The sequence below is a fragment of the Lepus europaeus genome, chromosome 11, assembly GCF_033115175.1.
Source record: "Lepus europaeus isolate LE1 chromosome 11, mLepTim1.pri, whole genome shotgun sequence".
NCBI lineage: Eukaryota > Metazoa > Chordata > Mammalia > Lagomorpha > Leporidae > Lepus > Lepus europaeus.
Window position 1 is genome coordinate 43,576,891 of NC_084837.1, and position 105,514 is coordinate 43,682,404.

At 41.4% G+C, this 105,514-nt stretch overlaps 1 protein-coding gene across 5 annotated transcripts; it reads left to right on the top strand.

The window, feature by feature from the left end:
• Window positions 1–4,129: 4,129 nt before the first annotated feature.
• Window positions 4,130–104,633, top strand: HECTD1 (HECT domain E3 ubiquitin protein ligase 1). 5 transcript variants are annotated; one of them, XM_062205317.1, is made up of 43 exons: window positions 4,130–4,423; window positions 5,812–5,970; window positions 31,400–31,634; window positions 37,386–37,613; window positions 40,079–40,360; window positions 40,462–40,732; window positions 43,253–43,329; window positions 43,415–43,513; window positions 47,453–47,567; window positions 48,495–48,669; window positions 50,810–50,948; window positions 51,133–51,303; window positions 52,787–53,009; window positions 54,143–54,406; window positions 54,510–54,586; window positions 60,502–60,636; window positions 61,126–61,272; window positions 61,642–61,736; window positions 62,811–62,916; window positions 64,795–64,929; window positions 67,331–67,470; window positions 67,717–68,040; window positions 68,971–69,137; window positions 69,232–69,408; window positions 72,610–73,446; window positions 74,119–74,340; window positions 79,166–79,299; window positions 80,591–80,713; window positions 84,852–85,008; window positions 89,518–89,740; window positions 91,123–91,177; window positions 91,391–91,573; window positions 91,986–92,193; window positions 92,277–92,362; window positions 92,573–92,700; window positions 93,864–94,065; window positions 96,720–96,857; window positions 97,153–97,760; window positions 99,953–100,031; window positions 100,143–100,236; window positions 100,940–101,090; window positions 102,434–102,578; window positions 102,683–104,633. In XM_062205317.1, exons 2-43 carry the CDS (start codon window positions 5,831–5,833, stop codon window positions 102,818–102,820), a joined length of 7,833 nt encoding a protein of 2,610 aa, XP_062061301.1. In that variant the 5' UTR covers window positions 4,130–4,423; window positions 5,812–5,830; the 3' UTR covers window positions 102,821–104,633. The 5 variants fall into 5 exon arrangements, with proteins under 5 accessions (XP_062061301.1, XP_062061303.1, XP_062061304.1 ...); XM_062205319.1 differs by having other exon boundaries at window positions 5,815–5,970; XM_062205320.1 differs by having other exon boundaries at window positions 72,751–73,446; window positions 102,683–104,632.
• The last annotated feature ends 881 nt before the right edge of the window (window positions 104,634–105,514 follow it).

Sequence of the window (105,514 nt, forward strand, 5' to 3'; positions counted from 1 at the left end):
TTTGCCTTGAAAACAAGGAAATAGCAGGCCGGCACCGCGGCTCACTAGGCTAATCTTCCGTCTTGCGGGGCCGGCACACCAGGTTCTAGTCCCGGTCGGGGCACCGATCCTGTCCTGGTTGCCCCTCTTCCAGGCCAGCTCTCTTCTGTGGCCCGGGAGTGCAGTGGAGGATGGCCCAAGTGCTTGGGCCCTGCACCCCATGAGAGACCAGGAAAAGCACCTGGCTCCTGCCATCAGATCAGCGCGGTGCGCCGGCCACAGCGCGCCAGCTGCAGCGGCCATTGGAGGGTGAACCAACGGCAAAAAGGAAGACCTTTCTCTCTGTCTCTCTCTCACTGTCCACTCTGCCTGTCGAGAAAAAAAAAGAAAACAAACAAACAAAAAAGAAAACAAGGAAATAAGGGCCAGCACTGTGCCATAGTGGGCAAAGGTGCTGGCATCCCAGGACTGGTTCAAGTCCTGGCCACTCTATTTTCCATCCAGCGCCTTGCTAATGTGCCTAAGATGGCTCAAACACTTGGGCCCCTGCACCCATGTAGGAGAGACCTAGAAAAAGCTCCTAGCTTTGGATTGGCCCAGCTACAGCCCTTGTGGCCATTTGGGGAGTAAACCAGTAGATGGAAGATATTCTGTCTCTTCCTCTCTCTTTGTAAATTTGCCTTTCAAATAAACAAATCTTTTTAAAAAAAGAACATAAGGAAATAAACTGAGAAAATAACTAGAAAGCCATTAAAAGACATGAAATTTGGCCGGCACCGCAGCTCAATAGGCTAATCCTCCGCCTGCGGCGCTGGCACACCGAGTTCTGTCCCAGTTGCCCCTCTTCCAGGCCAGCTCTCTGCTATGGCCCAGGAGTGCAGTGGAGGATGGCCCAAGTCCTTGGGCCCTGCACCCGCATGGGAGACCAGGAGGAAGCACCTGGCTCCTGGCTTCGGATCAGCGTGATGCGCCGGCCGCAGTGCGCCGGCTGCGGTGGCCATTGGAGGGTGAACCAACGGCAAAAAGGAAGACCTTTCTCTCTGTCTCTCTCTCTCACTGTCCACTCTGCCTGTCAAAAAAAAAAAAAAGAAAAAAAAAAAAGACATGAAATTTAAATGTATACAACTAAGTCAAAGTGGCCCATCTGAAAAGCCTACATATTTTATGATTCCAATGGTATGACTTTCTGGAAAGGAAAATCTAAGGAAAGAGTAAAAAGTTCAGTGCTTGACAGGGATTAGGAGAAGCGTGGATAAACATGTAGAGCATAGAGTTTTTTTAGGGCAGTAAAAAGATATTCTGTATGATAATGTGTATAGTGGATATGTCATTATGCATTCATCCTAATCTATAAAATGTACAAGTGGACTTTAACTAGGGACTTTGAATGATAATGATGTGTCAAAGTAAGTTCATCATTAATTGTAACAAATGCATAGTGGGGGAGGCTGTGACTTACTGGGCCTTACACCCTGCTTGGCACAGAGTTCTGACTCGTCCATGAGTCTTAGACTTTGGCATCAAGGTGATCTCTCAACATGTAAACACTTCCTGGTTTCTCGGCACATGTATTTGAAAATGGTCCACTGCCTTCATCTGGATTTTTTTTTTTAGTACTTCATTCCTTTCCTTTAATGTTCTCCTTGTAGGACCTCATGATTATTTTTTTAAAGATTTATTTATTTATTTGAAAGGCAGTGAGTTTGTGTGTGTGTGTGTGTGTGTGTGAGGGAGAGAGAGAGAGAGAGAGAAGGGAGAAAAAAGAGACAGATCTTCCATCTGCTGGTTCATTCATTCCCCAAATGGCCACAATAGCCAGAGCTAGGCCAGGCCAAAGCCAATAGCTTCAAACTACCTCTGGGTCTCTCACATGAGTGACAGTGGGTCAAGTACTTGAGTCATCCTCTGGTGTCTTCCCAGGCGCATTAGCAGGGATCTGGATCAGACACAAAACAGCCAGGACTCAAAGCCACACTCTGATATGGGATGCCTGCGTTGCAGATGGCAGCTTAGCTCACTGCACCACCCCTGCACCATAATGCTGGCCAGACCCTCATGTTTCAATTCTCTCTTTGTGTTTGAATTTAAAATAACAATGTAAAAACACATTACTGTAAAAGCACAATAAAAGTCACAGCACTGTTTTGATAAAGTGTCTTTAAAGCACCCTAACGCTGTTTACCTTGGCTGTACGAAGTTACTGGTGCAGGTAGATACAGTGCAAGAATAAAGGAAAAGATACTTTTAAAATTTAACAGAAGCATGTATCTCTTTTGTCTTTTAAAATTTTTTAATTTATTTTATTTGAAAGGCATAGCAAGAGAGAGACACAGAAAGTGCTCTTATCACCAGTTTACTCTCCAAACGCTCAAATGGCCTAGCCTGGACCAGGCCAAACAGGGGAGCCAGCAATTCAATTCAGGTTCCTATATAGGTGGTAGGGACCTAAGGACTTGAGCCATCACATGCTGTCTCCCAGGGTGCACTAGCAGGAAGCTGGAATCAGAAGTGCAGTCAGGACTTTGCTATGAGGATTCGGGTGTCCCAAGAAGGGTTTTAACTGCTGCACCAACTGTCTGACCCTCTTGTTTACTCCTAGGGCCAAGTCCAGGCCTTCCTGTTGGGCTTTCCCACTGTTAGGGCAGGGCAGCAACCTCCCAGCCAATGCCCTTGTCTAGGCTGCTCTTTGTAGCCCATTCTGGACACTCTCAGCATATAAATTCTCCACTTTTTCCAGGATTCTAGTCCAGGACTGGTTACTCGGCTCAGCCTAATTTCTGCATCCGCACCTTCAAGGCTCTCCACACTTGATTCCTCTTCCGTGGCTCAGCGCCGGTTCTTTCCCCTTCACTCTATCTTTGAACAAAACCAGGCTTCACTTGTATTCTTCCCACTCCCCAGCGTCTACACTTCACCCATTCAAGGTCCAGAAAGCAATGCCACTTCCTCTTTGAAGATTTTCCTGGCAGCTGCAACTTACCCTCACTGTTTTTAAATCATTATTCTCCTAGTGTTGTACCTGTGACAAGGCAGTCACGTCTTTCATCATCTTCTCTTGATTCGACTTGTTAATAGCAGACCTGGGGGCCCACTGCCTGCGACACTGGGACATGCGCTGACAGCTATCTGCAGGGCAAATCTGTAATTTCCAAAATATTGGTTCTTAGAAATACATAGCAATTTCATAATTGCCTAAGGGAACATGTCTTCACTACCACCATGTACTATGAGGAGTCTCTGGGACATGGGCTTATTTATCTCACAAACCAGGATTTAGTTAACATTTTTTTTTTAAAGCTATATTCACATTTCCAATTCAGCACATCTGAAATATCTCCGAGTGCGTCCTATAAGCAGGTGTATTTTACTTTCAACGCACGTGAAGTAAAAAGCACGGACCACGGGCGTATCTGTGGCCACAGGCAAAGGAGCCAAAGCCCCCTCTCGGTGCTGCTGCTTACTGGGGCGCTCTCGGGCCTGAATTTACCGAGGCTGCCTCGGAGCCTCGGTTCTGAACAAAGCCGCTAACACAGTACCTACTTTCCAGGGTGGTTGTGAAACGCTTCCTTTCTGAGGCGCGGGGCTGTTTGCCGCCCGGCACCGGAGGGAGGCGCTTTTCCTCACGCCGGGAGCGGCGGCCGGAGGCGTGGAGGCCAGCTGACGGGGGAGCGCGGGTCCCGCGGGCGGGGAGGCTCGGCCGGGACCGCTCGGGCCCGGCGCCGCACGGAGGGGACTTCCGCAGCGCCGCGCGGAGCGTTCGCCACGGAGCCAAACGAGCGGAGCGTGCGTGCTCGAGTGCGCGCGCGGGCCGTCGGGGGCGCGCTCGGACTCGGGCCGAGCGAGAAAGGCGCTAACTAGCCAGGGTGTGCGCTAGGAAAACTACAGCCCGAGGGAGCCCTGCCCGGGCCGCGGGGGGCGAGAGCGCCCGGGCCCCGCGGCGGCGGCGCGCCCGGCGCCCGGCGCCCGGGGTCGGCGCCCCCGCGCCGCGGGTCGGCCATCTCCGCAGCGCCCCAGGTGGTGGCCGGCGGGAGAACACATTCGCTCCGCCTCCGCCGGGCTCGGCTGCCCTCGGCAGCCTCCCCGCCCGGCTCTCGCTCGACCCTCCCCTCTCCCCCCTCCTGAATCACGATGGACGCGGCCTCCCCCCGCTGCCGGCGGCAGCACCGCGCGGGCCTCCCTCTGAACTGCAGGGCCTGAGGAGCCGCGTGCCGGGGACGGGACCTGCGCTGGCTGGCTGCCGCCGCTCAGGGGAACCTCTCGCTTCCCTGTCACCAGGTCCCCGCGGAGGAAGGGGAGGGACGAGACTCGGCTTTTCCTGTGCCGCCTGCCCGGTTCGACCTGCGCGGCCTGCGGCTTCCTGGGAACTCGAGGGCCGCGGCTGGGCCTGGCTCTGCCCGCGGCCTGCTGGGAGCTGGACCGAAGCGGTTTGGGACGACAAGCCTGGGTGAGAGCCTGTGGGAATGGGGAGGCGGGGATGCCTCCGGTCGTCGGAAGGGCAGGCCTAGGGCCCGGGATCCGGGACGCCCGGCGGCGGGCGGGGAGCGAGACCCCAGCGCTGGCTGCGGTCGGCCGGGCTGCTGCCGACTTTTCTGCTTGGCCCCTTTGTTTCCCTCCCTGGGCCGTTCTGGCGGCGGGGCCTGGCTTGCCCGCGCTGGAGCCCACGGCGGGCTCCTCTTGCCCTTGAGAAGAAGGAAGGGTTCGCGGCCCGGCCGGGGCCAGGGACGTCCCTCCGGGCCTCCGAGTTCCGGGCGCCGCTCTCAGGAGACCGGCCGCCCTGCTTGGCTCGGCAGCCCCCTCTCCGGCCCCGGAGGCTTTTGCTGCTGCTTCTGCCGATCTTCGGTCCCTCCTAAACAGGTGGCTAACTTGATGGGGTTTGGTGCGGGGGAGGCAGAGCGCTTGTTGGGTCGGTCCCGCTGGTCGCCGCCGTTGGCTGCCCAGCGCGACCCCACGCTTGGTTTCTGCACCTGCAGCTGGGTTAGGTGGGCTCCACAGCGCTCCTCTGATCAGGGCGCTTAAGAGGAGCTTTTATGATGGCTGGTCTGAAGGGGCAACTTCTCGGTTTTGCTTATATATATATTTAGCCAACTGCCCCATCCCCACGGGAAAAGAGAGCCCTAGAGTGGCCTATATTCTGATCCGTAACCTGTTAGTCCATTGCACATACTTTCTAGCGTTTCTTTTTAAAGTTTAAGGACAGTTGCCAAGACTGCCAACATTCGTTGACCAATTCTTTATTCATAAATACATCTCGTATCTAATTATCGTTTGTAGTTAGACCTCGTTAAATAGGAGTAAGTAAATTGAAAAGCAGGATTTGTGGAATCAGAGGTAACTTTACAGGAGAAACTGAATTTGGAAGGGGAAAGGATCAAAATGCCTTGAAAATACAGAAAAGGACCCGTATCTGAAGATCAGTTTTGAGTGTAGATAGAAGAGGGGAAGAAGTTTGCTAGGGGGAAAAAAAAACTTTAGTAGTAGTTTTTTGCCTTTTGGCACAGCCATTTAGTGATAGCGGCGTGGGATCCGAAGCTTGTGTGGTTGTGTTTGACGAAGACAGCGCTGGTTTCCAGTTAAGCAGCAACATAATCAGCTTATGTCTTGTGCAAAACTGCTTTTTATTTAGTGTGATATCTGAATGTTAAACCCAAGGAATAAGTTGGAAAACTACATTGAACACCGTGATCCAGAAGACATGCTTCACGATTTTTTTTAATTTCTAGGAGGGCACCATGAACATTTAATTTACGCAGAAGTAAGTGAAAACATTTTAAAACTCAAGCTGATTAGTCTTGGAAATTTAAAGGACTTTTTTTTCCCCTTTTCAAATTTAAGCAGAGGCTTTTAAAAAACCATGGCGGACGTGGATCCAGATACGTTGCTGGAATGGCTACAGATGGGACAGGGAGATGAAAGGGATATGCAGCTCATAGCCCTGGAACAGCTATGCATGTTGCTTCTGATGTCCGACAACGTGGATCGTTGTTTTGAAACGTAAGTACATTCCTTCATCATCTTCCTTTGGGTTTTGCTGTATTGACATCTGTTTTCAAACATTGCTGACTTCAATTTGTGTAGAAATTTCTCTGGTGAATTTTTAAAGTGTATTTTAAAACACTTCTTTAAAGTTTTGCGTTTACACTTTTCTGAGGAATAGAAAAAGGTAACTGTAGTACTGATAATTTTGTTTACACAAATATGTATTTGTGAAATGAATGGTAATTAGTAGAAATACTAATTCTAATCCATAGCTTGGCTGATTGATTTTCAAAATATGTTGTAAGCTGGAGACAATGCAGATACTTATCTTCTTTAAAGCAAGCTAGTTCTGTACTATGAAATTGACTTATAGAATAAGAGAAATGATAATGAACATGTTTTGAACTGCCCATTTCTTCATCTGTGTTAAATCATATACGTTGTACTTTGGTTAAAGCAAATCATTGGTTTGTAAATTTTGGTTTGGGATGGGATAAATTGGATGTTAACCATGTAGCATACTTTTTAGAATAGTAGAAACATTTTTAGTACTGTGAATTTAAATAATTTATTCAGAAGCTATAACATAGAATTTGTGCAAAAATGAAAAAGATTTCATTACTACATAGATCATTGCAGCTGAGTTTCTTCTTATATAAGTGATGCTTGTCCTTTCGGATTAACCATTCTTCTGAGTGCTGAACACATTTGTTTTTTACTGCTGCTTTATTATATTTACAGTTTTGAATTCAGTAATAAGTAAAGGAAAACTCTATAATGTTTCTGCATTTCTTTTAATGTCATTTTAAAGTAATTAGAAGAGAATGTTTGTGATGTTGACCTAAAATTTGGTATAATTATCTTAATATCTTTACGGTGGGAATAAAGGCTGCATTACTAAATTGACAGAATATTTTAACTGTCTTCCTTTTTGGCGGTATAATAACTTTTGATTGTAAATCTTGTTAAAACAGTACTTTTAAGGTAAAAATCCGGCCGGCGCCGCGGCTCAATAGGCTAATCCTCCGCCTGCGGCGCCAGCACCCCAGGTTCTAGACCCAGTTGGGGCGCCAGATTCTGTCCTGGTTGCTTCTCTTCCAGTCCAGCTCTCTGCTGTGGCCCGGGAGTGCAGTGGAGGATGGCCCAGGTCCTTGGGCCCTGCACCCGCATGGGAGACCAGGAGGCAGCACCTGGCTCCTGGCTTCGGATCAGCACAGCACGCCGGCCACAGTGTGCCGGCCGTAGTGGCCACTTGGGGGGGGTGAACCAACGGCAAAGGAAGACCTCTTTCTTTCTGTCTCTCTCTCTCTCTCTCTCTGTCTAACTCTGTCAAAAAATAAAAACAAAGGTAAAAATCCTAAAGTTTCTAAATAACAATCAGTGAGTAGTCCATGTATTTCAGTTATTTTTTTTTTTTAAGATTTTATGTATTTATTAGAGAGGCAGAGTTACAGACAGTTTGAGAGAGAGACGGAGAGAGAGGTCTTCCATCCACTGGTTCACTCCCCAGATGGCCGCAACAGCCAGAGCTGTACCAATCCGAAGCCAGGAGCCAGGTGCCTCCTCCCGGTCTCCCATGCAGGTAGAGGGGCCCAAGCACTTGGGCCATTCACCACTGTTTTCCCAGGCCACAGCAGAGAGCTGGATTAGAAGAGAGGTAGCCAGTACTAGAACTGGCGCCCATATGGGATGCCGGCGCCACAGGTAGAGGACCAACCCACTGCACCACAGAGTTGGCCCCTATTTCAGTTAGTTTTTGTTACTGGCTTTCTTTGAGTATATTTTAGCCCTTCTGTTGACACAGGTTTGAGCAGAATGTATGGAAAAAAGAGTATTTGTTTTGAGTAGTCATATTTTTTTAGAGGGTCTTCATAACCCTGTGAATTACTTCTGGTATTTTAAAATTTATTTATTTATTCAAAAGGCAGAATTAGAGAGAGGCAGAGGCAGAGAGAGAAGTCTTCCATCCACTGGTCACTCCCCAAATGGCTGCAACTGCCAGAGCTGAGCTGATCCGAAGTGAGGAGCTTCTTCCCAGTCTCCCACACAGGTGCAGGGGCCCAAGGACTTGGACCACCTTCTACTGCTTTCCCAGGCCATAGCAGAGAGCTGGATCAGAAGTGGAGTAGCCAGGACTAGAACTGGCACCCATATAGGATGCCAGCACTGTAGGCAGCAGCTTTACTGCTACGCCACAGTGTCAGCCCCCTACTTCTGGCATTTTAAAAAGTGATGTTTGCTAGTCAAAACAACTATACTTTTGTATCTGTTTAGCAGTAGCATATAGAAGAGGTATTTGTAATGGCATTTTTGGAAAGTGCTATTGTATTACAAACAATTTAAAGAAAAAAAAATTTTTTTTTTTGCAAAGGCAGAGATACAGATCTTCTGTCCCCTGATTATTCTCCAAATGCTGGCAACAGCCAGTTGCCAGGATAAGTCAGGAGCTGGGACTCAATCCCAGGCTCCCTTGTGGACAGCAGGGACCCAACTGCTTGATCCATCACTTGTTACCTGTTGCCTTCTAGAGTGCCTATCATCGGAGAAGCTGGCATGAGGAACAGAGCTGAGACTTGAACCTAGGCACTCTGATACAGGATACAACCATCCAGAGTGACATGTATTTTTGTTTTTTAAGGTTTATTTATTTGAATGGCAGAGTAATAGCAAAAAAAATAGAGACAGACAGAAAAGAAGAACTCTTCCATCTACTGGTTTACTCCTTAAATGGCTGCAATGGCAGGTGCTGGGCCAGGCCAAAAGTAGGACCCAGGAACTCCATCCAGGTCTCCCACAACCGTGACAGGGGCCCAAGTACTTGGTCCTTCTTCCTATGCCTTCCCAGATGTGTTAAGAAGCTGAACCAGAAGTGGAGCAGCAGGGACTTGAACCAACAACTCAAACATGGGTCATGGTATAACAAGTAACAGCTTAACCTGTTGCCCCACAACACTAACTCCTATAAAATCAACCTCATGAAGAATTGTACTATCCTAACCTTATAGCTGTCTAATTTTTTTCCTTTTTCCCTTCAAGGCTTTGCTCATATTTAGCATAATGTAATTTGGAGAAACATGAAATTAAAATAAAGTACAAAGGTGTAAGAGTATTTTTCTAAGATTTATTTATTTATTTGAAAGGCAGAGTTAGAGTGGGAGAGACAGAGAGATCTTCCATCTGCTGATTCAGTCCCCACATGACCACAACAGCTGGGCTGGGCCAGACCAAAGCCAGGAGCTTCATTCTGGTCTCCCACATGGGTAGCAGGGAATCAAGTACTTGGGCTGTCATGTGCTGTTTTCCCAGATGCATTATCAGGGAGCTGGATTGGAAGTAGAGCAGCCAGGACTTGAACTGGCACCTCTATGGGATGTAGGTGTCGCTGTTGGCAGCTTTACCTACTGCCACAATGCCAGTCCCGGAAGAAGAATTTAAATTGATGGTTAACTCTGTTTTGTGTAGCATAGTTATCATTTACAGAATAGGTAGTTGATTAAATTTTGGTTTTGATCTTTAGTTTGCGTGCTTCATTCAGTAGCCAGATTTTCTTGTTGTCGGAGAAATTGTCTTGGTTCCTTTAACCAGAGAATCAGTATGGTGAGGTAGAATAGCCTATGGCATCAGAGGTCTGGGTTTGTATTCTTGGTCTGCTTTGTGTTGGTTTTAGCCTTTCACAGGCTTACTTTCTTAGGTAAAATGGCAGTAATCTTATTTCAAGGGACTTCTTGTGGTTTAAAGGAGAGAATGTATGTGAAAAGTGTTTTGATTAAACTGGGATACCCACATGTGTGGATATTAATTTAAAAAGTACTGTAAATGAGTGAATTGTGGGAATAAATTCTTTTTTTTTTAAGATTATTTATTTGAAAAACAAAGTTTAGAGAGAGCCAGGGAGACAGTAGGAGACAGCTCTTCAATCCACTGGTTTACTCACTCCCCAAATAGCCACAATGGTTGGAGCAAGGCTGGTCCAAGCCAAGAGTTTCTTCCGGATCTCCCATGTGGTTAGAAGTGGCCCAAGAATTTGGGCCGTGTTCCACCGCTTTCCCAGATGCATTAGCGGGAATCTAGATTAGAGAGGAGCAGCTGAGACTCAAACCAGCACCAGTATGAAATGATGGCATTCCAGGTGGTAGCTTTACCCACCATGCCACAACACTAGCCTCCCTAAATTTGTCTTTTGAAGACATGACTTTATCTGCTCAAAGGAGAATAAATGGTAGCAGCCTGGAGATCAAAAGAATATCACTTGTAGACTTATTTGGAGGCTATAATCTGGGGGAGGGGTGTTGTGTGGTTGTGTTAAAAGTAGAAAGAAATAGATCTAAGAGAGATTTGGGTTTTGGAAGAGAAATGGACTTGAGTAGACTTGAATGATTAGGTATGGGAAAGTGAGAAAGCAGGAGGTGTTGTAGGTGACTCAGGTCATTGATGGGGCAGTTCAGTGAGAACATTGGAAGAAGAGGACCATGTTTTGAGCGTCTGAGGTCATGAGTTTGGATTTGGAAATGTTTAGTCTGAGATACCCTTGAGATATCTTCATGGAGGTGTTGAATAAGCAGTTGTATAAATGAATATGGAAAATGGAGGCGAGGCCTAGGTTAGAGAAAAAATTGCAGAGTCAAGGATTTGTGATGGTTATTTATAATCATGGTATATGATGGAGGTTTAGTGCAGTGAGTCTTAAAACTCTTTTGGTGGCTGAGGCCCGCGCTGTGGCGCAGTGGGTTGAAGCCCCAGCCTGCAGCACTGGCATCCCATATGGGCGCCGGTTCAATTCATGGCCACTTCACTTCTGTCCAGCTCTGCTAATGTGCCTGGGAAAGCAGTGGAGGATGGCCCAAATCCTTGGGTCCCTGCACCCGTGTTGGGGACCCAGAAGAAGCTCTTGGTTTCTGGCTTCAGATTGGCTCAGCTCTGGCCATTGTGGCCATTTAAGGAGTGAACCAAAAAACAGAAGACCTCTCTCTGTGTATCTCTACCTCTCTTTGTAACTGTCTTTCAAATAAATAAAATAAATCTTAAAAAAAAAACTCTTTGGTGGCAGAACTTCTTCATGTTCTTAAAAATTATCATGGACCCTACAGAAGTTTTAATTATGTTGACTATGTCAGTTGCTGTTTATCATATTCCAGTTGTAATGAGGACATTTTAAAAATGTATTCATTAATTATTTTAAAAGAATAAGCTTCTTATATTTAATTTAAATACATTTTGTGAAAAATAGCCTTTTCCAAATAAAATATTTAGGAGAAGAGTGACATTACTTGACATTTTTGCAACTCTCTTTCTAGTTTGCTTTAATGGAAGATAACTGGATTCTCATATCTGCTTCTGCATTTAGTCTGTTGCATTATGCTGTTTTGATTGAAATATGTGGGAATCTTTAACAGATGTAGTTAGAAAAGGGAGGAATATTATAATAACATTTAAACATAATTATTTTTGTACCAAAATGCAATGAGATAGTTTAAATGTTAGTTATAATACAGATTTTGCTATTTGTTATCAGTGAACTTTTTGTATTCTGTTACATTAACATCTGTTGATCTGTCTTGTACTTTGGATGTTTTTTGCATGTTTCAATTTTTTAAAATCATACTTTGGTTATGTGGAAATGATTGGTCCACTGTTAAACAGATATTCTAAACGTTGACATATGTCATTGTACAGTATCAGAAACTCACATTTGATAATATGACATTGATATCATAAGAAAAGTCTGAAGTTTGGGATGCTGTCAAGAATGTGGTGACAAATACAAGTTTTCCAAAATTTGTAAGTTTTGCTTGGAAACTTGAATGTTATAATTCAAAACCAATAGTTTTTTTCCTTAAAGTGAAAGTCATACTTCATTAATTTTCTTGAAGCTATGACTATGACTGATATAATGTGCTTTTTTTAAAAAAAGAAATATTTAATGTATTTGAGAAGCAGAGAGACAGCTCCTGTCTGCTTGTTCACCCCCCTTCCCAAATCCCTCCCATTGCAGTAATTCATTGGTAGTAATGCAGTATAATTAAACTTGTGCATTGGGCTAGGCCAGGTGGAAACTAGTGTCCAGGAAATCAGTCCAGGTCTCCCACATGGATGGCAGAGACCCAGTAACTTGAGCCATCACCTGCTGTCTCCCAGAGTGCACATTAGCATGCAGCTGGAATTGGGAGTGGAGATGGGCCATGAAGTCATGCATTCTGATGCAGGATGTGTGCCCACGTGGTATCTCAACCACTAGGCCAAAAACAGTCCTTTCGTTAATTATGAGAAAATGCTTACCAAATATCTAAGCCTAAATAATCAGTTTGTTTGATGTTCTTTCAAGTACTGTGATGTTGCAAGAAAAAAGTGGTTAGTTCATCTCTCAAACAGTTAACCCGCTGCACCACAGCACACCAGCCCCAAGGTTGTTTATCTTGATGATGAGAGTCTGATAGAGTGGTGGTGAGGGTCAGATTTGAATGGATTGAGGAGTGTGTGGGATAAAAAGAAAGAGACAAGATGCCTGGGAAACTTTATTCACACTTTGTATTGGGAAAGGAGTATAGGTTATTTGTTTTGTATTTTTCTTTTAAAAGCAGAAGAGATAGGAGAGCAATTGAATAATCCGTAGTGTAAGTACTCTGAAAAAAACTGGGAGAGATCTGACTTGTTTAAAGCAGTGCTTCTTAAATTTAATGTACTTCATGAGAATCATTTGCCCAGTAGTATTATTAAGGTACATATTCTGATTCAGTCGGTCTGGTGTGGAGCCTGAATTTTTTAAAAAATTTGTTTATTTATTTGAAAGGTGGAGTGACAAAGAGAAAGAGAAAGAGAGTACATGCATGCTTCTGTCTGCCAGTCCACTCCACAAATACCAGCAATAACCAAGGCTGGGCTACACCAAAGCTAGGAGCCAAGAACTCCATCTGGGTCTCCCATGTGGGTGACAGGAGCTCAACTATTGGGCCATGGTCCACTGCCTTCCAGGTGCATTAGTAGGGAGATGGATTAGAAGTAGAGTATCCAGGACTTTTTTTGTTTTTTTAAAGATTGATTGATTTATTAGAGAGACAGAGAGAGAAGAGAGGTCTTCTATCTGCTAGTTCACTTCCCAAATGGCTGTAATGGCCAGAGCTGGGCCAATCGAAGAAAGAAGCTTCTTTAGGTCTTCCATGTGGGTGCAGGGACCCAAGGATATGGCCATCTTCTACTGCTTTCCTATGACATAGCAGAGAGTGGATCAGAATTGGAGCAGCCAGGACTCGAACCAGAGCCCTTATAGGATGCCGGCACTGCAGGTGGCTGCTTTACCCGTTAAGCCACAGTGTGGCCCCAGTACCCAGGACTTGACTGGTACCCTGATACAGGGTGTTGCATCACAAGCGGTGGCTTAACCTGCTATGCCACAACACTGGCCCAAATTTTGTACTCCTAGTGTGCTCCCAGATAATACAAAAGGCTTTGTACAGAAAACCCCATATTCATTAGTAAAGCTGTTGATCCACTGATGGAGAGGCTGATTTTAGGTAGAAAAAGGTGTATTCCCTTGGTTTTAACAAAGGGAAGGTGGAGAGGTTAGGTTTGGTGTTTTAGGTCTGATAGTAGAAAGTTGAAAGGATTTGTTTGATGGCTTGTATTTTATCCCTGAAGTTGGAGATTGAAAACAAGGTAATAGATATGGATGTTGTAATGCAGTGGGTTAAGCCACCACTTGGAACACTGTCATCCCAAATCACAGTGCCTGGTCTGAGTCTTCTCTACTCCACATTTCCTATCTGGCTACCTGCTAATGTGTCTAGGAGAAAGTGGTGATGACTCTAAAACCTGGATTCCTGCCACCCATGTGGGAGTCCAGGAGGGAGTTTCTGGTTCCCTGATCCAGCCCTGCCTATTGTGGGCATTTGGGGAATAAATCAGTGGGATGGAAGAGCTCTCTTTTTCAAATAAATCTTTTTAAAAAAATGGATTTATATGGGGAAGTGAATGTTCTCATATAGTGCAAGTAGTTTAATAACAACTATTCCTTTCTCTAAGTTAACTATAACTAGAGTTACAGTCTTAAAATGGTGATTTGATTGTACCACTCCCTTTTATAAAATCTTTTTTTTTGACAGAGTGGATAGTGAGAGAGAGAGACAGAGAGAAAGGTCTTCCTTTTTGCCGTTGGTTCACCCTCCAGTGGCCGCTGCGGCCGGCGCATCTTGCTGATCCGAAGCCAGGAGCCAGGTGCTTCTCCTGGTCTCCCATGCGGGTGCAGGGCCCAAGCACTTGGGCCATCCTCCACTGCACTCCCGGGCCATAGCAGAGAGCTGGCCTGGAAGAGGGGCAACCAGGATAGAATGCAGCGCCCCAACCGGAACTAGAACCTGGTGTGCCGGCGCCGCTAGGCGGAGGATTAGCCTGTTAAGCCACGGCGCCGGCCAAATCTTTGGGTTCTTAATGAGTCAAATTTAAATGTCTTAAAAAACCTTCCTGCATTCTCACACATACATAAGACTACCACGTTACTATATTTGGAGCCTTCATCTTTCCCACTGAAAAGCAAAGTAATACTGAGTGAATTGGAGAAGTTCTTTATATTGGCCTGTTTTCCCTTTATGTCTACAGTACTGTAGAATATATTTCTGGAGTTGTGAAACTGGTTGGGAGTATCAGGAGGAAGAATGTTAATAACATTTTTTTCAGTAGCAGAAACAATAATAACATCAGTATGTGTGCTGGGTCTTCAACAAAGTCATGGAAGATGTGTATTATGAACAAAGTAGATGGATTTCAAAAGGTTTTTCGCACCAAAATTATTTAATTCCTTTTTCCATCAACTTTTTGTTAATAGTTTTTATTTATGTATTTGAAAAGTAGAAAGCAAGTGAGCTCTCATCCATTGATTCCTTCCTCAAATGACTGCAGTGTTGGCTGCCAGGAACCTAATACAGGTTTCCATGTGGATGGCAGAAAGCAAATCACATGGGCCGTCACTCCTGCCTCCCTGGGTCTGCAGCGGCAGGAAGATGGAGTCAGGAGCCAGAGCCAACAGAACAGCTAATTGTTCAGTTTATGTACACTGATGGCAACCGTGTATGTCCTTCTGTTCAGGGGATAGTAGAGAGAAGTGCTAGAATTAGAAAGTTCTCCATCATGGTTCTTGACTTGGGACTCTAGGAGATTCATTAGTGATGAACTTCAGAGAACTTTTGTTGATTACTAAAGTGTTGGCCACCTAAAAAAAAAAATGTAAACCACAAAATAGTGTTCTAATCTCAGCAGGAAATATATAATGAAAATTAATGAAGCTAGATTTTTAACTCGTGACATACTTCTGTGTATAGACCACTTTGTGTTTTACAGCATTTTGTGATTATACTATGCATATCTGGTGACTGTGTCATTAGATCTTAGCGTCCAGCACTGTCTCACCCATCTTTGTATCCTACCTGCAATACTCAACACAGTAGTGGGCAGAAAAAGGCAGTGAATAGATACATGTTGAATGAATTGCAGTCAAGTTTATGTGTGTATTTTAATTGGAGAAAAGCAAGTTTACATATTAAAATTGTACTTCTTTTCATGAAAAGAAAGGCAGTAATTTTCAGCTGGTATATCAAGAGTTATTTTTAGCTCAGTAATACAAAAAAGGTCAAGGCTGGGAGCAGAGGCAAAAATGGAATAAAAATGAAATGAATCAAATGATACTATCTTCAAGAAACAAGATTGATTCATGTTTTTCAGCTAAGTGATTAACATGGGCCATCTTCCTCTGCCATCTTATGCACGTTATTAGGAAACTTGATCGGAAGCAAAGTAGCTGGAACTCCAACTCATACTTCAGTGTGTGATGCCGGCATCTCAAGTGATGTCTTAACCACTATAGATGCCCACTCCGGTTCCTATTTGTTTTCTTTCTTTCTTTTGTTGGTTGATATGTCTTTTTAAAGATTTATTTATTTATTTGAAAGGTGTAGTGACAGACATACCTTCCATCTGCTGGTTCATTCCCCAAATGCTTGCAATAGCCAGGGCTAGACCATCCCAAAGACAAGAGCCAAGAACTCCACCTGGATCTCCCACAGACATCGTAGGAACCTAAGTATTTGCATTCTGATATGGGCTGTAGGCACAATGCCTTAACTGGCTGTGCCACAATGCCTGTCCCTTTGTTCTTGTTTTATGTTGCTTATCTTTACTTCCATCAGAAAAGGATTCTGATGTCATTGTGGGTAGCGTTTGGAAACCACTTTCTAAATTTGGAGCTATCTGAAGATTCTTCTTTTTTTAAAAGAATTATTTTTTATTTATTTGAAAGAGTTACAGAGAATGGTAAAACCAGAGAGAGAGAGGAGTCTTCCATTCCACTGGTTCACTCTCTAAATGACCACAACAGCCAGAGCTGAGCTGATCAGAAGCCAGGAGCTTCCTCCTGGTTTCCCATGTAGGTTCAGGGGCCCAAGCACTTGAGCCATCTTCCACTGCTTTCCCAGGCCACAGCAGAGAGCTGGATTGGAAGAGGAGCAGCCGGGACTTGAACCGGTGCTCATATGGGATACAGGTGCTGTAGGCTAGAGCTTTAACCCACTGTGCCACAGCACCGGCCCCTGAAGATTGTTAATCTTATTTTTGTGGTTAACTAGTCTGACAGTTCTTTGTAAGCCACATGACTAACCTTGAGTCTATTTTGAGTAAACTTTGAGTGACTGTATTTGTATATGAAATTTTCTGTCATAGATATATAATTTTTGCATTATCTAGGGAGGGTTGTGATTATTCCTTTTTGATATTTATTTATTTGAAAGGCAGAGTTACAGAGAGGGAGAGGTAGAGTCATAGAGAAGTCTTCCATCTGCTGGTTCACTCTCCAAATGGCTGCTATGACCAGGGCTGGGCCAGACTGAAGCCAGGAACCAGGAGCTTCCTCTGGGTCTCCCACGTGAGTGCAGGGGCCCATATACTTGGGCCATTGTTTACTGCTTTTTCAGGTGCATTAGTAGTGAGCTGGATCAGAAGTGGAGCAGCCTGAACTCGAACTGGTGCCCAAATGGGATGCTGGTACTGCGGGCAGCAGATTAATCTGCTACACCACAGCACTGGCACCAGGGTTGTGATTATTCTGTACATAATGTTGTTTTTTTTTTTTTCTTAAAGTTGTTTAAATTACTTACAATGAAATTTCTTTGACCCTTCTCCCATTTCCTTCCTTCCTTCCTTCCTTCCTTCCTTCCTTCCTTTCTCTTTCCTTCATTCCTTCGTTCATTTGTTCATTCCTTCCTTCCTTTCCTTCATTCCTTTATTCCTTGATTGGTTTATTTGAAAGGCAGAGAGAGAAGGAATCTTCCATCCACTGGTTCACTCCTCAAATGGCTGCAACAGCTGGAGCTGGGTCTATCCGAAGCCAGGAGTTTCTTCCAGTCTCCCATGGGGGTACAAGGGTCCAAGCACTTGGGCCATTTTCCTCTGCTTTCCCAGGCACATTAGAAGGGAGCTGGATTTGAAGTGGAAGAGCCGGGACTCAAAACATTACCCATATGGGATGCTGGCACTGCAGATGGTGGTTTACCTGCTGTGTGCCACAGCACCATCCCCCCCTTCCCACTTCTAATGATTGTCAACTAGTGGTTTGTTCTCTATTCGTATAGCTTTTGGTTTTTCCATGATGTCATGTAAATGGAATTATACACATGGTATGTGGCTCTTTTAGTCTGATTTTTTTTTTTTCACTTTGCATGTTGCTTTTGAAATTCATCTGTTGAATGTATCAGTAGTTCTTCCTTTTAACTGCAAAGTAATATTCCATTTTTGGATATGCTGTAATTTAAGGCATTCATTTGTTGAAGGGTAATCTTTTTCCAGTTTTTGTGATTATGATCGAAGCTGTAGAAATATCAGCATACAGATTTTTATGTAAATATGATAAGGTGTAGAAATTGAAAAACTGATTTCAAATTCATATAGAAATAGAGAATATCTGGACTAGTCAAAACAACTTTGATAGAGAATAAAGTGGATGTCTATTGTTTTGCTTAAGCTGGGAGTGACAATACGATTTGCCTCTTTTGTGTGGATGACAGGGACCCATTTACCTGACACCTCTCAGGGTACACTTTAGCAGAAACCTGGAATTGGGAGCGTGGTCAGTACTCAAACCTAGGCATTGTGAAATGGGACGTGGGAATCCCAACTGGTCTCATAACTGAGAAGCCAAATGCCCACCCATTGATTTTTGAGGTTGGTTTTATGGCCCAGGATATGATTTATTTTATTTTTGGTCAGTAGTCCGTATGTATTTGAGAAGAATGTGTGTTCTATTGCTGGATAGGATTTTCTGCAAGTGTCAGATTAGGTCAAATTTGATAATGTTAAAGTTCATGTCATTATTGCCTTTGTGTTTGTTTTATGGGTTAGTGAGAGAGGAGTGAAGTCTTAATTGTGCAGTTCCTCTCTCTGTTCTTTGAGTTTTTGCTTTATGTGTTTTGAAGCCCTGTTGTGTTTAGGATTCAGTCTGGTGAATTTACGCTTATATCTTAATGTAATGTCCCTCTTTATTCTTTTCAATAAAGACTATTTTGTCTAATGTTAAGCATAGCTATTCCAACTTTTCTTTAAATAGTGTTTATGTGCCATATCTTTTTCTATCCTTTTAGTTTTTAACCAATCTGTATTACTATATATAGATGCCTTGTAGACTACATGTTGTTGGGTTTTGTGTTTGTGTGTGTGTGTGTGTGTATTCTAAGATTTATGTCTTTATTTGAGAGGTAGAGTTACAGAGAGGGAGAGACAGAAAAAAGTTCTTCCATCCACTGGTTCAGTCCCCAAATGGCCGCAATAGCGAGGAGCCAGAAGCTTCTTTTGGGTCTCCCACACAGATGTAGGGGCCCAAACACTTGGAGCACCTTCTACTGTTTCCTCAGGCCATAGCAGAGCTGGATCAGAAGAGGAACAGCCTGTTGTGTATGTGTTTTTTTTTGTTTTTGTTTTTTTTTCTGACAGGCAGAGTGGACAGTGAGAGAGAGAGACAGAGAAAAAGGTCTTCCTTTGCCATTGGTTCACCCTCTAATGGCTGCCGCGGCCGGCGCACTGCGTTGATCTGAAGCCAGGAGCCAGGTGCTTCTCCTGGTCTCCCATGTGGGTGCAGGGCCCAAGCACTTGGGCCATCCTCCACTGCACTCCCGGGCCATAGCAGAGAGCTGGCCTGGAAGAGGGGCAACCGGGACAGAATCCGGCGCCCCGACTGGGACTAGAACCCGGTGTGCCTTCGCCGCAAGGCGGAGGATTAGCCTATTGAGCCGTGGCGCCGGCCGTGTATGTGTTTTTAATCCACTTGACAATCTGTTTTTTTACTTGAGTTGGGATGCTTTACATTTAATGTAATTTCTGACATGTATAGATGTATATCTCCCAGTTTATTACTTGTTTTTGATTACTTATCTTTTCAATCTTTTCCATTTGGGGTTACTGTTTCATAATAATCTATTGACTAGTTAATATTCCAGTTACAAGTTAAATGAAGAAGCCATATACATTTATAAGTCCCTTTATACTCTTCCACCCTTATACTATAGTTATCACATGTATTAAAACTACATTAATTGAAAACCTTAGGATTTGCTATTATAATTTTTGCTTTCAACAGTGAATTTAATAGGGGGAAAATAGTCTTATGTTTATCCAGGTAAGATTCTGTTGATTTCCATTCATTTCTGAAGTTCTCAGTAGCTGTATAGTATCATTTTCTTTCATCTTTAAGAACTTTGTTTACTATTACTTTTTGGGAAGTTCTGCTAGTGATAAATTCTCTTTATTTGAGAATGTCTTTATTTTACCTTCATGGTGTAAAGATATTTTTGCTAGACACAGAATTCTGGGGTGAATTTATTCATTTTAAAGACAAAGTTTACTATCTTCCGGGCTATGTGTGTGTGTTTACATTTTATTTCTTTGAAATACACACTGACAGAGAGGGAATGACAACACAAGAGATGGCTCTGCTGGTTCATTCCCCAAATGACTGTAATGGCCAGGAGCCAAGAATTCTTTTTTTTTTAAAGATTATTTATTTATTTGAAAGAGTTACACAGAGCGAAAGAGAGACAGAGAGGGAGAGAGATCTTCCATATGCTGGTTCATTCCCCAGATGGCCACAGCAGCCAGAGCTGTGCCAATCTGAAGCCAGGAGCCAGGAGCTTCTTCCAGATCTCCCACACGGGTGCAGGGGTCCAAGGACTTGGGCCATCTTCTATTGCTTTCCCAGGCCATAACAGAGAGCTGGATCGGAAGTGGAGCAGCTGGGACTCGAACCAGTGCCCATATGGGATGCAGGCACTGCGAGCAGTGGCTTTACCCGCTATGCCACAGCACCAGCCCCAGGAGCCAAGAATTCTATCCAGGTGTCTCAAGTGGGTGGCAGGGACCCAAGTACTTGGGCCATCTTATGCTTTTCTAGGAACATTAGCAGCGAGCTGGATAGGCAGCAGAGCAGAGGGGACTCTAACCAGTGCCCTGATATGGGATGCTAGCATGACAAGCTACAGCTTAACCTGCTTTGCTGCAGTGGCTTTTTGGTTTCTGATTCCTGGCTTTTTGGTTTCTGATTCAGCAACAACAAAAAAATCTGTTCATGTGAATATTTTTTTTTCTTTTTAAAATTTTATTTTTTTATTTGACAGGTAGAGTTACAGACAGTGAGAGAGAGAGAGAGAGGTCTTCCTTCTGTTGGTTCATCCCCCAAATGGCAGCAATGGCCAGAGCTGTGCTGATCCGAAGCCAGGACCCAGGAGCTTGCTCCTGGTCTCCCATGTGGGTGCAGGGGCCCAAGCACTTGGGCCATCCTCCACTGCCCTCCCGGGCCACAGCAGAGAGCTGGACTGGAAGAGGAGCAACTGGGAGTAGAATTGGCGCCCATATGGGATGCTGGTGCCGCAGGCAGAGGATTAACCTACTGTGCCAGGGCGCCGGCCCCGAATCTTTTTTTTTTTTTTTTTTTGACAGGCAGAGTTAGACAGTGAGAGAGAGACAGAGCGAAAGGTCTTCCTTTTCCGTTGGTTCATCCCCCAATGGCCATTATGACTGGTGCGCTGTGCAGATCCGAAGCCAGGAGCCAGGTGCTTCTTCCTGGTCTCTAATGCGGGTGTTGCAGGGCCCAAGCATTTGGACCATCCTCCACTGCCTTCCTGGGCTACAGCAGAGAGCTAGACTGGAAGAGGAGCAACCAGGACAGAATCCGGTGCCCCAACCAGGACTGAACCTGGGGTGCTGGCACTGAAGGTGAAGGATTAGCCAAGTGAGCCGCAGCTCAGGCCCCGAATCTTTTTTTTTTTAATAGGTATGTTTTTCCCCACCTCAGTTCTTTCAAGACTTTTTTTTTTTTTTGCAATTTGATTGTTATGTACACATGCATGATTGTTATCCAATTTGTCTTCTTGGGGGTTTGCTGAACTTCTTGAATCTGTGTATAGTCATGACTACTAAAAACATTTTGATAAACAATGGACCACATTTAATAAACGATGGCATAGCAAGCCTCCTCCTTTGGCTCCAGCATCCCATGTGGGCAACAGTTTGAGTCCTGGCTGCTCCTCTTCCAGTACAGCTTCCTGTTATGTGCCTGGGAAGGCAATGGAAGATGGCTCAAGTTCTTGGGGCCCTGCACCCTTGTAGGAGACCTGGAAGAAGCTTCTGGCTCCTGGCTTCTGATTGGCCCAGCTCCCGTCATTGCAGCCGTTTTGAGGAGTTAACCAGCAGATGAAAGTCTGTCACTCTCTCTGGGACTGACGCTATGACATAGTGGGCTAAGCCTCCGTCTGCTGCTCCTCCTCTGATCCGGCTCTTTGCTATGGCCTGAGAAGGCAGTGGAAGGTGGCCCAAGTGGTTGAGACCTGGGAAAAGCTTCTGGCTTCAGATCAGCCCACCTCCGGCTGTTGCAGCCACTTAGGGGAGTGAACCAGCAAATGGAAGACCTTCTCTCTGTCTCTCCCTCTCTGTGTCTATAACTCTACCTCTTAAACAAATAAATAAAATGTTGGAGAAAAAAAATCTTTCTCTCTGTGTCTTCTCTACCTCTCCCTCTGTCTGTAACTCTGGCTTTCAAATAAATAAGTATGTCTTTTGTTTTTTTTAAAAAAAGTGATGTTGATGATCCTAACCCTTTGTAGGCCTCAGCTAATGTCTGTGTTAGTACTTTAACAAAAAAAGTTGTAAAAGTTAAAAGAATTTTTACTAGCTAAAAACGTATTGAATAAGGATATAAAAATATTTTTGTAGAGTTAATCAGTGTATTTGTGTTTTAAACTAAATGTAACTACTATCAAAAAATCAACATTAAAAAGTTTATAAAGTAAATCTAAAGTTAATTTATTAATAGAACAAAAATACCTCAATAAATTTAGTGTAGCCTAAGTGTACAATGTGTATAAAGTCTACAGTAGTAGACAGTAATGTCCTAGGTCTTCACATTCCCTCACTATTCAATCATTCACTCACTCATCTAGAGGATTTTCCAGTCATGGAAGCTCCATTCATGGCAGTGCCTTGTAAAAATTATCATTTTTGTCTTTTTTTTTTTTTTCTAGAGAAAGTGTTCCCATTAGCTAGTTCACTCTCCAAATGATGGTAACAACTTAGACTGGGTTGGGGCTAAAGCTGGGAGCTTTATGTGCAGTTGGAAGTAAATTTGAGACTTGTGTCAGATTCCTTTTCTTGTTCTTTCCTCTCTAGCACCTCACTGCCCATGTGCTTTAGCTCCTGGGAGTCTTTTTTTTAACCAGTCTTCTTGTTAGAAAGCTGGACTGCGGGGCCAACGCCGTGGCTCACTTGGCTAATTTTCCACCTTCGGTGCCGGAATCCCATATGGGTGCCAGGTTCTAGTCCCAGTTGCTCCTCTTCCAGTCCAGCTCTCTGCTGTGGCCTGGGAAGGCGGTGGAGGATGGCCCAGGTGCTTGGGCGCCTGCACCTGCATGGGAGGCCAGGAAGAAGCACCTGGCTCCTGGCTTTGGATCGGCGTAAGCTCCGGCCGTGGTGGCCATTTGGGGGGTGAACCAACGTAAGGAAGACCTTTCTCTCTGTCTCTCCCTCTCACTGTCTGTAACTCTACCTGTCAAATAAATAAAAAATCTTAAAAAAAAAAAAAAAGAAAGAAAGAAAGCTGGACTGCTTAGGTGGCTTTAGCCATACTTCACCCTGCCATCCGTTCCACCACTTCCCTTGTGCTGTCATACAATTTCTTGGGTCTCTGCCCTTAGCCTGAAAATGGTAAGAAAATGGAGAGACAAGAATCAGGATACATCTCATGATCTTTGATTCATAGCAGCAGCTTTTCTCCTTTCCTTTGGGATCTGAGGTGTGTGCCATTGCCACTGGGTATGTTTCAAGTCAGAGTTTAATCTGAGACTCATGCTTGGGGCCAGCCCTAGAGTCAGGCCAAGAGGCATAATACCCAGGGATTTCTCTGCATTGCCACTGGCTCATGAGACTCCTTTTCTTGGTCCCCTCTGTTTCTGTTATGTGCTCCTGCTGCATAGTTTTAGTACTTTGTCTATCCAGTGGTCAAAGCTGGGAAAGAAAAGTGAAAGAAAAAAAGTTTGAAACTCATTTGAAGTCATGAGTTGTTACTTAAGCTTTCACTTCATTTCCAATCTATCTGCTATTGTTTGCTTTTCAGAGTCCTTGGGTAGTTGCTTTTTTGTGTTCTGTATAAGGTTTTTGGTTGTAGTCATTGGATGAAATAAACTAGTTTTCTCTATATTGACTGGCCCCAAAATTGAAATTAATTTTTATGAGTTACTAAATACAGATGCTCCTCAAATTATGATGGGGTTCTGTGCCCTTATAAACTGTTTGTAAGTTGAATCTGTCATTAGTTGAAAATGCATTTAATACACCTGACTTACCAAATATCATAGCTTAGCAACATGATATATTGTAGAGTATTGTGATCATGTGGCTGACTGGGAGCTGGAGCTTGTCACTACTCCTCACTATAGCAAGAGAGTATTGTACAATAACATGTATCACTAGCCTGAGATAAGATTAAAATACAAAGTACGGTTTATACTGAATACATACTGCTTTCATACTGTCAAAAAGTAGAACCTATGTCCGTTTTTGGAGTTTCTTTATATTTGTTGTTTCTGTTTCTAGATATTGAAAACCAGAAGTATATACTAGTACCTCCAGTTCCAATCTAACAGCACAGAATTCATGCTAGTTTTCGTTCTGTTTTTGTAACTCCCCTTTCCTGTAGTGAGAAACCTGGCTTCCATTTTCCTTAATACATGTACTTAATAACTGTACTGTATACCGCCAAATGTATGTTTCAGTTGCCCATCAGTGGAACATTCCTCTGCACATGGGCTGTCTTGACCTAGCTCACACTCTGATACCCTGGAGCAGAATGATTCCCTCTTCCCTCTGGACATCCTTCTCAACACCAGTGCTAGACATAAACTGTGGATGTCTAAGGGTTCATTTCCGTGGTCTAAACAAAACTTTGAAGTTGACTTAGGTTAGATTTATGAAGGAGGCTGTGGAGAGAAGTAGACAGATTTAGGGTGTGTTTTAGAGGACTTCATTGGAGGGATTTAACTGATAGGTTAGATATGTAATGTGAAGAAAGGGAGGGGAATGAAGGATGATTCTCAGGTTTCTGGCTTTCTGGATGGTTAGTATTTTTTTAAAAGGTTAATTTATTGTTTTTATTTGTTTGAAAGGCACAGAGACAGAGACAGACAGGAAGAGGTCTCACATGTGCTTCTTCGCTCCCCGGATGCTTGCAGTAGCCAGGTCAGGGAACCACTTTCTTGTGCCATCACCCCAGTTTCCCAGGATGCACATTAGCAGGAAGCTGGAATTGGAAGTGGAACCAGGACTCAAATCCAGATACTGTGATAGGGGATGTGAACATCCCAAGCAGCATATTAACTGCTCTGCCAAACCTTCCTTGTTGAATTTACTTACTAGAGAGGGAGAGAGACAGAAAAAACTCTTTTCAACTGCTTCACTGCCCAAATCCTTGCAATGTCCAGAGCTAGGCCAGAGCCAGGAGCCGAGAACAAAATATAGGTTTCCCATGAGAGAGGCAGGAACCCGGTTTGTGAAGCCATGGCTTCTGCCTCCCAGGGTCTGCATTGGCAGGAACCTGGAGTCAGAAGCTAGAGCTGGGACTCAAAAACTAGGCACTCCAGTAATGAACATAGGCTTTTTTTTTTTTTTTTTTCTGACAGGCAGAGTGGACAGTGAGAGAGAGAGAGGTCTTCCTTTTTGCCGTTGGTTCACCCTCCAATGGCCGCTGCGGCTGGCGTGCTGCGGCCGGCACATCACGCTGATCCGAAGGCAGGAGCCAGGTGCTTCTCCCATGGGGTGCAGGGCCCAAGCACTTGGGCCATCCTCCACTGCACTCCCTGGCCTGGGAGAGGGGCAACTGGGACAGAATCCGGCGCCCCGACCGGGACTAGAACCCGGCATGCCGGCACCGCAAGGCAGATGATTAGCCTATTGAGCCGCGGCGCCGGCCATGAACATAGGCTTTTCAACTACCAGGTTAAATGCCTGCTCTCATATCCGGTGTTTTTATTAGTGAGACTCATAGACATAACCATTTTCATATAACTAGCTTAGCAGGAATTTGGAAGACATAGTTAGGTTCTCTGTGAAATCTAAACGGCAGAAATACTGATTTTATATAAACAAGTTAAGCATCCCTACTCAAAAAAATTGAAATCTGAAGTGCTCCAGAATTCTAAATTTTTGAGTTCTGATGTGACACCACAAGTGGAAAATCCCACACCTGACCATGTATGATACCTCAGTCTAATCACAGGCACATAATATACTTTATTCAGTGTCCCCAGTGGAGAAAAAGACCCTCCAAATCCCAAAAAGTGTATTCAGATGGCACATGTGCAGGCCTTAAGTGCCAGTGGTGGGTTCCCCATGATTCTTTTTTTTTTTTTTTTCTTTAAAGATTTATTTATTTGAAAGTCAGAGTTACACAAAGAGAGGAGAGGCAGAGAGAGAGAGAGGAAGAGAGGTCTTCCATCTGTTGGTTCACTCCCCAATTGTCTGCAACGGCCAGAGCTGCACCCATCTGGAGCCAGGAGCTTCTTCCAGGTCTCCCACGCGGGTGCAGGGGCCCAAGGACTTGGGCCATCTTCTACTGCTTTCCCAGGCCATAGCAGAGAGCTGGATCAGAAGTGGAGCAGCTGGGACTCGAACCAGTGCCCATAAGGGATGCCGGCACTGCATGCAGCAGCTTTATCCACTATGCCACAGCTCCGGCCCCTCCCCACGATTCTTCACAGAGAACCAAGAGAACAAGAGTCTTATGCATAGCTGTGTTTTTCTGCTGCTTCTCTGTGATATAAAGATATCATTGAAAAAATTATGAAAGGTTTGTAAATTACCTGCCTGTGTAAGTGGTAAGATAAAGAGGGAGCCTTTGTGTTTATCTCTAGCACATGAAGTTAAGCTGTTGGAGAAACTGGGCAGCAGTGTAAGTGTAGGATGTTTTATGGAGGGGCTGGCGCTGTGGCACAGTGGGTTAACTCCCTGGCCTGAAGCACCGGCATCCGATATGGGCACTGGCTGCTCCACTTCTGATCCAGCTCTCTGCTATGGCCTGGGAAAGCAGTAGAAGATGGCCCAAGTCCTTGGGCCCCTGCACCCGCGTGGAAGACCTGCAAGAAGCTCTTGGCTCCTGGTTTCAGATCAGCACAGCTCTGGCTGTTGTGGCTAATTGGAGAGGGAACCATCGAATGGAAGACCTCTCTTTCTCTGCCTCTCCTCTCTGTGTAACTCTGACTTTAAAATAATAAATAAAAGAAATCTTTAAAAAAAAAAAAAGATGTTTTGTGAAAGAGTGTGGTGTTGTGATGACTACTATATATGTGAAGAAACCAAAGGATACACTTTTGAAAATCTGTGCTGAAAGAGGTGAAAGGAAGTTAATGAAAAATAAGACAGACTGCAAAAATCTGAAATGCAGATCTTGATTTTGTTTTGGAAGAGTGAGTCCGTGAGTGTCACAGTGCTACTAAATGATATGCTGATCATGAAATGAGCAAAGATCTCACAATGAACTGAAAATTGAGGGAACTGTGATTATACAACAGATTGGCTGTAGAAATTTAAGGAAAGACATAGCAATAAATTTCTGTTTTCAGATCTGTGGTGATATAATGTCTGCTGGTCATGAAGCAGTGAGACATTCTGACAGGTTTGCCAAGGTCATCACTAATGAAGATCTTATTCCTGAACAAGTCTGTAATGCTGATAAAATCCCACTCTTTTGACATTATTGCCTCAGAAACACACTGCCTACAGCCGATGACGGAGTTCCTGCAGGAATTCAAGATGCCGAGGAGAGAATAGCTGTGCTGAGATGTGCTAATTCATCAGGCACACATAAGTGTAAACATGCTATGATAGGCAAAAGCTGTGTTTTAGAGGAGTGCATTTCTTACTCGTCAATTAGTATGCTAATGAAGAGGCACGGGGCACTAGAGACATTTTTTCTGACTGGTTTCATAAACATTTGGGACCCATGGTTGGTGCTCAGTGCAGGGATGTTGGATAGAGTGATAACTGCAAGATTTTGTTATTCCTTGGCAACTATTCTGCTAATCCTCCAGCTGAATTTATCAAAAATAATGTGTATGCCTTGTACTTTCTCTTAAATATGATCAGGTATCCTGAACATCAATAAAGAGTAAACATAAAAACCCTTTCTTGAATAACATGGAACCAGGAGAGAACAGAGATATGGGTATGGAAAATATTCAAAAGGAGTTTAGCATGAAGGATGCATACGTACATACTGTTTCCAGCTCTTGGAACACAGTGACTAAGGAAACCTTAGTGCATTTCTTGCACAACTTCTGGCTTGCGACTGTGGTTAGCAATGATTATGAACAAGGGCGAGACTGAAGATCCCATATATGAAGTGAGAAAAGTAATATCTGGGGCTGGGACAGGCCAAACCAGGAACTTCATCCAAGTCACCAGTGTAGGTACAGGGGCCCAAATACTTGGGACATTTTCCACTACTTTCCCAGGCATGTTAGCAGAGAATTGGATCAGATGGAGTAGCCAGCACTCAAACTGGCACCCATATGGGATACTGGCCTGACAGGCAGCAGCTTTATTGCTATGCTAGAGTGCCAGCTCCAGTAACCTTTTAATCAAAGCACACATCATGGGTAGAGATTAAAAGCTCGTCATGTCTGTTGTTTAACAGTTAACGCAGATGTTCTGGTGATGGTGTCTGTTTAGGTACTCTGAGCATTTCATTTTTTCACTTATTATTTTTTACTGGTAAGTATATGTTAAGAAATATAAGGAAATGATTACTTGTTGATAACAAATTCAGAATCAGAAATGGTGGTGATTCCACCAAACACAGATTGTCCATATAGTTGGCAGAGAAAGTGGTAACTCAGTGTACATAAACTTTGATTCATGCACAGAACTATTAGAGATATGGTATAAGGACCAGTGTTGTGCCACAATGGGTTAAGCCACTACTTGGGACAGTGGCATGCCATATCAGAGTTCTGGTTCAAGTCCTGGCTGCTTCACTTCCAATCCAGCTCCCTGCTAATATGCCAGGGAAGGCAGTGGAGAATGGCCCAAGTATTTGGGTCCCTGCCGTCCATGTTGGAGATCTGGATTGAGTTCTGGTCTCCTGCCTTTGGCCTAGCCTGGACCCAGCCATTGCAGGCATTTGCTGGCTCGTGCCTGATTTCAGCCTAGCCCAGCATTAGCTATTGGCAGCCATCTGGGGAGTGAACAAGAAGATGGAAGATCTTCAGTCTTTTTCTGATGCTCTGCCTTTCAAGTAAATACGTAAATCTTTTTTAAAAGTGAACATACTGTATATTCATGACAGACTATATATGTTTTGTTTTTAAAGATTTATTTTTATTTATTTGAAAGAGAAAGGTAGAGACAGAGAGAGAGTTCTTCCATCTGCTGGTTCACTCCCTAAATTGCAACAACAGCCAGAGCTGAGCCGATCTGAAGCCAGTAGCCAGGAGCTTCTTCCAGGTCTCCCATGCAGATGCAGGAGCCCAAGGACTTGGGCCATCTTCTGCTGCTTTCCCAGGCCATAGCAGAGAGCTGGATCAGAAGTGGAGCAGCCGAGACTTGAAACTCAAACAAGCACCCACATGGAATACCGGTGCTGCAGGCCAGGGCTTTAACCCACTGCACCATAGTGCTGGCCCCAGGAGGTACTCAACTTTTAGACTAAATTTTAATAAAAGCTGGAGGGGCCGGCGCCGTGGCTCAACAGGCTAATCCTCCGCCTTGCGGCGCTGGCACACCGGGTTCTAGTCCCAGTCGGGGCGCTGGATTCTGTCCTGGTTGCCCCTCTTCCAGGCCAGCTCTCTGCTATGGCCTGGGAGTGCAGTGGAGGATGGCCCAAGTGCTTGGGCCCTGCACCCCATGGGAGACCAGGAGAAGCACCTGGCTCCTGCCATCGGATCAGCATGGTGCGCCGGCTACAGCGCGCCGGCCATGGCGGCCATTGGAGGGTGAACCAACAGCACAAGGAAGGCCTTTCTCCCTGTCTCTCTCTCTCACTGTCCACTCTGTCTGTCAAAATAAATAAATAAATAAATAAAAAATAAATAAAAGCTGGAGGAAAAAGACTTACTCTGAGATGTTGAGGGCATTACTACCTTTTGTATTATCTATAGCTGTAGCCTATGCAGAGACGTTAGAATAATATTTTTGACCTCACTTAACAAATTTCTACTAAAGGTAAATTATGGATTTTTTTTTTAAGTTTTATTTGGTAAGCAGAATGACAGAGACAGAGACAGAGAATCTTCCACTGACTGCTTCACTTCATCTGCTGATTCACTTCCCAAGTGCCTGCAGTAGCTGAGGCTGGGCTAAGCTGAAGCCAGGGGCCCAAAACTTCATGACACATGGGTGTCTTGAGCCATTTACTCCTGGGTGTTCTTTATCAGGAAGCTGTATCAGAAGTGCAGACTGGACTCATACCTAGGCCCTCTGATAATGGGATCGTGGAAAGCCAAGCAGTGGTTCAACTGCCCACCTCTCATATTTTAAGTGTTCGTTTAATATTATTGATATCTCCTCACATTATGGACAGAGATCCCACATTGCTCCTCATGTGGGATCTCTGTCCATAATGTGCTGTACATTTTGATTTAATGCTATAACTAGTTCTCAAACAGTATGTTTCACTTTGTGTTTCTATGTGGGTGCAAACTGTTGAAATCTTTATACTAAATTGATCTTCTGTATATAAAGAGAATTGCAAATGAATCTTGATGTGAATGGAAGGGGAGAGGGAGCGGGAGAGGGGAGGGTTGTGGGTGGGAGGGAAGTTATGGGAGGGGGAAGCCATTGTAATCCATAAACTGTACACTGGAAATTTATATTCATTAAATAAAAGTTTAAAAAAATATTATTGATATCTTACAATCCTGTCTTTAAAATTTTTTTAATTATTTTTTTTAAGTGTGTTACTTGAGAGGCAAAGAGATGTCCCACCTGCTGGGACATTTCCCAAATGCCTGCAATAGCTAGGGCCGGGCCAGGCTCAAGACAGGAGCCCAGAACTCAATACTGATCTCCAACATAGGTAGTGCAGGGACCCAGGTACTCCAGCCATTATCTTTACCTCCCATGGTACACATTAGCAGGAAGATGGAATTGAAAGTGGAACCAGGATTTGAACCCTGCTATTCAGTATGGGATTTGGGTGTTCCAGGTAGTATTTTAATTGCTGCTCTAAGTGTCTGCCCCATGAATTTCTGTTTTTGATAAAACTGTCTTACACAAATTTGTGCAATAGGCATTAGACTTTTCAGTATGGTACCAGATACTTACTGAGCTAAGTGTTTAGTATGTATATATGTAATTTTAATAAATCTTCATAACAACCGTATAAAGTATTGTTTGGATATTATCTTTGCTTTACAAATGAAGAAATAGGCTCAGAAAGGTTGCACAGCTGTTGTTTAATGCTTTACCCTGATCTTTTAGGTGACAAATCAGTGCTTGTAAAACACAAATTGAGCAATGAATGCCCCTGGCCTTCAGGAACTTTTATGTAAATAAGGAAACAAATTGGTATATTAAACAGTATGTACCCTGTTTTTATGAGGTTTTGGGAACATCAAAATACCATTTAACTGTTTGGATAGGTTAGGAAAAATTTTACAGAGGAGCTAATGTTTGAGCTGAGTATTGAGTAAGAATTTTCTTTAACATGGTTTCAAGTTAATGCTGCTACTTGGTTTCCAACTTGTTATTTTTAGCAATGATAAAGTTGGTTAAGTATTGTTCTGAAAGCAAAAACAATGTAAGAAATATGTAATAAATATTCAGGTACAGTATTGAACATAATGTTATATTTGTTACAGCTTTTTATTATTTATTATCTTGATAATATTTTATGTTAACAATTTACAAATCCTAATGTAAAGGATTTCTTTCACTGCAGATGTCCTCCTCGCACTTTCTTACCAGCACTCTGCAAAATTTTTCTTGATGAAAGTGCTCCAGACAATGTGTTGGAAGTGACAGCCCGAGCCATTACATACTATCTGGATGTATCTGCAGAATGCACCCGGCGGATTGTTGGGGTAGATGGAGCTATAAAAGCACTTTGTAATCGTTTGGTTGTAGTTGAACTTAACAACAGGACTAGCAGAGACTTAGCTGAACAGTGTGTAAAGGTAAGTTTTATTTGTTGGCCCATTTGAACATGAGAGAATAAAGAATGTGTTTTACTGAAACAATTTTTTCTTTTTGGACAGGCAGAGTTAGACAGTAAGCAGTGAGAGAGAGAGAGAAAGAGAGAAAGGTCTTCACTCTTCTGGTTCACCCCCCAAATGGCCGCTACGACTGGTGCGCTGCACCAATCCAAAGCCAGGAGCCAGGTGCTTCCTCCTGGTCTCGCATGCGGGTGCAGGGCCCAAGAACCTGGGCCATCCTCCACTACACTCCGGGCCACAGCAGAGAGCTGTACTGGAACAGGAGCAACCGGGACAGAATCCGGCACCCCAACCGAGACTAGAACCTGGGGTGCTGGCACCGCAGGCAGAGGATTAGCCTAGTGAGCCGCAGCACCAGCCCTGAAACAATTTTTTTATCATTGGAGGATGGCCCAAGTGCTTGCAGCCTTGCACCCATGTGGAAGCCTGGTAGAAGCTCCGGCACCAGGCTTTGGCCATTTGAGGAGTGAACCAGCTGATGGAAGATTCTCTCTCTCTCTCTCTCTCTCTCTCTCTGTTTCCTCCCCCTCCCTCCCTGCCTCTCCCTTCTGCCCTCCCTCCCTGCTTCCCCCTCTCTTTCTAACTCTTTCAAGTAAATAAATAAATACATCTTCCATCAACTGTTTTCCTCCCCTAGATGCCTGTAACAACTGTGAGACAGGAGCTAGGAGCTCCATCTCAGTCTCCTTCATGGGTGACAGTTCTTGAGCCATTCTTTGCTGTGTGCCAGAGTGCACATTAGCAGGAAGCTGGATCAGAAGATTCTGGTGTTCTTTTCTTTTCTTTTTTTAGATTTATTTAATTTATTTGAAATTTGAAAGAGAGTGAGAGAGACAGTGAGAAAGAGACAGAGATCTTCCATCTGCTGGTTAACTCTCCAAATGGCCACAGCAGCCAGGTTGAGCCAAACTGAAGCTAGGATCCAGGAACTGTATCTAGGTCTCTCACTTGGATGGCAGGGGCCCAAGTACTTGAGCCATTTTCCTATTCTTTCCTAGGTGCATTAGCAGAGAGCTGAATTGGAGCAGCTGGAACTGGAACCTGGCAGTGGTTTAACCTGCTGTGCCACAATGCTGGCCCTGTTTGTTATTCTTTTTTTTTTTTTTTTAAGGGGAGGAATTTTTCTTTTTTTTCTTTAAGTTTTATTTTATTTCTTTGAAAGGCAGAGTTACACAGAGAGGAAGACAGAAAGAGAGGTCTTCCATCCACTGGTTCACTCCCCAAATCCCTGCAACAACCAGGGCTGGGCTGAAGCCAGGAGCCAGGAACTTCTTCTGGGTCTCCCACGTGGGAACGGGGGCCCAAGGATTTGGAGCATCTTCTACTGCTTTCCCAGGCCATAGCAGAGAGCTGGATCAGAAGAGAAGCCTGGACTAGAATGGTACCCATATGGGATATAGGCGGAGGATTAGCCTACCGCACTATGGCGCCAGCCCCAAGGAATTTTTTTAAAGATTTATTTATTTAACCAAGTGTAACATAGTATAACCAAGTAACAACCATAGTGCTGGCCCCAGTTGTTATATTTTTTTAATCTCAGTTAATGTAAAACAGTTCTCCCCTCTTTTTTTTTCCCCTCTGTGATACTGCCCTTTTTGTGGAATGTTCCACATTCTAGATTTGTTTGGTTGGTCATGTTTAATTTCAATTTGAAAATTTTATTTGCAAGGTTCTGTATAGGTGATATTGAATAGTTCTTACTGCAGCACATCAGAAGGCATAGTATTTTAAGTCCCATTATTGGGGATCTGCCATTTAAAAAATAAAACATTCAAAGCAAAGCCCCCTTTTAACTATTCATAGCCAAACTCTTAGAAAGAACAATAAGGGGGGGAAAAAGCCCCTCTGTGGGCATTGTGGCACAGCTGGTTAAGCTGCAACATGCAACACCAACATCCTATGTGGGTGCTGGTTTAAGTTCTGGCTGTTCTGCTTCCAATCCAGCAGCTCCCTGCTAATGGACCACAAAGCAGCAGAAGATGGTTGGGGAGGTGTTTGGGCCCCTGCCACCCACATGGAACACCTCAATGGGGCTTAAGACTCAGCTCCTGGCTTCAGCATGGCCGTTAGAGCCATTTGGAGAGTGAACCAGTGGTTGGAGGATTATTTCCCTCTCTCTCTCTCTCACCGTCTCTTCCTCTCTCTCTAACTCTGCCTTTCAAAAAAATAAGTCATTGAAAAAGAAAGCACTAAGAGGTTTACACTTTCACACTTAATCACTCTTCGGCCCATTAAAATCAGTTTTGTATTTGACTGTACTTCAAAACGTTCATGGAAAATAGAATAAAAGGTGTATTTATTTTGTGCAAAACAATTTGAAGAATTCATAATTTTTTAAATTGTGCATCTTTCCATAAGGTGTTCTTACGGATTTATTTATTTGAAAGACAGAGTAACACAGACATTCAATTCACTGGTTCACTCCCTGAATGGCCAGGACAGCCAGGGCTGGGCCAGACTGAAGCCAGGAACTCCATCTAGGTTTCCCACATAGGTGACAGAGGCCCAAATATTTGGGTCATCTTCTGCTGCCTTCCCAGGTGCATTTGCAGGAAGCTGGATCAGAAACAGAGCAGGGTAGACTTGAACTAACACTCCAGTATGGGATGCTGGCATTGCAAGTGGCAACTTAACCCACTGCTCTAAAACGCTAGCCCCCATGAAATTTTTGGAATACTCTTGTATTACTCTCCCTGAAACTGAAGAAAAACAAGTCAGGAGTGACATCCTGTTGCCAAACTCTGTGGTTCATTTGTAGTACTTAACTTACAGGATCCTGGTAGTGTTTGACATAACTGACTATTTCATTGTTTTTAAACCTTGTCTTCTTGATTCTGTCACATTTTGCTACCTTTTTTGTTCGTTATCTTTTCCTTTGCTTTTTTTTTTTTTTTTTTTTTTGACAGGCAGAGTGGGCAGTGAGAGAGAGAGACAGAGAGAAAGGTCTTCCTTTGCCGTTGGTTCACCCTCCAATGGCCGCCGCGGCCGGCATGCTGTTGCCGGCACACCGCGCTGATCTGAAGGCAGGAGCCAGGTGCTTCTCCTGGTCTCCCATGGAGTGCAGGGCCCAAGCACTTGGGCCATCCTCCACTGCACTCCCAGGCCATGGCAAAGAGCTGGCCTGGAAGAGGGGCAACCGGGAAAGAATCCGGCACCCCGACCGGGACTAGAACCTGGTGTGCCGGTGCCGCTAGGCAGAGGATTAGCCTATTGAGCCACGGTGCCGGTTTCCTTTGCATATTCTTCATTCTTAAATGACAGTAGTTTTTGAGGTTCTGTTTTTATCTTAAAATTATTTATGGGGGTCGGCGCTGTGGCTCACTTGGGTAATCCTCCCCTGTGGTGCTGGCATCCCATATGGGCGCTGGGTTCTAGTCGTGGTTGCTCCTCTTCCAGTCCAGCTCTCTGCTGTGGCCCAGAAAGGCAGTGAAGGATGGCCCAAGTCTTTGGGCCCTTGTACCCGCACCCAGGAAGAAGCACCTGGCTCCTGCCTTCAGATCGGCGTAGTTCCATCTGTAGCGGCCGTTTGGGGGGTGACCCAACAGAAGGAAGCTCTTTCTCTCTGTCTCTCTCTTCACTGTCCAACTGTGTCTGCCAAATAAAAAATATTATTTATGTTTTGCTTGTGGATCATCATATATATCAGTTCAGTGCCATTTATAAGTCTATTGCCCTCACCTTTATTTCTAGCCCTCATCTCTCTCTTGAGTTCTAGTCTCCATAGTCAAGGGTCTGCTGGGTATCTCTACCTGGATGTTTGAATTCTTTATCTTTCCTTAACAGGTAAATGTCTACTTCGGTAATTGGCTAAAGCTCCCACCCAGGCACTCGACACAGAAACCTATGCTTTATCCTTTCTTTTCTTTCTTCTACTCTATTCATGTAATTGATAATCAAGTCCTTTTCTAATTCATTTAAAAATTATATTTAAAAGATTTTTTTATTTGGGACTGGTGTTGTGGCACTGTCGTGTGTTGAGCTGCTACTTTTGACAACTGCATTCCATACTGAAATACTTATTAGCGTCCCAGCTGCTCTGTTGCTTATTCAGCTTCCTGGAGTCTGGGAAGGCACCAGAAGATGGCCCAAGCGTTTCCTGGCTTCAGATGGTCCAGACTTCGCTGTTGCAGCCATCTGGGGAAAAATCCAGCAGGTGGAAGATCTCATCTCTTTTCCTCTCTCTGTCACTCTGCCTTTCATATAAATTGTTTAAACATTATTTACGTGTTTGTTTGTTAAGGCAGAATGAGAGAGGGAGAGAGATCTTCCATCCACTGGTTCATTCCCCAAATGCCCATAACAGCTGGGGCTGAGCCAGGAACTCGATCCGGTTCTCCCATGTGCGTGATAGGATCCCAAGTACTCCCACCATCATGTGCTGCTTCCTGGAGTCATTAGTAGGAGCTTGGATTGATAGTGGAGCTAGGTCTCAATACCAGGCAACTCTGCTAAGTGATGCAGACATCCTAAGCAGTCATTTAACCTGCTGTGTCATAATAACTGCCTCTCTGTTAGTTTTTGTTCTCCCAAGCCTTCAACAAGCCTTATTCTTCCTTAAATATTAATGCCTGAATTTTTACATTTGCCTGAAAACTCTCACTATACCCTATTCTTCAACTAATTACAAACTAGAATTTTGATTGTATTGTTTCCCTTCTTGAACATTTTTTATATAGGATAGTCTGAATTTCTGATATGCCTCTAAAATTGATGGACTGAATTTAGCTCTTCAGTTGTACTTTATCACCTTAAACATCTGCATAATTTAGAAAATAGTTAATTTTTAATGTTTTGATATTTATAGACTAAATGTGAAGATGGTGATGAATAGTAGTAAGAAGCATTCCTGGCTTTGGCCTGGCCCAGCCCTGGCTATAGCAGACATTTTGGGAATGAACTAGTGGATGGGAGATCTCTTTCTCTCTCCTGCCTTTCAAGTAAAAGGAAAAAAAAAATTAAAAATGATCGGTGATACATAAACAGTTATGTAATTATTATGTAGTTTTGTATGTATGGTAGGAGGGAAATGGTAGACAGTGCCTATAGTTAGCTACAAATTCAGATACAGAAAGTTGTTGAGGTCAGTATACAGAGAGATCGGTTTGTTTGCAATATAAAAATTACAGTTGAAAACAAATGATAAAAACATTCCTGGAGCAAATGTATATTAGCATAAAGCCAGGGAACTAAGTGAAGCTACAAATAGGGCTGTAAAGATAAAGTTTATTTAGCTTAACTGTGAAAAGATCCAGTTGTTGATCATTCAATAAATGTTTCTCTGTATAGAAAAAAAAAAAGAAGCATTTACTTAACTTTTTCCCCAGTGTCTAGGAACTTACAAGTTTTTGCTAACTTATTTGTAGCTCCTTAGATTGCTGTGTAGATTTCGTCATTTAAACCTGCTGTGTCCAATGTGATAATTATTGAGCACTGCAAATTAAATTGACGTGATGTAGGGGTAAAATATATTCTTAAATGAAGTTGTGAAGACAACATGTAAAAGAACCTAAGCGATAAAAACAATTTTTTATATCAAATCAATGTTGAAATGCCTAAAATAGATTGGATTAAATAAAATATATTACTGAAATTAACTTCACTGTACCTTTTTTAAAGTGACTAATAGATTTGGATGGTTCATTATTTTTTTGTGATTCTAGAAAATTAATGTTAGACTTGTATTCTTTTATTAATTTTGTTTTACCATTGTAGGTTTTAGAACTGATATGTACTCGTGAGTCAGGAGCAGTCTTTGAGGCTGGTGGTTTGAACTGTGTGCTTACCTTCATTCGTGATAGTGGTCACCTGGTGCATAAGGATACCTTGCACTCTGCCATGGCTGTGGTATCAAGACTATGTGGCAAAATGGAACCTCAAGATTCTTCTTTAGAAATTTGTGTAGAATCTCTGTCTAGTTTATTGAAACATGAAGATCATCAGGTAAATAAATTTCTGTTGTATACTTTCAGTTTCCAAAAAAGTGGTTTTCTTAATGTTCCCTATTTATAATTGATACACTGTAACTTGGAATTTTCACTTAATGAAGTAGAGATTTTTCTCAACTTTTTCTCACTAGGATCTCTATTTAGTAATTTCTTTGGGAGGGGCATCAAAGTGTGGGTTTTTTTTAATTATAAAAATATTATGTGTTTATTCTTGAAATTTAAATGTTATAGAAATACACTCGTTTTATAGTTGCACTTGCTCTTAGTGTGACTGTTGAATCCACACAGTTTTGTTGACTTGAAACTAGATCGATCTTGGCCGGCGCCGTGGCTCAATAGGCTAATCCTCCGCCTAGCGGCGCTGGCACACCGGGTTCTAGTCCCAGTCGGGGCGCTGGATTCTGTCCCAGTTGCCCCTCTTCCAGGCCAGCTCTCTACTATGGCCAGGGAGTGCAGTGGAGGATGGCCCAAGTGCTTGGGCCCTGCACCCCATGGGAGACCAGGAGAAGCACCTGGCTCCTGCCTTCAGATCAGCGCGGTGCGCCGGCAACAGCATGCCGGCCGCGGCAGCCATTGGAGGGTGAACCAACGGCAAAAGGAAGACCTTTCTCTCTGTCTCTCTCTCTCACTGCCCACTCTGCCTGTCAAAAATAAAAAATAAAATTAAATTAAATTTAAAAAAAGAAATTAGATCGATCTTACTAAAAGTAACATAGCATGAACTTCTGTGTAAACCTTTGTAGAATTAGCCTAACCTAGAAAATAAAACTAGAGTTTAATACCATTTTACTATTCATATATTATTTTCAGATGCTGTTTGTAGATTTTCTTGGCATAAAGTTTTGCCTAGTAATACTTAATATTTCTGAGCTTTCATTGCCCACTTGGATTCTTATTATGTGTTATCTCATATAAGCTGACATAATGAGATCTAGGTACCATTATCCCTATTTTAAAATATTTTTTAAACATTTATTTAGACATAACTAGAGTATCCACCTGCTGGTTCCATTCACCAAATAACTAATAGCAGGGTAGGCCAGGCCAAAGCTAAGAGCATGGTCTCCTATGTGGGTGACAAGGACCCAAGAACTTGATCCATCACGTACTACCTCCCAGGGTATGTGTTATCTGGAAGCTGGAATCAGAAACAAAGTAGGGACTAAAACGAGGGGACTCACTTATGGGATATGGATATCTCAAATGTTCTATTAATTGCTGCAGCAAATGGCCAATCCTGTTATTTCTGTTTTATAGATGAAGGAACTAAAGACTACAGTTCTTATATAATCTTACATAGTTAGCAGATATGGAGCCATAATTCAAATTTAGATAATATACTTTATCACTTTGTTACAACTGCCTTTTTTTTTTAAAAAAAATTGATTTTATTTATTTGAAAGGTAGAGTTATAGGGGCTGTAGTAGGTAAAGCTACCGTGTGCAGAACCGGCATCCCATGTGGGCATTGGTTCAAATCCTAGCTGCTCCACTTCTGATTCATCTCTCTACTATGGCCTGGGAAAGCAGTATAAGATGGCCCAAGCCTTTGGGCCCCTGTACCCACGTGAGAAACCCAAAGAAGCACCTGGTTTTAGATCGGTCAAGCTCCAGCCATTGCAGCCATTTGGGGAGTGAATCAGTGAATGGAAGACCTTTCTCTCTCTCTCTGTCTCTGCCTCTCTATAACTCTGCCTTTCAAATAAATAAATAAATCTTTAAAAAAGAAAAGAAAAATAAAGTTACAGAGAGAGAGAGAGAGAGAGACCTTCCATCCACTGGTTCACTCCTCCAAATGGCCACAATGGCCAGACTGGGCCCTGCCAAAGCCAGGAGCCAGGAACTTTATCTGAGTCTCCCACATGGGTGCAGGGACCCAGGCACATGGGCCATCTTCTGTTGCTTTCCCAGGCACATTAGCAGGGAGCTGGATTTGGGACTTCAGCCCGTGCACATATGGGATGCCAACGTTGCAGGTGGCAGCTTAACCCCTATTCCACAATGCTTGCCCCAGAACTGTCTTTTTTTTTTTTTTTTTTTTTTTAAGATTTACTTATCTATTTGAGAGGCAGTTACAGACAGAGAGAGAAACAGAAAGAGAGGTCTTTCATCTTCTGGTTCACTCCCCAAATGGCTGCAACAACTGGAGCTGGGCTGATCCAAAGCAAGGAACCATGAGTTTCTTCTGGGTCTCCCACATTGGTGCAGGAGCCCAAGCACTTGGGTCATCTTCCACTGCTGTCCTAGGCCATCTGCAGGGAGCTGGGTCGCAAGTGGAGCAGCCAGGACTCAAACCATTGTGCAGATGGAGTGCCACTGCCACAGGCAGAGGCTTAGCCTACTGTGCCACAGTGCCAGCCCCACATTTGCCTGTCTTATAGTGTCATTGTTGAAGTGATTATTAGTATTATCTCTTTTTGAGATTAAATTTTATCCATGTGTGTATTCTTCACACATTTAGGTTTCAGATGGAGCTCTGCGATGTTTTGCATCACTAGCTGACCGATTTACCCGTCGTGGTGTAGACCCAGCTCCATTAGCCAAGCATGGATTAACTGAAGAGCTGTTATGTCGAATGGCTGCTGCTGGTGGTACTGTATCAGGACCATCGTCAGCATGCAAACCTGGTCGAAGTACCACAGGAGCGCCTTCCACAACTGCAGATTCCAAATTGAGTAACCAGGTGTCAACAATTGTAAGTCTGCTCTCAACACTTTGCAGAGGCTCTCCAGTAGTAACACACGTAAGAATGTTTTTGAATCTTTGCTTTTTATTTTTTCAGAAGATAGTGTTTTTACATGCAACAAATATATTAAATTGTTTTCCCTCCCTTTCTCTTTCTAGGATCTCCTGAGGTCAGAGCTTCCAGATTCAATTGAAAGTGCATTACAGGGTGATGAAAGATGTGTGCTTGATACCATGCGCTTGGTTGACCTTCTCTTGGTGCTATTATTTGAAGGACGTAAGGCTTTGCCAAAGTCTAGTGCTGGATCCACAGGCAGAATTCCAGGACTTCGGAGATTGGATAGTTCCGGGGAGCGCTCACATCGGCAGCTTATAGACTGTATTCGAAGTAAAGATACTGATGCACTTATAGATGCAATTGACACAGGAGGTCAGAAAATACTTTTTAAAGTGTGAAACCTATGAGATAAAAATCACAGGCAATTTCTTATTTCTGTTTTTGGGTAGTATTCTCAGCAGTTGTGACAAATAACAGAATAGCCAGTCCTCAGTATCCTCCCCTCTATGTGCATAATTGGGTGTCAGCCTATTGCCTGGTGAGACTTGAATAAATGCCTGTTGAGTGAGTAAAACTTAAAAAGCAGAGAGAGAGACAGATAGGGATCTTCTGTACTCTGGACTCTGACTTATTCCCCAAATGTCTACAACATGATGAGACCAAAGCCAGAAACCCAGAATTCCATCTGAGACTCCCAAGAGGGTGGTAGGAACCCAGGTCCTTCAGCCATCATGTGCTGCCTCCAGGATTCACTTTAGCAGGAAGGTGGATGGCAAGTGGAGCAGTTGGGATATGGTTCGGTTCGGATTTGAACCAGGCACTCCTAACATGGGATGTGGGTGTCTCAAGCAGTGATTTAAGAGGTTGAGTAAAATGCTCTCAACATATATAATAATTTTTTTAAACTGCTGTATCAGGTAATAACCAAATAAAAATTTGTGGAAGACATTTCTACATCATCTAACTTTTGTCTTCTGTCAGAGATTGTAGATTAGCCACATTTTAAAATGTTATTTTCTGATGTTTATTTTCATCTACTTGAAAGAGAAAGGGAGAGAATTCTTCCATCTGCTGGTTCACTCTCCAAATGCCTGCAATAGCCAGGATTGGGCCATACAGAATCCTGAAGTCAGGAACTACATCCAAGTCTCCTACATGGGTGGCAGGGACCCAAGCACTCAATTCATCATCATTTTTTAAAAATATATTTATTTATTTAGATGTCAGAGCTACAGAAAGAGAGGTCTTCCATCTGCTAGTTCATTCCCCAGGCAACTCCAGTGTCCAGGGCTGTGCCAGGCTGAAGTCCGGAGCTTCATTTGGTCTCCCACATGGTTGGCAGGGGCCCAAACACTTGGGCCATCCTTTGCTGCTTTTCCCAGGCCATTAACAGGGAGCTGGATCGGAAATGGAGTAACCGGATACAAACCAGTGTCCATATGGGATACAGACATCACAAGCAGTGGCTCTACTTGCTATACTACACTGGCCCCTTGATTCATCTTTTTATGGTTCCTATAATGCATTAGCAGGAACCTGAATCAGAAATGGAGTAGCTATGATGTGAATTGGCACTCTGATATGGGATGCAGGCAACCCAATTGGCGACTTAACTCACTGTGCTACAATGTCTGCCTCAGGCTCTTTTTAAAAGAATTAAGTAATTTTCACATTATTTAAGAGATTATTCATCTGATATGCTGGTTCTTTCCCAAATGACCACAGCAACTGGGGTTAGACTCTGCTGAAGCCAATATGACTCTCCCATGTGTGGGTGCCAAGGGCCCAATTGAGCCATCACTCAGTGGAATCAGAAACAGTGCTGGGACTTGAACCCAGGCACTCTGATATGGAATGTAGGTATCCCAGTTGCTGCACCCTATGCTTCCTTCTAGATTAACTTCTTTTCCAGTTATGATAGAACTAGTACCTTGTTGAACTGTGACAATTTCATTTTTTCCTTGCTTATTTCCCGTTTGTTATTTATTTATTTATTTATTTTATTTTTTTTTTTTGGACAGGCAGAGTGGACAGTGTGAGAGAGAGACAGAGAGAAAGGTCTTCCTTTTGCCGTTGGTTCACCCTCCAATGGCCGCCGCGGTAGCGCGCTGCGGCCGGCGCACCGCGCTGTTCCGATGGCAGGAGCCAGGTGCTTCTCCTGGTCTCCCATGGGGTGCAGGACCCAAGGACCTGGGCCATCCTCCACTGCACTCCCTAGCCACAGCAGAGAGCTGGCCTGGAAGAGGGGCAACCGGGACAGGATCGGTGCCCCGACCGGGACTAGAACCCGGTGTGCCGGCGCCGCAAGGCGGAGGATTAGCCTGTTGAGCTACGGCGCCGGCCTGTTATTTATTTATTTATATGAAAGGCAGAGTTACAGAGAAAGGAATAGAGAGAGATTTTCCATCTGGTAGTTCACTCTCCAAGTGACCGCAATGGCTGAAGCTGGCATAGGCTGAAGCCAGGATCCAGATATTCCATGAGTGTCATGTGGGTGACAGGTACCCAAGCACTTGGGCCATCATCTCCTGCTTTCCCAGGCACATTAGTAGGGAGCCAGGTTATAATAGGCCAGCTGGGACTCAAATTGCTGCTCCTATATGGGATGCTGGCATCTTAACCAACACTTAACCAACTGTGCAACAATGTCAGACCCATTTCCTGTTTTTTAAGCCTGAAAACTTTATGAATCCTTAGTGATTTAAAACTTTTAGAGTACTTTTTATTTGCCAGCCTTAGGTCTGCTGATTAATTGAGCTCAATATTTAAAAGTCTTTTGATCCTTAGTGGATTATTAATAACAATCTCTAAATGGTTCAAACCTTAGAAAAGTTCAATATTATTTTATTGAGTTTTAATATAAGTTGGTTTGTTTTTCATTTGTACTTTCAGCCTTTGAAGTAAATTTTATGGATGATGTGGGTCAGACTCTGTTAAACTGGGCCTCTGCTTTTGGAACTCAGGAAATGGTAAGCTAATAAACAAAAATTAATGTTTTAAATCAAAGAAAGACATACCAATAAAGCAATTTTATGATTCTTTATCATTTTACAGGTAGAATTTCTTTGTGAGAGAGGTGCTGATGTAAATAGGGGACAAAGGTCATCATCATTACATTATGCTGCATGTTTTGGAAGACCTCAAGTAGCAAAGGTAAAAATACAGGTTTTAAAAATTATGAATTTGCAGCATTTACATGGTTAAAACATTGTAATGATATAAAAACGTACATTCTGGTAAGTCCTGGTTCCACGTCACCTCTGCTCGGTTCTTTCTTCTCCACTATAAATGCGCTATTGATTTTTTTAAGATTTATTTCATTTATTTGAAAGTAGAGTTAGACAAGAAGAGATAGAGAGCTTTCATCTGCTGGTTCATTCCCAAAATGGCCGCTAGGGCTAGGGCCGGGCCAGGCTGAAACTAGTAACCAAGAGCATCTTCTGGATCTCCCACATGAGTGCAGGGACCCAAGGACTTGTGCCATCCTCTGCTGCTTTCCTAAATGCATTAGCAGGGAGCTGCATCAGAAATGGAGTAGCCAGGACTCTTAACTGGTGTCTGTATGGGATGCCAGCATTGTAGGTCGCGGGTTAATCCATTACTCTACAACATATGGCCCCTATAAATGTTTTAAATTATATATTTATTTGACAGAGAGGTTGTCCAGATGCTAGTTCACTGTCCAAATGTTTGCAGCAGCCAGAACTGAGCCAGGCAAAATCCAGAAGCCCTAGAAATCTTTCTGGGTCTCCCATGTCAGTGACAGGGATCTAAGTACTTGAGCTGTTACCTGCTGCCTCCAAGGGTGCCTATTAGTAGAGAAGCCTAAACCCAGACACTCACATAAAGGATAAGGACACCCCAAGTGGAGTCTTTTGTTTTGTTTTAGATTTATTTATTTATTTGAAAGGTGGAGTTAGAGAGAAGGAGATAGAGAGAGAAAGGTTTTTCTATCTGGTTCATTCCCCAGATGGCCACAACAACTAGGGCTGAGTGAGGCTGAAGCCAGGAGCTTTTTCTGGGCCTCCCAGGTAGGTGGCAGGGCCCAGGGGATTGGGCCATTTTCTGCTACTTTTCCAAGCACATTAGTTGGGAGCTGTATTGGAAGTGGAGCAGCCAGGACTCGAACTGGCACCCATATGGGATGGTGGCTCAACCTCCTGTGCCATAGTGCGGGTCCCCCAAATAGGGTCTTTTATTTTTTTTCATAAAGATTTTATTTAGGGGCCGGCGCCATGGCGCAGTAGGTTAATCCTCTTCCTGCAGTGCCAGCATCCCATAGGGATGCCAATTCTAGTCCTGGCTGCCCCTCTTCAGATCCAGCTCTCTGCTGTGGCCTGGGAAAGCAGTAGAAGATGGCCCAAGTGCTTGGGCCCCTGCACCTACATAGGAGACCTAGAAGAGGCACCTGGCTCCTGGCTTCGGATCGATGCAGCTCCAGCCATTGTGGCCATCTGGGGAGTGAATCAAAGAATGGAAGACCTTTCTCTCTGTCTCTCCCTCTCCCTCTCTGTAACTCTACCTCTCAAATAAATAGATAAAATTTCTCAAAGTGGCCTCAACAGCCAGAGCTGGACCGATCCAAAACCTGGAGTCAGGAGCTTCTTCCAAGTCTCCCACGCGGGAGCTGAGGCCCAAGTGCTTAGGCCACCTCTGCTTTCCCAGGTCATAGCAGAGAGCTGGATTGGGTGAGGAGCAGCTGGGAATAGAACTGGTGCCCATAAGGGATGCTAGCAACCGCAGGCAGAGGATTAAGCTACTGTGCCACAGTGCCAGACCCCCAAATGGGATTTTTTTTTTTTTTTAATTTGAAAGAGTTAGGGAAAGCCTCTCTTTTGTTGTTGTTGTTGTTAAGATTTATTTATTTATTTGAAAGAGTTAAACAGAGAGAGAGAAGGAGAGGTAGAGAGAATTCTGTCTTCCATCCGCTGGTTCACTCCCCAATTGGCCACAATGGCCAGAGCTGTGCTGATCTGAAATGAAGAGCCAGGAGATTCCGGATATCCCATGTGGGCTCATGGGCCCAAGAGCTTGGGCCATTTGCTGCTTTCACAGACCATAGCAGAGAGGTAGATTGGAAGTAGAGCAGCCAGGGTCTTGAACTGGCACCTCACATGGGATGCTGGCACTGTAGGCGGCAGCTTTACCTGCTATGCCACAGTGCCGGCCCCTGGACCTCAATTTCTTTAAGATGGATTCTCCAAAGTCCTTTGTAATCTAAAAGTCTAGAGTAATGATTCTTTTGTATGAACAGAAATAACAGAAATACGAAGGTACTTCCAAAAGTTTATGGAAAGGTGGAATTCTAAAAGTTTACATTGGTGTAAAAAATGTAGAAATTCATGGTTTTTTTCCATTACATACATTTTCCACAAACCTTCTGGAAACCACTTAGATACATAAACTTACTTATTTTCAGGAGTAAGAAATGTTTGTTAACAGGTGACTAGTTGAATAAACTTGTAGCACATCCACACAAATGTAAGAAAGTTCTCTATATAGTAACAGGGTCCAATATATACTGCTAAGTGCAAGCAGTGTATATTAATTATATAAGAAAAGGGAGAAACAATTCTGTTTGCTTTTACTTGAATGTTAGGAAAGGCTGAAAAGATAAACTTATAAAAAACTAATTAAAGACACTTACGGGGCAGGCCTTTGGTATAGTGATTAAGATCCCATTTGGGGGCCGGCGCTGTGGCGTAGCGGGTAAAGCTGCCATCTACAGTGCCGGCATCCCATATGGTGCTGTTTTGAGACTCGGCTGCTCCACTTTCGATCCAGTTCTCTGCTGTGGCCTGGGAAAGCAGTGGAAGATGGCCCAAGTCCTTGGGCCCCTGCACCCATGTGGGAGACCCGGAAGAAGCTCCTGGCCCTTGGCTTCGGATCGGCACAGCTCTGGCCATTGTGGCCAGTTGGGGAGTGAACCAGTGGATGGAAGACCTCTTTCTCTCTCTGCCTCTCCTTCTCTCTCTGTGTAACTCTTTCAAATAAATAAATCAATCTTTTTAAAAAAAGACAGTGATTGGTGACATTTTGATCAGAGAATTAACTTTACAGTTGGCATTGTATAGTAAATATTAAAGGTTGATTATTTCTTTTTTTAATGGTTGGATCAGTCTATACTGCTGCTAAGAATGAGAGTTCAAGTTGATCTATGATCTTGGTATTTTTATTTTTATTTATTTATTTTTTAAGATTTATTTATTTATTTGAAAGGCATAGTTACAGAGAAAGAGAAAGATAGAGAGATCTTCCATTCTTTGTGACCCCCACATGGTCACAATGGCCAGGGCCAGGCCAGGTAAAGCCAGGAGCGTCATCAGGGTCTTCCACGTGGATACAGAGGTGCAAGTACTTGGGACATCTTTTGCTGCTTTCCAAGGCACATAACCAGAGAGCTGGATCAAAAATGGAGTTGCCAGGACTCATGGCACCAGTATAGAATGCTGTCATTGCATATAGTGGCTTAACCCATTGCACCACAACGGTGGTCCTTCATGGCTCTATTAGTAAAGAAATTGGGGGACTGGTGCTGTGGCACAGTGGGTTAAAGCCCACATCAAGCAGTCCTGGCATCCCATATGGGCACCAGTTCAAGTCCTGTCTGTTCCAGCTCCCTACTAATGTGCCTGGGACAGCAGCAGAGGATGGACCAAGTCTTTGGGCCCCTACACACACGGGAGACCTGGAAAAAGCTCCTGGTTCTTGAATTCATTTCGACTCAGCTCTGACCTTTGTGGCTCTTAGGGGAGTGAACCAGTGGATTTGAAGACCTCTCTCTGTCTCTACTTTCTGTAACTCTTTCAAATTAGTAAAACAAATCTTGTTTTGTTTGTTTGTTTCAAAAAAAAAAGAAATTGGGAGGAAGAATTTGATGAAGGTGACAGATTCAGATTGTAACATAATTTAATTTGAAAGAAAATCAAAATTATAAGTTTTCAAGATATGACTAGGCTGCTTTTAAGATAAGTGAAAGGTAGAGATCTGTATTGGTACCTGCATGATTTAATCACTCAAATATTTAGATTGCAAGGTTGTCAAAGATGATGCGATATTGTTTTATTCAAATTAAATACTTTTCTTTTCTAGACTTTGTTACGGCATGGTGCAAACCCAGATCTGAGAGATGAAGATGGGAAAACTCCGTTAGATAAAGCTCGAGAAAGGGGCCATAGTGAAGTAGTAGCTATTCTTCAGTCTCCAGGTGAGTGGTGAATTTTCTTTTTAAGCTATCTGGTATTTTCAGCTTCACTTCCACAAAAGCAGTTTTTTGTAAAAACGTTGCCCTGGCCGGCGCCGCAGCTCACTAGGCTAATCCTCTGCCTTGCGGCGCCGGCACACTGGGTTCTAGTCCCGGTCGGGGCACCAATCCTGTCCCGGTTGCCCCTCTTCCAGGCCAGCTCTCTGCTGTGGCCAGGGAGTGCAGTGGAGGATGGCTCAAGTGCTTGGGCCCTGTACCCCATGGGAGACCAGGATAAGCACCTGGCTCCTGCCATTGGATCAGCGCGGTGCGCCGGCCACGGCGCGCCTACCGCGGCGGCCATTGGAGGGTGAACCAACAGCAAAAGGAAGACCTTTCTCTCTGTCTCTCTCTCACTGTCCACTCTGCCTGTCAAAAAAAACAAAAAAAAAAACAAACAAAAAACAACGTTGCCCTTATACTCATGTAAATGAACTATTCTTAAGAAGTCTAATAATTACATATATATTCTTTCTATTTGATAAACCTTTTACAAGTTTCTCTTCTGTATTCTTTGAGACTGACTGCATGATTGCAGTACAACCAAATCCTAAAGTTTAAGGGATGTGGGAATATTAGATAAATAATAATCAGATATTGTTTAGATGAACTAGTTTGACCAAAGATTTAAGTTTTTGCAGAGTTGATGAATGCAAAGTCTTTGTGAAATAATTTTTGGAATCACATAGAATATAAAAAATTATCTTCTTAATTTGTTATTCAGCTCACTGAAGGTACAAATGACATTTAGTATTCTTACAGACACTGTTGATATGAAACAATAATTTCAGTGTATTTAGTGACAGTTATAGTTTGGAATTGGGTGTATCTTAGGATTCTTTTCCTTGAGAAGGTTTCCAAATAGGTATTTCTTTTAATACTTCTCTGCAGGTGATTGGATGTGTCCAGTTAATAAAGGAGATGATAAGAAAAAGAAAGATACAAACAAAGATGAAGAAGAATGTAATGAGCCCAAAGGAGATCCAGAAATGGCACCCATATACTTGAAAAGGTTATTGCCAGTGTTTGCACAAACATTTCAGCAAACTATGCTGCCTTCAATAAGGTAATTATTCATATTGTTTGAATCTGTTAGTTAATTGGTATCAGTTGTATAGTTTTATTTACCTCTTTTCCAGGATTTGAGATTTTGTTTTTTAAAAAGATTTTCGTTTGTTTATTTAAGAAAGAAAGGAGAGATAGATAGCCAGAGAAAGAAAACTCCCTTCCACTGGTTCATTCCCTAAATGCCTACAGTGGCTGGGGCTGGACAGGGGCCAAAGCTGAAAGCTGGGAGTGCCATGCATGGTAGGTGGAAAGAACCAAATTTCTTGTGCTAACACCATTGTGGGATGCAGGCATCTTAACCACTAGGTTGAACTCTGACATCTGAGGTTTATTTTAATGTTAAAAAATTAAAGTTAGAATAAAAATTAGATTGGAAGTGGGAATTAGGCCTTTTTTTCCTAGTGATCTATCTTAAGAGGTTTGAAATAGCAAGAGAATTAGATTATTAATTTTTTTTTATTTATTAATTTGAAAGAGATACAAGAGAGAAGAGAGACAAAGAGAGATCTTCCATTTGTGGGTTCAATGCCCAAATGGCTGCAATGGCTGGGACTGGGCCAGACCAAAGTCAGGATCTAGGAGTTTCTGCCGGGTCTTCCATGTGGGTGCAGGGGCCCAAGGTCTTAGGCCATGCTCCGCTGCTTTCCCAGGCTCATTAGCAGGGAGTTGAATGGGAAGTGGAGCAGCCAGATCGCGATCCCATGTGGGATGCCAGCGCTGCAGGCAGAGGCTTATCCCACTACACCACAGTGCCAGCCTTAGATTATTGGCTCTTATATAATAGGATAGTCTCTTCTCGGTTTGTTGTAATTTATTTTATTTTAAAAGATTTATTTATTTATCTATTTGAAAGGCAGAGTTAGAATTATAGAGGGAGACACAGAGAGACATCTTCTATCAGTTGGTTCACTCCCCAAATGACTACATTGGCTGCCAGGCTGGAGCCAGGAGATTCTTCCAGAACTCCTTTGTGGGTGACAGGGGCCCAAAGATTTGGGTCATCTTCCATTGCTTTCCCAGGTACATTATCAGTGAGCTGGATCTGAAGTGGAGCAGCTGAGACACAAACAGTTGGCCATATGAGATGCCAGCATTGCAGGCAGTGCCTTAACCTGCTATGCCACATATTTAAATATGTATGTTTTATTTCAAAATTATAGGTTATTTGTTACAAATGTGAGTTTAGCCTAAGTGATTTTATTATCTCCTGCGTTCTAAGCAAGGCAGTGAGTGAGAAGAAATGAAATGAGGCATGCCAGCTTGTTAACAGTGGGAATATTGTATTTTAAAGAATTATTTATTTATTTAAAAGACAGAGTGACATATCTTAAATCCACTGGTTTGCTCCTCAGATAGCCTGAACTGTCAGGACTGGGCCAAGCTGAAGCTTGGATCCCAGAACTCCATTCCGTCTCTCAAGAGTGGCAGGGACCCAAGTACCTGAGCCATCAATACTGTCTTCCTAGCCACATTTACTTCAGTAGAAAGTTGGACTGGAAGCAGAGTAGACAGGACTTCAACCATTTCTCAGCTATGAATGCCACAAATGCCACTTAACATGCTGTGCTACAAAGCCTACCTCAAGAGTGGGATAATTTTGAGGCATGTGTTTGTTAAGATCTCTGATTTTCATTTATATGAGGATATAGCTATAATGAACCTGGAATTTAAATTTGACAAAGGACAAGAATACTTTAACTCAAAATTTGTTTTTCACATAAACTGCCAGTTGTTTTAAGTTGTTCATGCTTTGTGTTTAGGCCATAAGAAGTTTTAGGTTAGTTACAATTTGGGTTTTCTTTTTGTTGTAATTACTTTTTAGCTGGTATTCTGGAATTATGACTTGTTAATGGTCACGCCAGTTAAATGTAAAATAGAACAGCAAATTCTTAGAAATTCTAATGCCAATTTTGATAAGCTCAATGTATTAATAATATAAAATAAGAGAAATTACCTTAAAAATGAACTTAAGCTCAACACTCAGTGTTGTGTTAAATTTTTGTGTTCTTTTATTAAGTGTACTTTTTTTGACAGTGTATAGAACAATGTTGGATACTTTAGTTTTCATGGATGCATAGTTGAATTTTATTGTTTTTAACCTCAATCTGGCTACAAAAGATTCTTTTTTACTTCTTAAGGAAAGCAAGTCTTGCTCTAATTCGAAAAATGATTCATTTTTGCTCTGAAGCACTGTTAAAAGAAGTCTGTGATTCTGATGTTGGTCATAATTTGCCTACAGTACTAGTGGAAATCACTGCAACTGTCCTTGACCAAGAGGTTAGTTACCTTTTAGGAAACTTGTGGCTTCAGTTCCCTTTAATAATTATCAGCAAAATAAAAGTTTTGTTGTGATTTCAGTTAATAATTTTGTGCAAATTACTGTTGTCTACTCTAGACAATGAAACATTTTTATTGTTCTCATTGAATTTCCTTGCTCTCATTACACTTTTTTCCCCTCCAGGATGATGATGATGGTCATTTGCTGGCTTTGCAGATCATAAGGGATTTGGTAGATAAAGGTGGTGATATTTTTTTGGATCAGCTAGCGAGGCTTGGTGTAATTAGCAAAGTGTCAACTTTGGCAGGTCCTTCCTCTGATGATGAGAATGAAGAGGAATCAAAACCAGAAAAAGTAAGTCATCTTAGTTTAGTGGTTGTTAAGATTTACTTTGAGAAAATCTAGTTTCAATTTATGATGTTTTTTGATAAAATAATGCCAATATGAAAGTTTAATGTTTTTTATTGGTCAATTTTCTTTTTAAAAATTTTATTGATACAATTTTAAATGTATAGAAGGGTTACAAATGTGGTTAAAGGCTATCATAGTACCATCTGTTTAGATTCACTGGTTATTAACATTTTGCCTCATAGTGCTTTATCATTTTCACAGACACTTGTGTGCGTATGCATTTTTTTTAAAGATTTATTTATTTTTTTGAAAGGCAGAATTACAGAGAGGCAGAGGCAAAGAGAGAGGTCTTCTATCCACTGGTTCACTCCCCAAATGGCTGCAAAGGCCAGAACTGGGCCAATCCGAAGCCGGAGCCAGGAGCTTCTTCCAGGTCTCCCATAGGGTTTAGGGGCCCAAGAACCTGTGCCATCTTATGCTGCTTTCCCAGGCCATAGCAGAGAGCTAGATTGGAAGTGGAGCAGCCAGGACTTGAACCAGCACTGCAGGTAGTAGCTTCACCTGCTACACTACAGCACCAGTCTTGTGTATGCATTTTGAAAATAATAACTGAGGGTATGCTGGTCACAGAGTACCCCCTTTTACATCTAAATACTTCCCAGAAACTCCAGGACATTCTCTTACATAATCCTAGTATAGTTATCAAAATCAGAAAATTCAGGCCGGCGCCGTGGCTTAACAGGCTAATCCTCCGCCTTGCGGCGCCGGCACACCGGGTTCTAGTCCCATTCGGGGCGCCGGATTCTATCCCGGTTGCCCCTCTTCCAGGCCAGCTCTCTGCTATGGCCCGGGAAGGCAGTGGAGGATGGCCCAAGTGCTTGGGCCCTGCACCCGCATGGGAGACCAGGAGAAGCACCTGGCTCCTGGCTGCGGATCAGCGAGATGCGCCGGCCGCAGCGGCCATTGGAGGGTGAACCAACGGCAAAAAGGAAGACCTTCCTCTCTGTCTCTCTCTCTCACTATCCACTCTGCCTGTCAAAAAAAAAAAAAAAAAAAAATCAGAAAATTCAGTGTTTTTATAAAACTACTATCTAACTCAGGACCATATTCAAATTTTACTATTGTCCTTCAGTGTTCTTCCTAGTAGTATTTATGAATATTCAATGAGGCCCAGAGATGTAGTCAATTTACCAGGGTCTTAGATTAGTAGCTAGTTGTATACAGAACCCATTGTTTTTTATCACTACACCTAGATATGGTATAACTTCATTAGTTAAGTGAATTTCTTAAAGTTTTCCCTGCTAAGATTTAATTATAGGTAATTAGTTTTTCAGGGTACATATTAAACTACAAGTCACTGAATAGTATGTTCAGGATGTTTAGAGTCTGAATTTGATTCATGGTCATGTTTTTTAAAATACTTGAGAGTATTTGAAATAGAAATATTTTCCATTCAATGTCTCATTGAATAATTCTGCACATTTAGGAAGATGAACCACAGGAAGATGCTAAAGAATTACAGCAAGGTAAACCGTATCACTGGAGAGACTGGTCTATCATTAGGGGAAGGGACTGCTTATATATTTGGAGTGATGCGGCCGCCTTGGAATTATCTAATGGCAGTAATGGATGGTTCAGATTTATCCTGGATGGAAAACTTGCCACTATGTATTCAAGTGGCAGTCCAGAAGGTGGATCTGATAGTTCAGGTAATACTATGTTTCAATTAAGGCATTTTTTTTTAACTTTATTTATTTATTTGAAAGAGTAACACAGAGGAGAGGTAGAGAGGTGGTGGTGGGGGGGGTCTTCCATCCAATGGTTCACTCCCCAATTGGCTGCACTGGCTGGAGCTGGGCCAATCCGAAGCCAGGAGCAGGAGCTTCTTTTGGGTCTCCCTTGTGGGTGCAGGGGCCCAGAGTCTTGGGCCATTTTCTACTGCTTTCCCAGGCCACAGCAGAGAGCTGGATTGGAAGTGGAGCAGCCAGGTCTCAAAGCAGCGCCCATATGAGATGCCGGCACTTCAGGCCAGGGCATCAACCCACTGTGCCACAATGCCGGCCCATCAATTAATTCATTTTCCTTTTGTCTACAACTTTGCTACGTTGTCATGGAGTCTTGTGAGACAAAGAACAGTGCTAGTGTTACATTTTTTAGAGAAAAATGTAAATGCCTTATTTGAAAGAGATAGAAGGAGGCAGTGCTGCTTGAGATCCTGTGGCCAATTCTTGAATAACAGTAACGGAAACTTTACCATGAAAACAGTTCACAAATGCCTTTTTAATGTATGAGACAAAGAACAGCACTATAGTTATATTTCTTTAAAAAAAATTTTTAGTGCTTTATTTGAATAAAGTCAGAGAGAGAAGGAGAGGCAGAGTGCTCCCATCTGCTGATGTACTCCTCAGGAGTCTACAATGATTGGACCTGGGCTGGGTGGAAGCTGGGAGCCAAGAACTCAGTCCAGGTCTCTTGAGTGAGTGGCAGGGATAGAGCTGTGCACTGCAGTCATGTACTGTGATATGGGACACATGTATCCCAACAGATATTTCAGCCACCAGACCAAACAGCCCTAGCATTATCGCTGTCTTTGTCTCAAATCTTTCTGATAAAGCTGTCTTGTGTTATATAATAGTAAATTGCTCCAGTACCTGCCAGACCCAAGCTCTCCCTTTGTAGAATTGCTTTTATGCCTGCACTTAAGTAAAGCAAACCAGTGATGGGATTCCAAAGAACAAGATGGTATTAATTCTTATTTGTAAGGTTTATACTCCAGTCTGGTAGTTTCTGTTTTCTTTTAAAATATGGAATGAAGTTTTAAAAAATCTTTTTGTTTTTATAGAAAGCAGAAGTGAATTTCTAGAGAAGTTACAAAGAGCCCGAGGCCAAGTAAAGCCATCTACTTCGAGTCAACCTATACTGTCAGCACCAGGACCCACTAAACTCACTGTCGGGAATTGGTCACTAACATGTTTGAAAGAAGGAGAAATTGCTATTCATAACTCAGATGGTCAGCAGGCTACAATATTGAAAGAAGATTTACCTGGTTTTGTATTTGAATCTAATAGAGGAACCAAACATTCATTTACTGCAGAAACTTCTCTGGGTAAGTATGGAGATACCTATGTTTAGTAGGTAAGAATAAATTGAAATGTTAAATTGCAATTAAGAATATAGTGTTAAATGCTTTTTTTCTTTTCTTTATCAAGGTTCAGAATTTGTGACTGGCTGGACTGGCAAGAGAGGCAGAAAACTGAAATCTAAGTTAGAAAAAACAAAGCAAAAGGTATATTTTTCAATGTTTTATATTGACTTCGTAAAGTTTTATAGTAGATAATATATGCATAAGTTACCCTAATATGACATTTTTATACTTTTCCTATTTTGTCTGTTTTCAGTATTTTTGACAATATATATAATTTTTGTATGTATATAATATGTAGAATTTTTATACATGTATATATACAGTATGTAGAATTTTTATACATGTTAAGTATTAACATTAAAATAAGCAGAATAGAAATTGGGACAAAGAATGAAATTTAAATTATTTTAAATTATGTGACTTATTAATGAAAAAAACTATAAAGTCCTGCTGAACTTATTATCAATAGTAATGCTTTTGTGATACAATGAGATTAAAAGTGATCATCATATTTAATGCTTTGTGATATAACAGTTTAACTGCCTGGCCTTAGATTATTTTGGTAATTAGTTTAGTAGTCATCCTAGATGATTACTACTTCAGAAAGATGGAGGAACAAAGACATTATTATTTCTACCTTCAAAACCTCAATACCTGGGATGGACATTGGCACAATGGTTAGTTGAGGTGCCACTTGGGGTGCCTGCATTGGAGTGCCTGGGTTCAAGTACTAGCTCTGCTCTGGATTCCACTCCCTGCTGATGTATACTCTCTGAGACAGTGGTGATGGTTCTAGTACTTGGGTCCTGGCTACCCATGGGTGGGGGACATGAATTAAGTTCCAGGCTGCTAGCTTTGAACTGGCCCAGCCCTGGCTGTTACGACCCAACCCCTGACTGTTGTGGAAGATCTTTCTGCTTTTCCAATAAAAATAAAAATAACTAAATATTTTAAAAAATGTTAATTTACCTTGATCTTTTTTGAAGGCAGAGCAAGAGAGATCTTCCATTCACTGGTTCACTTCCCAAATGCCTGCAATAGCTGGGCCTGGGCCAAGCTGAAACCAGGAGCTCAATCCCCATCACCCACATGGGTAGCAAGGACCAAAGCACTTGATTGACATCCACTGCTTCCTGGTGCACATTATTAGAATGTTGAATCTGAGTTAGAGTAGCCGATACTGAGACCAGCACTTCAGTTATAGGATTCATGTGTCCTAAACTACAGCTTAACCTGCCCATCCAAAGCCAGGAGCTTCTTCCAGGTCTCCCACATGGGTTTTAGGGACCCAAGTACTTGGGTCATACTCCGCTGCTTTCCCAGGCACATAGTAGGATGCTGGATCTTAAGTGGAGTAGCCAGAACTCAACCTGGTGCCCATATGGGATGCTGGCATTGCAGGTAGGAGTTTAATCCATGCAATAACACCAGCCCCAGATTTGATTTTTTGGAAAGACTGTGAGACCAGAGATTTCTTCTGATGTAGAATGCATTAAAAGTATTTAAAGAAGAATATCTTTTTCCCTCATTTCTGGGAGATAAAATTAAAAAAAAAAAAAAAAGAAATGCCTGAATATTACCAGTTTTGCTGTAAATAACAGTGTTTTAAATATTTGTCCAACTAATTGATAGAAGTTATATACTATCATTTCAGTTATTTTGTGACTATTTTATAATTTATTTGATATAAGTGAAGTTGAACATCTTTTCTTTTGATTATTGTGGATAGCCCATGCCTGCATTATCCTGCTAGACTATGTTTTCACTTTTTATTTGTTGAACTCTATTTAGTGGAGCCAATAAGCCTTTCACTATAATGTTATCTCAAAAAAATGGTCTTTAAAAAAAGATTTTATTTCTTTTTTTTTTTTTTAAAGATTTATTTATTTGTTTGAAAGGCAGAGACACAGAGAGCGAGAGTGAGAGAAAGAGAGAGAGAGAATCCATCTGCTAGTTCATTCCCCAAATGGCTGCAATGGCCAGGGCTGGGCCAAGCTGAAGCCAGGAGCCAGAGCTTCATCCAGGTCTCCCACATGGGTACAGGTGCCCAAATACCTGGGCCATCCTCCACTGCCCTCCCAGACACACTAGCAGGGAGCTGGACTGGAAGTGGAGCAACTGAGACAAAACGGTGCTCATATGGGGTGTCGGCACAGCAGACAATCGCTTAACCTGCTACGCCACAGCGCCGACCCCAAAATAGAATATCTTGACGCAGACATTTAGTGTAATACTTAAGATGTTGCTTGGATCACCCATATTGGATCATCCCATATTGGAGTGCCTGGTTGGTGTCTTGGCTCCACTTCAGCTTCTTGTTAATGTGCACCCTGTTGGCTTAACTGGTTGGATCCCTGCCACCCACATGGAGACCTGGCTTGCGTACTTAGACCCTAACTTCGGTCTGGGCCAGTCTTAGCTATTGCAGTTATTTGGAGAGTAAACAGTGGTTTGGAGATCTCTGTCATTTATATTTCATAATATGTACAAAAAAACAAAAGAAAACATTGTCTCGATCTTTTTTAATTTTCTTTCTTTTTAAAGATTTATTTATTTGAAAGAGTTACAAATAAAATAATAAAGAGAGAGAAGGAGAGGCAGAGAGAAAGAGAGGGAGATCTTCCATCTGCTGATTCACTTCCTAGTTGGCTGCAATGGCTGTAGCTATGCTGATCTGAAACCAGGAGCCAGGAGCTTCTTCGGGTCTCCCACGTGGGTGCAGGGGCCCAAGGACTTGGACCATCTTCTGTGGCTTTCCCAGGCCATAGCAGAGAGCTAAATCGCAAGTGGAGCAGTGGAGACTCAAACCGGCATCCATATTGGGTTGCTGGCACTGTAGGCAGCAGCTTTACCCACTGCATCACAGCACCAGCCCCCTTTTTTCATTTTCTTAAAAAATATTGATTCACTTTTTTGATTTGAAAACATTAGTAGCTATCTTTTTCATATAAAAGCAGTATTAATATATACCAATTTTGGTAAAAATAATTTTAACTGTTTTATCCTCAGTTTTTATTAATTGATACTATATATAAAAAGGGATAGTTTCTTCAAAGTTGTTCCTCAATCAGAACGTCCTTTTAATTCTCAAGGATATACCAAAATAGAATGAAAAAGTCTTATTGAGTAGTTTAGGGGACTTGGGACTATGCTGGGTTAGTTTGTGGCTGAAATGTATTCAGGAGCTGGCCTTGTGGTGCAGCAGATTAAGTTACCGCTTGCAGCACTGGCATCATGTAAGCAGAGTGCTGGTTTTGAGTCTTGGCTGCTCCACTTCTGATCTAGCTTCTTGCTAATATGCCATGGCACACAGTGGATGGTGGCCCGAGTGTTTTGTCCACTGCCATCCATGTTGTAGACCAGGATGGGAGTTCCTGGCCCAGCCCTAGCTGTTGCGGGAATTTGGGGAATGAACCAGCAGTTGAAAGATATCTGTCTCCTCTGTCTCTTTATCCCTTTGCCTTTTAAATAAATCTTTTTTTAAGCATGTTTTGCAAATAGTGTCATATATTAAATTGAATCACACCCAAGCCTAGTACATGTATAGGTTGTTGTATCAAATAACCTTTTTAACTTAAATGAGGTCATTACTGCCCAAATTGACACTGTCTTTCTAATGGTGAAATATGTACATTTATGAGTGTTATATATACTGTATGTATATAATTTGAATAGAAAAACTATATAAAATATTAGAAAGATGTAAAATATAAGGTATAGGCCAGCATTGTGACACAGTGGGTTAAGCTGCCACCTGAGATGCCAGCATCCTATATGAGTGCTGATTGGTGTCCCAGTTACTCCACTTATGATCCAGTGCTCTGCTAATGTGGCTGGGAAAGCAGTGGAAGATGGCCCAAGTGCTTGGGTCCCTGCTATCCACATGGGAGACCTAAATGGAGTTCCTGGCATTTGGCTTTGGCCTGATCCAATCCCAGCCTTTTGACCATTTGGGGAGTGAATCAGTGGAAAGAAGCTCTCTGTCTCTTCCTGTCTGTGGCTTTGTCTTTCAAATAAATAAATCTTTAAAACAAGCAAACAGGCAGGCACTGTGGCTTAACAGGCTAATCCTCCGCCTTGCGGCGCCGGCACACCAGGTTCTAGTTCTGGTTGGGGCGCCGGATTCTGTCCCGGTTGCCCCTCTTCCAGGCTAGCTCTCTGCTATGGCCCAGGAAGGCAGTGGAGGATGGCCCAAGTGCTTGGGCCCTGCACCCGCATGGGAGACCAGGAGAAGCACCTGGCTCTTGGCTTCGGATCAGCGAGATGAGCCGGCCGCAGCGGCCATTGGAGGGTGAACCAACGGCAAAAGGAAGACCTTTCTCTCTGTCTCTCTCTCTCACTATCCACTCTGCCTGTCAAAAAAAAAAAAAAAAAAAAAAAAACTAGCAAACAAAACAAACCTGGGGTATACTGCCAGAATGTTAAAAGACTCAACTTGGTTGATAGAATTATGGGTGGTTTTACCATTGTAGGATGTGCAGGTTACTTTTATTTTAAAAAATTTCAATTTCTACAGATTGTATAAAAATTGTTAACAGACTCTTACTTGGCATATAAATATAACATTTAAATTAAATGTTGAAAGTGTGTCATTTGGGGCCAGCACTGAAGCACAGTGGGCAAGGCTACTGCCTGCAGTGCCGGCATCCCATATGTGCTCTAGTTCGAGTCCTGGATACTCCATTTCTGATCCGCTCTCTGCTACGGCTTGGAAAGCAGTAGAAGATGGCCCAAGTGCTTGGTCCCCCGCATTTGCTTGAGAGACCCAGAAGAAGCTCCTGGCTTCGGATCAGCCCAGCTCTAGCCATTGCAGCCATTTTTGGAGTAAACCAGCAGATGGAAGATCTCTGTAATTCTGCCTTTCAAATAAATAAATAAATCTTTTTTTTAAAAAAAAAGGAGGCCAAAAAAATGTTGTTTTAGTTACCACTACTTAAGTTTACTACAGTAGTTTTTCAACCTTGCAAACCTTTGACATGTATGAATAGAAATAGTAATGTCTTCTGGTAGTTAATATGACATTGGGAGCTTAATTCTCTCTCTTTAAAAAGTGTGTTTATTGTCTATTTGAAAGAGCAACAGAGAGGGAGAGAACAAGAGAGAGTTTCCACCATTGGTTCACTCCCTAAATGCCTGCAACCACTAGGGCTGGGCCAGACTGAAGCCAAGAGCCTAGTCCGCCATCCAGGTCTCTCACATGGGTTACAGGGACCCAAGTACTTGGCGTGTCTTCCATTACTTTACCAGGTGCATTAGCAGGGAATTGAATCAGAAGCTGAGTATCTGGGACTCCAGCTGACATTCCAGGACAGAATGCTGGTATTTCCAAGTTTTGGTTTAACCCACTACACCACAACATAATTTTTTGCTTTTTTGTTTTCTTGTTTTTTTTTTTTTTTGTTTTGTTTTTAAGATTTATTTTACTTATTTGAAAGGCAGAAAAACAGAGGGAGAGAAGGAGAGAAAAAGAGATCTTCCATTTGCTGGTTCTTTCCCCAGATGGCCACAGAGGGCTGGGCCATGCCTAAGCCAGGAGCCTGGAACTCCATCCAGATCTTCCATACAGGTAGCAGGAGTCCAAGCACTTGGGCTGTCATCATCTGGTGCTTTTCCCAGGCCATTAACGGAGAGCTGGATTGAAAGTGGAGCAGATGAGACTGGAACTGGTGCCCATAGGGGATGCCAACATAACAAGTGGTAGCTTTACCCACTATACCACAATGCCGACCTCAAGATCTTAATTCTTAATTCTTTTATTTATTTATTTATTTATTTATTGAAAGGTAGAGTTACGGACAGTGAGAGGGAGAGGCAGAGAGAAAGATCTTCCATTTGCTGGTTCACTCCCCAAATGGCTGCAACCGGGACAGAATCCAGTGCCCCAATCGGGGCTAGAACCCGGGGTGCCAGCGCCGCAGGTGGAGGATTAGCCAAGTGAGCCGTGGCGCCGGCCAAGATTTTAATTCTTAAAACTGCATATGTAGGTGTAAAAGAAAAGGTTTGGTAAAATTATTAATTATAGTAAAAATGCACATTTACTCTTTTCATTTTGTTAGGTACGAACTATGGCTCGAGATTTATACGATGACCACTTTAAAGCTGTTGAAAGCATGCCTCGAGGAGTAGTGGTAACACTCAGGAACATAGCAACTCAGTTAGAGTCATCTTGGGAACTTCATACAAACAGACAAGTATGTGAGCTTCTTGATTTAAGATCCCTAATGAATTTTCCTTTAGTTTTTTTTCTCTTCTATTCTTTATCTCCTGGGAGTTAAGTAAGGGGTCAGCAGATTTTGACCCCAAGCCAAATAATGGCCAGCCAGCTTTTTTTGTATGGCTTTGTGAGGTAAGATTGATTTTTATATTTTCAAATGATGGGAAAGTCAAAAGAATATTATTTCATGAGGCATAAAAATTATACAAGTATTTACATCAGATTTTAGTGTCTATAAATAGGACTTTGACTGCTGTGACAGATTACATGGCTAACAAACCCTGAAATATTTACAGTGAACCCTTTTTTAAAAATTTTGATGACCTCTGGTAGAGCTAATCTGTTTGAATAATCTGAACTTTTAATCTTGTGTAATATCTAATGTATTTTCATGATAAATGATTTTGTAATAAGTTCTTAAGAGTTTTGTGGGGTTTTTTTCTTCATTAAAATTTGTTTCTTTTAGTGTATTGAGGGTGAGAACACTTGGAGAGACTTAATGAAGACAGCCTTAGAAAACCTAATTGTACTTTTGAAGGATGAAAACACAATTTCACCGTATGAAATGTGCAGTAGTGGCTTGGTGCAAGCACTTCTTACTGTTTTAAACAATGTAAGTTTATCCAGAGAACAAAAGTATATAATTTAAAAATATTTGTGGCCACACTTTTGGAAGAGCAATTTTTAGTTTGTTTTGTAAAGAAATACTTAAAAACTGGTTATGTTAATATGTCTAATTTCTACAGCCTTTTCTTTTGTTGCAGCATTTTTTTTTAGTTAATTGAATCAAATAATTTAGTCTGTTTTGATTTCATGGTCCTAGTCATAAAGTAAAAATTCAAATATTAAATGTTTACCGATTTTATTCAGATTGCTTCAACAGTTTTGTAATAGCATAATAATATTGAAGTCACCATGAGGTCATGATATAGTTTAATAAGATCCTAAAAACATTTTGTGTTTTCTACTCTTTGTTTTTTAGAGTATGGATTTGGATATGAAACAAGATTGTAGCCAGCTGGTAGAAAGAATAAATGTTTTCAAAACAGCCTTTAGTGAAAATGAAGATGACGAAAGGTAAAACACCAAAATATTTAATTTCATGTTTATAATACTTGCACAGTACACTGTCTTAAAATTAGTCTTTTTTTTTTTTTAAATTTATTTGACAGATAGAGTTAGACAATGAGAGAGAGAGAGAGAGAAAGATCTTCCTTCTGTTGGTTCACCCCCCAAATGGCTGCTACAGCCGGCGCTGCACCGATTTGAAGCCAGGAGCCTGGTGCTTCCTCCTGGTCTCCCACGTGGGTGCAGGGACCCAAGCACTTGGGCCATCCTCCCTCCACTGCCTTCCCGGGCCACAGCAGAGAGCTGGACTGGAAGAGGAGCAACCGGGACTAGAACTCGATGCCCACATGGGATGCCGGTGCCGCAGGCAGAGGATTAGCCAAGTGAGCCACGGCGCCAGCCTTAAAATTAGTCTTAACATAACTATGTACAAAATATGAACTATATAAAAAGTAGCTTATAGTATAAATATATGAAGAAAAATCTTGAAGTAATTTTCTTAATCTAATGAAATAAAACTTATTTAAGCTTTATGTGTAGTATGAATATACCTAATCTTTTAGTTTAAATTACATGCCTGTTAAAATTTGGTTGAAAATTTGAACAATAATTAAAGTAATAATACATAATGATTGTTAACTCTTATTTGGGCTGATAATGATATAATTAATTTTTTTTTAATATTTCTTGAGACTGGTATTATGGCATACAGGATAAAGCCACTGCCTTGATGCCAGAATTCTATATGGGTACCAGTTCAAGTCCTGGCCATTCCCCTTCCAGTCCAGCTCCTGGCTGGTGGCCTGTGAAAAGTAATGGATGATGGCCCAAGTACTTGGGCCCCTGCCACCCAAGTGGGAGACCCGAATGAAGCTCCTGGCTTTGGTCTGGTCCAGTCCTGGCTGTTGCAGCCACCTGGGGAGTGAACCTACAGATGGAGGATCTCTCTGTCACCCCTCTCTGTGTTACTTTTTCACATAAATATGAAGAAAGTGGGGCCCTAATGAGGTTGTTTACTGTGGTGTCTGCATGATCTATTACATTCATTTAAACAAAAGTTCCTAATAATTATTTTCTTCACAGTCGACCAGCAGTTGCATTAATTCGAAAGTTAATAGCTGTACTAGAATCTATTGAACGTCTACCTCTCCATTTGTATGATACACCAGGATCCACATATAACCTCCAGGTAACCATGAAAAATGTAGTAGCTTATATTGCTGAATGAATATGAACAGTGTTACACTTTTTAAAAATCTTTCATATGGGATTAAAATAAGAATAATTCTACTTAATCTTCAAATATTTTAGCTTAAATGTCATTTCATCAAATCACTGTGAAATAAATCACATTTATTCAATAAATCATATTTGGTAGATTAGAAATACAAAAAGATATTTTATCTCTGGGGAAAAAACAGAAAAACTGATTCTTCTTGTTCTGGAATAATGAGTCTTGTCTTAGTTTGATTGCAATGATGTTACAGAATACCTTAGACTGGGTAATTAACAATAGAAACTGTTTCTCACAGTTCTGGTTTCTACAAAGTCTTAGATCAGAATATGAGCAAATTTGGTGTCTGAGGGCCTGCTCCTTCCAGATGGCACCTTTTAGCTCTGAGCAGCTCAGTGGTGAAAGGGGCAACGCAGTTTCCTCAGGCCTGTTTCATAAGGGCACTGATCCCTCCCATGAAGGCTCTGCTCTCGTCACCTAATCACATCCCAATACCACTTCACTGAGCATTGAGTTTTGGGATCCAAATTTGAAGGGATGCAACAAGACCATAGCGGGTTCCTTTCTTACCCGTATGTTAAGTCAACATATGAGAAAAAATGTGAAAGTAGTTTAACCATGATTTTTTTTTTCATATATTTCTGCAGGTCATACATGCTTTTTGTATTAGTCATGTGATTTTATAGTCTGTTTCTCCCTCCCTTTATATTTAGGGTGTGTGTGTGTATTCTCTTTCAATTATTCTATTTTAATAGCTAGGATGTAGTTGTGAGCAAGTAAAACAAAATTTTTACTGCTAATATGCCAACCCGCATCTTCTGTGGGTTGCATTAGTAACGTTAGGAAGTCTTTGCTTTGAATCTTGCCTTTATCCATCCTGTCCTGCATTCCAGTATATGGAGTAATCTGCTGTAAATATATCCTTTAGTAAGTGACTAAAGCTAAAATCAGTGCTCATTCAAAGTAGCATTGTGGAAGCCACCAAACTTCCAAACTAGAATGCATTTTCACAGTGCATTTGTTGCACCTGACATTTTATATATATATTTAAAAAGATGAGGAGGGCTACTTTTGTTTCAGACAAAATAATAGAAAAGAACAAAGAAACTGGCCGCTCCCCTTTAGGCTTTATCCTGAGTAAATTAATAAGTTAGAGATAAGTCTCCAAGACTAGAAATTCAATTGCTTATTCAGTCCTAGGAGCACCAACATCTTTCATTACACACTTTTCATTTCAGGAGATTTTACAACATCCAAAGAGAGGAAAGCCAGGAATGTACCCTCTAGTAATTTCACAGTCTAAAATGTTCTGAAAATGCACACACATATATGTAATTTTTCCATAGAAATTAGTTAAGATTGATACAGAAATTAAACAACCTGAAATTTGTAGTCCTGTATTTGTCACTTACTAAAATATATTGGATTAAGAGGTGTCTTTCTTTTTAAAAAGTTTATTACCTTAATATTTTAAAGGAATAAATAAGCAAATTTGTTCCTTTTCAAAAATGTTATCTGGAGAATTTTGAATTACAAGTTACAGATCTAATGGTTCTGTTAAAGGTATTTCAAAATAATTATATTTAAACTATGTATATTTCAAGTTGTTTAGAAATTCTTGCAAGTTAATTTTTGTTTTTTCTTGATAACCACTATCACTTATCCAGTGAATTTTTAAAAAAGTATGTAATGGAATACAAACATTTATTTGTTAATCCTACCATGATGATCATACTTTAAAAATTTAGTTGTTGTGGTCTTGTAATGTGTGTCACTTTTATTATTCCAAGAAAGCATGTTATTTTCTGAAATATTTTGATTATTTCTGTGTAGATACTTACAAGGAGATTACGTTTTCGGTTGGAACGTGCACCTGGTGAAACTGCATTGATAGACCGCACTGGCAGAATGTTAAAGATGGAACCCTTAGCTACAGTTGAATCTCTGGAACAGTATCTCTTGAAAATGGTGAGCCTCCAGCAGACTCATAGAATGGTAGATGTCCTAAACAGCACTCTGGACTCAGAATCAGCCCTTAAGGCATTCGGATCCGGCTATAAAGCCCATGAGAGTTTTCTCAAGAATAGAAAGCCAAGACACTGTGGCAAAAAGATGACCTAAATGAAAGATCTCTGTGAGTGAGATCCCAGTGGAGAGAACAGGCCACCAAAGAAGGAGGTACCTTTCTCTAAAGGGAGGAGAGAACTTGCACTTTGATTATGGCCTTGCCTAAATAAGGTCGGAGTTTGTGAACTCAACAGGCTTCCATAGCCTTAGCAGCTCATGACAAGAGCCTCGGGTGATTACTGATGTCATTGTTAAATCAACAACAGGAGTCACTGTGTACTTACACCCCGTGTATGATCTCTGTCCTTAATGTGTTGTACTATGCAAATTAACAGTAAAACTAGTATTCAAACAGTACTTTATACTTTGTGTGTCTGTGGGTGCAGTCTGTTGAAATCTTTACTTAGTATATACCAAGTTGATCTTAAGCATATAAAGATAATTAAAAATGAATCTTAAGAATGGGATGGGAGAGGGAGTAGGAGATGGGATGGTTTGCGGGTGGGGGGAGGTTAAGGGGGAAAAGCTGCCATAATCCAAAAGTTGTACTTTCAAAATTTATAATTATTAAATGAAAGTTTAAAAAAAAAAAAGAAAATGGTGAGCCTCAGGCAAGGGTATGATGAGATAAGCATTCCCTGGTGTGATTTAGCCTGTTTGAGCAGTTTTTGTCCAGAGTAAGGCAATAGAGTTCATCTAGTAGTTCTGTTTTTAGGAATCTTTTTTTTTTTGACAGGCAGAGTGGACAGTGAGAGAGAGACAGAGAGAAAGGTCTTCCTTGTGCCGTTGGTTCACCCTCCAATGGCCGCCGTGGTAGGTGCGCTGCGGCCGGCGCACCGCGCTGATCCGATGGCAGGAGCCAGGTGCTTCTCCTGGTCTCCCATGGGGTGCAGGGCCCAAGGACTTGGGCCATCCTCCACTGCACTCCCTGGCCACAGCAGAGAGCTGGCCTGAAAGAGGGGCAACTGGGACAGGATCGGTGCCCCGACCGGGACTAGAACCCGGTGTGCCGGCGCCGCAAGGTGGAGGATTAGCCTAGTGAGCCGTGGCGCCGGCTGTTTTTAGGAATCTTTTAAGAAAGTACTTGTGGGGTAGGTGTTTGGTGCAATGGTTAAAGCTTGTTAAGGTTCTCACGGCCTATGTTGGACTGCCTATTTGATACCCAGCTCTGGCTCCTGACTTTGGCCTCAGCATAGACTGCCTCAGCATCTTGGGCATTTGGGTAGTGAACCAACAGATGGGATCTGTTTCTGTCTGTCTGTCTGTCTCTCTCTCTCTCGCTGGCTCGTGAATAAATAAATTTTTTAAAAGGAAGCAACTTTCTTTAAAAACCTATATAGTCTTGGGGCCAGCGCCATGACTCACTTGGTTAGTCTGCCGCCTGCGGTGCTGGCATCCCATATGGGCACTGGTTCTAGTCCTGGTTGCTCCTCTTCCAGTCCAGCTCTCTGCTGTGGCCTGGGAAGGCAGTGGAGGGAGGATGGCCCAAGTGCTTGAGCCCCTGCACCTGCTTGGGAAACCAGGAAGAAGCACCTGGCTCCTGGCTTCGGATCAGCGCAGTGTGGCCCGTAATGGCCATTTGGGGAGTGAACCAATGGAAGGAAGACCTTTCTCTCTGTCTCTCACCATCTAACTCTACCTGTCAAATAAAAAAAAATTAAAAAAAAAAAAACAGCTATAGTCTTACATATACCATAAATGCTTTATATATGATAATTATTTCTGTTGTAGTATTTCTATTGTAGTTATTAAAATAAATATAATGGAAAATGTTTTGTATTCTGTGATCAGGGCTTTGTTTTATCCTATCTACTGAGATATTGGACAAAAGAAATATAGTAGAGTGTTTATATGTATTCCATGTTTTTTAAATTTTAAAAAATGTAGTTCATTTGAATGACAGACACAGAGATCTTACATCTGCTGGTTTACTCTCCAAATTCCTGCAATAGTCAGGATTGGGCCAGGCTGAAACCTGAAACTAGGAATTCAATCTGGGTCTCCCACGTCATAGGCAGGGTTCCAGCTACTTATGACGTCATCTTCTGCCTCCCGGAGTGCACATCAGTAGGAAGCTAGAATCAAGCTGAACAAGGACCTGAGCCTAGCCACTCTGATACGTGGAATGCTGATATCCAAAGCAGCATCTTAACCACGACACCAAATGCCTGTCCCCAGATATTTTTCAATTAATGTTTGTTATAATTAAAACAATTCACCTAAAAAATTGGGAGAAATATGGATAATTTGTTGAAAGCAGCATTTCTAAGGTGCATGATTTCCCATACTTTCTTTGGTTTAGGTAGCAAAGCAGTGGTATGATTTTGACCGATCTTCATTTGTGTTTGTTCGAAAATTAAGAGAAGGCCAAAATTTTATTTTTCGGCACCAGCATGATTTTGATGAAAATGGAATCATTTATTGGATTGGTACAAATGCAAAGTAAGTTGAAAAAAATTATAGGTAGTAGAATCAAATTATTAACTATTCACTGAATATCCTATAGTTTAAGGGATTTTGTCTTATGGGTTAAATTTAAGATACTCAAATTATTGTTTATAACCAAAAAAGCCTCAATTGCTAATTGTATAATTTTTTTAAATTAATGTAATTTTGTATTTTAAATAGCTATGAACATTTAAATGTGTTAACATTGTTAATTGTTAATTTTTCTTTGTTTTCGTCTAGAACTGCATATGAGTGGGTAAATCCAGCTGCTTATGGACTTGTAGTAGTAACATCATCAGAAGGAAGAAATCTACCATATGGTCGCTTAGAAGACATATTAAGTCGTGATAATTCAGCTTTAAATTGTCATAGCAATGATGACAAGAATGCTTGGTTTGCCATAGATCTGGGTCTCTGGGTAATACCATCAGCTTACACACTTCGTCATGCTCGTGGTTATGGAAGGTCTGCACTGAGAAATTGGGTTTTCCAGGTATCCAAAGATGGACAGAACTGGACTTCTTTGTATACCCATGTTGATGACTGCAGTCTCAATGAACCAGGGTTAGTTGAGGAGTCTTTGCAAATTGGAAAACTCAGTAAAGAGCTTTGTTTGTGTTTATGATTGTATGCTCTGGAGCTCTCTTTGTGGAATATTGAAGCAAGATTTTCTTTCTAAAAATGAATCACTTGATACATAGTTTAAGCATTAAAACTCTGAGTTTATACCAAAACACTAATTTTAGGTAAAGTATCAGTAGAAAGCTAATAAATATATTTTAAGTTTACATATATAAATATGCATACATACAGACACACACGCACACATATATATGTATGTATGCCTAATATCTAGCACAAAAAGAAACAAAAGATGAATTTGGCTTTTTATAATCTGTAGCACATAATACAAATGAATATTCAACAACATACTAGCTATTGCTGGCTATAGAATTTTGACTGATTTAGGATTTTCTTAGTTTTATGTATCTTCTAAATCTCATATATTGATCACATTTTTTCAGGACAGAATATCAGCTATAATCCTAAAAAATTAGTTCCACTAAGTTTTAATTTTACATTATGGCATGTTTCAGGGGTAGAATGAGTTAAATTTTTTTCTGCATTTAATATATTATGAAAAGAGCTTCTTAGCATTAGGTTTAGTTCATAGTGTATTCATATTTCTCAAGCTTTTAAAGTTAAAATTTTAATGTATCATTTGATTTAAACTTTGCAATAATTAAATTTTTTTTCATCTTGATTATATTAATCAGAAATCATTTATGTGTAAAATTAACAACATACTTTAAAACTTACCATTTCTAACCTGTTTTCTTGACTACTTTTTTTCTCCATTGATTTCTTCATTTGTGTAGTGAACTGGTTAGTGAATATGAAAGTTGGTTTATTTTTCCTACAGTTTTCTATTGTGTAAAACATCTTCTCTACCTTAAATATCTGTTACATAATTTTTCTCTAACATATTTATAGATCGACTGCAACCTGGCCTCTTGATCCACCGAAGGATGAGAAGCAAGGGTGGCGACATGTCAGGATTAAGCAGATGGGGAAGAATGCTAGTGGACAAACACACTACCTCTCATTGTCCGGATTTGAACTTTATGGCACTGTAAATGGAGTGTGTGAGGATCAGCTAGGTAAAGAAATCGTGTGAGGTTTTCTTCACTTACTAAAACAATTATTTTTATAAAAAGTGATTTGGTTTATGTTTCTCCAATTTCTGTTCTTCAGGGAAAGCAGCTAAAGAAGCAGAAGCTAATCTTAGAAGGCAGAGACGTCTAGTACGCTCCCAGGTTCTGAAATACATGGTTCCGGGAGCTCGTGTTATCAGAGGCCTGGATTGGAAATGGCGAGATCAAGATGGCAGCCCACAGGGAGAGGGCACTGTCACAGGAGAACTACATAATGGTGAGTAGGTGCTTAGCACTTGTTTGGAATCCTAGTACTTAAGTAATAATTTCTTTTAGTATCTTATAATAATTTATAAATTGCATAAAGATATCAATATTGTAAAGAAGTACTGATACTGATTTCACATTAAAAATGAAGGAGCTTTTATATTACTATTTTTTTAAGATTTATTTATTTATTTATTTGAAAGGAAGAGTTACAGAGAGGCAAAGGCAGAGAGAGAGATCTTCCATCCACTGGTTCCCTCCCCAAATGGCCACAACGGCCGGAGCTAGCCAATCTGAAGCCAGGAGCCAGGAGCTTCTTCTGGGTCTCCCATGCAGGTGCAGGTACCCAAGCACTTAGGCCATCTTCTACTGCTTTTCCAGGCCTTAGCAGAGAGCTGGATCAGAAGTGGAACAGCTGGGTCTCGAACTAATGCCCATATAGGATGCCAGCACTGCAGGCGTCAGCTTTACCTGCTATGCCACAGCGCTGGCCGCTTACTGGGTTTTAACCAGGTTTGCTGCTGATAATTTGAAGTGACTTTGTCAGGCTAGTGTAAGTTGAGTAACTTCACATCCTTCCCTTTTTCTGCCCTTTCCTAATTTATTATTCTCATGTTTCTTTTTGTTTTTTTTTTTTAATATATTTTCTTTATTTACAAGTTAGAATCAACAATTGGACTTTAATTTCTTATACTTGTTACATCTTGTTAGTCTTAAATTATTCATGTAATACTTTTTTTACTATATTAGAAGTCATGTAGAAGAAAAAGTATTAACATTTTTCCTTATGATTTTTCAGTGTTTCTTAGTCGTCAAGCTTTTGCAGTGGAAGGGAGATGCTTAAACATTGATGATTTATGAGGATTATTGTATAAAAGAAATTCATTTTCAACTTTGATGTAGATTATGTAGATTTTTGGGAAATCCTTATCCATGTAATAACTTGCTATTAATTCCCAAAGCTCTCTAGTGGCTCATTGTTTTCTTAAAGACTAGAAGACTGCTTCATTAGCAGATAATTTCCCTATGTGGTGGGTTTAGTCCTGTCAGTTTTGGCTAGCATTAAACAACTAAATTTTTTATTTCAATTTAGAACAGATACCTAAATGGCTATAATAAAGAATAGCTGTAATAAAAGTGACAGTGTTGGGAAGATGAGTAACATTTAATTTCTTAACATATTTATCTTTTATGTGATAAATGCATCTATTTATTTAAATAAATCCTTTCCATTTATTGCTTTTAAATTCTGTTCCATGAATAACCAAACTACCAAGTGCATTTCTGTAGCATAAAAACCTACTTGCAATCATTGTAATCAAAGTAGGTTTACAGTGAGCCAGAATTCTTAAAAACCAGTGATTGTTGAGATGACAGTAGTACCATTCAAAACAGAAATTGCAAATGTCTTTATTTTTAGAAATCTTGGTGATACTTATGAAGAAATTAATATTCTGTGTCCTATAAATTATTTTGGACTTGTTGAAGTGTGTGATTTGATAAGAGGAATGCAGCTGGTTTTTCTCTGGATGAAGTAAAATGAAACAACTCTATAGGAAAATTAGAATCTTTAATTTCAGGATTTAACATTCAAGAAAATCCTGTTTTTTGCTGAATTAACAAATATGGAGAGTAAATTTTGGTTTAAAACCTTTTCTTCGAAGCGGGTTCTTAGCTTTTAAATGCTGTATTCTGTAATAATAAACAGTAGGAACCCCTGCCTTGTAGGTACAACAAATAAGTTTACAATTACAAATTTTGGTAAATGCTCTGCAATAAATTATTAGCATATTTCTGGACCAATTAGTAGAATACAGAATTCATTTTTATTTGGGATATGCTTTTGAAACTTTCCTTTTCTCACAATTTTCTGTGTAGCAGAAGAGCTAGTTAAATGTTGATTCTTCAAAGGTTATTTCATCATACATAATAAGTTGAAGCAATTGAAATCTCAGCTACTTATGTAGATTTGGGGCAGTCAGTTTTCCTTTCAAAGAACTGATATGCAGATAATTCCTACAGGTAATTCATTATTATTTATACCCTTCTGAGCTTCATGAAAAACATAAATGAATTTTGTGGGTGGTGGATGGGTGAGTGGGCATCTGGGTGTGTGGGTGGGTATGTATGCCATACCTTTTGTCCCATATGTGTATGAGTAAAGTACTTTAAATCCTATAAAGACTTCTTAAACCTTTTTTATTTTTAATGTGCTTTTTTGGTGCTGTGTTTTCCCCCAGAGTAGTTAGCTTATAACATTAAAATAAGATTGCAAGATTTCTATTAATTTTCTTCTAATAGGCATTTTTTTTTTTTGCTTTTGAAGTTAAATTACCTTTTGAAGAAAGATCAAGTATCATTTTCTAAGTACAAGTAAATATAGATTGAATATCATGCTTGTTAATTCTTTACATGTTTTTAGTTTTAGCAAATAGGGTTTAATAAAATAACTCAGTGTGCTTTCTTAAATTTTATTTTTAGTATTTTGTGTGCTTATTCAAATTTATTGAATGTAATCATAAGAGAACCAAGTAATTATTGAACTTTGAGAACACAACCGAAATGCTAACTTAGCGTTTTATTTGAGCTAGTGGCCTGAAGTTTCTACTGTGATACATGAATATTTTGTCTCATATAGAGGGCTTAGCCTAAACTTAGAAACTAATGGTAAGCCAACACTTTTTTCTAGAAAGAAAATTTGACCATATAATCATACTCAGCAATTTAAAAACTTTGACATTCCATTTACTTGCTGAAGTTGCAGTTTTTTTACCATTTATATCAGTCTTTAAATTTTTTTGAACAATTTTTCCATTTCAAATATAACCCGGTAGATGTAAGCATAACCCTCTTACATTGTTTTTAAATAAAACTAGACTGAACGATTTAGAAATAAGGTGAATGAAAGGAAAAATTTTAATTGTTTTCCAACAAACTTTGTTTATAGTACTTATTTCTTTCCTTAACATAATCTTATTGTGAGGGTTAAATAAATACAGGCTTTCAAATAGCTAGCCTAATCTTGTATAATCAAGTAATGTTTCAGTTGATTGGAGTTCAAAAATTTACATTTAACTTGGCAGATCTTAAATGACTAGAAATTCAGAGAAGTACAGCACTGATGAAAAGCTGATCCCATATTGTGGAGCTACTGTCTGACACGCTCCTATCTGCTTTCTGCTGGGTCTCACAAACTCCTGTCCCTTTCCAGGCTGGATTGATGTCACCTGGGATGCTGGTGGCTCAAACTCTTACCGTATGGGCGCAGAAGGAAAATTTGACCTCAAGCTTGCACCAGGGTACGACCCTGATACAGTGGCATCACCCAAACCTGTTTCATCCACTGTTTCAGGCACAACGCAGTCATGGAGCAGCTTGGTGAAAAACAACTGTCCAGACAAGACGTCTGCTGCTGCAGGCTCCTCAAGTAGAAAAGGAAGCAGCAGTTCTGTGTGTAGCGTGGCCAGTAGCAGCGACATCAGCTTGGGTTCGACCAAAACGGAACGGAGATCAGAAATTGTAATGGAACACAGTATAGTTTCAGGAGCTGATGTCCATGAACCAATTGTTGTTCTTTCATCTGCTGAAAACGTCCCTCAAACAGAAGTAGGGTCATCTTCCAGTGCAAGCACCAGCACCTTAACAGCGGAAACGGGAAGTGAAAATGCTGAAAGGAAGTTAGGTCCTGATAGTTCTGTTCGTACTCCTGGGGAGTCTAGTGCAATATCCATGGGAATTGTCAGTGTTAGCTCTCCTGATGTTAGTTCAGTATCTGAATTAACTAATAAAGAAGCAGCTTCACAGCGGCCCCTTAGCTCTTCAGCAAGTAACAGACTGTCAGTGAGTTCCTTGTTGGCTGCTGGGGCCCCTATGAGCTCTAGTGCAAGTGTACCTAACTTGTCCTCAAGAGAAACATCTAGCTTGGAGAGTTTTGTAAGGAGAGTGGCAAACATAGCACGGACTAATGCCACGAACAACATGAATCTAAGCCGAAGCAGCAGTGATAACAACACTAATACTTTGGGGAGGAATGTGATGAGCACAGCAAGTAAGTGAGCTTTTCCTTATGGAACTCAATGCTTTTTTCCACTCTAAGGGATGCAAAATAGGGTCTTCTGCTCAGGGCATTCTTTAACTAGATCATTAACCATGTTAAATATAGCTACATCAAATTTAGCACTTCAGGATTATGAAGTAAGATATTTATATAATCATTTCAGAATTCAGATCACCTGTGATAAATAATCTCTTTATTCTGAAAGGATAAAATGATTTTCTTTTGTTTTCCACTCCTGTATGATAAATGGTTAAGCAAAGTTGCATGAAGAAATGGAAGATTGTTAATATTACCATAGTCCATTGAAACCAAAGCATCAAACTGATGTATAGATTTTACTTAGCCCCTTAAAGTGATTTTAGCTTTTGAAAGTTAGTTAATTCTAATTTAAGTACTAATGAATTAAAGTAATTAAAGTAAAGTAATTGGGAGTTGCTTGTTTCACATTTTTAAAAAGCTAAGCTTAATATTTAAGAAAAAGTAATGCTATAAAAATAAGACTTTTTAGTTGGATTTCAGTTGGGTTCCCAAAGTTGTTCAATTCATCCTTTCCATTATTAGTGTTTGTTATGACTCTTTAAATAAAAACAGATAAAATTTGGTTTTTCTAAGGTTCCCACAATCCCACCTATTTGTACTGATTTGCTTCATTTTTGTCTTTAGCTTCGCCTCTTATGGGTGCTCAGAGTTTCCCTAATTTGACCACTCCTGGTACTACATCAACAGTGACTATGTCCACATCCAGTGTTACTAGCAGCAGCAATGTAGCCACAGCAACAACTGTTTTATCAGTGGGTCAGTCGTTAAGTAATACTTTAACCACCAGCCTCACATCAACCTCCAGTGAGAGTGACACCGGTCAAGAAGCAGAATATTCCTTATATGGTAAGTTTTGATTTGAATTAAAATATTTAGATTTTTTTTAGAGTGATATTTGTATTATGTTTTCTCCTGGGATATTTTCAAATTTGAGCTTAAGGAGGATTATTCTTTCCTGTTGTAAATATGATACCTTCATATAAGATGAAAAACCTCAGTAATATGAGAGACTATTAAAAATTACCTGATTATGTGGCTGGCATTTTTGTGCAGCAGAGTAAGCTGCTGCCTGCAATGCTGGCCTCCCATGTGTGTGCTATTCCATGTCCTAGCTCTTCCACTCTGGTCTAGGTCCATATTAATGCACCTGGGAAATCAGCAGAAGATGACCTAAGGCCTTGGGCCTCTGCACCCATGTGAGAGACCTGGATGGAGTTCCTGGCTCCTGGCTTTGGCTTGTCTAGCTTCCTGGCCGTGGCCGCCATTTGGGGGTGGAAGATAACCTCTCTCTTCCCCTTTCCTCTCTTTCCCCCTCCATCTTAGTCCCCCTCCAACTACCTTACCCTATACCCTCCCCCGCCCCTTCTCTATAACTGCTATTCAAATAAGTAAGTAAATCTTTTTTTTTTTTTTTTTTTTTTTTTTTGACAGGCAGAGTAGATAGAGAGAGACAGAGAGAAAGGTCTTCCTTTGCCCTTGGTTCACCCTCCAATGGCCGCCGCGGCCGGCGCACCGCGCTGAGCCGAAGGCAGGAGCCAGGTACTTATCCTGGTCTCCCATGGGGTGCAGGGCCCAAGAACCTGGGCCATCCTCCACTGCATTCCCGGGCCACAGCAGAGAGCTAGCCTGGAAGAGGGGCAACCGGGACAAAATCCGGCGCCCCGACCGGGACTAGAACCCGGTGTGCCGGCGCCGCAAGGTGGAGGATTAGCCTATTGAGCCACGGCGCCGGCTAAAATGATAATGATTATTACACAAATAATATAAGCTCATTGAATAAATTATTTTTCAATTCATTATTTCTTGTAGGAACCCTCTTCCCCTCCTTGGTCGTTTGTTAGTAATTTTACTTGAAGCGTTATTCTATATCATCTGAAGTTTAAGAAGGTTGTGAATGTGGTAGGGTAAAAGTTATTTGAAAATTAGGGCCATGGATTAGCTTGTAAAAGTTATTGTTAGATAATGATTTCTTTTTTTATGTTCTTAGGGAGAACTCTAAGACTGCTGGTGGGAAGGCTTAGAGAGTAACACCCATCTTATAATCTTTATATACAGTACAAACTTTCACTATGTTAGTTTTTGGGGGACATGTTTTGATTCTGTGATGTGGTGGTCAAATCTGTGACATACAGAGCTTTTGTATATTCATGAAATGCTGATTTAAAAAAGGAAAGATGAGAAAACTGACTTCAGTGAATTGTAACATCAGAGAAGGAATTTCCAAATAAGAAGTTGGATTATGTTCCTTAAAAGAAAAACCAAGGTGAATTGGTTTATGAGAACCACCACCTAAATTGCAAGATGGATTCTTACATGTTAGGAATGAGGTTTTTTGTTTTAATTTTACTTATTCACTTGAGAGGTACAATTACAGAGAGAGAGACAGGTCTTCCATCCTCTGGTTCACTCCCCAAATGGCCGCAATGACTAGAGCTGGGCCAATCCAAAGCCAAAATCCTGGAGCTTCCTTTAGGTCTCCCACTTGGGTACAGAGACCCAAATACTTGGGCCATCTTCTGTTCATTCCCCAGGCTATAGCAGAGAGCTGGATAGGAAGAGGAGCAGCTGGTACTAGAACCGGCACCCATATGGGATGCTGGCACTGCAGGTAGCCTACCACACCACAGCACCAGCTCCAGGAGTAATGTATTTTATCAAATTTAAGCGGCTACTGATTGTAAGACACATGATTTTGGGGGAGGTGGGTTGGGTCATTAGGTTAAAAATTTTGCCAGTTTAGCTTTGACTTATTTTTGATTATAAGACATTTTGATTTTAGAACATTAATATGTTGGGGCCAGCATCGTGGTACAGTGAGTTACACTGCTTCTGCCTGCATTGCCTATATCCGATTTAAACACCAGTTCAGGTCCCAGCTGCTGGAAAAGCAGCAGAAAATGGCCCAAGTACTTGGTCCTTACCACCCACCTGGGAGGCCTGGATGAAGTTCTTGGCTCCTGGTTTCAGCCTAGTCCATTGCTGGCCTTGCAGTCATTTGGGGAGTGAACCAAAAGGTGGAAGATGGATCTCTTTCTGTTTGTATTGCTTTCGCTCTTGGCTCTCTGTCCTTCCCTTTATCTCTGTAACTCTGCCTTTCAAATAAGTAAATCTTATTTTTTAAGAAACATTAAACTGTTAAAAAATATAATACATTTTGTGTAATATGGGGACGCTTGCTTCTAGTGGCCGTCAAGTAAAGGGTGCTGAATATTTGATCCCATGTAATTACTGAATAAAAAAATGTTTCGCTTGAGGCTGGCATTGTAATGTAGTGAGCCACTGTTGCCTGCTACACCAGCATCCCACACGGGCACTGGTTCATCCTGAAAGTCTTTGAAAAATGTTCCTCCTCAAGGCCGGCGCCGCAGCTCACTAGGCTAATCCTCCGCCTTGCGGCGCCGGGCACACCGGGTTCTAGTCCCGGTCGGGGCACTGATTCTGTCCCGGTTACCCCTTTTCCAGGCCAGCTCTCTGCTGTGGCCCGGGAGTGCAGTGGAGGATGGCCCAAGTCCTTGGGCCCTGCACCCCATGGGAGACCAGGATAAGTACCTGGCTCCTGCCTTCGGCTCAGTGCGATGTGCCGGCCACGGCGGCCATTGGAGGGTGAACCAATGGCAAAGGAAGACCTTTGTCTCTCTCTCTCTCACTGTCAACTCTGCCTGTCAAAAAAATAAAAGAAGGCCAGCGCCGCGGCTCACTAGGCTAATCCTCCGCCTTGCGGCACCGGCACACCGGGTTCTAGTCCCGGTCGGGGCACCGATCCTGTCCCGGTTGCCCCTCTTCCAGGCCAGCTCTCTGCTGTGGCCAGGGTGTGCAGTGGAGGATGGCCCAAGTCCTTGGGCCCTGCACCCCATGGGAGACCAGGAGAAACACCTGGCTCCTGCCATCAGATCAGCGCGGTGCGCCGGCCGCAGCGCGCTACCGCGGCGGCCATGGGAGGGTGAACCAACGGCAAAAGGAAGACCTTTCTCTCTGTCTCTCTCACTGTCCACTCTGCCTGTCAAAAAAAAAAAAAAAAAAAAAAAAAAAAAAAAAAAAGTTCCTCCTCAGTTCTTTAAAGTAGGTTGTATTTCCTTGAAGCATCCAACTGAGCAGAAAGCATACTGAGTAAAGAGCTGGCATTGTGGTGCAGCAGGTTAAGCTACCGCTGCTGCCCACATACTGTGTTGGAGTGCAAATTCACATCCCAGATGTTGTGCTTCTGGTTCAGCTACCTGCTAATGACTTGGGGACAGCAACAGATGATGGCCCCCGTACTTGGGCCCTTGTGACTCAAGTTGGGGACTCAGGTGAAACTCTTGGCTGCTGGCTCCACCCTGGCCCAGCGCTTGCCATTGAGGGCACTTAGGAAGTAAACCAGCAGATGGAAGGTTTCTCTCTGTCTCTCCCTCTCTCTCTGTAACTCTTTCAAATAAATAAATAAATCTTAAAAAACAAACAAACAAACAAAAAAAACTTGGCTCAGAGATCTGCAGTTTGGATCTTTAAGGATATAGAAAGTATTCAGTTTTTATCCATTGTGCTATTCTGATGCTGTATTAGAAGGTTTTTCCCTTTCTATAAACTTAAAATTAATTTTTAAGTCTCAATTTGTTTATTTTCAATTCTTGAAAGAACAGATTGTTAGCATTTTATTTATGTGAGATAGTATAATTTGACTCAGTCTTCATTGGAAGGAAGGGAGAGAGTCTAAGAATAAAGTAGAAAAAATAAGTTTATTGAATTATTATGTGTTAGATAATATGGATAATATGAAAGATTCTGCAGTAGTCATTATTTTTTTAAGATTTATTTATTTATTTGAAAGTCAAGAGTTACACGGAGAGAAGAGAGGCAGAGAGAGAGAGAGAGAGGTCTTCACTCCTTAGATGGCCGCAATGGCTGGAGCTGCGCCAATCTGAAGCCAGGAGCCAAGAGCTTCTTCCGGGTCTCCCAAGTGGGTGCAGGGGCCCAAGGACTTGGGCCATCCTCTGCTGCTTTTCCAGGCCATAGCAGAGAGCTAGATCGGAAGTGGAGCAGCCAGCTCTCGAAGTGGTGCCCTTATGGGATGCCAGTGCTTCAGGCCAGGGCATTAATCCTCTGCGCTACAGCGCCGGTCCTCTGCGGTAGTCATTATTAACCTGCTAAGTCTAAGCCCAGGTCTTACTGATTGATATAATTCTATTTTCCTTCATAAAGTCTTTTTACAGCTTGTATTTTCATCTGTTTACTTGTTAAATGCCTGTAGGTTCCTTGGGGGTCTCAGACCACATCATTTATACCAGAAGCCTAATAGTTCTTGGGATATAATATATGCTCAGTAGATACTTGTTGGTAAAATGAATGACTTCAAGGTGTTTCTTTCTACCATGTTGTGCTTCCTGTGACTTACTCAGAGGATGATGATTGAGTTGTTTTTAATATAACCTGCATAGTTGAGCTTTTGTATTGGATATTGTGGATTCAGATTTGTTTAGAGCCATCCATTATCCTGAGCTGTTTTCTGCCATGCTGCGATAAATGCCCTTTGTTACTTATTGTGTACTTGTACTAGTAGAAGGGTAACATCACTGTGGTCTTTATACTTGTGCCTTTTGAATTTTCCCTTTGTGTTCTAAAGCCCAAAACACAAAGTTACTTGATTATGCCTTGTTAATTATGTTGACAACAGATTGTTGGTTTTGTTTTCTAGATTTCCTTGATAGCTGCCGTGCCAGTACTCTGTTAGCTGAGCTCGATGATGATGAGGACTTGCCTGAGCCAGATGAGGAAGATGATGAGAATGAAGATGACAACCAGGAGGACCAGGAATACGAGGAGGTTATGGTAGTGAGAGTCCTCCATTCTCTTGATTAAGATAAGATATTAAGAATTGAAGGGAGGGGCCGGCATTGTACACAGCAAGGAAAGCCACCTCTTGTAATGCCAGAATCCCATATTTGAGAGACAGCTTCCTCCCCACATTCCCACAGTGGCTAGAGCTTGGCTAGAGCCAAAGCTAACAGTCAGGAACTCAATTCAGGTTTCACTTGAAGATAGCAGAAACCCAACTGCTTGAACTGTCCATTGCCTTCCAAGGTCCGTATTAACAGGAAGCTAGAATCAGAAGCGAGCCAGGAGTCAAGTAGCATCTTAATTACTAGACCACATGCTCACCCCTACTAACCTTAAAGAATGTAATCTTCACAGTTCTTAAACAATAATTATACTTAGAAGTTTTTAATACTGTTTTGCATGTAGTACTGTGTATTTTTTTAATTGGTGAGACTTTTTTCTTATATATATTTATTTACTTGAAAGGCAGTGTTAGAGAGGAGAGACAGAGAGAGAAGGAAAGAGATCTTCTATCCACTGGTACACTCCCCAAATGGCTGTAACTGCTAGGGCTGAGCCAGGCCAAAGCCTGGAGCCTGGAACAACATCTAGGTCTCCCATGTGGTTGGCAGGGGCCAGAGGATTTGAGCCTTCTTCTACTGCTTTCCCAGAAAGCAGGGAGCTGGATCAGAAGTGGAGCAGTAGGGAGTTGAACAGGTGCTCATATGTCATGCTGTTGCTACAGACAGTGGCTTAACCTGCTATGCCACAGTGCCAGTCCATAGCTGTGTATTTTATCATAATTCCTTACACAGAGGAGTGAGAGACAAAGAAAAATAATTTCCCTTATTATCACAGTTAAGTAGAAAAGTAGGGACCCAAACCTGGGCATTGTGATCCAGAACTTTCAGAATGTGACCTCTTTGGTTGTCTTTTTAATTTAAAATTGTGCCTGAAAATATCCATTAGTATAATTTTTTGTGTTTTCTTAATTTTGCTTTATAAATCATTTAAAAATTGCTAAGTTGAGTTTTAATGGGACAAAGAAATCCAAAGTGCACATTAACTATGTGTTGCTTAGAAAGCATATCAGCATATTTCTTCTGAAGGAAGCGAGTAAAATGCATGATGAATTTAAAGTACTCGTATTGTAGCTTTTCTATAAATGGCTTCTGAAGATAAAATTCTTAAAGATAACTTTTGTTAATGTGGGTTGATGAACTTTAAGGACAGTGCTGAGTGAGTATCAGTATGTATGGATCAAATAAGTAGACATGTATCTTTTGGTATTTTTTCATTTCAGATTCTGAGACGTCCATCCCTGCAGCGTCGAGCTGGCTCTCGCTCTGATGTTACACACCATGCTGTCACCTCACAGCTACCACAGGTCCCTGCTGGAGCAGGTAGCCGACCTATTGGGGAGCAGGTAATGCCTTTTGAGTTCATTTCCCCTCCAGTATATTTTTGTTCTTTTCATAGTAAAGCATGAAGCAGAATGTCTAACTGCCTTCAGATTGTATGTGTAGGGAGGAAGATGGGAAAAGAGGGAGTTTTCAGGGACAGTTAGAAACTTCCCTGTTTATTGGATTCCATATTCTAGATAGAAGCCATGATTGCACTGGCATAATACAATAGGAATTTCTTACTTGAAACTCTTTGACCTTTAGGTAACAGTAAGCGTATATTAAAATACTTAATAGTGTTATCTAAGATCTGTAGTTGTAGTAGTAGAGGGGGTAGTAGCAGTAGAAGCAGCAGTACTAGTCTCTTAGTTAACACTGATCGGGGCTGGATCTGTGGCATAGTGGGTAAAACCACTGTCTACAGTGCCAGCATCCCATATGTACACCAGTTCTAATCCCGGCTGCTCCTCTTCCGATCCATCTCTCTGCTGTGGCCTGGGAAAGCAGTGGAAGATGGCCCAAGCACTTGGGCCCCTGCACTCACATGGGAGACCCAGAAGAAGCTCCTGGTTCCCAACTTCAGATCTGCTCACTCCAGCCGTTGTAGCCATTTGGGAAGTGAACAAGTGGATGAAAGTCCTTTCTCTCTGTCTCTTCCTCTCACTGTCTGTAACTCTACCTCTCAAATAAATAAATAAAATCTTTAAAAAAAAAAAAAGTAACACTGATCACAAAGTGCTAGAGATATAATGCTCAATAAAAGGTGTAGTAACTTATTTAATCTACACTAACCTTTTTATTACGGGAGGACACTTCTATCTCCTGGTTTGTTCCACAAATGCTGCATCAGGTAGGAGCCAAAACCAGGAGCCGGGCCCTCAATCCAAGTCTCCCACGTGGGTGTTTGGAACCTAAATTGGAATTGGAAGCAAAGCTAGGAATGGAACCCAGGCACTTTGTTATGGGATGTAGGTGTCCCAAGAAACATCTTAACCATTGGCTAAGTGTGTTCCCATCTGCTGGTTCACTTTTCAAATATACTGAATACTTAGAGTAGGCCAAGCCAAAGCAGAAAGCTGGAAACTCAATCCAGGTCTCCCATGTGAGCAGCAGGAACTCAACTGTTTGAGTCCTTGTTGCCTCTCAGGGCATGCAATAGCAGGAAACTGGAATGAGGAGTGGAACAGAGACTAAAACCTAGGCCCTCTGATACGGGATATGGGTTTCCCAAGTGGCATCTTAACTAGTAGGCAAAGTGCCCACAACAAAGAACAACTCAGGCTGAAATTTGGTGGCTCTAGAGTTAGAATGTCTAGACTTGCCTCCTTGATCCCGAACTGCTGTGTATTATTTTAGCATTTACTTCATCTGAAAATTGGAGCTAATAATTGCTCCTATAGGATTTGTGAGGGTGGGCAATAGGCTAAGATGCTGGTTAGGATGCCCACATCCTGTGTCAGATTGCCAAGCTTCAGTTCCTGGCTCCAGCTCCTGTCTTCACTTTGTTGCTAATGGGACCTTAGAAGGTAGTGGTGATGGCTGAAATACGTGGGTCCTTGCCACTCAACTGAGAGACCCAAATTGAGTTCTAGGCTCCTGGCTTTGGCCTGGCCCAGCCCCAGGTGTTGTGGCGATTTGGAGGAGTGAACCAGCAGATGGGAGATCTCTCTCATTCTTGCTCTTCTCTGGCTCTGTACATTTCACATAAAGAAATAAATTTTTAAGTTAATTTCAATGAAGTAATAACTGTGAAGTTGTGTTTTTGTTTATACATTTATTTTAATAGTTACCAACATGTAATCATTTTTTATCTATTTACCCCATGGTAATTTTTTTCTTTTTTAAAAATGTATTTATTTATTTGAAAAGCAGAGAGAGGCAGAAAGAGAGAGAGAGAAAGAGGTCTTCCATCCACTGGTTCACTCCCCAGATGGCTGCAACAGCTGGAGGTGTGCCAATCTGAAGCCAGGAGCCAGGAGCTTCTTCTGGTTCTCCCACACCAGTGCAGGGGCCCAAGGACCCGGGCCATCTTCTACTGCTTTCCCAGGCCATTAGCAGAGAGCTGGATTGGAAGTGGAGCAGCCGGGATATGAACCAGCGTCCATTTAGGATGCTGGCACTGCAGGTGGCAACTTTACCTGCTATGCCACAGTGCCAGCCCCTCTACCCCATAGTAATTTAAAGCAACTTCTAGTCATCTATATATGTTGAATGTAAATTATTTGGTAAGAAATTAAGTTTACATTTACACTTTGAAAATTCCAACTTGTTTTAAGATAATTGTTGGTACATAGGAAGTTCAAAAATAATACAGAATTTTTTTTTTTTAAGATTTATTTATTTAATTGAGAGGCAGATTTAGGGAGAGACAGAAAGAGAAGTCTTCCCTCCACTAGTTGACTCCCCAAAAGGGCTGCAATGGCTGGAGTTGGGCCAATCTGAAAGCAAGGAGCCAGGAGTTTCCCACATAGGTGTAGGGGTCCCAAGCACTTAGGCCATCTTCTGCTGTGTTTCCTAGGCCGTTAGAGTGCAGCAGCCAGGACTTGAACCAGTGCCCTTTTGGGATGCTGGCCATGTAATTGGAGGCTTAACCTACTACGCCACAGCATCAGCCCCAGAGAAGTCTTTTTTCTTTTGTTTTGTTTTGTTTTTGTTTTATTTATTTATTTGAAAGAGAGAGTTAGAGAGGTAGAGGCGGAGAGAGAGTGGTCCATCCACTGGTTCACTCCCCAAATGGCCACAGTGACCAGAGCTGGGCCGATCCGAAGCCTGGAGCCAGGAGCTTCTTCTGGGTCTCCCACGTGAATGCAGGGGCTGAAGGACTTGGGCCATCTTCTACTGCTTTCCCAGGCCATAGCAGAGAGCTGGATCAGAAGTGAAGCAGCCAGGACTTGACATGGCGCCCATATGGGATGCCAGCACTGCAGGCGGTGGCTTTACCTGCTGTGCCACGGTGCCAGCTCCCAGAGAAGTCTTTTTTTTTTTTTTTTTTTTTTTTTGACAGGCAGAGTGGACAGTGAGAGAGAGAGAGAGACAGAGAGAAAGGTCTTCCTTTTGCCGTTGGTTCACCCTCCAATGGCCGCTGCGGCCGGCGCATCTCGCTGATCTGCAGCCAGGAGCCAGGTGCTTCTCCTGGTCTCCCATGCGGGTGCAGGGCCCAAGGATTTGGGCCATCCTCCACTACACTTCCGGGCCATAGCAGAGAGCTGGCCTGGAAGAGGGGCAACCGGGACAGAATCTGGCGCGCCGACCGGGACTAGAACCCAGTGTGCCAGCGCCACAGGAGGAGGATTAGCCTATTAAGCTGCGGCGCCGGCCCCAGAGAAGTCTTAATGTGCCCTTTGCCCAATTTCTCCAAGTGCTTAGTTTCATATTACCTAAAAATAGGTTATCAAAACTAGAAAATTGGCAGCAGTACATTTGTATGTATGGTTTTCGTAATATTGCTACCATTTATAGATAATACATTAATTTTTTAAAAAATCAGTTATTTACAGTCTGGCGCTGTGGCATAGTAGGTAAAGCCATTGCCTGTGATGCTGGCGTTCCATATGGCACTGGTTCAAGTCCTGGCTCCACTTCTGATCCAGCTCCCTGCTAATGGCCTGGGAAAGGCAGCAGAAGATAGCCCAACTGCTTGGGTCCCTGTCACCCACATGGGAAACCCAGATGAAATTCCTGGCTCCTGGCTTCAGCCTAGTACATTGCTGGCTGTTGAGGCCCTCTGGGGAGTGAAGCAGCAGATGGAAGATCTCTCTCTGTATATATCTCTACCTCTGTCTCTTCCTTTCTTTCTGTAACTCTTTTAAAATTAATAAATACATCTTTAAAAAAAAATACTTATTTTGAAGTGCAATTATAGAGACGGAGAGACAGAGCGATCTTCCATCTTCTGGTTTACTCCCCAAATGTCTACAACCACTGGGTTGGGCCAGGCCAATGCAAGAAGCCTAGAACTCTATCCACGTCTCCCATGTAGGTTGGTGGGGCCCAAGTACTTGGGCCATCTTCCTCTGCTGGAAGTGGAGCAGCTAGAACTTGAACTGATGCTCATTTGGGATGCTTGTGTCACATGTGCAGCTTAACCTGCGGCACCACAGCTCTGGCCCCAGTAATGAGATTATCACCCTCAACTGTATGTGGAATTTATTCTCCTCATAGGAAGAAGAAGAATATGAAACTAAAGGGGGACGCCGGAGAACATGGGATGATGATTATGTACTAAAGCGACAGTTTTCTGCTTTGGTTCCTGCTTTTGATCCTAGACCTGGTCGTACTAATGTCCAACAGACAACTGATCTAGAAATTCCTCCCCCAGGTACAGTATATTTTATTTACTTTTTTTAAATTTAATTTTGATAGATACCAAGTAAGATTGTTCTTTACAGTTTGAAAAAAGCCCTGGTGCTGGTGTTGTGATGTAGTGAATTAAGCTGCTGCCTGCAGCATATGGATGCTGATTCAAGTCCTGGCTATTTCACTTCGATCCAGCTCCCTGATTGATGGCCTAGGAAAGGAAGCAAGTACTTGGGCTCCTACCACCTTATGTGGGAGACCTGGATGAAGCTCCTAGCTCCAGGCTAGGCCCCATCCAGCTGTTGTGGCCATTTGGGGAGTGAACCAGCAGATGGAAGATCTCTTTCTCCGTGTGTCTGTCTCTCTCTGTCTCTCTCTCTGCCTTTCAAATAAATAAATAAATCTTAAAGAAAAGAAAGAAAGAAAAGTCCTTCCTGTGTATTCAGGCTGTCAGTAAAAATACCTAGGAAAAACTATCAGCCACAACTTTTCAAAAATACAGATATTTTCTGCGGAGCAAATTTCTAATTATTTTAAACAGCATTTTAAAACTAGGCTTAATTTAAATATGAGAAACTTTTAATCCTATTTGTACTGGATCAAAATTGCTAAGGATTTGTTGCTATCAACTTTGAAATTTGACTAGTGGTTTTAGTTATGGTATTTAGGGTTATTTGGCCTGAGTGACAATTTTATCCTTCTAAACCATGTCAGGTATGGTAGGCATTCTAATGATTCCCCTAAAGATGTCCAGTTCCGAGTCTGTGAAACTTTGCTAATATAATTAAAGGTCTTGATATGAGAAGATTATCTGGGTGGGTTCAGTATAATCCCAAGAGTCCTTATCAGGGAACAGAGGCCAGAATGATGAGGGATCCAGAGCCAAGGAATGTGGGCAGCCTCTAGGGGTGAGAGGCAAGTAAGCAGTCTTCTCACTAGGGCTTCCAGAGGAGTGAAGCCCCAAAAATCCACATTAGACTTCTGACCTCTATAACTGTACATTTTTATTGTATTGCTGTATTACACCACCCAATTTATAATATTTTACAGTAGCAGTAGAGAATAAATACATTGGGCAAATCACCTGTGTTGGCCTGAATTTCCATGTCTCTTACATGGAGATAATATTAGTCTCTACTCAACAAAATAGTTAAAAAGATTAAGTAAAATATATAAGGTGCTTAACATAGCACCTGATGTTTATCTCAGTAAATCTCAGCTATTAAAATCATGTTATGTGGCCGGCGCCGCGGCTCACTAGGCTAATCCTCCGCCTTGCGGCGCCGGCACACCAGGTTCTAGTCCCGGTCGGGGCACCGATCCTGTCCCGGATGCCCCTCTTCCAGTCCAGCTCTCTGCTGTGGCCAGGGAGTGCAGTGGAGGATGGCCCAAGTGCTTGGGCCCTGCACCCCATGGGAGACCAGGAGAAGCACCTGGCTCCTGCCATTGGATCAGCGCGGTGCGCTGGCCGCAGCGCGCCAACTGCGGCGGCCATTGGAGGGTGAACCAACGGCAAAAGGAAGACCTTTCTCTCTGTCTCTCTCTCACTGTCCACTCTGCCTGTCAAAAAAAAAAAAAAAAAATCATGTTATGCTTGGCCGGCGCCGTGGCTTAACAGGCTAATCCTCCGCCTAGCGGCGCTGGCACACCGGGTTCTAGTCCCGGTTGGGGCGCCGGACTCTATTCCGGTTGCCCCTCTTCCAGGCCAGCTCTCTGCTATGGCCCGGGAAGGCAGTGGAGGATGGCCCAAGTGCTTGGGCCCAGGAGAAACACCTGGCTCCTGGCTTCGGATCAGCACGATGTGCCGGCCGCAGTGGCCATTGGAGGGTGAACCAATGGCAAAAGGAAGACCTTTCTCTCTGTCTCTCTCTCTCACTATCCACTCTGCCTGTCAAAAAAAAAAAAAAAAATCGTGTTATGCTTAAAGAAGACTTGAGTTGTTAAATGTGACATTATTTTCTAGTTGATAAAAAGGTACTGTGCTAAATATGAAAATAGGTATACTTTGTAGGATTACTTATGTATTTTAAGATTTCTGTGTTTGAGAGAGTTACAGAGAGATAGAGAGATCTTCCATCTACTGGTTCACTCCCTAAATGACCACAACAGTCAGTGATGCACCATGTTGGAACCAGGAACCTGAAACTCCATGCAATTCTCCCATGTGGTGATGGGGCCCAAGTACTCGGGCCTCTTTTCTTTCTTTCTTTCTTTCTTTCTTTCTTTCTTTCTTTCTTTCTTTCTTTCTTTCTTTCTTTCTTTCTTTTTTTTTTTTTTTTAGATTTATTTATTTATTTATGTGAAAGGCAGAATTACAGAGAGAAGGGGAAATAGAGAGAGAGGTCCATCTTCCATCCACTGGTTCACTCCCCCAAATGGCCACAATGGCTGGGGTTGGCGAGGCTGAAACCAGGAGCCTGGAATTCTGTCTGGGTCTCCCATATACATGCAGGTGCCCAAGGACTTGGGTCATCTCCTGCTGCTTTTCAAACACATTAGTAGGGAGTTGGATTGGAAGCATAGCAGCAGGGATTATCCTGCAGGCGGTTTCTTAACTTGTTGCACCACAATGCCAACCCCCTGTAATATAGTATTTTGTGGGGAGGATGGATATGGGCTGAAACAAGATGTTCCAAGATCTCTTCAAAAAAGAAAAGCCTAAGGAGTATAAATAGGTCCAAACTTTAATTTTCTTTGGCAATGTATTTCATATCTTCTGATATTTTATCTGCTGGTATTTTATAATAAAGACTTATTAGTTCTGCCTCATTTTGTATGCATAGATGATTGCACAAGGTTAATTTATATTGTCAAAAGATTTGAAATGACCTTAGTTATGTTCAATAGTAGGAAAATGAGAATGGTTGAGTTAAGGTGCAGTGGGCTTTCATGCAGTGAATAAAATAATATCTTAGAAGACTGCCATGACAGGAAAAACAGATTCATGAGCTGATAAACAGGAATTACCAAATACTTTGTAAAATGTATTTGTTTGTATGTGTTTACCTTACAACTCACTGATTCAATGGAAATAAAAGGTTGACAGGTCATTGGGCCATAGTGGTTTTCTTACGAGTTTTCATATCATATATATGTGTTCAGTTCTAACAGCCTATGTTTGAGTAACATGCATGTAGTTGTTTGGTTTAAAAAAATGGGTTTGGGGCCGGCGCCGCAGCTCACTAGGCTAATCCTCCACCTTGCGGCGCCGGCACACCGGGTTCTAGTCCCGGTCGGGGCACCGATCCTGTCCCGGATGCCCCTCTTCCAGGCCAGCTCTCTGCTGTGGCCAGGGAGTGCAGTGGAGGATGGCCCAAGTCCTTGGGCCCTGTACCCCATGGGAGACCAGGAGAAGCACCTGGCTCCTGCCATTGGATCAGCGCGGTGCGCTGGCCGCAGCGCGCCTACTGCAGCGGCCATTGGAGGGTGAACCAACGGCAAAAGGAAGACCTTTCTCTCTGTCTCTCTCTCTCTCACTGTCCACTCTGCCTGTCAAAAAAAATAAAAAATTAAAAAATTTTTTTAAAAAATGGGTTTGGAAGCAATGACATGATCAGCCCTTTTCCTGACTGTCGAGAACAGCTTACTATTTTATTCTTTTTAGTATTTTCTTTTTCTACTTAGTACTCTTGGTTGAACTCTTTACTTAACCAGAATTGTTCTTAGATGTTTAAATCCAATTGAAAATTGATCCCTGTTAAAAATAAAAGTGGGAATAGGAGAGGGAGGAGATGTACAGTTCGGCACATGTTCCCTCAGACTTACCTCTGAGGGTGAGGCTAAAAACTTGCCTTGGGACTCCAATCCCATTAAGTTGGTAGTACCAATGCCATCTTACTAGTTAAAGTGATCAGTTTAAGTTCATAACTGATCATAAAGATAGGATTAAGTGTTAAAGGGATCACATAAATAGGGCCAAGTATCTGCTAATAATAATTGATAGAATTAAAAAGGAGAGAACGATCCAATGTGGAAGCAGAATACACAGCAGACTCATAGAATGACAAATGCCCTAAACAGCACTCTGGCCTCAGAATCAGCTCTTAATGCATTCGGTTTTGGCTAAAAAGCCCATGAGAGATTTCAGGAATGGAGAGCCAAGATACTGTGGCAGAAAATGACTTACATGAAAGATCTCTGTGAGTGAGATCCCAGTGGAAAGAAGGGGCCATCAAAGAAGGACATACTTTTCTCTGAAGGGAGGAGAGAACTTCCACTTTGATTATGGCCCATTCTAAATAATGTCGGAGTTTGTGGACTCAAGAGGCTTCCATAGCCTTGGCAGCTCATGACAAGAGCCTTGGGTGATTACTGAAGTCATACATAAGAGTGTCAGTTGTTAAATCAATAACAGGAATCACTGTGCACTTGCTCCCCATGTAGGATCTCTGTCCTTAATGTGTTGTACTATGAGAATTAACAGTAAAACTAGTTTTCAAACAGTAAAACTTTGTGTGTCTCCTAGTGCAGTTTTCTTCTGAACTGCTTGTTTTAGTATAATTATTTTTTTATCCATCTTCCAAATTTTTAGGAACACCTCATTCAGAGCTGTTGGAAGAAGTTGAATGTACTCCATCACCTCGGTTAGCCCTCACTTTGAAAGTGACAGGTCTTGGAACAACTCGTGAAGTTGAATTACCACTCACCAATTTCAGATCAACCATCTTTTATTATGTACAAAAATTGCTTCAGTTGTCCTGTAATGGCAATGTGAAATCAGATAAACTTAGGCGTATTTGGGAGCCTACGTACACGTAAGAGATTTTAACTTAATATTTTAGTAGATATTGTCATGGTAAATGAACAAAGAAACATATGTTTCTATTTTGGATTATAGGGAAATAGAAAAGATTGGATTCTTGTCCTGCCGGTTTATTGGAACAATTAAGAACATTGTCATTCTTGATGTAGAAGGTTAAGTTTTGGAATTGGAATAGCCTTCAGAAATAATCTAGGCAAGGGGCTGGTGTTGTGGCATAGTGGATAAGGCCTCTGCCTGCAACAATGGCATCCCTGTGGGCACTGGTTCGTATTCTGGCTGCTGCACTTCTGATCCAGCTCCTTGTGAGGGCCAGGGGAAAGCCTCAGAGGATAACCCAAGTGTGTAGGCCCCTGCCACCCATGCCGGAAACCCAGATGAAGTTCCTGGCTCCTAGATTTGGCTTGGCCTAGCTCTGGCTGTTATGGCCATCTGGGGAGTAAACCAGTGGGTGGAAGGTTTCTCTCGCTCTCTCTCTCTCTCTCTCTCTCTAACTGTGACTTTCAAAATAAATAAACCTTTAAAAAATTAATCTAGACTAGCTCCTTATGTAGTAATCATTGAAAAGATTATCATTTGAAGTAAATTTTTTTATTATTACAGGGTATATAGTTTAAGCTTTTCTCTTTTTTCATTTATGCATTCAGCAAATAATTTTCAGTGGCCTTAGGGTAATTTACCTTTTTGTGCCTTACTTTGACTGATCTATACAATGAAAATAGTTGTGAGGAATCAGTGAATTAATATATGTATAGTGTTTTTAATATTCTCCAGACTGTAGCTGTTTAATAAGTATCACCTACCAAATTATTTGGTAATAATTTAAATAATAAATTTTTATTCTTACTGTGACTTCACTTGTGGTATTATGTTCTCTTAACATACTGATAATCCAGTATAAGCTCTTTTGAGATTGAACAGAAAGTGATCATAATATTCTCCCTCCCTTCCATTTATTGAAATTTAAGAGTTGATCTCAGTTGCTTCCTGTGAATGTAAACTGTCCTGACCATTTTTGTTCCTGTTCTTCTTGCCATCTATACACAGAAAAACCTCCTCATTCCACTTTTTAATTGCAGCATATGTGACTTCAGTATACTTGGTGTGTAGTGTTTTTTCATATCTTTAAACTTCTAAATTGATGTGTGCTTTCTTTGCAATAGTACTAAATATATATGCCATAATTTTCAGTAATATGGTTTCTACTACTTTCTCATGTTTATCAAATTAATATTTTTCTTAAAAATTCTCCTTGAATTCAGTGCTTAATGCAAGTGAATGACATCATTCTTTTTTTTAAAGAATTATAGCTTTATGGAAATAACCACAAATCACTTGATTTAAGAATTAATTTGAATAATATATCTTCATGTTTAGAATCATGTACAGAGAAATGAAGGATTCTGACAAAGAAAAGGAAAATGGAAAGATGGTAAGTTATTTTTAGAAAATGAGTCTTATCCTTGGCTATTTAGTAAAAAAAAAATAAAAACTAACACTGTTCAGTGTTAGTCATTTTGAGGGAAAAATGACTAACGTGAAATTGTTAAGATTAAGTGCATGATCTTAAAGCTGCCTCATGTAATGCATGTGAAATATCAGACTATAATTGGGAAAGGCCAACATTTGGTTTTCCCTATTGTAGGGTTGCTGGTCTATAGAGCATGTGGAACAGTACCTTGGCACTGATGAATTACCAAAGAATGACTTGATAACCTACCTGCAGAAGAATGCAGACGCCGCTTTTCTACGCCACTGGAAATTAACTGGCACTAATAAAAGTATTAGGAAAAACAGAAATTGTTCTCAGCTCATAGCTGCATATAAGGTATACATTGGCATCAGAACACCATCTTGATTGGGAATGGCTTTGTGCTTAGTTTTGCAGCTTTACAAGCTTTTTTAAGAGAGGTTTTTTGGAACATTAAAAACAAGGTTGAATTAACATTGTTAATGTACCATGCTAAAATTTTCAGATAATGGCTTCTGGAATTGGACTTCACTATAGTTTTAATTATCGCTTATAGTGGTTTTACTTTATCTGGGAATTTTAATGGTCCAGAACACAATGATTATTTTCTTGTATGATACTGGGTTTTCAAATTTTCCAAAGAAGGCAATTCTTTGAAAAATTTCAACCTTTTCAAAGTTAACAGTTATACTATTTTTCAAAGTAGCAATAATATGTTGCTTTTCTTGCAAATGTAACTAACGACCAATTTTGCTAATTGTTTCTGCAGGATTTTTGTGAGCATGGAACAAAGTCTGGGTCAAACCAGGGGGCCATTTCTACTCTTCAAAGTAGTGATATTCTTAACTTAACAAAAGAGCAGCCGCAGGCCAAAGCAGGCAATGGACAGAACTCTTGTGGAGTCGAAGATGTCCTTCAACTTCTGCGTATTCTGTATATAGTTGCAAGTGACCCTTATTCAAGAATGTCCCAGGAAGGTCTGTAAAAGCCTTATTTCATTTCTAAAGCCTTTTTAAAAGGAAACCAGTTTGTATTTTTATTATTTTTGTTAATTTTATAGATGGAGATGAGCAGCCTCAGTTTACTTTTCCACCAGATGAATTCACTAGCAAGAAAATCACAACAAAAATTTTACAGCAGATTGAGGTAATAGAATCACATGGATGACTTCTTCCTTCTGTAACTTTTGGACTTTTCACAATATCTCCCTTCTAGTCCTTTCTCTCCCTCTCTTCTAATTTGGTAATTTAGGCCATACAATTATTTGTATTCTTTTTTATTGCTTTGAAGAATTGAGGCTCTTTTATTTTTAATAATTACCTTTGAGTGCTTAAGACGTTGTTTGTTAATTTGCAGGAACCATTGGCATTGGCAAGTGGGGCTCTGCCCGACTGGTGTGAACAATTAACTAGCAAGTGTCCTTTTCTAATACCATTTGAAACTAGACAGCTTTATTTCACATGTACAGCATTTGGTGCATCAAGGTAGGAAGTGTATCTTTTTATGTTTTATGGTAATTTTTTATGCTATGTGAATTCATAATATACACATATACTTCCAAGGCTCATAGAGACAGTATATTGTGTTCTGTAAAAAAAGATGTCAGCATTTAAAAATTTTGTGTTTTCTGTTGGACTAGAGTGGATTGAATCAAATGTTTTCACCAGCCAACATTTACTATACAGTCCTTTAGTAGCTTACATAAATTATTAGTTGTTAGAATTCCCAGCAGTACCAAGCTGAATGCTTGCAAATTGCTTTGGTGTTTGAATATCTCTTGCTTCTAATTACCATTTTTCTCTTCCTGTTAATTAATATACTGTATATTATTCTTAATTTTTTTCTCTGTCATCCTCCACTAGATCAAAGTTTCATGAGCACAGGATTTTCTGACTATGTTGTCTGTCCACTGCCCTAGCTAAAGTGCCTAAAACAATATATAGCAAATTATAATGCTCACTATATATTTTGTTGAATGATCGTATACCCACAGTACTCTTTCAAAGTAGGTGCTAAAATGACTATTTTCTTCCCTGATAAATTGTTTTTGTACCTTTTGATGCCATTTTATGTGTTCATGTGGAGCTTGGACCACAGAGCTTTACTTTTGTTTAATCGGTAAAATAAAGATGGAAAATATAGATTCAGTACTTTCTCACTTTGTGAAAGATAGATTATAATAAAAGGAGTTTAATTTGTTTTTAGAGAAAAGAAACAAAAATTTCTGCAAAAAAAGTATTGCTGGAGTAGGTATTTTAGCTTAGCGGTTAAGATGTCTGAGTCTCATATTGGAGTACCTGGGTTCAATTCTCAGCTCTGGCTCCTGACTTCAGTTCCATTTTCTGCTAATGTAGACCCTAGGAGGCAACAGATAATGATGGCTCAGAAGTAAGTATGTTCTGCCATCCATGTAGGAGACCTGGATTGAGTTTCTAGCTCCTAGCTTTGGCCTCAGCCCAGCCCCAACTATTGCCAGCATTTGGGAAGTGAACCAGTGGACGGGAGTTTATTCTCTTGCTTTCTGCCTCTAATCACCTGATATGATACATTTTTTTTATTCTTACATATTTTAATTGTATTGCTAGTTTACTAGTGTATTCGGTTGTTAATGTATGCTTCAGCTACATGAGGTATGTTTCTATTTCAGGGCAATAGTATGGTTACAAAACCGACGTGAAGCCACTGTAGAACGAACAAGAACCACAAGCAGTGTAAGGCGAGATGATCCTGGAGAGTTCAGAGTTGGTCGGCTCAAACATGAGAGAGTGAAGGTTCCACGTGGTGAATCATTGATGGAGTGGGCCGAGAATGTCATGCAGATACATGCAGACCGGAAATCAGTTCTTGAGGTAACCTGATATAAAATGTCTTTTTAGGGAGCACAAATGACACTGACACAACCAGCCAAACTGTATCTTCCACTGCATAAAAACTGAGTTAAATGAGAAGAGGCATTTCTCTGTTCTCTATGCAGAGACCTTCTCCTTTGGCAGGACATTTTTTTGTTTTGTTTTTTGGTTTGTTTGTTTGTTTTTTAAAGATTTATTAATTTATTTGAAAGGCAGAGTTAGAGAGAGAGAGATCTGCCATCTGCTGGTTCACTCCCCAGATGGTCGCAATGGCTGGAGCTGCGCAGATCCGAAGCCAGGAGCCAGGAGCTTGCCTTCCCGGGCCATAGCAGAGGACTTGATGGGAAGAGGAGCAGCCAGGACTTGAACTAGCACCCATATGGGATACTGGTGCTATAGGCGCTGCTTTACCTGTTATGCCACAATCCTCAGGACATCTTTCATAAAAAGATACCAGCCTGTCTCTTCAGGGGTCAGGATCTGTACACTTAATGAGCAACAAAAAAATTTTTCACTCTTGAAGTGGCAAAGTCTATTGTAGTACTGCTACCCATTTCAGAAAGAGACATCTTCCAGTTGCTGGTTTCCTCCCCAGATGCCCACAACAGCCAGAGTGGGGCCAGGCTGAAGTCAGGAGCCCAGAACTCTATCTGGGTCTCTTACAGGTGGTATGGACCTAAGTACTTGGACCATCATCCATTGCTTCTCAGGCATTGTAGCAAGGAGCTGGATCAGAAGCAGAGTAGGTAGGACTCGAATTGGCACTCCAATATGGTAAGCAGGCACCATAAGTGGTGGCTTAACTCAATACACCACAAGGCTCACCCCAGTAGTTGTAATTTTTTAAGATTTTTATTTTCATTTATTTTAAAGGCAGAGTTACAGAGAGAGAGATCTTCCATCTCTTGGTTTATTCCCCAGATAGCTGCAACAGCCAGGGCTGGGCCAGACCAAAGCCAGGAACCAGGAGTGTTTTCTGGGTCTCCCACATGGGTGAAGGGGCCCAAGCCCTTGGGCCATCCTCTGGTACTTTCCCAAGTGCATTAACAAGGAGCTGGATTGGAAATGAAGTAGCTGGTACTCGAACCGGTGCCCGTATGGCAGTGGCTTAACCTGTTACACCACAGCACTGGCCCCAATAGTTGTATGTTTAAAAGCACATTGTTCTTTATTATTGGTTTGCATAAAGTGTGTTTGGTATTATAACATTGGTCTGTACTAAGAGATGTCAGAACAATAGTATGAAATTCAGTGTATTTACTGTAGAGGTGTTATTGTAGATATTGTTGATTATGTTTGATTTACATACATCCTGACATGGGAAGCAACGGAAATACTTCTCCCATCACAGCTGGGAACCAGCTGGTTTGTATCTTTTGGAACCCAAACAGATCACAACAGGTATGAAACATCTCTAGAAGATCTACAAGGTTCATGGCTTTCCCTTTATATGCCAGCTTTGTTTGCCTCCTCTTCTACCCTCATATTCTTGTAACCAGGATAATCTTTGATTTTATTATTACTAATTTTTTTTTACAATTTGCTTATGTTTTTGTAAGATATTTCAAATAATTTTGGGAACAAGCAGAGATCTTTAAAGTGATTGCATATGGTCACAAATATGTGGAAAAGTTTAGGCTTTGGTGTCATAAAGATAAATAAAAATCTGCACACCATCATTTCCTCAAGCAAATAAATGATTTAACCTCTGGTTTTTTTGTTTGTTTGTTTGTTTGTTTGGGTTTTTTTTTTTTTTTTTTGAAGAATTATTTTATTTATTTGAAAGAGAGAGGTCTTCCATTCCGCTGGTTCACTCCCTAGATGACCGCAATGAGCAGAGCTGAGCTGATCCAAAGGCAGGACCTTCTTCCGGGTCTCCTTTGTGGGTGCAGGAGCCCAAGGAGTTGTTCCATCTTCTGCTTTCCCAGGCCATAGCAGAGAACTGGATCAGAAGAGGAGCAGCTGGGACTCAAACCAGCACCTATATGGGATGCCAGCACTGCATGCTAGGGCTTTAACCCACTGTGCCACATCGCTGCCCCCTAACCTCTTTATCTGAAATTTGGGTTCCTTTGGTGTAAAAAGGAGACTTTTTGCAGGGTTGTTGTGGAAAATAACTAATGTGTGAACAGCTTAGCATAGTGCTTAAGTATATAAGAATGTACAATACATGCACTATTCTCTTTAGAAAAACTAAATTAAAAGATACTCATTTTTTTGCTTATAATATACTATAGAGATGTTTAGAAATAAAAAGTGGGGGCCAGTGCTGTAGCATAGCCACCGCTTGTGGTGCCAGCAACCCATATGGGCACCAGTTTGAGTCCCAGCTGCTCCATTTCTGATCTAGCTCTTTGCTATGGCCTGGGAAAGCTGTAGAAGATGGACCCTGCACCTGTGTGGGATACCCAGAAGAAGCTCCTGGCTTCAGACTGGCCCAGCTCCAGCTGTTGTGGCCATTTGGGGAGTGGACCAGCAGTTGGAAGGTCTCTCTCTGTCTCTCTGACTTTCAAATAATAAATAAATAAAATACATTTTTTTTTAAAAAAAGTGTGTACTGGATCAGATATGACATTTTTGCAAGAGTTGAATCACTTTTTTAACAAAAACTCTTAAGTACACTTTTCCTCATAAATTATTTGTTCTTATTTTAGGTTGAATTTTTAGGAGAAGAAGGAACTGGCTTGGGGCCCACTTTAGAGTTTTATGCTCTGGTAGCAGCAGAATTTCAGAGGACTGACTTGGGAGCTTGGTTGTGTGATGATAACTTTCCAGATGATGAATCTCGTCATGTAAGATTTATGTTTCATTTTGTGATGTGAGTTGTGACTGCTTTTGGAAAATGTTAAAAATAAGTTACACTTTCAAAATATAAACCAGGTTTTCTGGTGCTACTTTCGTTATTCAATAATCTTGATATTTTTTACCAAAAGCTAGTAAGTAAAATTTGTGTATACTTTCAGATAGTTAAATTTATGAAGTTGTTTAATATTTGGATTTTGTTTTCTCTTAGATGACAATGAGAAGCTTAGTTTTTGTACCCTTTGGTTTAATTTTTGTTTGCATTTCCCACCTCTGAAAACCTAGGTCGATCTTGGAGGCGGACTGAAACCTCCTGGCTACTATGTGCAGAGGTCCTGCGGACTCTTCACAGCACCATTTCCACAAGACAGCGATGAGCTTGAAAGGATCACAAAACTCTTTCATTTCCTTGGAATTTTCTTGGCCAAATGCATTCAAGACAATAGACTTGTGGACTTACCTATTTCTAAACCTTTCTTCAAACTTATGTGTATGGGTGACATTAAAAGCAATATAAGTAAATTGATTTATGAGTCACGGGGTGATAGAGACTTACACTGTACTGAGAGTCAGTCTGAAGCTTCGACAGAAGAAGGTCATGATTCACTCTCAGTAGGAAGCTTTGAAGAGGATTCAAAATCGGAATTCATTCTTGATCCACCTAAACCAAAACCTCCAGCTTGGTTTAATGGAATTTTAACTTGGGAAGACTTTGAACTCGTAAACCCACATAGAGCCAGATTTTTAAAAGAAATTAAAGACCTTGCTATTAAGAGGCGCCAAATTTTAAGCAACAAAGGTCTTTCTGAAGATGAGAAGAACACAAAATTACAGGAACTAGTGCTCAAGAATCCATCAGGTTCTGGGCCTCCCCTTAGCATAGAAGACTTAGGGTAAGTTTTATATGTACATTCTTCAGCCTAATGAATGAACAAGTTCTAAAGCTTTTGTTTCTCTGTTTTCACTGATTTGCACTATGTGAATCAATAGTTAGCAAAACCAGTAATATACTGTATGAAATATTATCAGTTTGATTTGTTAACATTACAGAGAAAACAGATTACCAGAATATAGCTTATTAGTTATCAAACTTCTGGAAAATTATCTTGATTTATCAAATATGGTAAGTTTGGGGCCAGCACTGTGGTATAGTGGGTACAGCCACCACCTGTGGTGCCAACAATCTTCAAGTCCCAGCTGCTCCATTTCTGACCCAGCTCCCTGCTGATGCTCCTGGGAAAGCAGTAGAGGATGGTCTAAGTCCTTGTGCCCCTGAACCCACATGGAAGTCCTGGAAGACTCCTGGCTCCTATCTCCTGGCTTCAGATGAGCGCAGCTCCAGCTGTTGCTGCCATTGGGGAGTGAACCAACAGATAGATGGAAGATCTCTATGTCTCCCTCTCTCTCTAGCTCTCTAACAAATAAATATTTAAAAAAATATGGTAAGTTTATATGCCTTATAATAAACCCAAAGCCAGTAATGTGTGGTTTTGTTTTTTAATATTTACTTTATTTATTTGAAAAGCAGATTTAGAGGGAGAGGTAAAGACAGAGTGATCTTCCATCCGCTGGTTCACTCCTTAAATGGCCTCATTGGCTGGAGCTGGGCTGCTTCTGTGCTCCCACGTGGGTGAGGGACCCTATCACTTGGGCCATCCTCCATTGCTTTTCTAGGCCATTAGTACAGAGCTGGATGGGAAGTGGACTTGAACTGGCACCCTTATGGGATGCTGACACTACAGTTTAGGGATTTAGCTTGATACAGCACAGCGCTGGCCCCAACCAGTAATCAGCTAATATATAAAACCTATTTGGCAAACCTCAAAGATAGTTTGCTTGGTATGTAAATGTTATCCCTAATGGCTGTATCAGCTAATTTGCATGCTGTAAATGTTCATTTATATTCATGTAATTTTCATACCTTTAGTACATCCTCCTGGTTGTAGGCTGACTGCAAGGTTTTCTCTCTCTTTTTTTTTTTTAAGATTTATTTATTTATTAGAAAAACAAGAATGAGAAAGAGATCTCAATCTCCCATCTACTACTGGTTCACTCCCCAAGTGGCCACAACAGCTACAGCTGAACCAGGCCGGAGCCAGGCCAAAGCCAGGCTGAAACCACAAGCCAGGAACTCCAGCCTAGTCTCCCACATGGGTGGCAGTGGCCCAAGTATTAGGGACATCGTCCACTGCTTTGGTTGGTAGGCACATTAGCAAGAAGCTGCCATTGGAAGTGGAACAACTGGGGTTTGAACTGGCTCCCCAGCATGAGATGCTGGCATCACAAGTGGCAGCTTAATGTACTGCACTACAATGTCAATTCCTCTTTTTTATGTTTACTAATAAAATGAGGACGTTGTGTTTGATAAATGGTTATACAGTTATGTGATACATATTGTTTCAGTCAACAGTGGAGCACATATACAAGAGTGGTCCCATAAGATTACAGTAGGGCTTAAATATGCCTGTTTTGTTATTCAATTTAGATACACAAATACGTAATCATTGTGTTACATTTGCATATAGCAGTATTCAGTCCAGAACATTGTTGTACGGATTGGTAGTCTAGGATCAGTATGCTGTACCATCTAGCAATCTAGCACTCTTATACATGATGCTGTCATTACAGTGGCTGCTTAACCCACAACACTGGCCCCCATAGCCCTGTTAAATGACACAGACTTGTGTAATCAAGGTTTGACTTTTTATACACTTTTGTGTATGGAGTGAATAACTTTAGTGGAGCAATAGTTTCTTCTTGATAAAAGTCTCTTATAAACAGGTCATGCCATAAGTCATGGCAAAAATCTTTAGTTTGTTAATTTTGTGCCATAAGGATGAAGTGAAATAAGGAAAGATAGTAGTTTCATGCAGTGTCTGCAAAACCAGGCAGGTTTGATCACAGTTGGCTTAGCAGTTTTTGTGTACAAAACTTTGCAATTGAAAAACTCTTATATGTACATTTAAGCTGGTATTCTGATTTTGTTGGTGGACGGAGGAGGCTCATGGTTTTGGCCGCACTGTTAGAAAAATAAAAATACCAGTAGTCACTGAATGTCAGCTAATTAATCTTTTTGTCTTCTCAGTTTAAATTTCCAGTTTTGCCCTTCCTCAAGAATATATGGCTTTACAGCTGTGGATCTCAAGCCAAGTGGTGAAGATGAGGTAAAGGTTCTGCTTTTAATATAGTTGTAAATCCTGAAACATCCTCTAAGCAAGGTATTAGTGAGCTGGTCCTAGATATTAATAATTATCCTGGCAAATTTTCCTTTGCAGATGATTACAATGGACAATGCTGAAGAATATGTGGATTTAATGTTTGACTTTTGCATGCATACGGGTATACAGAAACAGATGGAAGCCTTTAGAGGTAATTTGAAAGGCTCTTCAGTGTAATCTTTCTCATTTTACTTTGAGACAATTGAAATTAAGGTCAAGAATTGTTGGAAATCTCTAGAATTTGCCTTCTAGTTTTTTGTCCTCCTGTTGGTTAGGTCTTGTAACCTAGACAGGGTAAACATTCTCAAGCTATAGTATACCCTCAACTTGTTTTCTCGAGTAATGGGGATCCATTACTTTTGGCCCTTGTGCCTTCATAAGGTTGTATACATTCTGCATTATGCAATTAAGGATGAATTGAATCTTGAAAGAACCTAAGTTCTTCAGGTGAAAATGGGAGTAAAGTATATTAGACTGCAAATCGCTTTTGAAAATGGAAATACAGCTTTTGCTATCTTGTATGATACCATGCTGGTAAGCTCTAGGTTGGGTAGCTAGAAGAATTTGGCTACGGACCATAGTAATATGGTCTGAATATTCTCTCTTTACATAGTATATGGTCTGAATATTCTTTCTCTACATTTGTGATATGAAACAAGTTTCTGAACATAAAACCCTAGCACTTTTTATTTCAAGCTATTTATTCTTACTTATTCAAACATTTGTGAGGGTTTTTTTTATTTTTTTCTGTCCATTTAGTACATAATGGATATTTTGATTTGAAATTTGGTATTTTCTTTAATCATAACTAAGAAACTGAGTTGTATGTTTTACTGTGTGTACGTATTATGTAGATGGGTTTAATAAAGTTTTTCCAATGGAGAAATTAAGTTCCTTCAGCCATGAAGAAGTCCAGATGATTCTCTGTGGAAACCAGTCACCATCCTGGGCAGCAGAGGATATTATCAATTACACTGAGCCAAAGCTGGGCTATACACGTGACAGGTATGTGATCATATTTTCTGAGATCAGCAAAATTGTTTATATCCCAGAATCAGATGACAGAGTCATGTAGGAACTTTACCTGTTCATGAACTACTCATAAGGCAAATGAGAAAGCGGTGAAGTCTCATGACTACCAAGGTGCGTATCCATTGATGAGATTGAGCGTACACCAAAAGACAATTGAATTGCACTTGATTTTAAGGTTCTTTTACTCATTTGCCTGTTAATTGTTCATTGCTTTTAAATTGGGTAGATTGTAAACCCTTAGGCTGTGTTATACTGTGCTTATATTAAAATAAGCTTTCTACTAAACAGTCATGAGAATGCAAATTATATACATAGCTTACAGAATTTTCACAAAATGAACATACCTCTATAATTGGTATCCAGAATAGGGAACAACTTCAAAGATCCCCTTCCCTTCATATTTCTTTTCTGGTATTTGAATCAATATCATTGATTACTTTTGCTTGCTTTTGAATGTTAATAAATTAAACCATGTGGTCTGTGTTCTTCATGATCTGCATTCTTTTGCTAATATTTGATTATGACACTCATCCATGTATGGCAGGTAGCAGTAGTTCATTTCAGTGACACATGGTATGTCATCACACAAATTTATCACAAGGCAACTGATCATTTTAATGGAAGGAAAATGGATTGTTTCAGGTTCCCTTTGGTAAACTTAGCCTTATTGGAGTTAATTATACAAGCACATCTGAGCTTTTCTGATTTGCTGACTGTTGCATAATATATGATCCCAAAACTCCACCAGTGTTTGAGTATTTACCATTTATAAGTGCACAGCAGTATTTGGTGGGCTGTCTTTGAGAGATTCTTTTCAGAAAAAAAGATTTATTTGAAAGGCAGAGTTACAAAGAGAGGGAAGGACAATTCTTCCATCCACTGATTTACTCCCAAAATAGCTGCAAAAGTCAGGGCTTAGCCATGCCAACGCAGGAACCTGGAACTCTGTCTACGTGTCCTACCTGAGTGGCAGGAACCCAAGTACTTAGGCAGTCCTCCTCCTCTGGCTTCCCAGGCACATTAGCAGGGAGCTAGATTAGAAGTGTAGGAGCCAGTTCTCAAACCAGAGCTCCTACAGGATGCCTCTATCACAGGCGATGACTCAACTCGCTGCACCACAAGGCTGGCATAAAGAGATTTTTAAAGTAACTTACATTAGCCTATTTATTACTTACCCAATAGGCTCTCCATGTATGTTCCCCTAACTTGGGAATATTATTTTCAGAGAGGAAGTATTACTGGCTTACAGAGCAGTGATAGAGTTTTTCTTTTAAACCTGCTGTCAAATGAAGAAAACTATCCCGTTGTTCTTCCAGCCCTGGTTTCCTCAGGTTTGTGAGGGTTCTGTGTGGCATGTCTTCAGATGAAAGGAAAGCATTCCTGCAGTTTACCACGGGTTGTTCAACTCTGCCCCCAGGTGGACTGGCTAACCTGCATCCCAGGCTCACAGTTGTACGCAAGGTACAGACTCTCGCTAATGGATACTTTGAATGGAATGTGGTTACTTGAGGGTCGAAGGAAATAATAAACTTGGATCTTCTGTTCTTTTCACCTTCTTTCCATAGGTTGATGCTACTGATGCAAGCTATCCGTCAGTGAATACATGTGTGCATTATCTTAAGTTGCCTGAATATTCTTCCGAGGAGATCATGAGAGAACGCTTACTAGCTGCTACCATGGAGAAAGGCTTTCATCTCAATTGAGCTTTGAAGTGCAATGGGCGACATCAGAAACTTTTAAAATACTAGTGAAGCCTCTTGTGTTTGTGTGCAGAGAAGTGTATGATCCTCCACGCTAATGATACTTGCCTTTTTTCCACCATTAAGGCTTTAAGAACATGTGGAATAAGTTTGTTAGCTGCTAATGACAAAACAAATCCCTTAACTCCCCAGCCAGCAAGCATATAGCACAGAACACTGTGTTGCTTTCCAAGGGCTTACGTGACTGGAATAAGGTGGTCCGACGCGACTGTTCCAAAGAGCAGCTCCTCAGATCTTCAGTGTTCACTGGGAAATTTCTAACAGTGTATTTGTGTCAAGTTTGTCATTTCATACTCCAAACACTACAGTTGACATCACTGATACCTGTTTTGCTGGCTTTTAAGCTACTTGGTCAAAAATTCTTCCTTAAAACATAGAGGGTTATTGAGCATCTCAAGCTTTTTCTTTTCCTTTTAATGATGCCTGCACTATCAGAATATTCTAGTGTTCTCTCTTTTGTTTGGCATATAATCATGCACAACCTTTTTATTTCTTTGAGGTGGGAGTATATTTTTATTTCCTAAATGCCATACTATAAAGATCAAATTCTTAAGTGTGTTTGTGCAGCTTGAAAATAAAGGTATATTAAGGGGCGGGGGTGGGAAACACTGGTCTAGGTGCAAGGCACACTTAAAGCAAGTTTTACTTTGGGTTGTATTTTCTTTGTATATTATAAACATTTATTTAACTTGTTGCAATTTGAAGTAAAAAAATTTCCAAAATGTATGCTCAACAATAATCATTAAAATGTTTGCAGCGTACAAAACTGTGTCATGTGACTATTTGACTGCAGTCATCAGACCTAAGAGCTTAAGCAGACACTTGTCATTTTGAATCATTCAAATTTAGTTTTCTAAAATCACTACATGAAGAAGTATATTTTTCTATAGTAAATAAGTAGTATTCTACCTGAAATTGGAAGCCTCAAACTTAACTGTGATCCAGCTATATGCTCCATCTTAAAGGTGTTCTTCAGTTAGAAATGACCAGTTATTTGTAACTTTTTAGCAGACTGCTGCTTACCATTTTTTTCTGCAGGGATGTGTGAAGTCTGAGGTCTAAGATTGATTTTTAAATATTGTGTTAGTGTGAAACGAAACTACTAGGATGCTGCTATCTCCTGGTTTTGAAGAAGGACTGTATTTCCATTTTTGAATTCCTGTTATTACCACATCTGTGCATATAGGAGAAAGAAATTGTTACTGATTTGTCCAATTGGCTTTTTTTTAAGGATCCAGAAGCATGTTGAAATTACCCAATACTTACCCATGTAAAAGGCACATTCCCTCTCCGTGGTAGGAGAGATGTCTCCCACTATGGTTGATGACTTGAGCAGTTATCTCAGTCGTGGGGGAGTGGTTGCAGGGCCCCCTCTGGATGGATGCTCAAGTCCTGTATGTAAATGGTATAGTATCTGCTTACAGTCTATGCACATCCTCCCCAATACTTGATTAAATCATCTCTAGGTTACTTATAGTCCCTAATACAACATAAGTGTTGGATTACCGAGGAAGTAATGACAAGGAAAAAAGTCTCTACATGTTAAGTGTAAGGGCGGTTTTTTTTCTTCAAATAATTTTTGTCCATAGTTGGTACTTGAAGATACAGATGACTATTATTTGTATTTGCTGCATGAGAATGTTGTGATTGTATAATCAGAGGCAGCATTTAAATACTTTACCTTATTGTCAGCTTCACAGTTCTCTGTGAGAATAAAAATTAAAATAAACCATAAAAGCAATATTTAAATGTATGACCTATGTTTCAATCCAAAAAATAGTGGTGGTGGTGGTGGTTCTGATAAAGTCATGAATATACAAGGAAAACTATATACTAATGTTAGATTTAAAACCCAGTTTAGGTGCTGGCATTGTGGCACAGCAAGTTAACCTGCTGCTTGTAATACCTGCATCCCATTTTGGAGTACAGGTTTGAGTTCTGGCTGCTCTGCTTTTGATCAAGCTCCCTGCTAAAGTGCTTGGGAAAGAAGTAGAGGATTGTGGCCATTTGAGGAGTAAACCAATGGACCGAGATATTCATTTTCTCTTTCTCTCTCTCTCTCTCTCTCTTCCCCCTCTCCCTCCCATTCTACCTCTCTTTTAAATAAATAAATTTTTAAATTTTTTTAAAATTCAGTTTATGTGTTTAGTGTTGCCATTATTTAAGCCTCTGAGATGTCTGACAGTAGTCAGCTTTAACCAAGACTAGCCTAACACAGAGGCTGGCCTACTATGGCTGCCTGTTTTTATATCACCCATGAGCTAAACATGGTTTTAAAAAATTTTAAAATTTTTTCAAAAACAATATTTTATGACATGAAAATTATATAATTTCAGCATCCATGGGTAAAGTCTGATTAGAACACAGCCGTGCTCATCCGTTTACATGCTATTTACCATTGCTTCCACAGTACAATGGCAGGATTGAACCATTAGCATAGAGTGTATGTCTCACAAGTACTTAGGATCTGGCATTTTACAGAAGAAGTTTGCTGAGCTCTGGTCTAGCAAATTGCAGTAGCTGTAATTTGATCCGTCTTATAAAATTATTAGCTTTGAAATGTTAGGAGTCTTTCTCAGAAGAAGCCCAAAAACAAGGCAAGGCTGACCAACCCAAGACGGACCTCTTGAGTATGAA

Excerpts from the sequence above, each read along its gene's own strand:
- HECTD1 (XM_062205317.1), top strand. The coding sequence starts at position 5,831 with ATGGCGGACGTGGATCCAGATACGTTGCTGGAATGGCTACAGATGGGA. Across the intron at positions 5,971-31,399 it reads GTGGATCGTTGTTTTGAAAC|ATGTCCTCCTCGCACTTTCT; the intron begins GTAAGTACATTC and ends CTTTCACTGCAG. Across the intron at positions 31,635-37,385 it reads TAGCTGAACAGTGTGTAAAG|GTTTTAGAACTGATATGTAC; the intron begins GTAAGTTTTATT and ends TTACCATTGTAG.